We start from the raw sequence: 140,710 nt of genomic DNA, 5'->3' as shown, positions 1-140,710 counted from the left end.
TAGGGTTGAATAATTTTGGGATTCTATGGCGCTGTCTAAAGTGAAAAATCGTATGAATGTTTGGAAGATGAAGGTTTTAAATATCTTGCTGTGAACCACAAATATTATTTTAAAGATCCGGAAACAGGTGCACATACCAATACAATAGAGGGCACGTGGAGTGCTATAAAAAGCGCCATTCCGAGGCATTGTGATAAAGAGAATTTTGCTTTTTATTTAGCGGAGGAAAAATTCGCAGAAAAAATCATTCAATAATTGTATTGAATACATAATAAAAGTGTATCCACCATGTAAACGAGATTCTGAAGAAGATTAGGTAAGTTAGTATTTTTAATTATTTGAGGATATTATTTTTATGCATTGTTCTAAATGTAAGGTGGAAGTAAAGTAATTTGGTATTATTGGGAAAATTGTTATTAGCAATGATTTAGTTTAAAGTAATTAGGATTGTAAGCTAATTTTTATTAATTTAATGTATGTGCTTATTTAAATTTTAAGTAGTGTTTTTGAATTTAATTATATTTTAATTCAATGATAGTTATTTTGTGAATTATATGTTTGTAGGAATTTGGTATACGTTTTAGTTGAAGTAAACGTGCATGGAAATAATTTAAATATTTGACACCAAGTATTTGTAATGTTTGCGGTATGAATTCGTTGGTGACGTTTATAATATAATAGATAATTTAGAGGTAAAGGTTTTTGGATATTTTATTTATTTTATACGTGGAAATGTTCATATTTGGAAAGGGTATATACTTTTTCGCGATACGGTAATTTCATATTTGTTCTTTTTACCGGGTTTAAAGGTTCAGAAAATTGTCATGTATTTTCGTGAAATTTTTCTAATTTATGAGAAAAAAGCAGTGTACATGGATATAGTGAAGAGTGTGCGCAATGCCATTTTTGTGTAATTCTGGGATGTTTTTTAAGTAAAAATAAGTCGACGTGTACATGGTTTATGTGTATGTGTTATTTTGAAAAACACGTAAGGAGTATGGTATTGTGCACTTTTTCCCAATTTTGCAGTGAATATTTGTCATGATTAAGCAGTTTTGTTAGATAAAATTTCTAGCATAAGTGTAATTCGGCTAGTAGATTGTTGGAAGAAGTGTTCAGTAGATAAAATGAAAAGAAACATGTCTTTACTTCGTGAAGACAACATGGCAGCGGGAAAACAAAATAGAGGGTTGCTGTAGGAGAGTTGGTCGCCAAATTTTCGCCAAAAATTCGCCAAGTTACCATAATCTAAAGATCAACCAAATTCTTATTTTATTGTAATTCTTCATTTTGTTTATTTTGTTAGAATTAATTGTATTTGCTGTATTAAGTATATTTAATATTTAATTCAAATATGCTAAGCATTTAATTTGAATTACTTCAAATAATCCTTTATTGTAGATAGAGCCTGAAAATTCATGGTTGTCAGAATTTATTCTCGGAGAAATTATTACATATACAGTCAAAAGTCGTTAATCCGGACTCGTTGGGACTTCGACGATTCCGGATTATAGATATTTCCAGATTATAGATCATCAGTTTAAATCTGGTAAGATGGCATGCAGAAATTATAAAATTAAAATTATGAAACCGTAATTTATGAAATAAAGAGCAATTATGATCTAAAGGGTATCAAAATTTACCAAAAAAAAAGCTTAATATTTATTTGTTTACTTTATTAAACATTTCTTTCAACGCGTGCATGCGTAAAGCATACATTACGCATGGTCGAAATTAGAAAATTGCAACCGAAAAACTATTTGATGTGTACTCGGATATTTATAATGACGAGGAGTTTGATTTAAATCATATCAAAGACGGAATACATCGAGATGAAATACTACATTTAGTAAGGAATTATAAGCTGAATAAAATAAAAACATCTGCCCTGAAGATAAGGATAGTGCTGACAGATCAACTTCCAGTTCATTGCTCGCCGTGACATCCACCCCACAGAGCAGCGTGAAATTGATAAACAGATTTCGGAATGGTTAGAGAAACTGTAGCCTTGGCTACTAATGTTTAAAATTAATTTATGACTAGTAACAGCATGAATTATAAACAAATAGCTAAGTTATTGCATTTTATTTTCCAGCTATCGAAATGCGACGCTACGAGCAACGTTTTGAAACCAAAACCTAGCAATCATGAATCAGAACTAGAACTAGTTGCCATTCAGCATAAAGAAATTTAAATATAAATATGAATATTAACAAAATATTAAAGTTAATTTTATAAAATAATTAAATATATGAACAAATATATGAAATAAAAAATAATTATTTCTCATGCAATAACTGGGCCACTACACCACTCCCCCACCAGTAACTAAGTTACGTTACGAAGATGGAGAAATAGGTAGTAACTAGTATTGCAGTGTTAACCATTATCAAAATAATTTAGTCAGTCCTTGAATCTAACAGGTAAACGTATAGTTCTGAATGTGCGAGAATGTTTTTGATTCACATCCGAATTTGAGTCCGGTCTCTGCAAATTAGTATAGTCAGGTTGTATCAACTGAGAATGTTCCTCAGCTAAAATATATGCTGGTTTCAAGCGATCCAGGGATACATTAACATGTTTTCCTTTTATGCTAATAGTAAAATATTTGTCCTTGCAATCAATAACAGGAAATGGTCCTTCATAAGGAGGTTCCAGAGGTTTTTTTTACCCGATCTATTCGCTGAAACGCATGAGAACAAGTTTTTAAGTCTTTATGTACAAATATCTGTTCAGATGAATTTTTACGAATTAGTCTCGGTCCAACAACTTCCATCTGTTTCTGGAGTTTATTAGCAAAAGTCTCCGATGCTGTCTGGATACTTGGTTCACTGAAAAACTCTCCAGGAAGTCTGAGACTCTGGCCATAAACTACTTGTGCAATAGAATGATTGGTATCTTCTTGAATAGCAGTACGCAAACCCAAAAGTACTGTTGGTAACGTGTCCGTCCAAGATATGTTGTTGTGGGCTTTTAATGCTGTTTTTAATGTTCGATGAAGGTGCTCAACTTTGCCATTACACGAGGGGTGGTAGGCAGTAGTGTGTTGTAAATTGATGCCACAGATTTTGGACAAAGCTCGTAATGTATCACTTTTAAATTGGGATCCACGATCACTAATGAGTTTACTTGGCGTTCCGAAACGCGCAATCCAGTTGCTATAAAAGGCTCTTGCGACGTTCTCAGCGGAAATATTTTCTAAAGGAATTGCTTCCATCCAATTCGAAAATCTATTTATGCAAGTAAGACAATAAATATTCCCTTTAAATGGTGGAAGTGGTCCTATGAGATCGATATGGATGACAGAAAATCTTCCTGGTGGTACTTCAAACTCACCTAATTTTGTTTTGGTGTGCCGACTGATTTTAGCTTTTTGGCAAGGAATGCAGGTTCTTGTCCACAACTGTACATCTTTTTTTATGTTAGGCCAAATGAATTTTGATGTCATTAATTTCATAGTCGATTTTATTCCTGGATGTGATAAACCATGAATTCGTTGAAAGACGTGTTTTCTGAAAGCCTGAGGAATATACGGCCAAACATGTTTAGTTGATGTATCACACCACAAATATTTCTCCGAAGGCAGAGAACATTGCTTGAAATTCAAGGAAGTAGTGGTTTGCAAACTCTTCAGTTCTTCATCTTGAGTTTGTTCATCAGCTATTTTATCATAATCTATCGATGAAATTTCATTAACTCTAGATAATGTATCTGCCACAATATTATTCTCACCTTTTACATATTTGATATCAGTCGAAAACTGGGAGATGTATTGAAGTTGGCGAGCCTGTCTAGGTGCTGCTTTGTCGAGTTTTTGACGAAAGGCGAATATTAAGGGCTTGTGATCTGTATAAATTGTAAATACTCTTCCTTCTAGATAATGCTTAAAGTGTCTAACTGAAAGATATATGCTTAATAGTTCTCTATCATAGGTGCTATATTTTTGCTGAGTATCACTTAATTTTTTAGAAAAAAATGCTATTGGCTTCCACGAGGAGTTTTCATATTGTTGCAACACTGAGCCAATCGCCATATCTGAAGCATCTGTAAATAACGCCAGCGGTAGTTCAGAATTGGGAAAAGACAACAGTGCCGTGTTCACCAGGTCATTCTTGCACGTTTCAAACTGTTTTTCAGCTTCTTCAGTCCATTCGATTTTACGTTTGTCCCTCTTTTTAGCTCCCTTGAGATACGCATGTAACAATGCTTGATTCTTCGCTGCATCCTTTATATAACGACGATAAAAGTTAAGTATTCCAAGAAAGGTTCTAAGTTCATGAATTGTTTCTGGTCGTTTGTAGTTAGTAATAGCTTGAACTCTTTCTGGCAAAGGACGGGAACCCTTAGGTGTAATTAGGTAGCCTAGAAACTCGATTTGGGGAACAGCAAATACAGATTTTGAAACATTAATTCTTAACCCAAATGTATGTAATCTTTCGAAAACTAATTTAAGGTGATTTTCGTGTTCTTCATGGGTACTGGATGCAATGAGTATATCGTCTAAATAGGGAAAAATGAATTCTAATCCTCTAAAGACTTCGTGAATAAATCTTTGGAACGTTGCAGGAGCATTTTTTAAACCGAAACTCATTACATTAAATTCGTATAAACCGAAAGGAGTGATTAGAGCCGTTTTACATTTGTCTTCTTCTGCAATGGGAATTTGAAAATAAGCTTTGAATAAATCAATTTTAGAAAAAATATTTGTACCTCTTAAAATATGATGAAAATCTTCAATGCGAGGAATTGGGTATCGATCAGGTATCGTCTGCGTATTCAATCGTCGGTAGTCTCCGCAAGGACGATATGAACCATCCTTTTTCGTAACAAGGTGCAAGGGGCTTGACCACTGGGAGTTTGATGGACGAATTATTCCATTGTCAAGCATAAATTTAAATTCCTCTTTAGCTATAGCTAAGCGTTTTGGATCGAGCTGTCGTGCCTTTGAATAAACGGGTTGACCATCAGTCGTAATAAAATGTGTAACACCATGTTTAATTTGTGTAGGAAAAAGGTTAGGTTTAGAAATTTCGGGATATTTCGACAGTAAATCGAAAATTTTTATGGATTTATTTAACGTGGTTACTGAGTAATCACTGGAAATAGCAGCAACATCACACTGGACACAAAGCTGTGTTACGCCATCAATTAATTTTTTCTTATTTATATCGATAAGCAATTTATATTTGTGAAGAAAGTCAGCTCCTAAAATACCTTTTGTGACATCAGCAATTATGAATGGAAACTGAAAATAACGACGTAATCCCAAATCAAGAGTTAGCGTTTTTATGCCATAAGTGGAAATATCTGTGCCATTAGCTGCATACAGTTTATATTCAGTTTTACATTTATTCTGTGAAGTAGCAGGAATTATGCTTACGTCAGCTCCGCTATCAATAAGAAAGTGCAAATTTGATCTTCGTTCACGAACGAATAAACGAAATTTGCGACAATCCTTCATATTTTCTGCAGCAGCGTTTGCCGCTGAACCTACTGCAGATTCGAGTTTTCCTGGTTTTTGGAATCGTTTTTTACCCAAGCACACGGAGGCTTGCATTTCTCTGGAATGCATTTTGCTCCAAAACGAAAGTGATAGAAACAAAATTTGTCAGTAGGGTCATATCGTTTACGAGATCGGCTTCGAGATCGTGAACGGGAATTACGTAATCCGAGTCCCTGTGTCTTGAGCGAATGGTTATTTGATCAATTTTTTGTTCAAGAAAGGTAATTCTTTGCAACAAATCATTTGCGGGAACGGAAGGAGCATTAGTACTAAATACTTCTGGTGTCCGATTCATATCACTAATTTTATCTGCCATAGACGCTAACTTGGTTATATCTTCATCACTAACTAATAATATATTTTTTATGGAGTCAGGTAGCTTCTCCAGCCATAAAGTTTTGATTAGATTTTTCAGACACATCTGTAGTAGCAACTGATCTCAACTTCTGCAGAAGTTGGCTTGGTTGCATGTCTCCAAGTTCGATACCAGTAATCAAACGTTTAATCCGTACATTTTCACTTTCTTTGAATAAATGTAATAACCTAATTTTAGCATCCGAATATTTTGTGGCACTATCGTTCGTTACAATGTCCCAAATATTTTCGACGAACTTAGGTTCAAGCTGTGAAACTAAATAATTAAATTTCATTTCTTCTGAAACGATATTACTAATTTTGAACTGAGCTTCAACTTGAAAAAACCATATTTCCGGTTTATCAATCCAAAAAGGAGGTATTTTTACACTCACCTTATGAAGCTCCGGTGACCGCATCGTATCTTTCATAGCAGTTTCAGAAGAGTCATTTGTTGACATTTCGAAAATTAATCAGGGTCACCACGATGTAGCCTTGGCTACTAATATTTAAAATTAATTTATGACTAGTAACAGCATGAATTATAAACAAATAGCTAAGTTATTGCATTTTATTTTCCAGCTATCGAAATGCGACGCTACGAGCAACGTTTTGAAACCAAAACCTAGCAATCATGAATCAGAACTAGAACTAGTTGCCATTCAGCATAAAGAAATTTAAATATAAATATGAATATTAACAAAATATTAAAGTTAATTTTATAAAATAATTAAATATATGAACAAATATATGAAATAAAAAATAATTATTTCTCATGCAATAACTGGGCCACTACAAAACAAAGGATCTGCCTTTATCCATTTTTAGCAGCAATTCTGCTTTTTGTTTGATGGACATCGAAACATACTTTCGCTTTGGCATCTCCAGCATCGGAAATTCTATTTGACATAATCGAAAGTTCAAGCGTACTTTTATAAAATTGCTCCAACAGTCTGCAAAAAATAATAAGCGGGATCCAATTCGAAGATTAAGGAACAACGCAATCTGCAACATAAATACATATCAAACATCATCTGAACATCTGAAATAGATAATTAGATAATTTTTAACTGAAATAGATAATTAGATAATTTTAGCTTAGCTTATACCGTCCGTTATACATTAAATGGGCATGCGTAAACGTCATATGTGCATGCGTAAATGCCTATGCACATGCGTAAACGCATTATGCGTTGACGCATGCACAGAAAGTTTATAGCTTTGAGGTCCGGATTAACGACTTTTAACTGTATAATATTCTTGATGAAAGTATTACATTTTTTCTTCAATTCCTGTGTTTTATTTATTCCTGTGTGTTCCTGTTTTAGAGATATGTGTAGGATTTTTCTATTTTCTTCATTTCAGTTGTTTCTGAGCTGTGATACTTTTCAGAATAATTATTTATAGCTATTTTAGTGTAGGTACATAAATTTGTAAAAATGTATATAATGTATGTTGAATGTGACCATGGAGAAAACACTCCATGTTCAGATAATTCGAGAAATGCTTTTTGACATTTATCATGTTTGTAAACAAAGAGATAAGGTTATAAGCACTCATTTGCAGAAGAGATGCAAATCATGGATATTGACTGAAGGAGTGGAGCATGGCTACTGTATATGCTTGTATAATGTCTGCACCCCAAATTTACAGATAAAATTTATGTAAAAAAAAAGTGGCCTGCACAATGTCCACACCCAAAACCTAAAGAATTTCTTACTTTAAAATATATATATTTTTTTAACATTGCCTTTTCTCCTTTAGTCAATAAACATCTTTAAAGAAAGAATATGCATTTGTTTCATCTTTTGTTGGCACCAGGGTGGAAAGCAGAGACTTTCCTTGCATTCTGGTGCAGCTGTTATTAAATCATAACATCAGTGCCAGCAATCCACTAGGCAGACACAATAATAAATGAAGGCAGTCGACACAGGTTTTCACCACATTGGCTTCCAGGAAATACTGTTTTGTCATGAAATTACTTTCCTCTCCTTCTTCCTTGGAGCATTTGCGTATTTCAAGCTTTCTCTTTTCACTCATAGTATCATTTGGAATTTGTGGTAGTTAGCAAGTAATGTGCTTGAAATGGTGAAATACAGCACCTATACAGCGGCTTTTAAACTGAAAGTCATCGAATTTGCACAGGAAAATGGAAAAAGAGCAGCAGCAAGAGTATATAAGGTAGATGAAAAGTGTGTATGCAATTGGAGCAAATAGCGTGATCAACTGGAGGCAACAAACAAAACAAGGCGTGTTGTTTCATGGTTCGAAATGTAAGTTTCTGAACTTTAAAAAAAAAAAAAAGAAAGTAGTTGCATATGTTCATAATATTAATGCTGAAGGGTACACAGTAACATGGGAAATGTACCAAATAAGAGCACTTGCTGTGGAAGACATTCCTACATTGCAATTCAAGGCAAGTGAAGGCTGGTTGCGGCGAAGGATGAAACGAAATGGATTTTCATACAGTGCATCAGAACAGATTTTTTATAAAAAAATAATCTGTGCAAGATATTAAAAGAACCAACCTTTATTTAATTTGTGTAAAAGTAAAGATTAAAATTGCAAGTGTTGGTTAATTTGTGCCTCTAATTTGTGCTCCTGTGCGAACTAATACACGCCGAGCGTTTATAACGAAAATGAGGTAGTTTATATTATATATGTGCCATAATGCCATAAATATATTTTTATGTGATATGTATATATTATGTTTATGTAATATGTATAAATATATTTTTATGTAATAGTGGACTGCCTATGACGGTGGAACATTTGGACGAGTGTGAAGCACTGACAAATTTTTCTTGTAGATTTCAGTGCTATTGGCAAGCAAGGAGTTTAATGGCCGAGGTTTGCAGATATATGCAACGACAAATGCTGAGAGTTTACGGAAGTTAGCGGGTCTCACGTGACCGATGGCAACACTAAAAGGTTGCCGTAATTTGGGCCAAAATTAAAAAATGAAGCCAAATGTAAATTTTGGAAGTAAGCAATACAGGTTTTCGCCATTTTGCTTGCACGTGCTACTGTGGTAGCAAGGTACGTAGTATTAACGCTGATATTTTGTGTTTTAATTATCTTATTTTAGTTATGTGTTTGTCTAAGCAATCTGAAAAGATGAAAATACTCATAATTGGGGATTCTGTGATTAAATATTTACAAGAATATTTGTCTGCGAATTTACCTGATTACGAAGTTGATTTTCGTTGCTTTCCAGGAGCTAGGATTGAAAGGTTGACACGTGAGATTACCTTTATGAACAACCATTTTCATTTAGTTTTGGTCCACGTTGGTGCCAATAATTCAAATGACAATTTAAATGAAATTCATCGTAAATATGGTTGTCTATATAAGGGAATTGAACGATTAAACCCGAAGGTCATTCTGTTTTCAGGTGTTCTCCCACGATGCCCGGATTTATATCGAGATTGTAACCCGTATCACCTACAAGAACTTAATAGGAAGATACTAAAGATAAATTCAAGACTTCTCGCAACATACGAAGGTAAAGATGGGTTTTTCTTTTGCAGCTCTTTTGACTATTCTTGGAGTACTTGTTTATCCAGAGACGGTTTACACCTAAATCGGAGAGGTAATCAGCAGCTGGGGAAAATTTTTGTAAAAGATATCAGGAGAAGTTTGACTGTTGCAGAGGTAAGTGCACCATTTTGTTCTACTTCCCTTAGCAGTTTCCCAGCATTAACCAGTATTCCTTCTGTTCTGAGCACTCATTTGGATAGTAATCTTGGTGCTTCTGTATCCAAACCACTCTTTTCAGATGTTGTGAAACGTTCTTTAGTTTCCAGTGTTCGGGTTTGTAATTCTAGAGATTTTTTGTGCCATGTTTCTTCTAAACCGCTTTATTCAGATGTTTTGAAGCATGATTGTTTTACTAGCTCTGGTTTGAATACTAATCCCAGTATTCCGAGTTTATCAGATTTTCCACTTCTTGAATATTCACTTGGCACTAGTGTAAATTTTTTGGATCCACCTCCTAAGCCACTTTACTCAGATGTTTTAAAACATGGATTTTCTAGTACGGTTTTGGATAGCAGTTCCAGTGTTTTCGATGTATTGGATTTTCCAGCTCTCAAATATACTGTCCACACTACATCAGGTGTTTTAAATTCTACTGGATCTCAACTTCCTGATACTGCAGCTATTTCTGAACTTCCTGGAAATTCTGTGTCTAATTCTCAACCTGCAGCCTCTTCGGATTCCAATTCATCATCATCTCATCTTGGTATCAGTTTCAATTCTTGTACTTCCATGTCGAATTTTCCAGTTTTTAAGTGTTCATTTGTTTGCTCTGATTCACATTTGCAGAATGCTACTACATCTGTATCTAAATTTTCTTTTATGTTGTTAGTCAGTTCTCAGCCTATTGGCTTTTGCGGCTCTGTTTCATCTACTCAGCTTGTCACCAATTCCAATACTTGCCCATCAGTTGTTGGTTCTTGTGCAAATTTTAATTCTTACCATCCATATTTTCATTTTAACAAGTTTTCCATTCTTAAAAATTATACAGAATGTTCTAACATTAAGTTTGGGGGTGCAAATGATTCTAATCAGTGTGAAAGTAATGTACAGAAATCTGAAAATGGGTATGTTGAAGAAAACTGCAAAGTTATTACCTCTGTTAACCCAAATATAAAGACTATAATTTGTCCATGTTGTAAGAAAGATTTCTCTTGTAAAGAAACTTTATCAAGACACAAACGTAACTGTAAAATTTATGTGCAATTTATGTGCTACCATAAAGAATGACGAAATAGAAAATAAATATCCAAAAATGTGCGAGGTATGCATGAAATCATATGCTTCAAGACAGTCATTTTTTAATCATAAAAAAAGGTGCAGATCTGTGTCTTCTGAAATTGATTCAAAATCATATATTTGTGACAACTGTGAGATAGACTGTAAAACCCGCAGTAACCTTTTTCATCATAAGAAGTTTTGCTGTTCTAAAAATAATTTAAATATTCGTAAACCGTGTATTTTTCCTGATTGCAAGGCATCCTTCCGGTTTATTAGTGATCATAATAAACATTTGGCTGAATTTCACAATTGTGAGATGGCTGTGAAGGAGCTTACATTTTCATCAATGGTGGAGTTTCAGCTGTGGTTAGAATCTCATTCTAAGGAAACATTCAGTTCTTTTAAGAAGTGTTCTGGGAGTAAAAATAAAGTTAATAAAGCATACCATTATTATTGTTGTCACTTCAATGTAACACAAAAAAAACCAGTGCCAATTTCAAGTAGAAAAAATCTTAAAGGTTCTTTACCATTAGGCTTCAGATGTCCATCCAGAATTTTAGTTTCTGAGGAACAACATCTTGTGACAGCTATTTTTTATTCAAGTCACAATCATGAGCTGTCGTTTGAAAATACCAAATTTCAACAGCTTAGTCAGAATTGTCGTGATCAAATCAAAACTTATGCTCAGTTAGGTGTTTCCACCGATCAAATTCAGGAATTTATCCGAGATGGAAGTGGATCACGTGATAATAGATAGAGCTTAAGTATTAAGGATAATTTTGTAACACGTAGGACTATAAATTACTATGTAAATCGTGTAATGATTTCTTCTCTTAGTGATGATTCACTTTCTGTTGCTACCATGGTTGAGAAACTTAGGCAGGAATCGTATGACCCTATTCTTATTTACAAACCTCAAGGAAAACCAACATTGTATGGTCCGAAAGGCCTTGAGACACTGTCTTTTGCAAATAAGTCTTTTGCACAAGGATTGCAGACAAAGGAGCAAAAAGAAATGATGATTAAAGGTTGTAGCAGGATTTTATGTATAGATTCTACTCACAAAACAAATCAGTATGATTTTTATTTGCAAAATTTAATTGTCCCAGATGAATTTGGTAGTGGTTACCCCGTAGCACATTTTATTTTAAATCAGTTGGATCAGGATACGATGTACAATTTATTTCTTAGCATCAAATGTGTAATACCTGAGCTTAATATTAATTGTTTAATGACAGGTGATGATAAAACTACACATCCTGCATTTGAAAAAGCATTTGGTCCAGGTATTAAACATATATTTGGTCCAGGTATTAAACATATATTTGGTCCAGGTATTAAACATATACTATGTAAATGGCATGTACATTGTGCATGACAACGTAGTTTATTTCGAATGGTTTCAAGTCAAAAACTTAGGGATGAAATTTATTTTAATTTAGTTATATTGCTTGAAGAAACTAATTCTTCTTTATTTATTTCTATGATGGATAATTTCCTTCAAAAGTTTCGAGCTGTTGCACCATCATTTCTAAATTATTTTGAGGAGTATTATTATTGCCGAGCAAGTCTGTGGTCAATGGCATACAGAAACTTCCCTCATGCATTCACAGATACTAACATGTATTGCGAGTCATTTCACAATAAATTGAAAACTATGTACTTAAAACGTAAATTTAAAAGACGCCTCGATAATTTAATTAATGTGCTTTTAAAAAATTGAAGAAGATATTTACATGGCTTATAAGTATAAAGTTGAAATTAACTGTAAAGAGAGCATCTACCTGCCAACTTATAATAAATGACATGAATCTGGAATGAAAATACCTGATAGTGATGTAACAGAAACACATCCTTGTTTGTGGTCTATAAAATCACAGACACGTAAAAATATTCAATATACAGTTAAGCGGTTGCATGAACTATGTTCAGAAACAGATCATTGTTATTCAAAGTGTATTAACCTCTCCTGTCTAAATCTGTGTCATCATTTATATAATTGTAATTGTCCAGACTTCAGCACACTATGTAAACACATACATAAAATACATTCAATTACATGCAGGCAACCAAGTCCTTCTGTAATTGCAACAGATATCCTTAAAGCAGAAAACTCCTACCCTCTAGAATTGATTAAAAATTCTAATGCTATTTCAGATACTGTTGTGTGTAACACTGAACCTAAAATTAACACTTGTAAGACTTTAATGTCTGAATTATTAGTTATGTTGCCGCATCCGACAATCCAAAAGATATTAATACCTAGTATAACAAAGGATTTAAAAGATATAGTTTCTAATTGTAAAGGTGCAATAAAATCAAACCATTTGAAAGATTTTTCTGATAAAATACCATTTACTCAGCTTGCTCCAAATTTAAAATTATCACGTCAAACTCTGTTTTGTAAAACATCTATGAAAGGTATAAAACGTAAAATTCTAGATTAACTTATAATAAAAAAAAATTTCAAGGAAGGTTTGTTAGGGTTATCAAATAATATTAATGTGAATGATCATAAATCATCACAGGATACCATAATTAAGCTTAAGGGTAGCAATTTACTTAAATATAATTCTTTTAACCCTCGAGCTTAATGTTTCCGATATTTCAAAATGTGGTCTGCGAGCTGGGGAAACACTTCTAACATTTCTCGATATAAAATCTCTTGATCCTTATATTTCAAATGAAGAATTTTAGCCCTGAAGGCTGTAAATAATAATTTTCAGCTTGGCTGGCTTAGTGACAATATTATTGATGCTTTTTTTTTTTTTTTTTACCATTCTTCATAATACTTCTTGCATAGCTGCCAAATGTTACCATACATCATTTTTTCAGTCAGGTAATAAAACTGGCTGATTTTGCATCTGTTGATTTCTTTTTTATTCCAGCTCTTATCAATAATAATCATTGGGTTTTACTTGTTGCAAAGATTAAATATAGAATGTTTCAGTTTTTTGATCCACTTGGTTTTAATGCCATTCAAAATTCTGTGTATTCATTAATTCATTTGTGGCAAAGTATCCTTAATAATGTTTTAGATATATGTGATAATTGGTATTGTTCGTTTCCCAATCACGCTATTCAGAATGATGGCATGAGTTGTGGAGTATTCATTTGTTATTATGCCTATCAGATTAGCAGAAATTTAGATGTTCAACAGGCTTTCAATTCATATGAATTTAGGAAGTTTATTTTTACACAATTAGGTGCAGAGATTGTGAAAATACAAATGTTAAATATATAATTCATTTGTTTTAAATATTATTTAATTTTTGTTTTCTGACCTATTGATATAGCATTAAACTCACGTAGGTAGTATTTTTTATCATGTGTTTCCTGTGCCCTAAGCTTTTTTATATATTTTACTGTAGTAACTTGTAAATTCAAAGACTGCATTTAGTATGAATTTTCTTTTTTCATGCTTTAAACCTTGAATTGAGTGTTTGTAAAATTTAATTCTGAAATGTATTTCCTGTATTAAATTGGTCTTGTCTTGTTATTTTTAGTAACACTTGATGGTACTTAGCTTCAAAATTGGCTGTTTAAAGCCTTGTAACATAGTTTTTATATAGGCCTTAAATTATCATTTTTCTTTCAACTAGCTGAAATAATTTTCTTTGAATGTTCAGAATTGACGTTACCAAAAGAGCAGCTATGTAAAAATGTTAGTTTAGGGGAACCAGCATGGTAACGAGCTTGCACAGTACCTCTTGGGTGGCATGGAAACCTATGTATTTTTATATTGTCTCAATGGATTTGAAAAAAAGAATTTTTAAGTATTCTTTATAGTTAATGCTTAAGTTAGATTTTCACAATGTGTTAAAATACTGTTTTTATGCTTTTCTAGTATAACCTTTTAACAGTGACAGGAGGATAAAAGCACCAAAAATAAACCCACTGTGGTTATTGCCTATGCGACAAAAGTAAATTCTAGCTATTGCCTATGAGCTAAAGTGATACTTTGGTTCGTTTGCAAAGTAGTATAAACACAAAGTAAAGATCCAATTGTAATTCAAAAAGTAAAAACACAAAATATATGAAATACTAATTAAGAAAATTAGAAAATGGTGAAAGCTTAACTTGATTCAAACTTAAAAGTTTATATGCATGTAGAATAAAGTTTAAGCTATCTCAAAACATATTAGAAAAAATACTACAAAAAAAATGTTAAAAAATAAAAACTACTACTAAGCAGCGGTAAATGGGAAAATGCAAGGCAACGCTGTTTAGCTGTAGTTTTTTTTTTTTTTTTTTTTTTTTTGGGGGGGGGGGATATTATTTTTTCTAATGTGTTTTGAGATAGCTTAAACTTTATTCTACATATTAACTTTTAAGTTTAAATCAAGTTAAGCTTTCTAATTTTCTTAACTAGTATTTCATATATTTTGTGTTTTTACTTTTTGAATTACAATTGGATCTTAACTTACTTGTTTATACTACTTAGCAAAGGAACCAAAGTATCACTTTAGCTCATATGCAATAGCTAGAAGAATTTATTTTTTAAATTTTATTTACATAAATATATTTAATGTACATGTAAAATTTCTTTTTCATACATTCTTAATGTTAAATTTTCATTTTTGTCTTATGAGAATATGTTTTTGTACACTTGTTTTTACAAAGTTTGCATTGTTTTTAAATAATCAAAGGCAGAAGTGTCATGAAGCAATTTTTTCAGGTAAGAAAATAAAACTTGCTCTTATAAGAATTATATATTCCGATTTGAAGATTGCATTTCAAGTTTGATAGAATGACCAGTTTCTGTTTTTTTATGAGCAATTTGAATAATTTTACTAAACAGCTTTTTAAATCTTGATTCTTACTGGAGAAAAAGATGAAACTCTTTCGCATCTATTAATTATAAAAGTCAACTAATTTCTGGTCAGGACAATAATTACTTGGTTTGTTGATTGCACTTCGCTTTTAATTAAATTAAATATGCTAATAAATATGCTTTTAATTTAATATAATAAATATGCTTTTAATTAATTTAAATATGCTAATGAGTAAATTCATTCCTTTTAATAGAATTCTAACTACTTTTATTTTTCAAAGAAAAAAATGTATTCAATAATCTACTAGAAAATAATCCCTTTGAGAAAATTCGTAATATCTCAATTTAATTTTTATTATTAATAATATTGGGAGAGTCAACGGTGGTCCTAAACTCACTGAGTAGTCTTAATTTCTCACTAGTCAGATATACTTTCTTTACTCATTAGCAGATGTTATTTCGTTGACATTTTTAAATTAAGACAAGTTGTTAATCAAATCTATTATTTCTAGCTATATATCAGAAGTGCATATACTAGTTTCAAATTTTCTTTTCTTTTCTTTTCTTTTTTTTTTTTTTTTTTTTTTTTTTTTTAATGAACCATTAAAACAAAGCAGGTAATCGAATATATGTTTATCAGTAGCTATCTATACAGTGAAGCAGTAACTGTCAGCAGTGTGAAGCTAAAACACAACTTTTAAATGTTTTAATTTTAATAAAGTACAATAAGGTAGGTATTCGTATTTGCATAGAGTTGGGGATTATCATTAAGATAAAAAATTTGGCAATTAGGGCATTATTGTTTTAGAGCTTAGGATAAAAATGCAGATTTGAAATAATTAATTTTCATGGTGTTCTAAATGGAGGAAATGTAGATTGTATTTATAAAACTACCTTTTAATACCTTTTTGAATTGTCACAAGAAGGCATGCAGCTTTTCTTAAAAGATCACAAGATAAACTATTTCGTATTTCAAAATTTCACAAAGGACATTATATGACCTCTCATGCAAAAGGATATTGTCTGATTTTGACTTAGCAAGAAAGGAAGGTAAGAAAGCAGTTATAAAGTAATTCAAGAAAGGGCCAGCTTACCAAAAATTTTAGTTCAAGGAATTCGACTTTCAAAAAGGATGGCTCTTAGTTTGTAATAAGTACTATTTTCACAACAAAAACTTCTTAATATTCAGTTAACTGATTAAAAAAAAAAGCATACGAATGCTGTCACAAACATCCTGAGGGTAGTTGACCCTATCAGTTTCACCTGTGGCTAAGTGAATAAAACAGCTCTAAACTTTTATCACTTAACAAAGGTTTGAATGCTGGCAAAGAGGCTAGTTTCACACTGCTTTTATAGCTTTGCTCATAATGTGTATGTAAATATGAGCCAGTCTTTATGAAGTCCTCCATGCTGTGACGAATTCAGAAGGCAAGAGGTAGTGTAAATAAATTTATTGGGGTTCTTTCTAGGCTATATGCAAAAACATATAAACTCACTGTAGGGTGAGGGGGGGAACTATAACAACCAGACATTGTGAATAAAGTTTCCATTTAGAACTGATTCTAGATAAAAGCTCTTGTGTCAAAATAATTCAAAATGAGGCTGTTTAGAATTAATCGTCTCTCCAAGTCAGTGGTTCCCGGTCTGAGTTGGATGCTGTCTGGTAAGGTAACGCGAGCCCGGCTACCTCACTGTAAACTCTTGGCAGAGATACTAATGTCACTCTACGCAGAGCGAAATAAAATTTGCGCATGGCCAAGCTGGAAAAACCAAGAGAAGGTTTCCCTCTTCACTTACTGTAACTCACTCTCACTCCTCTAAAACTGCGTTCCATGATTTTGTTCAAGTTGTCCTGGGCATGTTGAAAAAATATTGAGGATCCTCATTTGTTCGTAATTCTAAAAGTGCCTCTTGACTGGCAAGAGCACCTTGATTAAAAACCGGATATAATGAAGACAGCCTGGGGACTCAAACCAGGTGGTCTGAGACAACGCACCTATAAACTGATGAAAGGGAACAGAACAATGTCTCCCTTTGGACAACTATAAGAGGAACAAAAACTTGAGTTTGTTTTGTGGCTGCTGGTCACTTTCTTTCTGAGAATTCGTTAAGAAATGCTCTGTCCGTGGGAACTTTCAAAGCCGCCATTCTTTTTCTCAGAATGTTGTGGTGGTCGATACAATACCTTAAGCCATTACAATGCCCTGTTCTGTTAATCAATTAAATATTAACTTTTGCAAAGTTCGAACATAGATAGAATTTTTTTAACAGATCAGTGCATATTTTGCTGATTGAAGATTTTTCTCTCTGGGAACTATAGAAAAAGTTATTTTTTTTTTAAATCAAAATCCTCAATGTCTTGGAGTCAGTCTTCATCTTATTTTGAAAAATTCCATAAGTGGAAGAATATATATTGGATCAGTTTTTAAGCTAATAAATCAGTTCATGTATACATAGGGTATTAAGAAATATGCTCTGTGTAAGTAAACTGAAAGCATTTTCCAAAATAACTTTAAAATAAGAATCGCAAAAAAATGCTTCTTGAAGTGTTACATAGCAATAGCTAATAAAGAAGAAATTTTAAGAATTATTTCCTTCAAGGTTGAGCCAACTTGAATAAAATGTAAAATTATTTACTTCCAGGCATTCTTTCTTTCAAAATAAATCTGAGCATGTAACTTAAGTGAAGATTGAAATATCAAAAAATTCAGTACATAAATGAAATAAAATTTGTATATTCAGTAAGCATCAGGGATGCAATTTTTAAGCTTTCTCTTTTATGTAGGCAACAAAAAAAAATCCATCCCTAACTAAAGGAATATGTGAAAATAATTAAATTTCAATGAAATGGTAAAAATTGGTTTAACTGCAGTAATTAAGTTTGTATGATTTTATTGCTTTTTTATTTGCACATTTACTAAAAATTTGTATATTCAGTAAGCATCAGGGATGCAATTTTTAAGATTTCTCTTTTATCTATCCCTAACTAAGGAACAAAAAAAATATATCCCTAACTAAAGGAATATGTGAAAATGATAATAAAATTTCAATGAAATGGTAAAAATCGGTTTAACTGCATTAATTAAGTTTGTATGATTTTATTGCTATTTCATTAGCACATTTACTACTATAATAATACATATTTTGACTCTCGTATATATTACACAGTAAGAGATGGACTATGAAATGCTTGGGATATGCAAATTCCTGATAAATAAAATTTCCGTATAATAATATATAAAATGCAATTGGCAGAAATGTCCTGTTAATGGAGAAAGAAATTTCAGGTCTAATACTATAAAAACTGTCTTCTTATTTGTTATCAGCTTCTAATCAAAAGCCTACAATTAATTATGTAACGTTTAAAAAAAAACTTCACACATAAATTTGTATGTATTTGCTAGGCTTTTGGCATATGAAAATAAAATATCTTCTTATTAAATGTCATCATGAAAATTAAAGGAGATGTTGCCAAATTTGCACCATTCATTCCAGTAGGAGCTTAAAGAAAATGGCCAATTTTTATTTAATATCATGATTCAAGTTAAGGATATAGCATATCAAAAACTTAAATTTTGTATGATAATTTTTCACTTTGTATCACCATTGTTCATTCATTTTTTCCCAGTTTAATGTCATAAATTATAATTAATCCAATGCTAAAGTCTCATTAAATTTTGCTTGTTTTCACCTTTTTCAAAACTTAATTATTTTGTTTTTATATGTTGAAGAATCTTCCATTTTTGCAGTCAAGTTCTGGCAAAGATTTTCAGTCAGTAGATGGATAATTAATCAAAATAGATACAATATTAATTTCCTGTCACACTAAAAGATGTTTAGAAATTGTTACCTATAGCCTATTCAACTTGAGGACCAATTTAATGAAAAAGTCTGTTAGTAAAACAGGTGAAAACAATTTCTGATAGAACACCTGTGTTCAAGGGCACTTCCAAATTCCACTCTATGAGGTGACCTTGGTCCTGTTTGCTCACCACAAGAAATCTATGTTCCCCTTTAGTAGTAACAAAGGACTTCTAATGGGAACTGAACTGTGTAACTTCCCACAACTGTTCAGAAGAATCAGAGCCAACAATAAGGACTAAGTTACTGTTAGCCTTGGGTGAGGCCTATTCTCTGGAGGAATTCTTAGAACAGTATGATGGATACAACAGTGGTGGAGAGGGAATGTAAGCAAGGTTGTTTGAAAGAAAGGTGTGTAAATGTAAATTTGTTCACTATTTAGAAGTTATCAGCAGGGTTTCTGGAGGTCTGTCCCTGCTTTATATGTCACTTAAATTTTCTGAAATTAAAAATTTTCCAGTTAGTTGATAGTCCAGCTTTTACTGTATTTTAACATTTAAATGTTATGGATATATAATACTGCTGTATTTAATAATTATTTAAGTAAATTATATTCATAAGTGTGTCACTGGCTGCTATCCACATAGGTATTTGTTGCACAGGCAATTATCACAATGGGATTTGTCCCGTGGGCTTTTATCCGGGAACCTATTTTAACTTGTTCTGGAATTTTCAAATATATTTTAGGAAATGACTGAAAAGAATTAAGCATGATTTCCTGCTTTTTATATGAAAACCAGATTTCTATTTTCCGGTAACTTATTGGGAATTTCTTCTTGTATGGCTGGTTTCATAAAGGCTGATTACATACAAAGTATACAGATGATTGATGAATTAGATATTAATGAAGTTTTTAATTTGGTTTCATAAAGGCTGATTACATACAAAATATACAGATGATTGATGAATTAGATATTAATGAAGTTTTTAATGTAACAGGATATTTAATCTTGATTATGCTGTTATTAAGGATCTAAATTTTGTGTAGCATTAAAAGTGAAATTATAAATTAAAGTTTTATTGTCTTTATGTAACATATTTTTTTATGCTTTAAAACACTTTTTTTGTTGATTTTTTTTTTTTTTTTTTTTACTTTAAAGACAAGCTTTTTTTTTCTTTTTTAGTTGCATGGTAGCTGAATGATCTCTTATATCGATGGATGCCATGCCAGTATAAGAAGAGATTAAGTCCCAATGGCAATTGTTTTTGTGATTGACTGTGCAATATATTTGTAAAGCTTTCAGAAAATAATTGCTTTTAGGACATATAAAAATACGTTCCCCATATAGAATTTAAAGAACATCTGGTAAAGTTACATTTGAATTCTTGTTAACTTTTAAAAAAGCAGATGGTATATTTCACAGAAGATGGATGATATGTTTCACTTGTTTTTATTCCAGATTTCTGTTATTTTCAAATATTGCAACTAAATATTCCTCAGATTTAAGAAATGTGGCCAGCACATCTCTAACCATTTTGAGACATGGAATTGACAGAATAGTAACAAGCTTTCAGTGAACTATCAACATCTAGTTGATCATTTATAAATGAAATCTAATTAATTTGTTAACTTTATGGCTCAGTCTTAATTATAAACACTAGTCATTTTTTAGTATTCATTCCTCTCATCAAATATAAAAAAAAATAATGATACATGAAGTCATCCTGTGGTCATATATGGTTTTGGATTCACAAATCAATGACTTAATCATATATTTTTTTAAACCTTTAGAATTCTCAATATAGTGTCAACTATGTCAGTCTATTTCTTTGTATAGTTTCTAAGTTGTATCCTTAAAAATAACACGTAACAGTAACATTTGGTGGGAGCATTCTTTTATTGGAAAAGTGAAATGAATATGAAATTATGGACTAAGGCTAATACATTTAATTGCTTCATAATGAATTTATTCTCATAGCATTTAGCACAATTCCAAAATACATTTAATGCTTATAAATATAATATGTTGTTCTCAATCACGTACCTATTTTAAATACCAACTTTCAGAAGTTTCTCTTGTCTTTTTACAAAAGCCCGTTCCAAGTGTTAAAAGTATCACTTCCAGTATATTATTATTAAGAAAAATCTAGTTGTTCCCATTGATATAAAAGTCTTAAATGCCAAAACTGGAAAGTAAGAAGATGCAGATTTGATATAGTATGGAGAAAAACTGTAAAATTAAAAAAGATATGAATGGGTGCATTAAATACAAAGTAATGCTTTTTCCTTATTATTAAAGCAAAAAGCATTACTTTGTATTTAATGCACCCATTCATATATTTTTAACTTTATATCTTTTTTATACTAAGTTCCAATACAGCTTGCAAAAGAATTTTTTTTTCCATTAAAAGAAAAAAAGATAAGATCGGATTTTAACCATATTTAGACATGAAATTCTTGAAGCAGTTCTAATTGAAAAGTTAAATATAATGGGAAAAGAAACTTTATTAAAAAAATTCCATAATTTAGAGCTTAAACTTACTAAGCATGCTACCTATAACTATTTATATTCATTATTTGTAAAAAAATTATAAGTAATTTTATGATCATTATATGTACTATTCTTCTGTATTTTTTTTTATTTTATTTTTCTGTAGAAATTAGAATTCAGAAACCTAAATAGATATGATTTATCGATTCTTAATTTTCTCTATGATTATTTGTGATTTAAAATATTTGCATCAATAATGTTTTAGTAAATTTTGATATTTCTGCTTTAATAAAAGGAAAATTTCTAATAAAATATGCATATAATTTATAAGATTTTTATTTATTCAATTTTATATAGAGAGAGATTTTAAGCTAATCTAATTAAATGGATTACAATTAATGATTTAATTAAAAATTAATAAATGGGTAATAAAAATATGCTTTATATGCACATTTTCAAATTTGTAAAAATGTCATTCACACATTGACTGCTGACAAGTTTTGCTCTAGGTTGGAGTATATGTAGTGTAAACAGACCTTATGAGCTTCAAGCAAAGTACCACTTCTAGTTGTCCAATTTTGCCCAAAATCTAATCAACTCTTTATATACGAATGTAGAAAGCTTAAATATGGAAAATGGGAATTTTTGGAAGTTCCAGTAAGAGTTATTGTGGATGAAAAAATTTTCACACACAAACAGACATCATTCTAAAAACAGCTGAAACATGTTGTTGAGTTCCCTAATTCGCGCTTTTTCGTGGAAAACATCCTTTAGAACAGCGAAAAAAAGGTTGTAAAGCCCTTTAGAAAAGCACGATCCAAATCACTTTTCTGCCCTCCTTTATTACTGTTCCCTAATGAGAAGAGTCATTATAGGGGGCCCACCAGCGGCCGAACGGTAACGCCGCTGAACACTGGTAGTTCGGTCCGAGGTTCGAATCCCGTGAACGGGCTGGCTGCATGGGTGTTTTTGTGGTTTTTCCCATGTGTAACGTGTATACGAGCTAGTTTCCCATAAAAAGTCCTCCACGAAGGCATCCCTCCCTTAAGGCAGATAGCGCTCGAGTGCTTTGCCGTAATCTAATAAACCAAACCATTATAGTGGTTATTTGTGCCCTCCCCATGAAAGTAGTAAAATTTACAGAATGAAAAACATTCTAAAATTTCATAACATCAGTTTGACACCTGAAGAGATATGTAGCTAGCCACTGCTCAGAAAAATGAAATGTAAGCGAAATATAAACGCATAAGCATGGGGCCCGTACGCACTTGGGGCTATAGGGCGTATGCACTTGAGGTGACACATGCGTTAAGACGGCCTTGGCATAACTACACTGAAGTGCAAAATTAAGAAAATTTGCAAATTATGTCTATTTTTACAAAAAGTATTGAACCAAAGGTACTAATTATGGCTATAAAGAATTATGATGAAACATGTCGGATATAAAGCGTACACATATCTGCGAAGGGGATCTAGGCCGCACGAGGGGTTTTCGGCGATTTGTGTACTTGTACTTCTTCACAACATTTGCTGTGTTTCTCGCAAAAGTGGGGGTAAATTTTATGACGTATCAAGTAAAATTAGTAGCCAAGAATGTATAGATGATGGAATAAGGGGGGGGATTGTCAGTAGATTGGAGATAGGACAGTCACAAGCGCAGATGGCTGCAATGTAAAGTCCAGTGTCATCTGCAATTTCCGGAAGTAGTTTCAGTACAATGGATCTATATCGTTCCTATTTTATATGCACTTCCGAGAAGTACACAATGGATCTATATCAAGAAGACCTGGACAAGGTCCACAAACATTTAAAACGATGAAAGAATCATAATTTAGCACATTCAGGGCGGTGACACAGGACCGCTACAGCTGTTACGTGAGATGTGTGCTGTCAATGTAACCCGAGTTTTACGGTCTACAGTTGCCTCAAAGCTTCGTGAGATAGGGCTGTATGCCAGGAAAATCTCTGGTTGCGTTCTGCTCACTGCAGCACGGAAGAGAGTATGTTTAGCATAATATAGATGACACGTGCCTTGAGCCAGATTTCAGCGCAGCAGCGTGCTTTCTCACAGGTGAGCCGCGATTCCAACCTGGGGCACTGATTCTTAGCCTATCTTTATCTGGAGAGAGTATGCAACAAGATACCACCCCCTCTTCATCAGAAAAAAGATCATTATGGTTGTGGAAGTGTAATGGTTTGAACAGGCATTATCCAAGAACTAAAGCGAAGTTGAAAACTGCCTTGCTGTAGAAGTGGGATCGCCTGACACAGGGATTCCTTAACTGCCTCATGTCCAGTATGGCGTCACCTTGCGCGACCTGTCTGGCTGTGAGAGGGACACATACCCCATATTACACTTATTTTTCGTTCGATATCACAACGTGGATTTTCGACATCCTTGCATCGTGAACTTTATTGACAATATATGAAATGACTTTTGAATAGTACATCTCTTTCTCTGTTATAAATGTATATTCATAGCAAATTTCGTTAAAATCTGCCCATTAGTTTTCAGAAGTTCATTGCTAGTTGCCTAAAATATGGATACTTTTGTGGAGGAACCCACCAGCGAAAGAGTGGTAAGATCGCTGAACACTGGTAGGTCAACCTGGGTTAAAATTCAGGCGAACATGAAGGTTTTCATGGCTTTCCTCATATAAAACGTGAATGTGTGCCTGTTTTCCTTAGGAAGTCTTCTACGACGGCATCTCTTCCCACACAGATAGTCCTCGAATTTCTTTAATTAATTCATTTAACTTTTAAGTTCGTCGAAGACTTGGAGAGAAAGCGGCTTATAAATCACGTTAGACACAAGGGAAAAGCAACAAGCTGCAATTTCGAGTTTTCACTTCCCAGCAGCTATAACCACTAGATTATGCATATGAATGAACATGAAAATGTCAAGCTTATTTTTCCAGCGTAGAGTTGTCATCCCATTTGCGAAACGCACTGTTCGTTTCTCCTCTATTCAGATATTTTTTCCCTTATATCATTTTGGATATGCTTCCTATACAGAATAATAGTTCAGTATGAATTTGTTTTATTTTCATTTAATAAATTTTAAAAAAAGTGTGGGGGATGAAAAGAAATTACCCATCAATAATTTATGTCCTTTGTTTTTAAGTGCCACTCCTTTCTTTCACGACATTATAAGATACCAACAAAATGCTTCGTAACTTGCCCAGAAATATTATCAGTAAATTTGCCAGCATACTTAACGCCTGTTTCACACTAAATTATTTTCCTGATCCCTGGAAGCAAGCAAAGACCTTTCTTCTCCCCAAACCTAACGGATATCGACCTATCAGTTTGTTATCCAGCCTAGGAAAAATTTAGAAACGAATTATACTTACAAGAATTGAGCCACATTTTTCAGAAAAAATCTTAGCATCACTTGCCAACTCGTGAGAATTGTTGAATTCGTCGGATCTGCATTTCACAATAAGTGTTGCGCTCTTTATGCTGGACGTGGCAAAAGCATTCGACCGCCTCTGCCATGAGAGGCTCATCTGCAATCTTATCAAACTAGGACTTCCTAGAGAACTTATTCTTCTGATCTTCTCCTTTTTTGCAAAACTGTACATTCTTCGTTGCACAAGGAAATGAAAAGTCAACTCCAAGACCTAAAAGATCCAGTATCCCGCAAGGCAGTATCCTTGGTTCTGAGCTTTAACGCCGAATTTCGTGTTTTTTTAGGGATGCATGCCGCTCCAAATCTGCAAGAGTAACGATGATTTTCGCTAGCTAAACGCTTTTACTTACCGCTCAACAACAGCCTGTATCCCCTCAAAGCGCACATATTCCATTACAAAATCTCTTTATTTCATCCCCTCTATCTGCCTTTCTTCTTTGGCTGATATTTTTTAATCACTTTGTATATGTGTATGTTTGTATAAGATAAAAATTCTATTTTTATTTCAGGCCCTTTAATTTTTAATATGGAAATTCTTCCTTTTCGAATTGCGTTATATACCAGGCTCTGTTTTATTTCAAATAAAATTTAAGAAGTAAACATTATTTGCCGATAGCTTTGAAGGAACGCTTTGTTGATTAAAAATGTCTTATTGAACATAATCTCTCTCCAAAACTTCAAAATATTTTAAAACGCGGCAAACTCTTCCAAGCCCGCATCTGTTAACATAATTAGTACCTAATTTAAATACCTGCTGAAATCTACATTTGTGTGCAAATTAAATGCCCATCAGTTGAAACTGTACGTTGCTAAAAACGAAGGATCAAATATTACGAATCATAAATTCGTCACAATTAAGAATAACGCCATAATAAAAAAAACTGAATGATTTTTTTTTTTTTTTTTTTTTTTTTTTTAAGTACAAATTTGGTAAATTACTTTAGAAGTTCCCAAAACTCTTAATTTGGAATATTATTTTTCGTCTTATCTAACGGTACAAAAATCGAAATTCTGCACTGTTTAAAACAAGGATATCAGAGAAAATACACTACCCAACATTGGAAAATGCAATACCAAGCAGGACAGGCTTAAAAATTACGCAAATTTCAGGGTAGACGCACCTCACCGAATTATGCGAATGATGTGAGATGTGCAGCTCTCCAACGCACGTTGAAAAAGATATAAGGGAAGGAACCTGCAGAATGTTCAACTTTAGTGCCGTTATTTCTGTTAGGGAAATCATCGTACAAAATCTGTTTTTATCTTAGAGGACGCGTCTAATAGCAGAGAATGCCAGGCCGTCAACGGAGGCAGTTACAGCAGATTTTAAGAGGGGCATGGTGATCGAACTGAGAAAGGCAGGTTGGTCCATACGGCAAATCTCAGCTGACACACACCTTGATGCGTCCACAGTGTACCAGCTGTGGCAACGATGGTTGGAACAAGGAAATGTGCCAAGTTCGACGGGTGCCGGTGCAGCCAGAGTGACGTCAGCACGTATGGACCGACGCATTCGGCGACAGGAGGTGGCGCACTCGCAAGCCACTTCTACCTCCATTCTGCAGCATGTTCAAGACACCCTGTATGCTCCAATATCGATCAGAGCTATTTGCCGTCGATTGGTGGCTAGTGGCCTGCATTCGTGGCATCCGCTAAGAAACTGCAATTGACCCCACATCATACACTCCAACGTCTGCAATGGTGCCGTGCTCGAGCGATGTGGACGACGGAATGGCACATAGGTCGTGTTCTTAGAATGAGACAAGCTTCTGTTTTTCCAATGATAGTCTCCGCGTACGAGTGTGGCGTCGATGTGGAGAAAGGTTCAATCCCGCCAGCAATTGTGGAACGCTCCACTGCGCGACATCATGGTTTGGGGGGCATTTGCTTACGATTCCAGGTCACCTCTAGTTCGTATTCAAGGCACTATGACGGCCCAATGATACGTGGATCATGTACTGCGGCTGGTGACACTTCCGTACTTTCAGGGAGTGGCCAATGCCCTCTATCAGCAGTACAACGCCCGACCACACACTGCTCGCATGAGCCAACGTATTCTGGAAGGTATCTTTTTGTTAGTAAAATTGCGCTTTGCGACGCTGCCAACGGGCTCACAGGCCATAGAACAATCCTCTTTTCGGCCTGTGTTATTGAAGTAAATCCACTTTTCATCACAAGTGACGATCCGGTCCAGAATTTTGTCCTGTTGATATTCGATGAGATTAGTGCAGGCCCGAACACGTATATCCTTATCTTTTTGAGACAGTGGCAACCAGCGATTGAACTTATACGTCAAGTTTATGCGACGTATAGCGCGGCTAATGGATATGGGACTAACGTTTAACTCCTTAGCAAGCTCTCGATGGGTTCTATACTGATTTTCTTCTACAATTTCTCGCAAGCGGGCCTCATCAACGTCAGTAGGCCTGCCAGAGCGCTCTGCTTTTGAGCCCAGCCCTTGTTTTTGAACTTTCGGTTCCAAACCTTCACAGTGTCACATGTTACGACATTAGTACCTAAAGCTGTAGCACATGATTTGGTGACATTTTGTAGCTGACTTTTTGAAACAGAATTGGAAGTAAATGATGGTTCTAATCTGGTAGCGTGATAGTTCTATTTCAGACACCTTGTTCTTAATAGTAACGATAATTTTTTACAAATTTCACAACACAGTGTATAAGCTTGTTCTCCCGCCTTATTAGCATGCCTTCGCAGTGTAGTGGTCAGCACGCTGGGCGCGTATTCCAGAGGTCCGTGGTTCGATTACCGGCGAAGGTGTTGCTCATTTTTAACTTCTCCTGCTCCCAAAACATACCTAATGTCTCTACAGTGGCGCCCGAACTAAAAGGGTGGTTGATGATGATTCTCCACACCCAGGATTTGGCGATTGGGTACCTTAAAACCCCAGTCGCCCTTTAAAAGGGAGAGTATATAAAGTATTTCTCCTGCCTTCTTAGCATGCCTTCGTAGTGTAGTGGTCAGCACACTCGGCGCGTATTCTAGAGGTCTGTGGTTCGATTCCCGGGCAAAGTGTTGCTAATTTTTCACTTGTTCTGCTTCCAAAAAATACCTAATATCTCTATGAGTGTTCTAAAACAAATCTCTTTTTTTTTTTTTCAAATGCCAAAAACCATTTGACAAAATATGATTAAACACGCCAACGTATTATGTTTGCGAAGACGATATTTGCGGTGGCGGGAAATTTTCGTTAAAACCCAATATATATGTATGCTATTATGATTCCTCTTAAAAAGTCGGGATGTGTCCATGGAATCAGCAATAATTCTTCTGCTTTACTCTACTATTTAGTTTTCATTTACACTGCTGTACCTTTATTTAAAATCTGGTAGCTTATATTCAAATCTAAAAATGCTTTTCATATAACCTTTCTAAAATGCTTTCTTAATTGCCAATTATTGCCACAATAGCCCACTTTTGCATTCTAAATTTCATTTCGAATTTCCCAGGAGAAAATTTCTTTTATTTTTCTTTGTTATTCTCCCTCCTTTCAGCATGCCTTCGTGATGTAACGGTTACCATACTCGTCGCGTATTCGAAAGGACGAGGGTATTTCTCATTTCAAATATCCTCTTGCTCGAAAACAACCTAATGACTCTACAGTGGCCCCGACCTAAAAGATGGTGGATGATGATCCTTCACCATCAGGATTTGGCGATTGGGTTCCCTAAGGTATTTTCCACCTCCTTTCTGCATGCTTTCGTGGTGTAATGGTAGTACACTCGGTGCGTATTCGAGAGGTCTAGGTTCAAGTCCCGGCGAAGACATTGCTAATTTTTCACATCTCCCATATCAAAGAAATCCTGACAATCTACAACTGAATTGAATTATTTATATAAATATAAAACAGAGGGATTGCATTTGATTAGAATGACGACATAAAATTATTTCTGAAAACATTTTTTAGAAATTTGAAATTTAGCTTTAAATATAAGTAACCTAATCTGAAGAGAAGGTGAAAATGTAATAAATTGATAAAAGAACTAATTTCGTAGGGAAATTCTCGTAGTAGAAATGAAAGAAGTGATAAACGCTTTAATCTTACAACAACAACAACAACAACCAAAAAAAAAAAAAAAAACTGAGATATGTAAATTTATCGAGTTATCTTTTGACTTTCATTTTCTAATCAGTGAAAAATTAACATTAATAAAATTTAAGCTATCCAAATGAAGAAGCTTATAATTTAGCATTTAAATACCTAAATTATATACAAATAAAAATTTCATCACAACTTTCTAGCTTTAAAAACCAGTTATTTGAACAGTAAGACTGCTTTAAATCTTTTGAAGATAATTCTCTAATTACAGCCTAGTTCAATTATAATGAAATTTGAAGCTGAAATAAGGCTAATATTCCCACTTACTGTTGCTGATGGTAAGAGAAGCTTCTATAATCTTAAAATAATAAAAAATTATGAAACATCTTCATCTATTCTCTGTATAGAATATGAATTAAGCTATCAAATTCCTTCTGGAAAAAATATTGATGATTTTGTTCTATAAAGGTAAGGAGAATTAAATTATATACAGTCAAAAGTCGTTAATCCGGACTCGTCGGGACTTCGCCGATTCCGGATTATCGATCATCAGTTTAAATCTGGTAAGATGGCATGCAGAAATTATAAGATTAAAAATATGAAACCGTAAATTATGAAATAAAGAACAATTATGATCTAAAGGGTATCAAAATTTACAAAAAAAAGCTTAATATTTATTTGTTTTTTTATTAAACATTTTTTTTTTTTCAATGTAAGTTGTTTAAGTTGCTTCGTTTTATGTGATAATACTTTCTCTTTAATTCTATAAACAGACACAATTTCTTCTTCAGTTACAAATTTCCGCTGTTCAAGTCCTATAATTGCTGTGTCGAGAATACCGACTAATTTGTCAATCGAAATTTTTCGTTTTCAATAACCTCTGTGTCACTTTCTTCACTATCGGAAGCGAATTATAACGAGGAGGAATTTGATTTAAGTCATATCAAAGACGGAGTACATCGAGATGAAATACTACATTTAGTAAGGAATTATAAGCCAAATAAAATAAAAACATCTGCCCTGAAGATGAGGATAGTGCTGACAGATCAACTTCCAATTCATTGTGCGCCGCGGAGTTCCCCCCCCTCCCCGCCGCAGAGCAGCATGAAATTGATAAACAGATTTCGGAATGGTTAGAGAAACGAAGGATATGTCTTTATCCATTTTTTCCAGTAATTCCACTTTTTGTTTAATGGACTTCGAAACATACTTTCGCTTTGTAGATCCTTTACATATTAGTAAATATATATCGCAAATTCTATTTGACATAATCGAAAGTTCAAGCTTACTTTTATAAAATTGCTGTAACAGTCTGCAAAAAATAATAAGCCGGATCCAATTCGAAGATTAAGGAACAACGCAATCTGCAACATCATCTGAATTAGATAATTTCAGCTTAGCTTATACCGTCCGTTATACATTAAACGCGCATGCGCACACGCATATTCGCAGCCGTAAAGGTCTTAAGCGCATGCGTCAACGCGACGGATGCGCAGAAAGTTTGTAGATTTGAGGTCCGGATTATGGGTGCCCGAATTAACGACTTTATAAAATTACATAATTAGTACAGCATTTTTTACATTGCTATCTATTCTGTTTCTTTGATATTTGCTATTTTTTAAACATTTCTCAGTTTATAAATATAGATCATTATTTGTAACATAATTTTTCTGAATATATAAAGCTATGATTGAACATATTATAAGTGTTAGAATGTTGTGATTTGAAATATTTACCTTCAATGAATATGAAAGCGTATAAATATCATTATTTTCAATAAACATAGGAGTATGCCTCTGCTTCAGGCAAGAAAATATCTACGTAAAGCTCTACTTAGTTAGAGTCAGCATTGCAATATATGTTTTAAAAATTCCTCAGTGTAACCTCAAAAATATGTATTTATATTTATTATTATAAAAATACATAATTTCTAGACCTTTCACCAGAAAACGTTGAGGCATTATTTCCAATTCAATCAGTTCTTATGATTCAGAGAATGTAAAGAGATAATATAAAAATCAGCTCTGTGCTTCAAATCCCTAATGCATTATTTATGGAACTCCTAAATGTATTCTTTTCATGTGGTATCTGTTGTCATGACTTTGAGCACACATGTTTGGGACAAGAATATTTGCATCTGATAAATGTTTGTTAATATAAATATTCAGTTTAAATTGAATTTTCAGAATATATTTTCATATGTGAAATTTTCAGAAATTTTTATACATGGAACATACCTTCATCCAGATTAAGAAACCTTATAATGTATTTTGCTTATATCATTTAATGGCTATTATCTAAAAATATGTCGCATTACTTAGCATTCCTGAATGCATAACTTTTCTTCTGTTTTATCTTCCCAGAAACTAAATAAATCATTATATTTTAATGCTTTTCTGCATAAATTATTTTCTTTTATTTAGTCCCAGAAATAAAATAAACCAACTTACTTTAATGTTTTTTTTCTGAAATAATTTAAAGTAGTCTTTTAGATATTTTCAGTAACAATTTGGATACAAAAGTTCAGCTGAACTGAAGTGGCCATTACATGTTTTGCTATGCTTTTGTAGATTAAAGCCTACATTTAATAATTTTATTGCATCGAATCTACTGTCTCTTATTTTAGATTACAAGTGAATCATTTCTTATGGGATTCACGATTAGGCCTTTTCAACACTAGATTTTTTTTCCCACTTGTAATCTCAACTATCTCTAAATGTTAGGTTAGGTTATTTAACTACGGCAAAGCCTTGAGAGCTATCTGCCTAAGGGGAGGGATGCCTTTGTGGAGGACTTTCTAAGGGAAACTGGCTCATATACACGTTACACATGGGTAAAACCACGAAAACGGCCATGCAGCTAGCCCGTTCGCGGGATTCGAACCTCGGACTGAACTACCAGTGTTCGGCGACTTTACCGCTCGGCCGCTGGTGGGCCCCTATTTCTAAATAATGTCATCTGGTGTGACCGCACAGATTCTAGTGCCATCTCTCATGAGGTTTCAGGTGGTTTTTAGACATCTTTTATTTCATTTCAGAGGCAGATGTAAATGCTCCAAGTCCTTATATCCATCATAAGAGAGTGATTTTTTATTACTGAAAAACAGCTAAAACAGAAGCAAAATGCATGGTCTTTTTCTTCACTATGATTAATTAATTATGATCTCCATTGTTCAAGTCCCTGATGCAATGATTTGGTGAATATTTTCTACAATAAAATAATTATCTCTTTTCTCTAGCAGATCTTTCAGTTCTTTGGCATCACTTACAGAAGGATTCTATCTTATCACATCAATGTTGAAGTACATTACTCAATTTCTTTTATGAAGAGGAAAATGCTAAAGCAATTCAATCATTGCTCTCATTATTACTAATGTCAAAATTACTAGGATAACACGTCTTGATTTTGGTGGGACAGTCCTGCTTTTTGGAGGACTGTCCCATGTCCCACAGATTTTTAAAAATGTCCCGCTTTTTTAGAAAACATCTGCATTTCTTATTTTAAATGTACTGTTAAAATATATTACCTATTATTTATTAATTATTATAGTAAATATAAAGAAATAAAAAAACACATAAAATGTATGCAGAGTACACTAAAATAGGCGATGTAACAAGTTAGATTTACTTGGTGGTGTTCAATCATTGTCGTTACGTCTCGTCAAGGAATATCTATTGTTAATGGAGGAACAGCTAGCATTAGCTGAAGGGCTATTTGCTTTCCACACTATAAACCACAATCAAAGTTTCAGATCAATTGATTGTACATCGTAAATGATCAAAACATTGTACGACAAAAAATTTGCAGGTGCAACGACAAAAACTGAAGCAATTATTTGTAATGTTTTTTCACTATATTCATTTTCACAATTGCAGAAACAATTAGATTTTAAATGCACATTTATATCCATATATTATGATGCTTCCAACCACAAAGATTTAAAATTATTTCCCACAATTGTTAAACTTTTTGATCCAGAAACAGAAATTAAAATTAGAATATTAGATTTTATTTCACTGCCAGGTGAAACTTCAGAAATAATTTTTGATTCAATAAGTACTATTTTAAAAAATAATAATTTGAACTATAAAATCATTGCCTATTGTGAGGATAACACTAACGCCAATTTTGGTAGAAAAGCTAGAAGCATCAATAACGTTTTTACAAACTTAACGAACCTTTGAACCACAAAATTATTAGAGTAGCTTGTCCAGCACACATTCTACACAATACTATTCAAACAGCATCTGAATTACTTCCAGTGGATCTTGAAAATATTATTGCAAAAATTTATTCATATTTTTATATATATACTGCGCATGTTGAAAGTTTGATGGATTTTTGTGAAAGCGTAGAAATTGAATATAAAAGAATTGAGTGACATTAAAAAAGGAGATTTTATGGGAATATGTGGAAAAATCTTTTTAATATAGTAGTAACCATTTTCTGAAAAATAATATTTGCGAAAATGGTCTTTTTGATGAGGCGTCATTGGTAAAAAGATATGTTACTGAAGAAAAAATGAAATGTTGGTTGTCTGCAAATGTGGAAACAGATGAAAAATGGACGGAGTTATTCCTTCATTTTAAACAGAATAATATTCCTTATGAAAATATTTTGAAAACATTAGAACACGCACTCTTTCAGGAACAAATACTGAACTGGACAACTGTGCATGTCTCATGAGATACAAATTTCCAACTCAAGTTCCAACAACATTCTAAGACTTTCATAGATGTCTCAGATAAACTTTGAGTCACGAAGCTTAAAATTCAGCAGAGTTTTGTTTAATTTACATTGAGGGATAAACTCAATGATTTTGATGATTTACTAGACTGGTGCCCTTGTGAAGACACAATAGTTGTGTTTTGATTAGCAGTGGAATATCATTGCTGGGCTGTCCATATGACTAAGACTGGAATTTTTAATAGTCTTGATTATTGTGCCATTCTGGCTTTATGGATAGTGATCACTTCCTTCTTTGTCCTGCTCTAACAAAGAATTCTCTACTTAAACATTATTGGGAAGCTCGAAATAACATGAGACTTTTTTCACACTACTTTAAACTTTAGTAATTTAAATTTAGCATTTTAAACTTTAGTAATTTAAATTCTGGCTTGGCTATTGAATTCTAATTTTATGCTTATATGCTATATTTTAATATTGTTTTATCACCTAAGGACAAATTTTCAAAGGTTTTTCTTTTTAAGTATATAGTTTACGAAATTTAACTCATAATATCCTAAAGTATGATTTCAACTAACAAGGAATAAATAAAATTTTTATGACTTGAGTATCAAGTATAATATCTGAAATTCAAATATTTCTTATTTGTAACATATTTTACTTGTATTCACTATCAAACATGCCACACTTGAATAACACTGAATCTTGAAGGATCTTAATATCCAGTACTGTAAGCCTGAATACAGATGATACTGTAAGCAGCTTCTGTTTTATTACTTGATAAATACAAAGTTCTAAGATTGAAAACGAGGGGAAAAAAAAAAAAAAAAAAAAACGATTAAAAATCTAGGAGTTGAAATACCACAACATATAAGGTAGAGTTAAATAAGCACATAACTTTAAAATGCTAAAGCATTTAACTCTATATGATTGTAATTAAATTTTATATTTATACATGTGTGTAACCATGATATATATACATAATCTTTATGATATATATGTTATGGTAAAAACTAAGTCTGGTAAATCCTAAGTTTTGCCAGTAAAACCTATCTTTTGCTAAAGTAGCTTGATAAAAATCCAAAGTGTGCTTTAATATTATTCCATTTCCCCCTTTTACCAAGTTTTTGCCGTAAAACCTAGGAGTTACCAAAACCTTTCGGTAAAAGCCAGAAACAAGGGATTACTTATGACAGCATTTGAAGTTCACAGATGTATTTTATACAGCATGTCCAAGAAAGGTTAAAACATATTTTAATTTTTTAATTGATCAAATAAATTGCAAAAGTGACCAAAATAATGTATGATTTAAGATTATGTCGATGGAACTGCCTTACCATTATTTTTCAAAGAGTCGCAAGAAATCAAATCAAATCAAAAAAAAAAAAAAAAAACCACGTTTATGCCATTTTACATATAAGATTTCATGTGAAAAAGCTGAACTAATGTACAGTTCTCTTGATAACTACTGAAGAGATTTTAATAAATTTTAAAAATAATTTTGGAAATACTTAAAAAAATTTAATTGATAGCTCAGAAAAAAAAAATTAAATAAATAAAAATTGTGGTATTTAAAAAAAATAAGAAAACTGTAGCATGTTTTTCTTTAGTACTACTACATTAATACATTTTATTACCTGTTACAACAAGTTTGATTGTTATGGCATTTGGATTTACAAAGTAGATCAGCTGATTTGCACAAACAGATGTTAGTAGTACACTTTTTTTTAACAGCTGCATTTTCTAAGTCCTTGTCCTTCAACTAAAGAATATTTTTTTTTTTTACTATTTCACATACACTTACTTCTTCTATACCAACTTCTTCAATGTTCAAAAAATTTTTCTTTACAAAAAATAAACTGCTTTCCTGTTTACAACGATTTTAATTTACCAAACTTACTATCAAAAACATAAAATCTCATCATCTTAAATATCTCTAATAACGGCTATTATTGATTTTGGATCCATTTTTGATCTATCAATATCAGGTACTTTTATTTTAACATTTTTCCAAAAGTATTTGTCCAAATGTAGGTTTCGGAAAGTTTTTAGTAGACACAGTCTTCATCTTCTTTGCCTGCTTCTGAAATCCTTAATTAACTGTCTCTCGAAACACTTTCACATTTTGAGTTTTCTTGATAATTGCTCCCATTGTGTCAGAGCATATATCTGGTTCTTTCATTTCAATTCAAACTTCAGTATCTGCTTCCATCGTTATGCATAAATATTTTTCATATGCATTATTATTATCTTGCGATTCTAAATCAACTGTTGATTCGAGATTAGTGTCCCCATTTTCTGTATTAACCACACATTCATTAGTAATACATACTTATAACTTTTTTCTAAATCCTGTTCAGTGGTTATGTTACTAATCAAATTATGTGGCAAAACTGAGTTAGCAAGTCCTAGCTTCATAGGACAACTTTGCAGGACATCACAGGATAGCTTCGTTAAGATGAACATTTGATTCCCTCCTGATATGCTTTGTTTTTTATTGTTTGAACAAATTTTAATCCTTCTGACCAATTTCCTATCTTATTTGTTTCCAATATGTTCTCCAACATCTTGGTTCACCCGTTCAACAGAACTTTGCGACTGACTGTGTCTCGGTTTTCAGTGAGCTATTTTTATATCACTCCACATTTCACATAAACTGTTTATGATTTGATTTGGTTGCAAATTCCCTCCCATTGTCAGAATGAAAAATGTTCAGGGCTCCAAAAGCTATGAAAATATTCAGAAAGTGATATGTTACTTCAACAATTCTTTTACTGTGTAAACTTCAGAGTAGGACATATTGTGTAAGATGATTTTGATGCACTCAAATGAATTTCATATCATGATCAGTATTGGACTGCATATCTATTAGGTTGACTTGGCATCGAGAATTCATTTCACTATGCACAACTGGTTTAATAACAATCCCCTCTTTCACAGTTTTTTGTTTCTTCTGACATGGTTCGCATAGTCTTAAATATGTGAAGATAGGTTCTACTGTTACATTCTTGTACTTACGATTCAGTTCTTTAATCATGCAAGTTCTTTCACCATGGCCAATTGCAATATGAGTGCTGTGTCGAAGACTTCATCAGTTGTAACATCATATAGGATTTCTGCAAAGTCAATGTTATAAGTTTGTCCTTTCCTCCAATTAGAATATGACAGCTTTTCAACCTTCTGTAATGAACTGTTTGTTTCTCCTTCACACATTTCTCACTTGTTAAATAAAAGCAGTTATCAGGCTTATTTTTTACAAATTCAGACAAAATGTCATAAAACTTTTTCCGCATAACATCACTCATTTCCCATCAGCAAAATAAAAAAAGCAAAGTATGTTAAAATGGAAACAAACTTCAGGGAAAGTGCAAAATCACCCCTGTTTAGTGCATTTCTCAAAATTGCCAACTTGAAAAATAACAAGTCTAAGAATTGCACAAACTCAGTGTCCATGTACACAATGACCTATTCCCGCTTAAAAAAACATCAGAGAATTACACAAACTTGGCACTATGCACTCCCTTGACTTTGTCCATGTGCACATCGATAAGTGGGCGATTCTGCACTTGAGCCCAAACTTCTTCTTTTTTAGATCATAGCTGCTTACACTTGTTTAAATTATGTCCAAGTCAGACTGCAAATGGTGCTAATAAGGAGCGGCAGGACCAGAAATGTGTCATGACGGAATTTGTGTGCGGAGGCTTATTCAAGGTTGATTTAAATCCCTCGTTTCAGGATTTTACCAGAAGGCAGTGGTAACTCCTAGGTTTTACCTCAAAGGCTGAAGTGGAATCATATTAAAGCATTCTTTGAGCTTTTAACAAGCTACTTTGGTAAAAGCTAGGTTTTACTGGTAAAACCTAGGATTTACCAGACTTTAGAATCTTACAGTAACATATCTACATTCATACTGCATATAATATTTTACTTGTAAAATGTATACGATTCTCTTATATTCTTATATATATTGATTCAAATAATGAATTAAACTTAAATGCAATAATGAAAAACAAGTGCAAATGATTTTTTAAAAAGTATGTAGCTTTTCCATAATATTTATTAAATTATAAAATGAACAAATATCATTTTTTCACAATTTTTATTTATTAAATTATAAAATGAACAAATATCATTATTTCAAAATTCACAAAATTACACATATATACAATAGTTAATATAAATTATTAGTAATCTTCCTTTTACTTACTGTTTATTTCTACTTTTTTTTTTTTTTTTTTTTATTACAGATACTTTAATAATCCCATTAAAATATTCTCGTGCTTTCATGAAAAGCAGTATTACTAGATTTTATTTTAACACCAACAAAAGTTGTTAATGTTATCAAAAACAGCAGTATACCACTCTAATTAAAGAATATGAAGATTTAAAAATTTATTACAACACTGCTCGTATTTTGTTATACTTCTAACTCGGAAAAAAAAAATCTTCCGGATTATACAATTCTGAAGTTTTTTAGTTACATGCTCCATTACACAATGCAATTGTAATCTAAGTTTGTTTTATTTGGTTATTAATGCAGTTATATGTAATCATGTCGAAAAATTTATCAATACGTAATGGATGTAGTTACCAAATAATTTTTTGCCATCGGTGTTTGTTAACATCATGGTATTAATGATTTTCTATAAACTAAACTTCTCGAAATTCACATAAAAAAGTGAAAAAATGCCAATTATAGTAACCTAGACAAATAGTTTGTAACATATTGTTGCCACCAGTCACGTGAGACCCGCTAACTTCCGTAAACCATCAGCGTTTGTAGTCGCATAATTGTAACGGACTTTGGCCTAATGGCCAATGTAACTGGCATTTGACAAATAAATATTATATATGTGGATGGAAGAAAGTGAGTTTGTAAATTTTAGATAGCTATTAGACAACTTTAAATGTGATACTTTTCTTATTTTTGCCATTTTCTTTCACTTCGAAGGTAGCTTGGCCTTTGAAATGAAATTTACACCCAAAATTACTCACGAGAAAAAGTGCGACATTTCAATGACCCGTGTAATGTCCGCACCTGCATTTTAGTGATGTAATTTTAGCAGAAAAAGTGTGGACTTAACATGAACATACAGTAGCTCCCAAAAGTGTTCGTACACTTCTGATTTTCATTGAAATAGGGCTCTATCCATTAATTAAAAGTTGCCAACTTTCTGAATGAGATTTTAATAAGATTTATAATCTATTCATGACAAAATTACATGAAATATGTTTAAATTATAGCGAAACTATATTTTTAAGAAATTAATAATCAAAAAATGACAACCATTTTAATCTCACAAAAGTCTTCGTACGCTTAAAAAAAAAAAAAAAAAAAAAAAATCTTGACATATTAGTAAATATTTTCATTAAATTAATATTTAGTAGGATATCCTTTAGCATCCACAACTACTCTTAAACGTCTGGGAATAGATTTTACTAGTTTTTTTGTAATTTCTCTATCAATGTTCATCCATTCTTCCATCATGACTGTTTTGAGTTCGCTTTTTGTTTTGATGTCGTGTTTTCGTACTTTAACCTCCAGTTCTTTCCAAATGTGTTCTATGGAGTTTAAGTCTGGCGACTGAGGTGGTGTTTTCAAAACCTGTGGACAATTATAGAGACACCACAGACGATCATTGAGAGCCGTATGCTTAGGATCGTTAGCATGATTAAAAGTAAAGTTGTTTCCAATACCAAATTTTGGGCTGATAATTTTAAATCGTCTCTTAAAATATTTAAATAAAGAGAATGATTCATTATGCCATCAATAAATACCAAATTATCTAGTCCTGATGCTGCCATTCACCCCCACATAAGAACACCTCCACCGCCATGCTTAACTGCTCCAACTAAGTTCTTGGAAGAAAGTTCCCCATTTTTTCTCCTCCATACAGTTATTCGACTATCGGAACCACAAATGTTAAATTTGCTTTCGTCAGCAAATAGAACATTATTCCAGTACCTTTCGGGTGTATTTATCATTGATTTTGCGAATGAAAGCCTAAGCTTTCTGTTTTTCTCACTAACAAAAATTTTTTTACAGGCAGTATGCCCATGTAATCCAGCTTCTCTGAGAATTCGTCGAACAGTTTCAGGTGAAATTGAAGTAGAAAACTTTGCATTAAATTCTGCAGAAACTTTTACAGCACTCAAACGTGAGTTTTTCACAAATTTTCTAATAATAAATCTCTCATCACATTTAGTTAACTTTCTTGTTCGACTGTTTCTTACCTTGTTTTCAATCCGATTTTCTTCTTTAAAGCGTTTTATCACATACTGCACTGTAGAATGGGATAAATTAACTAAGTTAGCGATATTTCGAATTGATTTACCACTACTATGGTGAAAAATTATCATTTTTCGAATGCTGTTTCCAATTACTTTATGACTGCGACCCATTTTCCAATAATAAATAGAATATTATGAAGTAAACAATGAAAAATTAAAGCAAACAATTTTTTTAAATGCCAACACAATGCAAAAATTAAAAAAAGCGGCAAACGCTAATTCCAATTTTGATTTTATCCAAAAACATTTCAGTGTACAAAGGCTTTTGTGAGATAAAATGTTTGTATTTTTTTTATTAGTAATTTCTTAAAAATAAAGTTTCGTTATATTTTATTTAAAAAATATTTCATGTAATTTTGTTACAAATAGATTATAGATTTTGTTATTGAAATATCATTCAGAAAGTTTACTTTTAATTAATGGATAGAGCCTTATTTCAATGAAAATCAGAAATAAGTGTACAAACACTTTTGGGAACCACTGTATATGGTAATTTATCTTGGCTTCTGAATATGAATGGCTGGTTGTGTGGTGTTTTCTGCTTATGTAATGTAACTTGAGCTGATTTCCTTTAAAATATTTCTCATGAAGGACATGCCTTTACTCAGGGGCCTATCCTGAATTTTCATAAAGGGCATGTGGCTGAACCCAAATATTTCAAAAATTATATTAATAAATAAAAATTAGAATTACATGTATTTGAAAGTTGAATTTAATATTTGCATATAATATGAAAAATAATTAAATGCATATAATTCAAATTTTAAAATCCTCAGATTTAAGATTGGAAATGGAAATTTGTCAGATAAAATTTGCAAACAGTTTACATCATAATTCAATTTTGCTTCATTTATGCAGATCACATTAATTCCAAGTGCAATCTGACAATGAATTACATTAACTGTTGATAAAATTTTATGTTAATCATTGATGAAATTGAAACAGTGGTAGAGTTAATGATAATATTAGCAAAATCAGTGATTCAATCTGACAAATTTCACTTGTCATGTTACAAATACTGTTGGTGTTTATAAAAAAATATGGTATAGATTTATGTACACGTTTATTATTGCATACGGTATGAGTATACTTCATGTTTTACCCTTTATATGCTCGTTATCTACCTCTTTTATCATCTTTAAGTAATTTTTATTTCTTAGAGGACAATCAAAATGTTAATATCGGTAGAATTAAGCCTTTTGAAAGCCCATTTGTTTTATTTTCAGTCTGTTCACTTTTCAAAAACTATATTAATAAATGAAATTCTCCTTTAGTCAATAAACTTCAAATTAAAAAAAAATGCTTCACTTAATAATTAAGATTTATTACATTATCACAGTGATCTCAAACTTGTATTGCACATGAACCAAATACATAATCTGAAAGTACTATGTATTTGGCTATCAAATTGATTATAAATCAGTACTATAACATGTATTATAGATTGATTATAGATCAATACTATAATATGTATTACTATTGATCGTATTATAGATCAGTGCTATAATATGATCTGAAAGTAGACATGTTTAATTAAAATATAAATAAATAAAATAAATTTTCTTAACTAAATTTAAAATATATACTATGTTTTTCAAAATGTACATGTATTAAAAAAGTTGGTTGATCTTTAGATTATGGTAACTTGGTGATTTTTTGGCGAAAATTTGGCGACCAACTCTCCTACAACAACCCTCTATTTTTTTTTTCTGCCGCCATTTTGTCTTCACGAAGTAAAGACTTGTTTCTTTTCTTTTTATCTACTGAACACTTCTTCCAATAATCTACTAGCCGATTTACACTTATGCTAGAAATTTTATCTAACAAAACTGTTTAATCATGACAAATATTCACTGCAAAATTGGGAAAAAGTGCACAATACCATACTCCTTACGCGTTTTTCAAAATAACACATACACATAAACCATGTACACGTCGACTTATTTTTACTTAAAAAAACATCCCAGAATTACATAAAAATGGCATTGCGCACACTCTTCACTATATCCATGTACACTGCTTTTTTCTCATAAATTAGAAAAATTTCACGAAAATACATGACAATTTTCTGAACCTTTAAACCTGGTAAAAAGAACAAATATGAAATTAGCTGATCATGAAAAAGTATATACCCTTTCCAAATATGAACATTTCCACATATAAAATAAATAAAATATCAAAAAACTTTTACCTCTAAATCATCTATTATATTATAAACATCACCAACGAATTCATACCGCAAGCATTACAAATACTTAGTGTCAAATATTTAAATTATTTCCATGCACGTTTACTTCAGCTAAAACGTATACCAAATTCCTACAAACATAAAATTCACAAAATAACTATCATTTAATTAAAATATCACTAAACCATGTACACGTCGACTTATTTTTACTTAAAAAAAAATCCCAGTATTGCACAAAAATGGCATTGCGTACACTCTTCACCATATCCATGTACACTGCTTTTTTCTCATAAATTAGAAAAATTTCATGAAAATACATGACAATTTTCTGAATCTTTAAACCAGTTAAAAAGAACATATATGAAATTACCTAATAACGAAAAAGTATATACCCTTTCCAAATATGAACTTTTCCACCTATAAAATAAATAAAATATCCAAAAACCTTTACCTCTAAATTATCTATTATATTATAAACGTCACCAACGAATTCATACCGCAAACATTACAAATACTTGGTGTCAAATATTTAAATTATTTCCATGCACGTTTACTTCAACTAAAACGTATACCAAATTCCTACAAACATATAATTCACAAAATAACTATCATTGAATTAAAATATAATTAAATTCAAAAACACTACTTAAAATTTAAATAAGCACATACATTAAATTAATAAAAATTAGCTTACAATCCTAATTACTTTAAACTAAATCATTGCTAATAACAATTTTCCCAATAATACCAAATTACTTTACTTCCACCTTACATTTAGAACAATGCATAAAAATAATATTCTCAAATAATGAAAAATACTAACTTACCTAATCTTCTTCAGAATCTTGATTACGTGTCCGATAAACTTTTCTTATTTCTGTTTCAGTATCTTTAAAATCATACTTATAGTTCACAGCAAGGTACCAAGTAAAATAAATAACTTAATAAAACGGCTGATCTTTAGAATATGGTAACTGGTAGTTTGGCGACATTTTGGAGGCGATAAAGGTTACTACCTGGGACTTTGGTAATAATGTGAGCAGTACTCAGTTCCGATTACGCATTATTTTGTGTGAGGGAAATGAGAGACCATGGGGATATGTCATGTGATATTAATGGACGAAGTACGGTTCTTTAATCGGAAAAGGGGGGGAAATCGCGAAAAAATCTGGAAATTTTGTATTTGGCTTTATTCTGTCTTGTGTGAAACAGTGTTCGTTAATTTTTGGATCCCATGGCCCTAACTAAAGTGAATTCGAAATGGGTATTTAGTGGGATTGAAAGGGGTAGTAATAAGTGTTTCTTTAAGGTTGTGCGAGATAGAAGTAAAGATGTTGATACATGAAAATTTTGGATATTTGGAAGTACAGTCAAAAGTCGTTAATTCGGACACCCATAATCCGGAATGATCCATAATCCAGACCTCAAAGCTACAAACTTTCTGCGCATGCGTTGCGTTCACGCATGTGCACAGGCGTTTACGAGAGCGCGTAAGACCCTTATGGCTGCGAATATGTTTGTGCACATGCGCGTTTAAATTGTAATGGAGTTATACGCTAAGCTAAAGTTATCTAATTCAGTTAATGTTGCCGATTGCGTTGTTCCTTAATCTTCGAATTGGATCCGGCTTATTATTTTTTGCAGACTGTTAGAGCAATTTTATAAAAGTAAGCTTGAACTTTCGATTATGTCAAATAGAATTTCTGATATATATTTACTGCAAAGCGAAAGTATGTTTTGAAATCCGAAATCTGTTTATCAATTTCACGATGCTCTGCGGCAGAGGGGGGGCGGAAACGTCATTATTAGATTATGATAGATTAGAAAGATTATATCAAATAGAATTTCCGATATATATTTACTAATATGTAATTTGTATCTACAAAGCGAAAGTATGTTTTGAGATCCGAAATCTGTTTATCAATTTCACACCGCGGATTGGAAGTTGATCTGTCAGCACTATCCTTATCTTCAGGGCAGATGTTTTTATTTTATTTGGTTTATAATTCCATACTAAGTGTAGTATTTCATTCTGTCTTTGATATGATTTAAATCAAGTTCCTTGTCATTATAATTCGCTTCCGATAGTGAAGAAAGTGACCCAGAGGTTATTGAAAACGAAAACATTTCGATTGACAAATTAGTCGGTATTCTCAACACAGCAATTATAGGACTTGAACAGCGGAACTTTGTAACTAAACAAGAAATTATGTCTGTTTAATAGAATTAAAGAGAAAGTATTATCACATGAAACGAAGCAACTTACATTGAAGGAAATGTTTAATAAAGTAAACAAATAAATATTAAGCTTTTTCTTTTTGTAAATTTTGATACCCTTTAGATCATAATTGTTCTTTATTTCATAAATTACGGTTTCATATTTTTAATTTTGTAATTTCTGCATGCCATCTTACCAGATTTAAAGTGATGATCTATAATCCGGAATCGCCGAAGTCCCGACGAGTCCGGATTAACGACTTTTGACTGTATAAAAATGGAATTCATTTTAAAAAAGTCAAATAGATTGGACGAAATTATAAAACAGTCATCTTACTTGTTACCAACTTGGATGTGAAAGCCTGCATTTAAGATAAAAAAAATTTTTTTTGGGGGGGGGGATAATATTTTAGGCATTTGTCGGTGCATTTTTTAAGCCTTCATCATAAAAGTAAAACATCGAATGCAACTGTGAAATTCTGCTGAACAGAAATATTGATGGAGATGTTGAGAATCATTGCAGCAAAAGTTTAAATAAGCAGATCATTCTTTATTTAGTTAAATGGATGCAAATTGCCAATATAGCATATTAAAAATTTAAATCGTATATCATAATTTTTTGCATGACTTTGCCACTGTTTTACATGTTTCCAACATCATATATTGTGTTTTTTTTATGCCTGGATCCTGTAACTGTGAAAATTCTACTTTTCATACTGTCTGAAATAGTTATAATTTATTTCAAAATGTGAGGAAAAAACAGAAATCAGGTCCTTTACAGAAGTTAAACTGGCTTATCAAGAATTTATCAAACTTAGACTAACCAAAATCAACTTCTTATAATTATGTTGTGATGTCATGTGTACGCATTGTTGGCACTAAACTGAATATCTTCTAATAAACTGAAGTTCACTATTCCTAGTGGAATTATGTGATTGTATTAAGAAAATAAATCCTAGAAAAGCCAACAGAATTGATAAGATTCCAAACAACTATATGACCTTACAAGGACTTTTAGAAAAATGTTATTTTTCTTTAACCTTTTAAGTGCACTAAGAGAGTACTATATAATTAAGACACAATAACACGCCGAATAAATACTAATTCAGAAGTCAAACAACAAAAATCAGCGTTAATTTACAAAATTTTCACAGGACTAACCGTTCATTTGCGGTTTTGCAGCTGAAGATGATGGTTCGGTAAAACCATCGAAACTAGTCCTGTGAAAATTTTGTAAATTAACGCTGATTTTTGTTGTTTGACTTCTGAATTAGAGTACTATATCCTAGGTAATCTGAAGTACTGTATCTGTTGGATGCATTCCTGTATCTGGATCAAGAAGTTATATCAGTATTTGTGATGTTCAAATCTTGCATTTCTAATTCATTGGCTTTATAACCTTTCCATGATCCTGAATAAATCATAGATTCTTCTTCGATATTTCTCTTTTTGCTTACAAAAGCGTAGTTGGATTCCTATCAGAAACTCATATTGTAAAACACATGTTGTTCTTTACTCTGTGACTCAAAATATCTATGAAAAAATTAAAAATTCTGCCTACAGAGAGTTGCAAGAAATTCTTAATTATGACAGGTTTGCGAGGCAACTGGTAGAAAGACCAAAGGTTGTTTTTTGCAACATGAACTGGTAATATTTGCTTCAGTGCCAATATGGGTGTACATCTTCATGTAAGAAGCTTGGGAAATTTGTTTTTGAAAGTTCCAAATTGCAGTTTTATTATTTTAATGCCATACTCTAACAATCATACTAAAAAAAAAAAAAAAAAAAAAAAAAAAAAAAACCTAATTTTTTATTTTATTTGAAGAATATTGCGATTGACAGTGTGCTAATACTGAAGCCTGCAGTTGTTTTTTGGAACACAAATAGAATAAGATTCTGAGAGTAAGATTTCCTGTTTGAAGAAATTTATATTGGTCTGTACTTTTCACTGCAGTCTATACAGCAGTGCTTGTCATTTAATTTGTTAGTTGCAGAAACGTTTTTAAACTGATATTCCATATTGTGTACAAATATTAACATTTCGCTCTTCTATTTTTGCACAACTCTTGAACATGAAATATATCATTAAATTCTTGTTACACAAGAGTCAAGCATTTTGTGTTATTTACTAGAAAAAATTTTACTAGGGAAAAAATAGACCATGTAAGTGTTTGAGGACCATATAGGTTTATTTTGTTGTTTTCACAAAATTAATATTTTAAATTTAAAAATGCCATAATATGAATGTTTTCTTTATTTAAAGCAAAACAAGTTCAGTATGATGGCCACCATTCTCAGCTTCCACTTAAAATATTTAAATAGCGGTACAACGGGCGGGCGTAGTGTAGTTCTAGAAATGTTGTAATGTGATAAATGTGTTTTCTCTCAGTTCTGGCAAAGACTTTGCATTGTCACAACAGAACTGGTCTTCTTAAGTACTCTCAGAGCAAAAAATCATTTGGATTTAGCTGTGGGCATTGAGCAGGCCAAATATTGGGGAGGTAGTGATTGATGATTCTTTCATCTGAAAAATGGCTTCTGCATAGCTGCCAAATGCAAATAGCTGTTGTGGAAGATCACCATCCTGTGAAGACATGATGAAAGTATTATAATTATGTGACAGCAATGGTTCTGCTTCAAAAATCATTGGGGGGGGGAAGGAATAAATATGTGCATATTCAGGAACAGCCGAGTCTCAGTTTTAATGTAAGGCTGAAAGTACACATGTATATTTAATAATTTAAGTCCTTAAAATTTATGTAGATGGTCAAGCGAGTTATCACTCCCTCCATGTAAATTAACTACAGAGTTTAAGAAGGTTTAAGTAAACCTTTTGGTTAAAAGCTTGAAACAATTTTGCAGTTTATACAGAAAAATTTTAAACACCATACTTTTGGGTATTAGATAACAAAATGTCGAATGCACTATTTAAAGTGATTTGTAACAAGCACCTACAATACAAATGGCCTAACTAGGAGATATGATGTTGATGCTGGATGCCTGATTATAATTTATATTTAAGTATAATTTTGTTGAATAATGAATATAGCCTAGCAATACAAGTATGGAGACAGGTGCAACTCATGTCAAACAATTTCACGCATTGGTTTCATGTATTGCAGAACCACAGTTGGAGAGCAAAAGAAATAGTGGTTTGTTGTTAGCATGACAGAGGCGAGCATGAAAAGAACAAGGTTGCATTAATTGGTTTAGATTAAGAATGGTATAGTTAGTTAATTTTTCTATAAGATAGGCATAATATTGTTTTATAAGTTTTGCTATTTTTATTGATTCGATAAAAATTTTATTTTCCCTTTCACTGTAACATAAATACATACGTTATTAGCATTATAAAAGAATCATACAATGGTGTAACGTCTGAACACACGTGTTGGGTGCAAGGAAAGAGCAGTTGTCTTTTAAATATTTATTTTAAAAACTTAATAAGAATTTCTTGAATAATAAGTAAAATAATCAAATTGTTATTGCCATAATACAAAACAGTAGCCGCTGGATGTGTCTTTTTTCAAATCTTTCACTGCATACTCACAAAAGGCCGTCTCTTTCATTTTGTTAAATGACTTGTTGGAAATACCTTCGGATGGGGTAATTTACAATGTCCCTTGTGTCCAGAAACCGCACCAGGGGATTTCTTCAACACCTTTCCTCAAAGTTCAAAAGTGACAATTAGTCTCTGGACAAACAGGAAGTTCTCATTAAATAAATGTTCGACAGAGGTGTGCATATCTTACAACACTTCTCCTCCCTAAGGAGGGTGGGGCTAAGAACTCCAATTCCTCGTATATTTTACCACAGCCAGTTCTCAAAAAGTAAACACTAATTAATAAATATTACAATAATATTTTTTTTTCCCACAATGCTGACTTGAGTAGCAAGAATAACACAAGAGAACTTATATTGAGGCCAGTAAATAAACATATAAACAACATAATACTAAGACCTAATCTTAATCATTCACATACAATATAGAACTTAATTTTCTGAAATATGTACTATACAACTTCCTCTTTAATTGTTATACAGAATAAACAAGTTTATAACAGTAACTGAGATATAGAGAAATGGATTTAAGTCTTCCAGCTTAATGCATCGGCATTCTTATTGAGTTTCCCTGAATAGTGAACAATTATGAAATTGTATGGCTGAAGAGCTAGGGCCCAACACATTAAGCAAGGGTTATAATTGGTATTAGTCTGTAACCAAGTGAGCAGATTATGATCCATTTGCACAGTAAAATCTTGTCCGTCTAGATAATAATGAAGTTTCTTGATACCGAAAACGATGCTTGCTCATTGCTTTTCAGTAGTAGGTCATTTTATCCTACCTCTGAAAAGTTCTTGCTGAGAAAAATAATCGGATGCTCTTTTTCTTGTTAGAGAGTTGGGCTAGGACAACGCCCATTCCCTGATCAGATGCGTCAGTCTGGAGATTAAAAGGAAGACTAAAATCGGGTGCATATAAAACTGGGTAATTGGCTAGTTTTTTTTTTTTTTTTTTTCAGATCAGTGAAAGACCTCTCACAGTCTGCATTCCTCAGAATATCACCCTTTACTGTTCTCCCTTTTAAAAGATCTGTCAGCGGAGCTGCGATTGCTGAATACATTGGAATGTAACGGCTATAGTAGCCCACTAATCCTAGAAATACCATTATATCCGTTTTAGTCTTGGGTGTGGGAAAATCTCTTGCCTACAATATGGCCCAAGTAAAGGACATGTTTTTGCGCAAAACAACATTTCGAAGGTTTGATGGTAAATTTTGCTTTATTTATACGTTTTAGTACCATTTCTAGATGCTTAACATGGCTTTCCCAGGTCTTTGGAAAAATCGCTACATCATCGAGATACGGAACTGTAAATTCCTCACATCCTTTAAGTATTTCTTGCATCATTTTGGAAAAGAAATATGGAGCATTTTTTTAAGCCAAAACTTAACTGTAAGGGTCTGTAAGTATCGAAACTTGTCACGAATGCAGCATATCTTTGAGCATTAGGGCTCAAGGGTATCTGCCAATATCCCTTAGCTAAGTTTATAAACGAGATATAATTTGTGAGGCAACTTCTTCTACCCGGTCTTCTATATTGGGTAAGGGATAATATTGGGTTTGGGTAACCTCTTTTAAGCGTCTGTAATCCACGCAAGGACGGGAATCTTTATTTGGAGCTTCCACGAGAATCATCGGTGACATGTAATCAGACTCTTCCACCTCAATAATTTTTAGGTCAAGCATTCGGTGAATTTCTCTTTTTTAAAATTTCATTTTGTTGATGTGACATACGATACGGCTTGGATCTTACTGGCTTATTGCTGATAACCTCAATGTCATGTTCTACAAGGTCTGTCATGCCCGGTGCATTAGAAAAACTGCTTGATAATTTCTTTAACTTTTTAAAGCTGGCGGTACAGCAGTTGAACCAGGTAAATGACTTTCTTTAACGCCGGCTGTGGTACAACTGTCATATCAGCCATCCCCTCCCTATTTTAGAGAATCGCCTATCTGTAGATCTCTGTGTGGTCCATTGTCGCTGCTCAGAATAGCCGCTGGCTACGCATTTTTTCCCTTTTCTTATCAGTTTGCCTAAATTTTGGCAAAAACCGCAGGTTTCGTCTCGTGGCAATATACTTGAAAATCAAATAGAAGCCATCTCTTTTCTCAAACGTTAGAGCACTCTCATAATTTTAGTGCTAACTTTTTTAGTACTAACTTTTGCTATGATTAAAACATCAGCGATTTTGCACATTGTTTAAGCTTACCAGATTTAATGCTTTTTATTCCTAGCAAATAAGATTAGATTAATACAGTCAAAAGTCTTTAATCCGGACTCGTCGGGACTTCGGCGATTCCGGATTATCGATTTTTCCGGATTATAGATCATCAGTTTAAATCTGGTAAGATGGCATGCAGAAATTATAAAATTTAAAATATGAAACCGTAATTTATAAAATAATGAGCAATTATGATCTAAAGGGTATCAAAATTTACCAAAAAAGAAGCCTAATATTTATTTGTTTACTTTATTAAACATTTCTTTCAACGCGCGGATGCGTAAAGCATACCTTACGCATAGCCGAAATTAGAAAATTGCAACCAGAAAACTATTTGATTTGTATTCGTGATATTTATAATGACGAGGAATTTGATTTAAATCGTATAAAGACGGAGTACATCGAAATTAAATACTACATTTAGTAAGGAATTATAAGCCGAATAAAATAAAAACATCTGCCCTGAAGATAACGATAGTGTTGACAGATCAACTTCCAGTTCATTGCGCGCCGCGACGTCCCCGCAGCGTGAAATTGATAAACAGATTTCGGAACGGTTAGATAAACAAAGGATATGCTTTTATCCATTTTTTGTAGCAATTCGTTTTTGTTTGATGGACATTGAAACATACTTTCGTTTTCTAGATCCTTTGGGAACTCCAGCATCGGAAATTCTATTTGACATAATCGAAAGTTCAAGCTTACTTTTAGAAAATTGCTCTTACAGTCTGCAAAAAATAATAAGCCGGATCCAATTCGAAGATTAAGGAACAACACAATTATCAACATTAACTGAAATAGATAATTAGATAATTTTAGCTTATACCGTTCCTTATACATTAAACGCGCACGCGAAAACGTATTCTGCACTTGCGCAGACGCATATGTGCAGTCGTAAATGTCTTGCGCGCACGAGTAAAACGCCTATGCGCATGCGTCAATGCGGCGCATGCGCAGAAAGATTTTAGCTTTGAGGTCCGGATTATAGATCATTCCGGATTACGGGTGTCCGAATTAACGACTTTTGACTGTATTTTACATTTAATGCTGTTCTAGAAAATAGGTAAAACCGCTTTTATCGTTTAGTTCCTTTTTATACTTATAATAAGATATTATTTTGACCCTTTTTTGGAGTGCATAAAACCCTTAAGAACTGTTCAAAGTGCTTCTATTATGTAGGCAATTTTGTCTGATTTATCAGGAGATAAATAAGAGACAATTGCATGCATAATAGTTTTTGTGATTTTCATTCATTCAATGATTGATTTCAATGATTTCATTCAATGATTTTCATTCATTGTAAATTAAATAAAACCAATTTATCTTTAGATGCTCTTTTAGGATGACATTTGCCAAAAAGTATTTAAATATCATTAAAGCTCACGTTGAATCAAAACATCAGTTACTTTGCACAAAATTTCGACCAGTTTTATTTGCTGAAATTCTTATACTCCTCAAGAGATAAAGGGAATTCAGATAAGTTAATAAAAAAATTATCTTTAAAAAAGGAATGTTATTTTTTCTGTAATAAAGTGTATGTCAACTTACTATTAAATGTATGAGAATTAGGAATGGATTACGGAAAAGGACACAAACGCTATCTGCTTAAGGGGATGGATGCTTTTGTGTAAACCTTTTTAAGAGAAAATTGCTCGCATTTACGTTCCTGATGGAAAACTTCATGTAATCAGCCCGTTCTCCGTGTTTAATTGGATTAGTTTTGTTCGCTTACTGAATTACATCAAAGCACACAACAATTACCTGTATCAAGGGAGGGATGCCTTTGTAGAGGACTTTCTAAGGGAAGCTGGCTTGTATTAAGTTACAGAAAAACCATGAACCCAACCCATTAGCCGGGATTCAAACCCGAGCGAGCTACAAGTGTTAAGCCACCTTTACTGCTCTACTGAAGTTCCCGTAAAAAAATTTATAAATAAAAAGTATTGAAATAACTGGTTTAATTTACTGACCTATATTTCTCAATTGACATAAATTAGGCATATGAGGGGATTATTTGTGAGTAAATAAACTGTATTGCTCTTTTCTCCACTATTTCATGTTACGGTGGAATTATTGCATTTCAAAGTTATTTCTCATGAATGAATTTTGCTCTGTTCATGATTATTTATTTTTTCAAAGAGAAAATTTCACACTTTAAATAAAAAATACACGAGGAGAGTTTATGCAAAATTTGGCGTAAACAATTTTCTTAATTTTGCTTTGAAAATATTTCAGGGTAATCGTTTTCATTACTGGAAGAAATATGAAAAACAGATTTACTACATTGTGAGTGTCAACACCCAGTATGACCTTATTCTTTTGAAAACATGAACTTTTATTCTTTCTAAAATAAATTAGAAAATATACAGTCAAAAGTCGTTAATCCGGACTCGTCGGGACTTCGGCGATTCCGGATTATCGATTTTTCCGGATTATAGATCATCAGTTTAAATCTGGTAAGATGGCATGCTGAAATTATAAAATTAAAAATATCAAAACGTAATTTATGAAATAAAGAGCAATTCTGATCTAAAGGGTATCAAAATTTACAAAAAGAAAAAGCTAAATATTTCTTTGTTTACTTTATTAAACATTTCTTTCAATGTAAGTTGTTTAATTTGCTCCGTTTCATGTGATAATACTTTCTCTTTAAATCTATTAAACAGACATAATTTCTTGTTTAGTTACAAAGTTCCGCTGTTCAAGTCCTATAATTGCTGTGTCGAGAGTACCGACTAATTTGTCAATGGAAATTTTTTCGTTTTCAATAACCTCTGAGTCGCTTTCTTCACTATCGGAAGCGAGTTATAATGACAAGGAACTTGATTTAAATCATATCAAAGACAGAATACATCGAGATGAAATACTACATTTAGTAAAGAATTATAAGCCAAATAAAATAAAAACATCTGCTCTGAAGATAAGGATAGTGCTGACAGATCAACTTCCAATTCATTGCGCGCCGTGTCGTTTCTGTCCCCCCGCAGAGCAGCGTGAAATTGATAAACATATTTCGAAATGATTAGATAATCAAAGGATATATGCCTTTATCCATTTTTTTGCAGCAATTCCACTTTCTGTTTAATGGATTTCGAAAAATACTTTCGCTTTGTAGATCATTTACGTATTAGTAAATGTATATCGGAAATTCTATTTGACATAATCTGAAGGTCAAGCTTACTTTTATAAAATTGCTCTAACAGTCTGCAAAAAATAATAAGCCGGATCCAATTCGAAGATTAAGGAACAATGCAATCTGCAACATTAACTGAAATAAATAATTAGATAGTTTTAGCTTATACCGTCCGTTATACATTAAATGCGCATGTGTAAACGTATTATGCGCATGCTCACATGTATATTCGCAGCCCTAAAGGTCTTACGCGCACGCACAAATGCCTATGCGCATGCGTGGAAGACACGCATGCGCAGAAAGTTTTTAGCTTTGAGGTCCGGATTATAGATCATTCCGGATTATGGGTGTCCGAATTAACGACTTTTGACTGTATTATGTGCAAATAGAATATTCGTTGAAAATGAAATAGGCTTCAACCTTTGGGTATAGCGATGGCTTTAGACGAAATTTCTGCCTATGAAAGGAAATTGATGTGTAATTCTTCATAACCATTTAAAACTGTTCTGAAAAATGCTTTTGATGATTGCATGTATAGGTCACGGATTTTTTTCCTCTGCTAACATAAACAAAAGTCAATTTTACAAAGAAAAATTCTCATTAAAGACTCCTTTGCCTGATAGCCCAATCTAATATTTGTTAAAATTAAATGATGAAATGCAACCAATGTATCTCTGATTTTCTTTTTTATATTATAATAATAAAATTTTCGAAAAAAGCAGATTTAAAGCTCTGTTATTGTTACGTAAAGCTTTATTATTTTTATAAGTTCATCTCAAAATCTAATTGTATTGAATCTCATTCTAATCATCTAAAAGTAATAAATATTATTAATAAATTTGTTATTATTATTTCATTAAATTAGTCATTACCAAGATTTTGTTAATGAAAATATGTTACTAAAAATCACATTTCAACCTGCAGACTTACAAAGCTAGTTCGTATTTATTATATTTTGTAAAATTTTGTTTTTGTTTTCTAATTTTTAATACGAAAATATGTGAATATAAATGAAGTGTGAAAACAAAGTTGTAAGATTCGTAAATTATTGCCGAGATTGATCAGAAATAGTAAATGAAATATAAACATTTTGTTCTAAATAAATAGTGCACTATTTATTAGAAATTCATTTAAATGAAAGCAAAATAATCATAGAAAAAATCACAAATTTAGCAACCCATGTATACTATGGAACAGCGTCCAACAAATATGTAAATTTTACTGCATCCATGGAGGGGACTAACGACTTTTCTCATTAGGAAAATGTCAAAGAGTTGGCAAAAGTGTTTCGGATTGCACCGGTCTGAAGGCTATAATATGAGAATTTCAACCAGGTTTTAGAAGTTTAATAATTTTTGCAATTGGTCTCTGCGAAGGTTCTAACAATTCTTCCAATTTACTATTTTTAATGACCTCAGAATAACCGTAAACATTCGGATCAGTGTCTGAGGGCAAATCTATTTCCGTATCAATTTGGTCATAACCATTCCCGCTACCCGACAAATAATTGATTGCCTCAGGTCTCTGGTAGTATGGTTTCAACATATTGATATCATAAATTTGGGATTTCTTTTAGCGGTAAGGCTACAATGTAGTTTGTTTCTGACATTTTACTTTCAATTTTCCCCGGCCCCGTTCAATGCACCGAAAGTTTGTTTGCTTTGGAAGTAGCCAACATTAAGACTAGATCACCTTCTTTAAACTCTCTTTTTATGGAATTTTTATTGTACCATTTTTTTTCTTTTGAGTTTCTGGTGTTGCATTTTCTCAACTGCAAACTCTTAGCATTTCTTCAGGCGATTTACAAGTTTTAAAATGTACTTGGTCACTGGTTGTTCTTCCTCTTGGTTATCTGTCCAATGTTCATATAACAATGTCTCTGGAGTATGCAAACTTTTCCCATGGACTAATTCCACTGGAGTGAACCCTGTGCTTTCATGTGTAACTGTTCTTAAGGCCAGAAGGGCTGAGGGTAAAACTTGCTCCCAATCAGAACCAGCCTCTAAACATAAAACTCGCAGTATTATTTTTATGGTACAATGAAATCTTTCTACCGGATTAGACTGGGGGGTGGTGAATCAAACTATGGCTATTCCAAAACGTTCAAAAAATTCAGTTGTTAAGTTGCTCATAAAAGAATGAATAATGAACATAGTCTACCAACACATTTATGGAGACAGGTGCAACTCATGTCAAACTATTTCACGCATTGGTTTCATATATTGCAGACCACAGTTGGAGAGCAAAAGAGATGGTGGTCTAGTTTTAGCATGACACAGGTGAGCATGAAAAGAACAAGGTTGCATTAATTGGTTTAGATTAAGAATGGTATAATTAGTTAATTTTTCTATAAGATAGGCATAATATTGCTTGATAAGTTTTGTTATTTTTATTCAGGGTTCGTAGTGGTCCTTATAAGTGCTTATAAGTCCTTATATTTGAAAATAAAATATAAGGGCCCTTATAGGTGCTTACTGTTTCTTTAAAGCCCTTATTTTTTTGTTTTTAGTGCTTATATTTTGCTTTTAGTGCTTTTTGTTTAATGAACGCACTATTTTTCCTCGTACCAAAGCCGAAACTAAATAAATAACTTTTCTTCCTAATATGAAATGTCAGATGGTGAATCATACTCCCGGAAATAGCTTTTCTCCCTTTCTCTGCATTAACATAACCTTTGGTGTGCACAAAGAGTACAGACAGGTGCCCGTCGTTCTATCGGTCAAAGAATTGCGAAGGCAGTAGAAAATTCTGGTACATTCGGCATTCTTTTCCTCCCACCCAAATACTACACACGTCTGAATTTCTATCAAGATCTTAATAATTTGCATTCTCGTTCCGCTTGGTCAGTTCATATTCGTGTTTATTATGATCATTATGCTTATATTATGAGCATATGTATGAATGTTTATAATAACATAGTTGCAGTAACTGCTGAAGTATAGTAAACTTCCAAAAATGGTTGTGTTTTAACACAGATTAGCTTTCTAAGGAATAATATTCGGAATGGCTTAAATAAAGGGAAAGTAATCGAATAGTCAAAAGAATTTCATTTTTTTGGCCAATACATTATACAGTACGGAGATTGGGAGGTTCTCCCCTTTCTTTGCAAAATCTCGAATATTGAAACTGTTACAGTTCGCTGCAAAACAAGCAACGGACTTTTTTTTTTTTTTTTTTTTGGTCACTTTCCAATCTGGATTGAATAGGACTAAAAGTTCTGCGGTCTACGAAGCAAAGAATGATTCTATTCCGGAAATTTAACGCCGTCTGTTGAAAATTAGAATGAAAAACACCCCAGTTATTTAGTTCTTTATTCTCCCAATTGCGTAATATCACGTAGGGAAAAATTACGGCACACGTATTGCGCAATAACGTTTGCAATATTATGCAGAGATAATTAATTTTGATGTTCTGTCCGAGATTTGTTTATGAATACTTAAAAGAGTTTTACTGTGCTTGCTAAGCAGAATATTTTTCAGTTCCATTGGTTTATTTTTGTATGATGCACATATCGAAATGTCAAAAGCACTTATTTAGCGGAAAAATCTAAAGAGCGGCTACAGTCTACTCCGATACAATATAGAAGTACTACTACAGAATATTTTTCAGTTCCATTGGTTTATTTTTGTATGATGCACATATCGAAATGTCAAAAGCACTTATTTAGCGAAAAAATCTAAAGAGCGGCTACAGTCTACTCCCCCTCCGCTCTTCTTTTTCAAGTTACGCTCCACTGTCCGAATATTCACCAATTTCCAAGTATGCGGGTTAGTTAAGCATTTACTGTTAAAGGATGACTGCATGAAGCAAATTTCTGTCTTCTGATTTCAGAAATGTTCCTCTTTTTTACCTAAATTACTTTGCTTGCAATATCTGTTAAGGGAAAACTGATATACAATGAAAATTTAGAAAATGTTCAGAATTTAGATTTAAATTTTTTAAATATCAATATGAGTGGAAAAGTAAATTTTATTTATTATTAGGGTCCAAGCAAATACCTTATTTTATTTTCACTAGTTTGAACTGAAATTTCATCATTAAATTTTGTAATATAGTTTACTTCTGCATAGTTTTTTTTCTCTCATTGTAAACTAGTTCTGTAAATTGAACTGTTATTTAAAACCTTAAAAAAAAAAAAAAGTAATTATTTTCCATGGTTGAGGTAATGCTTATTCTCTCTTAATAAATACTGCATTTCTCATATTTTAAATTACAAGTCTAATTTTTAAGGTTATGCAGTTGTGTATAATGTAATTAGAGAGGTGCTTATTTTTTTCCTTAAAATGTGCTTGAAAAGTGCTTATAGGTGCTTATTTTTTTAACTAAAATGTGGCTATGAACCCTGTTATTGATTCGATAAAAGTTTATTTTCCCTTTCACTGTTACATACATACATACATTATTAGCATTATATAGGAATCATACAATGGATTGATTTTGAAATGACACACGTCAAAAAGATTTGTGAGCATTTTAGTATTTATAGAATAGGAAAATGAAATAGCCAAATTAAAAAGATAACTTTAGTGGCTATTAAAATATCAAACTATAATGAATTAACTATTATCAAAGAAATAAAAATAGGTAATTAACAGTTAGAAGTTCAAGAAATTGTAAAAAAATTGCATTTATGGATAAAATATATGTGAAAAAAACATTTATTGGCCCAAATTTAAGTGTATATATCAGGCATGGCCAAACTCCAACTTTCTGACACCGTAACTGCGGCTCGTGATCTTGTCGCTCATTAAAAGCGACTTTCTGTCAACAAATAGTAGCTTAATTCTCGACGTACAATTGCATTTGGAAATAGAAAGCATGTAGTGATGCATTTCTTCACTAATTACAAATTTGATTTCTTAAATTTTACTATGCATGTATCAGTTTAATAGATTCCAAAATGTCTTCAGCAAATTTATAGTCAGAATAACAAACAGATTTGTAAATAGCTCCATTTCTGCCAACTGCTATCACAGCCATGCATTTTTAGAGCAGATAATGGCCATCGGGATAGCATAAAAATATTATACGAGGGCAATTTAAAAGTAACGCTGTAAATTTGTTTTTCTCAGGTTAGTTTTATTTCAGGCCGTTCCTGCGTACATTAGTTCTGTGCAAACCTCTCAATGACAGTCTTGAACCGTTGTCTTGGAAGATTTGCTATTTCTTCCAGGATACTAATTTTATTGTCTTTGAATAGCTTGGTAAATATTGAAAAAAAAAAACTTCTTTATAGGGAGGACATGTGATGGTTGTTTTAATTTGGGGAAAAATTTGAAATCTGAAGATTTTATAGCTAGTACTTTTACAGATGTCTTTCGAAGTTAATTCCTAATCCTTAAGCATTTTAGGTCGTTTTTTATGTTACGTTTTTGCAACCACTTATACTAAATGTTGCAGTGACACTTTTTTAACATTAAACATATTTTTTCCCATTTGACGTCTTTCACAATGATGCCTTGATAATCTTAAGGAAAGATCAACATTTATGTAATAACATTTATGTTGATCATGTTGAAATTTTGGGAGTTGAAGAGAGAATGAACTCCACCGGATTAACAATGATTTCAGTCCTGGTCAAAATTTTTAATTCAGGTTTTATAAGTCACAGAAAAATTTTCATCTTTATTATCAAATTTTCGTTTCAATAATCTTGTATCAAGAAATGAGTCAACAACTGCACATAAACTGTTTTTTTTTCTAATACACAGCTTCATTCAAGATACTCATGGTAGTAAAAGTGCTTTAATTTGTGACTTTTTGCTTGCATGTTGCTTGACGAACTTATCCTTGTTTCTAGCCCTTCACAAATATTGCAATAGATTGGAGCCGGTGCTAGGCTTTCTGCCACCCGGTGCTTCTAAAACTTTTCACTTTTCAATTCTCCAGTCCAGTGTAGCTGAACTGGTTGTCTGGGTTCTAGTTCCTGCACTATAATTCTTACATCAGTTGATATTTTTGATCTCCTTAAACTTTGACTATCTTGTATGTTTGTCATGTCCTTCACTTAAATTTAGAAGCCCGAAGGAATGTTATACTTCTGTCTTCTCCCTGATCACTAAAATCTCACATAAGTACTGTGAAATTCTGCTGGATTTTAGCCCCATAAATGTTTCATTTTGAACTATGATCTTTCATTTTCTGAAGTATCCCTGTATGCATACAGATTCCATTTCAAATAATTTTCACTTTAAACTGCCATTTCTAGAGAACTTAAGTAGACACCTTTACTTTTGCCTCAGATCTTTAGTTTCAAATGACACAGATTTATGCAACCTTCTTCATCTGTAAGAGACCTCTATGCAACATCTTTTGCCTTTAAGAGACTTTTGCCGTAGATTTTTTGTTTCAATAACACAAATTTTTGCAACCTCTTTCACCTTTTTTCTATATGAAATGCGAAGAGCATTTATCAAAACTGAATAAAGATTTGATGGCACTGTCATCAAATCTGGAACCCACATCTAGCTAGCTGATCCACCACCAAATAGGCTTGCACTAAAAAAAATAGAAAAAATTAGTATGAAAATGAAAAGACAGTGCATATTTTCTATACAAATGTCAGAACTTCATTCTTAAGCTGTTATATGTAGAATAAGCGTACTGCTAGATACTTAATTATCAAACTTTAACATAAGTAAACTCTTGATCTTGAATCTTGAAGCTCACTTTCTTGACATAATTTGACAAACATATACAGTAATTCAAAATAGCGATATATAAAATGAAATCATATTTGTGATCTCTATAATAAATTTATTTTACAGATTGTTAGAACACTTTGCATTTCACTATCTTGTCAGTAGATGGCTGCACCAGTCCAATACATTGGATTTGAACTTAGCATTTCAGTGGCCTGGTGATAGCCCAGACATTGGTAAAAAAATCAATTTAAATTATGAAAGAAAAGTGTAATAATTATTTGTCATTGCTAATAACTTTAATAATGTGCATTTAATTTTTTAAAATTAAGTGTGTGAATTTTCAGAACATTTTTGTTTTGCTGTGTTATTGTTTTTAAATTTTCATATGTAACTGTAACATTGACTAAAGAGTTGTTGACCATGTGTTTTTTCGTTCACCACGTGTGTTGGTGTTGGATGTGCTGAAGGTGGACGTCTGTAATTTTTTTCTGTATAAGTTTTTAGTGCTGTTCATGATTATGAATAAAAGTTTGCAATGAGTTGAACTAATATCTGGTGACCCGTGTTTTATTAGGAATGCTAATGTTTTAGTTTGACTTAAAATTGCAAACATGCCATTGGACAGTGAATCTGCATCAACTTCAAAACTTGAAGCTAGTAAAGTGAGTGTTAAGATACCGCCATTTTGGGTAGAGAAACCTGAAATGTGGTTTTTCACCGTAGAGGCACAGTTTAAAATCAGTGGAATTACTTCCGAAGACACAAGATTTAATTACCTGGTTGCACAACTTGAACCCAAATTTATAGAAAACATTTGGGACATCATTCGAGACGACACGCCAAACAAATATTCAGCCGCTAAAGAAAGACTTCTGAGCACTTTTAAAGAAAGTGAAAACAAATGCATCAAGCGATTTCTAACTGGACTAGAATTGGGAGACCTAAAGCCCAGCCAACTACTCCAAAAAATGCGTGCCCTTGGAGATGCTGATGATGTGTCTGAAAAAATTCTGAGAACCTTATGGATGGAGAAACTGCCAGACCAAGTAAAAAACATTTTAATTGTTAGTGATGAAGGTACTGATAAGTTGGCCACAATGGCCGATAAAATTCTTGAGATGAATCCCCGGATAGAGCTTGCAAGTGTGGTCCAAGAAGCTGGCCCATATGATATGTTGCTAAAAAAAATTTCTTCACTTGAGCAACAAATTGTGACTCTGAGTGTTCAACACACAAGAGACAGACGACGAAGTCAAAGCCATCAAAGAAATAGGAGCCGCAGCAGATCCCGCAAGCGTTTTGACCCAGATGGAAAATACTGTTTTTTCCATTTCAAATTTGGAAAAAAATGCTACCCTGATAAATGCAAACCTCCCTGCAGTTGGAAGCAGCCGGAAAACTGCAACTAGCAGTAGAATCAGCAGCAAGCCCTGCTGCTACTGGAAACATTAATTGCCGCAAATTTCGCCTTTTTATCAAAGACAGAAAAACAGGAAGCAAATTTCTTATTGACAGTGGAGCAGATATCAGCTTGATTCCAGCTGATACGAAATCTAAAAGTACCTGCACTTCATACAAGCTATACGCAGCTAACGGAACTGAAATCCCAACGTTTGGAAGTATGGTGTTGACCGTGGACCTCGGACTACGTCGCCCATTCCAATGGCCATTTGTTGTAGCAAAAGTAAACAGAGGCATTTTAGGTGCCGATTTTCTGAATCAGTTTCACTTACTGCTTGACATTCGCCAGAGAAAATTAATTGATGGTGTGACAAATATGTTTGTACATAGTGATGTAATGTCAGTAACTGAAAATACTGCGATTAGCACAGTGAGCAATTCTGTAAAATTCTCTGAGCTGTTGCGAAAGTACCCTGGTATTACGAAGCCCAATTTATTGAACACCAAAGTGAAACATAAGGTCCAGCACTATATTGCTACAAAAGGACAGCCAGTTTACTCTCGTGCTCGGCAGCTTGATGCTAAGACACTGAATTTGGCAAAACAAGAGTTTCAGTTCATGTTAGACAATGGTATAATCAGGCCATCTAAATCACAGTGGGCTAGTCCTCTGCATCTGGTTACAAAGAAAGATGGAACTTTAAGACCCTGTGGTGATTATAGACGTCTGAATGAGCAGACTATTCCGGACAGATACCCGATTCCTAGGATTGAGGATTTTCATTTAATCTTGAGTGGGAAAACAATTTTCTCAAAATTAGACCTATTCAAAGCATACTATCAAATACCCATAGCTGAGGAGGATAAACCAAAAACAGCCATTATTACTCCATTTGGACTGTACGAGTTTAACGTTATGAGTTTTGGTCTCCGAAATGCTCCCTCAACCTTTCAAAGATTTGTACACGAGGTGTTTCGAGGGCTTGATTTCTGTTTTCCTTATCTTGATGATGTTTTAATCACCTCGTCATCTGAGGATGAGCATAAAAAACATCTGAGCTTAATTTTCGAAAGGCTTGATAAATATGGCCTATGCTTAAATGTGTCAAAGTCCGTATTTGGAGTTAAAGAAATTGAATTTTTGGGGTATCTCATTACGCCTTCTGGTTCGCAACCTCTGCCAAACAAAGTTAAAGCTATTCTTGATTATGAACTGCCATCCACTCTTCATGGCTTAAGAACGTTTTTAGGCATGGTAAATTTTTATAGGAGGTACTTGAAAGATGCAGCGCAGACCCAGGCCATGCTACATGAAATGCTTAAGGGAGCAAAGAAAAAAGATAAAAGTAAAGTACCTTGGACTGAAGAAAGCATAAAGCAATTTGAGAAGTGCAAAACTGACTTGGCTAATACTGCCCTGTTAAGTTATCCAAAGTCTGAATGTCCATTATCTCTGTGCACTGATGCCTCAGATTGGGCAATTGGTTCAGTTTTGCAACAGTATGAAGATGGTAACTGGAAACCAGTTGCATTTTATTCAAAGAAGCTAAATGAGGCTCAAAGAAAATACAGTACATATGATCGTGAATTGCTTGGAATATATCTCTCTGTGAAGCAATTTAAATACATGCTGGAAGGACGAGATTTTCAAATTTTCACTGATCATAAACCACTGATTTTTGCATTCAAGCAAAAAATGATAAAGCTTCACCTAGGCAACTGCGTCAGTTACAGTACATCTCCCAGTTTACTACAAATATACAGCACATTAGTGGAAAGAACAATATTGTAGCAGATAATCTCTCCAGAATTGAAGAGATATCTGTAATTGATTATGAAGAAATTGCAAAGGCACAACAGAATGACCCTGAGTTGAAAGAATTAATTGCAAGTAACACCTCATTAATTTTCAAGGAATATGTACTACAATCTAAAAATGTCCTATGGTGTGATACTTCAGCTAGCAATATTCGCCCATATGTACCTCAAAGTTTTCGCAAGAAAATTTTTGATCATATCCATAGTTTTGCACATCCTGGTGTCAGATCCACTGTAAAACAGTTAACTGCCAGATTTGTATGGCCCAGGATGAAGAAACAAGCAAGTGATTGGGCTAGAGCTTGTCTGCAGTGCCAGAAAGTTAAAGTAACAAGACACACCAAATTGACCTTTGGTACATATCAAGAACCTGATGCCAGATTTAGCATCATCCATATTGATTTGATTGGGCCTTTGCCACCATCTAATGGTAAAATTTACTGTCTAACATGCATTGATAGATTTTCCTGTTGGATGGAGGTAGTTCCATTAGAAGAGATCACTGCAGAACTGGTGAGTAAAGCTTTTTATGACCATTGGGTGAGCAGATTTGGAGTGCCACAGTGTATTGTAACTGACCAAGGTCGCCAGTTTACCTCCCAAATGTTTAAAAATCTTGCTGCTATTTGTGGTGCTAAACTTCTGCATACAACGCCCTATCATCCCCAATGTAATGGGAAAATAGAGCGCTTTCACAGGACACTAAAGGCTGCAATAAAAGCTCACAATAATGTAAAATGGAGTGATATGCTACCCACTATTTTGTTGGGTTTAAGAGCTGCTATCAGAGATGGTACAAACTATTCTGTTGCTCAAATGGTATATGGTACCAATATCAGGCTTCCTGGTGAATTTTTTGAAAAACCCAATGTCCACGTTGAACCTGACACATTTGTGTACAATCTTCAGCAGCAGATGGCCCTAGTAAAGCTAATGAAGTCTGCAGATACATGTCGGTCTTATCAAAAAGTTTTTGTACATAGAGATTTAAGGACCTGTACTCATGTGTTCGTTCGAGTTGATCGGGTGAAAAAACCACTAGAGCCTGCATATGATGGCCCATTTCCTGTAGCAGAAAGACATGATAAGTATTATTCTGTGCATATTAAAGGAAAAGATGTTAACATCTCTATTGATAGGCTGAAACCTGCTTACCTTATGAATGCAGATAGCATGCCAGAACTACCGAATCAGCTTCTTGATGACGATGTCAATGGTGGATCCTCAAAGGAAATGCATCATAGTAATTTCCCAACAAACACTCGTTGTGGTAGAGAAATAAAACTTCCTGTTAGGTTTCGAACTTAAAACTAAATCACAACTCGTATCTCTTGTTACTGCAAATATTATTATTCATGATCTACTTCCCCAATTAAGGCTAATGTCATATAGTATTTATCTCCTTCACAATAATGTATACTGATTTTATAATTTCTAATATATGTATCTTCTGTAATATACCAGAGTCGTAGTGGTGTAGATATTGAGCAATATATTACTGTTCATGAATATATTCAGATATACTTTCCATATTGTTTTTACTGTTCTAGAAATTTTTGCTTCAAATTCTATATGCATGTATTAGCTGTAAGGGTTGGTATTATTGTGTTTTGGAATACAGTGTGTTTTTGCTTAGGCATAACATCTGCATTACCTCCTTAGAAGCTATCTTATAAAATACAATTATTGTTTCAGTTAGAATATTTCAGTGCTATATAGTGTAGTGCACATATATCTATGTATTATGAGATATGTCTTTTTCACTAATTTGTTAATGTTAGATTGCAGTATTGAAAATTAAGAATTTGAGCTGTATGTAAATAAGTAGTGTTCTAATCATGTTGGTATTAGGCATATATGAGCTTTGGAGCAAATATAATTTCTATCCAGCTGCAGCTTAATGCAGTACTAATACCTGTTTTTCAGAAAACTAATAATTTTCAAAGAATATTAGTTGCTAAGGTGTATATTCAGGACAGTGTTGCATTGAGTCAGTCAGGAGTGAGTAAAATAAGAAAAGTGCATTTGGTGTTTAAAATACCTGCTATGAAATGTGCAAATTTTAGTAATACTGATCAGATTTTTATTGGTGTTAACTATTTTCATGTCACTGAAAGCATATCATTGAATTGTTCAGTTAAGCCCAGATATGGAGTATGTATGTATATATTAACTTTGAGATATAATAATGAAATGTATAATGAATGTATAGAATATTGAATGTGGTATCTACAATTATGTGGTTTTCCAGCATGGAACAAAAGAGATTAGTGATATATCTTGAAGTTCCAGCTACCTTAATTATTATTTGTATTTTAATTTGCTATAACTTTACAATTCAGAACCAGATGCAAGCTTAGAAATTCATTCTTTTATACGTGAAGTGCATTTTGATCATGAGATGTAGTGATCACGTTATTCGATTATTGACCTTACCAATGCAATTTAAGTATCGTAACTTAGTTACTGGTGAGGGAGTAATGTTAGAACACTTTGCATTTCACTATCTTGTCAGTAGATGGCTGCACCAGTCCAATACATTGGATTTGAACTTAGCATTTCAGTGGCCTGGTGATAGCCCAGACATTGGTAAAAAAATCAATTTAAATTATGAAAGAAAAGTGTAATAATTATTTGTCATTGCTAATAACTTTAATAATGTGCATTTAATTTTTTAAAATTAAGTGTGTGAATTTTCAGAACATTTTTGTTTTGCTGTGTTATTATTTTTAAATTTTCATATGTAACTGTAACATTGACTAAAGAGTTGTTGACCATGTGTTTTTTCGTTCACCACGTGTGTTGGTGTTGGATGTGCTGAAGGTGGACGTCTGTAATTTTTTTCTGTATAAGTTTTTAGTGCTGTTCATGATTATGAATAAAAGTTTGCAATGAGTTGAACTAATAAGATAAAAGTATGAAATGAATAGTTAACTCTTTAACTTTCATTTGGTAATGCTGTAAAACTCATTAGAGGTGATAATATTCAAAATGGAAGCTTTAGTGCAAAAACATTCATTATTAGCTAGAACATGCAAAACCTCCAAAGGTAATAATTTAATAACAGAAGTTGCTTGTGAGAGAAAAAGCACAAATATTCTGACATTTGTTCAAGTCAACAACCAAGAAGAGTCAATAATGGAATGGCGGAAAATATTCGTGTGATTTAGCCTTGATTCCTCAGCAAGACCATGCTAACAGACAAGGAAACAAATTATGGCATGTGTTGCATAAGATACATTTCATAGTTTAAGTGTTACAAATCTGAGAAAACATGGGTTTTAAAAACTGCGGAAAATTCAAATGGGGGAAGTTTAGCATAGATCTGCAAGTGTATGATTTTGTGGGCAGACTCATTATCAATGATGAAGCCGTGTTTCATAAGTATAACTTGATATTTGGTTCATGGAAACTCGCTAATTACATAAGAAACATATATGTAATTCTCTGCAGATAAATATTTTCTATGCCTCAATAAAAAGTGATGTGTTAGAGCCTTTTTCTTCGCACAACCTTGTAATTTATTTGTTGGGAATGCCTGAAAGGGAAGATTTCTTATGCATACTTCTCAACAAGATTTAATAGCAAGTAAAGCAGTAGTCAGGCTATTCTGTTGGCTCAAATTATCGAGCTATGTTATTGCTTGTAGGGAGTTTTGTGTTTATTAACAGGTTACCTAATTATTTTGCCTCTATTTTAATTTCTAGTTTTGTCGGTTCCCCTCAGTATCCGCATTAGTTTATGTATTAAGCACAGAGTTCTTAACAGAAATCGTTTGGGATCTATAGCTTACATCTCACTATTACTTCTCTTAGCAGCTGTGTTTCTTTTTTCATCGCTAAGCCATAAAAGTCAGTGAAAGTCTGAGGGCCTGAATCAAAGCTTGTAGGCTCACGTTGTCTTGTAAATTAATATCTTAACTTTATTTGAGCTTTAGTGTCTGATATACAAGCTATATAACCATTAGTCTGACAATTAGAATAGAAGCTTTATTTTAAACTACTGAATTGGCGAAATTTTTTCAGAACTTTAAGATGAAACGATAAGCCATTTGACTGGGTCCAGCAGTTAAAAGTTAGAATAAGATGGATCTGTACACTTCTGTGGCAAGAACTCAGGATTTAAACAATCATGTAGATGTCTGCCATGCTACAAAGATCCTTTACATTGAACATTTATGTATGTCCATAGAAATTTGGAGTCCTGAACTCCATTTTACATCTGTATTTGTGAAATAAATTCATTGCAGTAGTCATCTGTACTGTTAATTTTGATTTGGCTGCATTTGGAAACCAGCTGAAAATTCAACAGCCATTGCTGAAGAGTTTGACTGGTATACAGATGGAATATGTGACCGAAGAAACATTTATAAATCACGACAAAAATTGCTAGATTTATGAGTGGTACGTTATCTATGTCCAAAATTATCGAGACAGTTCCAGAGATAATTTCGAAAATTCTCAATGATGCACATCATACCGATTACGTAAAAATTATGCCAAATTTCATTGCAATTATACTGCAGTGCAGCACTTAGGGCTGTCATGAATAAAAAATGGGTTGAATCTTTGAAAACCATACCTTTTCGATTCTAATGAATTAGTTCAATTATTTAAAGTTAGATGTGATCTCAGTCTATTATCCCTCACGTTAATTGTGTTGGAAAATAAAGTTATTAATTTTCATACAAAAGCCTAAGAAAATTAATAGCTTATTCTAAAGTAGTTTTTAACAGTTTATCAGCTTCATGCATTGTCCTTTATCACTTATTTTATGCTTTCTAAAACAATATGTAGAAATTAAAATTTAAGAAAAACTATTCAATTTGTTTTCTAAAATGAGTGATTTATTCATTCAAAGGGAAAACCTTTTACAATATGTATTTCTAAGGACCAATACATATTTTATTTTCCTCTGTTCACTTCTAATAAAAACATACAACAGTTATGAAAGCAGAGGAATAAAAAAGTCTAAAATAAAATGCTTGTTTTTTACATAAAAGAAGAATGCTCAAATACATCATACAGTAGTCTCAAATTTATAATTTGTTGTTTCTGAACACAAAATAGGAGAAAAAAAGTTCTGCTTTTTTCTGCAGGCACAATAATTGCATAAAAATGCAAAGTTTTAATTTACTTCAAATATTCATTATTTTTTTAGTTTGTGGAACTTGGAAAAATCCAGGTGCGGCTCTCGAATTTTTCTGAAATCTGCTGTGTGGCTCCTATCATACTGAAGTTTGGCCACCCTTGGTGTGTATATATATAGAGAGAGAGAGAGTGAGAGAGAATTATAAAAAATATCACCCCTTTAATGTTGGCTTTCACACAGGCGAGTATGAATTCATATGTATTACACATCTTGAAATTTCTAGATACAAGTTAATATTTGAAGTTGATATGCCATATATTGAAACAAGATGCAATACAAAACCCCCCCATTAGTCCTGGCAATAATATCTAGTTACTTTCTAAAGTCAGTGTTGCTATTATCAGAATTATTTTCGAATGACATAAAAGTATAACAATGTAAACCACATAAAACTTGATAGGTCAGTTTTTAATTTTTCATCAGTTAACCTTTTGACGCGCGTGATATTATTTTTTTAATTTTTTTAACTAAAAACTCTAGCTATTGAATATTATGATTATAGAGACAAATAATATACGAATTTAAAAAAAATCTACTCTTGCCCATTGTTCTGTGGGTGGTGGTCGCACTGTGAAACCACCACGCGTCTAGAACATTAAAACTTACCTAGGTAGTAGGAAAAAAAAACTTGCCTTTCTCCGTGCGCGTTTCGAATAAATGACGAAATTTACGAATTGTAAAAAAATTTATGCAAGAATTGCATTATATATAATTTTTTTACATTATTTTAAAAAGTAAATCGTCAGAAAAAATTAAAAAATAGACATTTATGTAATTTTTCTATAGCAGTGAAAATATAAGTATCTACATGATAAGGACGTTTGGCTAAATGGATAAAAAACTCAGTAAAATAAAGATAAAAATAAGACTTAGTTTTTTTTTTTAAATATCAAAGAACAATTTTTTGTGACAATGTTCAAAGCATGTTTTGTCATTTTGGTACATCCATAGACCCACATTGCCCGTTTTTCGCACATGTGTCTTCTATGAAGGTTTCTTCCTTCTGCTACAAAATGTGCACTGCTTGGATCTAGGTTTCAATGTTATATTTTCAGCATTATTTATTTTCTTTTCAGCTGGCACATGAAATTTGTGTTTTTTTTTATGTTAATGGGAGAGGGGGGCTTGGTCTTTTTGCTTTGCTACGGATCGTTCGTTTCCCATTCATATTTATTTTATTCGTATTTCGTCTCAAAATATTCAGAAAATATTTTTGATTTAAATAAAACTTTACGCGATTTCTGTTTTTAATTATAGCAAAGTATATTTACATTAAATTTAAACCACAGGAAATAATTTATAAAATCTCAATTCTAGCTTGGGGAGCAAGTGGGCTGAGGTGAGAGAAAATTATCTGGAAAAGAAAGACCTTTTTACTGGGCGGGTGCATGTATTGTTTAGTAATAAAATAACTCTGTGGTTTCAAAACCCCTTATCTATATCCGAGTAAAAATAAACATTCCTATCTGAGAAGCAAGCAAACGCCATTGTAAAGAGCAGTGGTTTCAAGGCGCGACCACCGAGCCTCTAGAGCATTGTGCCACAATGCTCTAGTGGCGCAGTGGTCGTGCCCTGAAACCACAAAGCAAATGCCATACATATAGAGAGTTTTCTTTATATATGCAGCTTAATTATTGCTATTTTTTATTATTTATGATAGAAATCATGATGTGCGATGAATAACTTTTTAAATTTAAAGTTGTTTATATTAATAAAAGGAAGTTATTTTGTTTCTTTGAAAATGAATTTTAAAAGGCATCTGATTTTAAGTACTAAGACCTAAAACATATATGATTCTGCAGTCATTTTGTGTTATGTAGATGTAAAAGATCAGTAACCAATTGATTTTCTCTTAAAAATTTCAGAAAGAAGAGGAGAAAAAAAATTCGAAAATTGGTGGTTTCAGGGTGCGACCACCGCGCGTCAAAGGGTTAAAGTGTGATAATTTTCTTCAAAACTTACCTAAATGAAGATTTCACAAAATGTAATACACAGTACCCAAACAAAAGCACCTGTTTCACAAAGACTCAAAGCATCAAAAGTGTGTGTCGTAGGAAAGAAAGTTTTTTCTATGAATCTATAATGCCATCCGTGAATCAAGAAGTAAAATAGAATAAAATACAGTTAAGCGGGAGATACATTCCATCAAAGTAGAGCGTAATGCGAAACAGCGCTAAACGAGACTATCTTAACATGTAAATAATGGGATTAGGGGAAGATGGATAGAAAATTGGTTAGATATTAAATTTAATAATGTTTTTTTTAATAAAAATAAAACCAAACATTTATTTCTTACAAAAATAAAAACAGAATAAACGAATATACTCATAAAAACAAATAAAATTCTCTTTTTGTCAAGAAGGCATTATAATAGATTGGTTTAATAGCATATTGCGTTCAATTTCGTCATCAATCTATATAGACAGTCATTTTTCCATTTCCTCTATAATGTTATTTCTAGAACGGGTAATTCTAGTTGCTGAGCTCGACATAGTAGCAGTAGTCGATGACAGTATTTTTTATTTATTCTTAAGAATTGTCCTTATTGTTGAAGTTGCCAAATTCAATGCAGCACTAATTTGAGATTGACGTTCACCAGAATCTAATCTTCTAATCACTTGCATTTTAGTTTCCAGTGAAATGCTTTTTCTGGTTACTTTCTTTTCTTGTTTTTTATTATACCCATGATAAAAACTAAAGATTGTAATATTTGTCACTGTATTAATCATTATACCGTATATACTCGCATATAAGTCGATACCGCGTATGAGTCGACCCCCCCCCACTTCGACATAAAAAATTTGTAGAAAATAAGAAACCCGCGTATAAGTCGATCCCCCACTTCCGAAATCGATCGAGAAACTTCGAAAATTTTTTTTTAAGTACTACATTTATTCAAAATCATCTGAGAAAAAAAGTAAATATACGATAAAAAATACATTGGTAAATAAACAAAATCAAAATCCTTCAGCGTCTGATTCATGGTCAGATTCGCCAAACATTTCATAGAACTCTTCTGTCGTCATTGGCTCGTCATTATACATATTTTCAGTCTCGAACTGTGTATTGCTACAATCACTACTACAGCCCTTGTCGTCATTTTCACTTTCAAAAACAGTATCATCTTCCATGCCGGCTAGTTCGTTGCTAATACAACATTTTTTAAATGATTTTATAATCATTCAGAGGGTATTTCGCAGGCATTCGCATTTTTCAGGGGCAAAAACATAAAAATTTCCAAAAGTGTCCACAATTTTGGCCACCACTGTAGTTCGTCACATAATTTAAGTCATGAAATTACTTCAAGTAAGTGACTTATTTGATAAGTCGTCCAATTCAAGTGCGGGAAGAAAACAACTGCATTATACAAAGAAATTTTTGAACTTCCGATTCTTTTAATTTTTTATGGCCCCGCGTATAAATCGACTCCCCCACTTTGAAGTCTTTTTTTTTTGGCCAAAATATCTTGACTTATATGCGGGTATATACGGTAGTATTATATAAATTTATACTTACAATAATGTCAACAAATGTTTCAAATGATAAAAATGTGTCCGTACAGCACTACACCAAACAAGAAACACAACTGCACTGTTTCGTATATGTTATTTGGAAACCTAGCGCTGCGTACAATTTCCAGGAATCCTCGGGTTGAAATAAAAGAGCGCTAAACCGAAACAGCGCTAAACGAGGTCTTACTGTATATGTGATAGTTAGAATGTGAGCTTTGAAAATGTGATGGAAAATCAGAAACGAAGGAATGGTTGAGCAAGTGAAAGAGCTAATCAGATCAGAGCAAAGAATGACCATTGATGAGTTTATGAATCCATTCAAGTTATCCTGCCAGATAATTTGAAGATAAATATGTCAGAATGCAGTCATCAGAATGCACACAACGACCTTTCCTCAACCAGAAATCTCATCATGTCAAATCCAAAACAAAAGTGATGCTCATCATGTTTTTCAGTGACGAAGGTGGGGTACACTATGGATTTGTACCAGCTGGATGAACTGTTAATGGCACTTTTTATGTGCAAGTTTTGAAAAGACTGAGGGAGGCAGTCCAAGGAAAATGTCACGCCAAATGGTAGGGAGGATGGTCACTGCATCACAACAATCCTCCCACCCACACATCAGCTGTTATACAGACATGAAAAAGAAAGAGACTCACAGAAAGAGACATTCCAATCCTCCACCCGCCTTCCTATTTACTAGATTTAGCACCATCAGGTTTCTGGCTCTTCTCCGAGATCACAATGGGTCTCAAAGGTAATCGTTTTGACACTGTAGAAGGCATCAAAACCAATGCAACGACTGAGCTTCAGAAGACACCACAACATGAGTTTATCGTTTCCAGCAATGGCAGGAGTGGTGGAGCAAGTGTGCATATTCTAAGGAACCTACTTTGAAGGTGGTTAAGTAAATATGTACCTATATTTCAATAACAGTTACAGCAAATTCCGGGAACTTTTTGACTCACCCTTGTATGTCTGAAATGCATTCCCCCCGAAGTCTTTCATAATTTTAAACATAAGCTTTTGATATTCAGATTGATAGCAAATAAGTTAGCTGTTTTGTTTTATCTTCAAGAGTGTGGAGATTATTGAAAATCAGTTTGGATCTCCAGGAGTATATACAAAATCAGTGTGCAATTCCAAATGATTTCTCTTTGAGAGTCAGAAGAAACACCTGGAGATTTTTCTTTTCCATTTGTAATCTCTGCCCTAAATTCTGAAAGTTTTGCCATTTCTGGACTTCATTGCTGAGTGAGTCACTAAATTCTAAAAAATTCTGCCACACCAGCTCTGTAACCAGCTTTAATCTTATATTATTTCATATTTATTCTCAATGTCCATATTACTAAAGAAATAAAATTGGCAGTTTCTTCTATACATTCTAAATACACGTGGCTTTTTAGAATGAAAGAAATCTTTAATTAAATCCAAAAACTCTTAAAATGAAGAGCAATCTTATTGAGAAAGAAACTGAATACATAAAGAAAATTATTTTTCAAAGATATGTGCGATTATTATTATGTAAATTAACCAGTTGTTTTTAATTTCAGCCTTTATTATAACTTCCCCTGTTTCCTCATCAGAATGCAAATAAATCAGATAGTATTTAAACTGAGGTTTTGGGATCGTAAGCCAGAGTGTGTTTCTGGCCTTCGCTTGCACGTTTCCTTAGTTCCTGCCAGGTCTGATAATTTATAATTACTCAGCTTTGTGTTTTCGCTGCCAACATTTGAATTTGTTATGAAAATAGAGTTTCTGAGCTAGCGTGGATTAAAATTAAACTGTATAGTCTTTGACTACTAGTTCACATTTTTAATTTGAGTTTGACTGTTGCTGTTTATTTACATCATGACCTGTAGTTGATTTTTTATTAGTATAAGAACGTGCATTTATATTCTGAGTTTTTTTTAAATAAAAACAGTTTATTTAAACCTTTATCTGACTTTGTAGTTACTTTCAGACATATCAATAACTTGCATCACATCTGTTAGTTGTTTTGGAATATTTAGTTTCTATCAAATCAAGTAAAACCTCATAGGTATATTGTTGAAGTTTTCAAATTAAAGAAATGAATAAATATTTTGTAGTGTGTTGTTAAGCATAAAAATTTATGTCAAAACATAAATGCTTTGTAGCATACATTAAAAGCTTAAAAGCTTTGGATAATGACTAAGGGTATTCAACGATCTAATTTAATTATTTGTAACTAACTGCTGACCCTTAAAAGTTACCTCTGTATGTTAAAAATTACTTATTGCCTTTCATTATTCCTTACTGTGGTTACAAAATACAGCATAAAAATGTAAAATTTAATGTATAACTTATAAGTTCTGCCCTTCTTAGGAAGCATACAATTAGACCAGAACTTGAAAAGACAACTGGTGAATATTCACTATTTCTTATAACTACCACAGAGACATGGAAAGGGTGTAAAAGACCCTTCATTAATCCAAATAAAGTTTAACAGGCGGCATCAACTTGGTTTTCCAGAAGGCAATAGCTTTGGCCTTAAATAAAAAATAATGGATGAACTGGAACTAAAGAAATTTAGTTATAGCTTAATGGCTTCACAGTATAACTGGTGTGCAAGCTGGCTCTGACCGAAATAGGCGTAAACACGTCTAATGGCAAGAATAACTCAACGTCGCAGAATACTGATTGCTGGAGAATCAAAGTTAGCAACGTCACCTTCAAGCAGGCAAAAAATGCTCCGATTTCACTCTCCTTAATCTTCCTTTAAATACTTCCTTCTTTTTACCTAATTCAAACATTGTGCATGCTGGAAATTTACATTCTGGGAGGGTAATGAAAACAAGACTGATTGGAAAGAAAATTAACATAAAATAACTGGTTAAAAACTTAAATGATACATTATAATTTTATTCTTTACAGCTAGTGAGACTTAAAACAACACACATATACACATACAAAACAAATAATCACCTTCAGTGCTTTAGTGGTTTATTGGAACCTTGAAGTATGTTAACTGGGTTACATCTTCAAGAGCTCTATACAAAACTATGACACTAACAATGTCAGACACACAGAGCATAACTAACTTTCAAAACCTGCCAACCATTCCAGCATGAAGTATTCAGGTCTGTTCTGATCAGCAGGTCTTTCTCTAGGCAAATAGCAGCAGTGGCAACAGTTTCTGTTAGGTCTTCTGTTAAGAATTATGCTGATTTATGATTTTACTTCTCATTTTAACACATGCTGTTTGATATAAAATCTGCCTGCTATTTACAAAACCTCTAGATTGAGCAAATACATGACAAAATAAGACATAAAAGAAAAAAAAAAAAAAAAAAAAAAAAAAAATCATCATAAAGCTAACTATTAGTAAAATGTTAATAAAATGCCACTAATCTTCTTATATCTATTATAAGTGTAAAATATTTAATGATACTTGATAAATTTTACTTAGTTGATTTTATTCTCAAATTAGTTTTATGGTTTTGTTCACTAAACGGAGGGGGGGGGGATTCAAGTGTCTCCCACCACTCTCCCTTTCCACCAATCCACATGAGAGGATGTTTGGCTTGCAGCATATTTAGGGTGCCGCACTATGCATTTATGAACATCTATATCATCTCTGGGATTCGAACCCGGGCCCTTCGGTATTGTAATAGGCTCCCCTAACCACTATACCATCTGGGCGACTCAGTAAATTATTTTTAATAATAATACATCCTACTTACAGATCTGTTTTACTCTTAGAATTTTATTACAAAAGTGAAGTTCAGGCATAAATAATATGTTTAATTTAATTTATTTAGTTCTCATTTGCTGATAGGTCCTTAATTTTTTTCATTAATGGTCCTTAAAATCCTTAACATGCAGAAAAGTGTATGAACCATGGAAGTAAGAAGTAACAGGAGAGGCCCTAACCAATTTTCTCCATACACTGCTTTGAAGGACTGGCGATCCCTTTATAGTGACCAAAACATTCAGTGACTTACCATTTAGATCAATGGGTTTTGACATGATCGGATGTAAATATTTTGTAATAACATCGTAAATATACATAAAAATGTATATATTTTCTTTTTCTACAATACTTCATATTCCTAAGTATGTGAAAAGAACACATTTTTAAACAACATTTCATTCTGAACGGAATTAAATGCTATACTTATCACAGAACAGTTTAATTTGAATGACATATTTTCACAAGTTTTTGTTAATTACATTAGAAAAAATGTTAAGGTATTCAATTAAGGATTACAAAAATTAAGATCAAAGTTTATTGTATTATTAATATTAAAATTATGCATTATTTCTTTTCTATTTTTAGTGCTTCTTCCTAAAATACTTTCTCAAATATGACATGATTTTTTAGCTTCTGAGGCATCTTTTAAATTGAAAAATCTAAATCAATTTATAATTAATGCTCTATTTGGTCCATTTCAAATGAGAGGACCTTTTATTTTAGTAGTGAAATTACATTAAATATCGGTGCTGGTTTCCATGTACTTAACTTTCTCTGAATATTTCTGAAAGGGAATAAAAAAAGGATTTTTTTTCAAATATTATTTAAAACTTGTAAATGAGATATTATAAAATGTAAGGGAGTAATTCTTTTAATTTTACAAGATTTTTTTTAAGCTTAATTTCAACAATACATATTCTAAAACTTTTCTTTATTACTTCCTTAAGTACACATCTCATAAAATTTGCTGTACAATACCTTTTAACAGATTGCTTTCGAGTACGAAAAATTCGTGCTTAAATAGTTTTATAAATGTATTTGTCAACAGGATTTAAATTTATGTCTAAAATTCAATGTTAAGTCTATTATATATTTAGATAATATTTATAATTATTATAAATTTAGATACATTTAATAACTGAAATTTCTTCACAGTAACTTTCACAGAAGTTTATGAATGAATGAATCTTTCATTTCAAATGCATTTATAAATAATTTAATAAAATATTTACACTTTGTTATAGGCAGATACATGCTTTTTGCAAGCATAAGCGTAAATACCCATACATGTTTCATATTTTTCATTTTTGGCATGTGCAAATCTTTAATTTTTGTGCATTCTTTATATTTTTCGAGTAAATTTACAATAATTTAGTATATACCCAACATTTTTACATAAGAAATATGTATAAATATAATTTGAATGAAAATTACATGCATTATTTTTATTACCCACTCAAAGGTAAGTTTTTCTTTGAAATTCCTTCATGATGGCATCTGTTCCAGATAGCCCTTGCTTGCCTTACTCTATTTAATAAAAACTTAACCTGACTTATGTGTCTAATTACAAATATTTAAAATGCATGATTTTATGTTTACATTTAGCCATCAAGTTTCAAACTTTTGACTTAAAACATGTTTTAGGGTACATTTTGTGATTATTCTTCAGTTATATAAAAATAAAATGATGAGTTTAAAATGAGGAACTATAAAGCCTTTCTAAAAATTTTTAGAAAGTACATGTCACAATGATATGTGAATGACAATATATATATATATATATATAATATTTGGCATTTGGAACATAAAAGTAGTGAATACTCTATCAAGGGTATCGAAGAACGGGTACAATTTTAAAGGTACCGTATGGTATTTTTCATTCTTTAAGCATAACATTTTTGCTAAAAATCTATAATTTTTTTTTGGTGTTCAACAGCTTAGAATTTTATAAAACAAATAGTTGTTATTTATCAAAAAATAACCAAGATCTGATTTTTGCATAAATGTCACTAAACTACACAAACTGCTATTATCCATCACACAATGAATGTTTTCTTTATGCGGAAGTGTCCCATTTTTCGATTTGTGTGGAACTGTTGTGTGTCGAAATACTATTAAAGCACTGTCAAGGGAGCTTTTGAATGTAAACAAAAAACACCCAATCTGGAGACCAAAGCCTCGGAGCTGTGTTTCACTCGTAGTTCAGGGTTGGCCTCTACTTCCTTTCTTACATCCATGGTATGAACATACTTAATTTCTATGGGCAGAAATGTGTATGAATCCTGTTTACTAAGCATAATACCACATACCACAGATTTATTAAGCTCAATATGATTGATTTATCAAGCATAGCACCACATATCCAGCTATTAAATTCCACGTTTAACTTTTACTTGAGCTGCCTTGTGGGTAAAGTATTGTTGTAGTATAAACTATGTAAAGATAGATTTATGTGATAAAAGTAAGCTACTGTTTTATTATTGTGCATAATTTTATTTGTACACATGGAACTTTGAGTTATAATATGTTTTATCGAAATTTCTTTCTTTCATAGGAACTGCCTGGTACAGCCTCAGTTGAAAGTATTTTATGTGCATTACTATGAAACATGGAATGTTGATGTTGCTCTGCATCCTAATAATATAGTATTTATTGACAGAGAGCTTATTATTGTACCTGTTCCTGATGATGGTATGTATATTTCTTTATAATTAAACATTGTGATTCTACGTATAGGGTATTTCAATGAATACTGACATTTTATATCTTCAGTGACACTAGTTTTGTTTCATTATAAACAAAACACTGTGTTATTCTCAAGGGCAAAACACTGTGTTAGTGCAGTTAAAAGAAAGACTTTGAATATATTTAGTGTTTCCTATCATGGGTAGAATTACATAATTTTTTAAAATTTTATTTAATGTATAAAGTATTTCTTCTGACTTCCTAGTGCACACTGGGCCGGTATTCCAGAGGTCCGAGGTTCGATTCCTGGCAAAAGTATTTGCTAATTTTCCATGTTGCCTGCTTTCGAAAAATACCTAATGCCTCTACAAATGTATTTACATCTTCATATTGTTTGGGAAATTGCACATACTATTATAAAGGAATTAGTTATTTAATATTCTAAATTAATATTTTTATGTATATTTACACAAATTAAAGGCTGCTGCTTTCATGAGTGGGAAAGACACTGTCTACTGCCCTTTGCTTTCAAACATACTATCCCACTGTTAAAGAATGTTTTGTCCCCAAATGCAAGAGTGTGACATGGAATTAAAAAAAAAAAGGCAAGGGGGGGAACTAAGTTCACTTTTCAAAGGAACAGCTTCAGGGAGAAGATATTTTATTTCTAATGATATTTTAATTATGAGTTCAGTTTTTTTTTTTATTTTTGTTTAAATCAAGGAAGTCGGGGTGCCACAGGATGATTTAACAATTGTTCTTAAATGCACAGCTTTATTTTCCTAATACTATGTAAGTTTAGGTTAAAATAACATGCCGAACAAACATGGCCACCAATGTTCCAGTGAAGGGTGCATTAAAATGTCTAGAAACCAGACTTCATGAATTTCATTTCTCCTGCATCAGAATTGATGAGCTAATTTCCCTTACTCAACTCTGTTTGAAACAAATGCATTTTGTTTTCCAAAATAAGTATTACAAGCAAACTGAGGGATTAGCCATGAGAAGCCCTCTTAGTCCCATCCTGGCTGATATCTACATGCATCATTATGAAACAAAATTATTTGAAACTTGAAACTTACCAGTATGGTTCTGCTACATAGACAATACTTTTACCCTGTTTGGCAGTAATAAAGACGATTTAAATAAAGTTCTTTCAATAATGAATTCCATTGATCTTGCTATTTATTTGACTTTTGAACTTGAGAGATGCAATTCTCTTCCGTTCCTCAACATTTTGGTCACACGTTACACAGCCAACTTCAGTACTGCTGTTTACCGTAAACCTTAATCGGTTTGCCTTCCATCACACTTCAAAATCATGTCATCCGACTAAACAAAGGTTAGCTTCATTTTATTCCTTTGTTTTTCTTGCATTTCAAGTTTACTCCTCCAAATTGGCTCTTGATCAAGAACTAAGTTATGTAAAAGTAGTAGCTATTGACAGGGGCTTTACACCCAACATTATTAACCAAGCAGTTAAAAAAAATTCTCATCTCAACAAAAGGCATACTCTTGCTTTAGAAGATTATAAGAATTCTGTTGTCATTACTTTCTTTCCATTAGTTAGCTATTAAATTGCACATATTTTACAGAAATTTAACTTTTTGGTAGTTTATTCTCCTATCAATAAAATTCCGATTTCCATACTTAAGGACTCCTTTCTGGATATGAATTCCTGGGGTATTTACAGGATTCCTTTCCAGTGTGGCTTAATTTGCGTTGGTCAAACTAAGAGAGCCTTAAAATTTTGCTTTAAAGAACATGAGGCATATGTTAGGGAAAAGGAAAATCAGAAGTCCTCTGTTGCCCAGCATTGTTGATCCAAAAATCACTTTCCATGTTTTATCTAGAGGCAGTTCACATTAAAAAAAATCACTATATTTTATCTCATTCATTTGCGCTTTGGCAGCTGAGGGTTCAGTAAAACCATTAAAACTAGTCATGTGAAAATTTGCAAATAAAATGCTGATTTTTATTGTTTGACTTCTAAATTCACTTTGGAAATGTTTCCTGTGCATGGTAACTAATTTCTGATGATGAAAATTTTAGAATGAAACAACAACTTATTCAAAGTAATGTACTGGAGATCAAATAAGCTGTAAACAATAAATTAAAAAATTTAATTCCTTTATGTATGATATTATTATGAGACTTTTAATATCATTATGTGAAAGCTTCCTGACATATTCAGAAAACAAATTGCTCATATGTTTTATACTTCTTTATTTTGTTTTTTCAAGTATAAATTATCTTTTTTGGGGATCTTAAATAAACAGTTTTTTAGATACAAACTTCATTGTTGTATTTAATTGTTATGTTTTTTATTAATTCATCAGCTCTTTAGCATCCCAAATGAAAAAATTTGCTCTGAACGATAATATATTTAAACCATAGAAAGTAATTGAAAGTATTTTTTATAAACCATTTTTTTTATGTCCTCTCAATATGAGGGATGCAATAAACAAACCCATTCATCTGTTGGGCTAATCAACAAAGCTAGAAGTCTTTCCCGTCACTAGTTGTTCCTGATCAATCAGAGTGTCTTAATCAAGAACTAGTAGATCCACAAGTCATAGAGAATTTGCATACCTTTAGTGAACAACACAATATATTTATCTGGAAAGATTATGTTAACTCCAATTCACACTTAGCATACACAGTCAGCAATCTAAGTATGAATCCAGTTAGTATGCAACTTGAAATTTAGCACTTTTTCTAATTTTATTTTTTACATTTACAAGGTAACCAAAAACGTTCTTGCTGTTTTGGACAGTCAGAAAGAAAAAGTCGCTAATCCTCAAAGTAATTACCATAGGTATTGAGTGCCTTTTGCCAACGAGTGGTTCGCTTTGCGACGCCATTGCAGTAAAACTCAGGAGTCTTGGATGCAAAGAAGCCCATGAGGGCCTTATCGAGGCCTGGCTGGTTGTTGAAGGATTTCCCATGCATATGGTTGTCTAGGGAATAGAAAAGGTGGTAGTCTTTTGGCACGAGATCTGGGGAGTATGGTGGAAGGGGTAGTGTCTCCCAGCCCAGTTGCTGGATGGTGTCCCTGGCCTCCTGAGTCACATGCGGCCTCACATTGTCATGGAGGAGGAGTACACCCTTACGACTGACCAATGCAGTGCCTCATACACACATTCCAATTGCTGCAAGTACAGGCCTGCCATGATGGTTTGGCCCACTGGTAGGAGCTCGTAGTGCACCACTTGGTGACTAGTCCACCAGATACAAAGCATGATATTGTGCAGGCAGAGAGAAGGTTTCTCAATGCAAGGCACAGGGTCCTGTGGTGACAACCAATACCTGGAATGCCTGGGTGTGTCATACTGGACCCACCTTTCATCGCTGGTGAGCACTCGATCAAATATGGATGGATTGTGGTGCCGAGTAAGCAATGCCAAACAGGCAGCGACATGCTGTTGCTTGTTTGAATCGGACAGTGAGTGGGGTACCGACTTGCTCTGCTTGTATGCCTTTTCTGTGTGGTGCAAATGGGGTCTGATCATTTCATCAGATACCTGGAAGTATGCAGCAAGCTCATCACATGTTTAGTTACTGCCATTCTCTGTGGCTCCTCTCAGGGCCTGATCGTCGCTTGTGGCTGACCGCTGTGCAGTGCATCACTAAGAGGCATATCCCCTGACCTGAACTTCTGGAGCCCTTGCCAAGTGGTTCGTTCATAAACGGCATCATCCCCAAATGCCTGGCGAATTCGGCGATCTTGATTCTGCTGCTGTCAGGCCCACTTTAAAATCATGCAGCAAACAACTCCAACTCCTTTGACGCATCTATTTCAATCAGTCACTGTGTGAGTTATGTTTGAAGTACCGATGCAATGCTTTTTTATACTCCTGGTCAATGTCCGGACTCCCATCCTAAACACTTCATCGCCAGGTTTGGCGACTATTTTTATGTTGGGGTTCACTCGTCCAATGTCATATCAGAAATGGCAAGAACTTTTTTGAGTACCTTGTACATTATATACAGTAGGCGCCGCTTAATGTTATCACTGTTAATGTTATAATTTAAATATTGTTTCCAATTTGCCGGAGTTCTGCCTGTTTGTATGCAAAAATATGAAAAATACATTGTCTGTTATGATCACAATTTAGTTAATATGATTAACTTTACTGAATTAATTTTTTTTTTAAACTGAAAAAAAGTTGCCAGATAAGATATAAACTCGACAACTGAAGTGAAACTTGATTATAAAATAGGCTAAGTGACACAGAAATTTTGTCAAGTGGCAAACAATTTTGATTTTACAATTAGTACGGAAAATCAAAGGATAATGTGTCAGGCATGTGATAGTGACTACAGTGAAGATCATGTGTCAGGCATGTGACAGTGACTACAGTGAACCAATTAACCACAGATACCACAGTGACCTAATTCACCATTCTGGCACATTTAGCAGCTTCTACTTCCCCACAGATCATTTCCTGACTTCCTATGACCGAAATGTGTGATCCTGACATTGCTAACATGTGCTGCTTTTAATATTGATACATTGACAGCTCTGTTCGCAATGGTGCCAGCCTAAAGCAACATGAAATGCCACAATCTGGTAATGTGGGGTGTTTAGCATTGAGTACTATTGCATCTTGGGGACTGATGATAATTGTTTCTGAGTATGGAGGTCTCTGAGTAATGGCATAATAATAATCTTGATACCAAATAATATACTTCCTACAGTGCCTAATCATGTAGTCTACTACTTTTAGTTATTTATTAGTTTTTTTAGATGGTGGCGCTAAAGTTTGTTGTTATTTTGATCTTTCTATTTCTTGCCATTTTATCAAATGATTAAATTTTAAAATAGAGTTTTAGTGCCACCATTTAAGAAATAACTAAGTAAAAGTGATAGATTGCATAGTACATAATTACCCCCACAGTGTATTATGATAAGGAGAGCCATGATCTGTGATAGACAATCTGCAGTAAAAATGGTATGTGAAATGTTGATAGCCCAGAGATATGTCCATTAGAACCTATGACAGTATGGACTGTCATTCTGGTTGCAGTACCCCAGCAACATAATGCCTGACTGCACAGAATTAGGTTGCCCAGGACTGCCTATATCTATATCCAAGCATTTCCATGACTTGCACATTTTATGGATGTGTCTGCTGTCAAGTCCCGTTGTGTGTCCATTTGAAATGGTATCTGCTGCTGTTCTGTACTATACAGCATTTGGAATGCACTATTGAATGGATGAGAACCCATCTGCTCCAGGGTAATATCTGTCATATTTTTAGCTCCATGCCAGAGCATATTGCAGCATGTATCACAGCGTGATGTGGAGCAACACATTATTGGAAAGGATCAGACTGCATGTTTCACACATTTCTGTAATTGTCCTACTACACTATTTTGTTGTAGTATCTGTCAGTTGTCTTTATCATTACTTAAATAAAATTTCATTTCAGTGTGATGTTTCCTTTACTGTGCATTAATTTTATCATCCATAATTGTATTTTAGTGATGTTCAGATGCAGGTATGTAGTACAGGCTGTGACGGCTAATGCATTTACAAGTTCAATTCCAAGTTATGCATTGATTCATGTCTGTCATTATCTCTTCATAATTAAAAAATCTGATGTGTACACCACACGACTTCCTTGTACGGAATATTAAATTATACGCATTTTTTCGTGCATTTTATTTAAACTTATTAGATTGAATTAAACCTACTTCGCCGACAGCGCATAAACCACAAGAGAATAAATGCATTCTTTAAAATTCACTTTGTTTACCATAGCGACACTCTGGCGCTAGGTTTACTTAACAGTCTTATATTTCGTTCATATTATAACTCTGAATGCACAAAATTTAAATCATTTAAAGAATTATCTAATCGTTGCCACATGTTCTATTCAAATACTATAATAAAGCTAGAACTATGTATAAAAGAAATTAAGCAAACAAAACAAAAAAGAAACAGTTTTTCACAGACGATTGAGTATTTCTCATTCAATTAATTCAATTCTCACTTCGCGACAAGGCAAAAATACATAAAAACTCAAAATATCTGTATTAAAAATTACGAAGTAAATCTTAAATACTTATTTCCTCGAAAAAATTCAAGAAAGGATTAAGCATGATTTAATTGGCAATAATAAATGAATGCGTTATCTTTGTTGTTGCGAAGCTAAGTTTCTCTAGATTGGCAACAAATCCACTAGTCTCCTGTTTCAAATGTAAACATCAATGGCCGCCATCAAATTAGGCTTAGCGGCACTTAAACAATTTTAAAATTGTTGATAATTCTAAAAATATTGCATACAGATTTACTAAAGGCATAAAACCCTTAACCGGAAGATAAAAACAACATAATTCAATCATTTTTAAAGCAAAAAATGTACAATTTACAAACATATAAGAGTAAAGAAACTGAGATCACTGAGCCGGGTAACAGAGTGGATATATTTATAAATATATTTATATACGTTTGGATTGAAACCAAAATAGGAGGTGCACATCTACATGTTATAGTAGTCTTATATACAAAATTTCAATGTTCTGAGGCTACTCGTTTTTGAGTTATGCGAGATATGTACGTACGTTCGTACGCACGTACGTACATACGTTCGTACAGACGCCACGAAAAATTCTCTTCAGAATTCATTTCAAAGCAGTTTTTCAGGAGGAAAAGAGTCTTTTATTCTGTCCTTATGTACAGATATCGCGCAAAAACATCGTTAAATTGCATTCGAAACCGGTCAAAGTGGATATTTTCGTTGAAATATGCTGCCTGAAGCTTTTTGCAATTACAATACTTCCTTTTTACTTCATACAAGGAAGTAAAAATAATAAGTTAATAGGCTTAAAATGGAAGACAGATGACACAAGACAAACACAAGACAGATGAAATATGTAAAGAGAGTATGGTTGCAGTAGTATAATATTCTAAGGATTACCATTTACAGAATGGTATGCAAAATAAGAATGGTTATGTTTCTGGCAGATTGTGGAACTTTTCATCTTAACCATGTGATTTTTCTTATTAATTGCTGCTTTTTATTAGAAATCATAGTGAGTGTGGCTGTAAGCAATAAAAAATGTAGCTCAGGTTGAAAGATAAGAGCTTTTCTGTGCTCTATGTATGGAGAAGAGTAGAAAGGCTAATAGAATATGCCTTAATTTTTTTAATATTGCTCTTCCTGTGTTCAGTGCAAATGCTGTTCAATAATGTTTGTAGTTGTCTAGCGGAAATACTGACTACATAGCCACAGATGTACTGTCTTTTATTTCATTGCATGTACAGAATCTTTTCTCAAGCATATTGCACTAGTCTGCTCATAATTATTTTTAAAGCAAAAGACCCATAATGTAAAATTTATTTGTACCAATCTTTTTTGTTAGCAAATACGAAAGCAAGAAAAATCCAGTTGCTAACATGTACACCTTGCCCCCCCCCAAAAAAAACTGCATTGTTTCAGATTTTAAATTGCATCCAAAGAGGCATTTTTAAAACATTTTGTATATTACATTTATTTATCATGTTCTTTGCACTTAACCATAAAATTCAGTTTAACAGCAATATCGCAAAATAGTTTTAAATTCAGCATATCCTTAGAATTTCTGATACAGAGACTCACGCGCTGGAAATAAAAATGTTTTTTTCTGTACATTACCATTGCTCACTTTGAAATCCTTGAGTTTATTAATAAAAAAATTTGTTAAAGGAACAGGAATTATTTGTTAATAAAAAAATTTGTTAAAATAGGAAATCGATAGTAAAATAAATTCCAAATTTCAAATTTGGTCTTCCACATGCCGATATCCGTAAGAGGATTGCATCATTCAAAATTCGATGGCTCTATGTACCATTGTATTGTTTTATCACAATGCGAGAAATATACATACATTTATGCAGATTTTTCATTATTTAATTTCTTTAAATATTATACATGGAGATAATACTTTGTAGCAACAGTTAGAAAAGTGATTCGCTGTTTGTAGTGTATCGACGCAAAATAAAATTAAAAAAAAAAAAAAGTTCTATATCTCCTGTTCTACTGGACCAATTGTCGAAATTTAACTTGCCTTTTCCATGTCTCGAAAATGTGACTTAGGATATAAATTAGATTTATGTATAGCATTATTCTAACACAAGTATTTTGACACATAATCGGACGTTTTCTGAAATAACATACCAATTTTTTCCATATTTTGATTCTACGGCTCAAATTATGCCTAGATATTAAATTTTGCAATTTTTGGTAAGAAAAATCTATGAAGAAACTTAAAAATTTATTTTGGTGCATTTTTTTTCAGTTTGTGCCAAGAATAATTCACTTGTCAAACTTTTTAATTTATGGAAACCTGTTTTCTTTTCCTTTTCACTGTGCACGAATGAAAAAAAAAGGGAACATTGTTTATTCTTTCAAATAATTTTATCAAAGTGCATAAACCACACTTGGTATTATTATAGTTAATAACAAATATGCCAAACTTGAAAACGTGCCAAAATGTAAATTAACATATAGCTTAGGAACAAAAAACTAATTTATTGTAAGGTATGCTTAGAAATACATCTACTTTAAGATAATGTTAAAAATGTAGATGCTTTAAGATAATGTTTTTTGAAAAATTTATGTAAATTATTTTGAAATACAAATATTAAAAATAAATCATAAAAATTGATGTTTTATTTGGAATAAACCTAAGTTTCGAAATGTGAAATGAAGAATCAAACCAGTTTGATAAAGAAAGAGATATTAATAAATATAACATATAGCTTAGGAACAAAAAACTAATTTTTTTAAAGGTATGCTTAGAAATACATCTACTTTAAGATAATGGTAAAAATTTTATAGGTTGTAATTCAAAATTTTTTTCAAAAAATTTATAAAAATTATTTTGAAATACCAATATTAAAAATAAATCATAAAAAATTGATGTTTTATTTGGAATAAACCTAAGTTTCAAAATGTGAAATGAACAATCAAATAACATAAAAGATAAAGAAATAGATATTAATAAATATAACCAGATTCAATTAACATGGAGGAGCTAAAATTTTGAGAGCTAATTTTTTAAAGAGCACTTGTGCGATTTTTACAAAACTTGGCACTATGGCATAATTTGAGCTGTAGAATCGAAATATGGAAAAAGAATTGGTATGCTATTTCAGAAAAAGTCCAATTTTGTGTCAAAATACCTATATTAGAACAATGCTGTTTATAAATCTAATATATATCCCAAGATTCCTTTCGAGACTTGCAAGTTAAATTTAGACAATCTGTCCAATAGAACGGGAGATATAGAATTGTCCAATTTTCTAGTGCAAGGTGTAAAGTTGTAGTGAGTAAATAATAAGAAATGCAGCCATATGATATTAAAAACTATATTGTTATGCACTAATTTGTGTGTGCTTTAAAACATGGGAATAAAATTTATTAACTTGTTTATGTTTTTAATATTAAATGAGAGTATTTTAATCAAAGGTAGATGTTGTAGCCACAGAATGTGGTAGGTTTGTCCTTATTACATATACGTGATGGCCATCCAAAATGCAACAGCTGAAGGATTTATTTATTAGGTTTGAAATTTGTGTCATGCCTATACCTCAGTAAGATATGGGAGTGATTAGGACTACAGTGCATATGCACATAATGTGTAGTAGTAATGCCAATTAGAAACACTATGTAAAGGGATAACAGTAATACAATAGTAATATAATAATAATGTAGTAATGCAGTAGTAATAGACAATAGTAATAGAACAATAATGAACAAGTTGACTGTTTTAAGTACTGGAGTTTTGTGTTTCCTGCTGTTCCATTGTGTGTAGGTTGGATCACTTATTGGATCACTCAAAAGAATGGGAGTCATTTGAGGAAGTCCTTAATTTTGATATGAAAATTATTGATCTGTGGCCACTTATTAAAACCTTTGCATGCTTCTTGTTGTAGCGAGAAGTATATAAGTAGTTGGTAGATTCTTCGTCATAAATCAGGAATTTTTAGAAGCTTGTGATTAGAAATGTATATAGTGTAAATATTTATGCTATAATTTCTGAAGTTCTGTATAAACTGAGCATATACAACTGTGTTAGATATTGCACTTTATTTTCTCTGAGGGAGCTGTGAGTATTTTCTCAGTAATTTTAATTACTGAGAAAATGCACACTCACATACTATGTTATATATATATATACTTGTATATTGAATGACCCAAAATTCATTGAATTCAAAAACAAGTTTTTCTAATACTTGCGCAATAGCTGCAAAGTAAGATGATAATAATTTATTTACTGAAGAAATATTGATTATCTTATCTCCTAGTATAAATTTAGTAGAATGTATCAAAAAGAGGAAACCCATATGTAGGAAGTTTAATTCCAAAAATTGTGTTTTAAAGGAACTTGAATGTAAATCATGAAAAAAACTTTTTAAGGGGACTCAGTTTAAATCATGAATAACAAAATTTCCAACTTTGAAAAAGAAAGTAAAAAACAAGTAATTATTGGTTTTGTTTGGAAATTAGTTGACTTTTCAAGGGGAACAAACCAACTCCCGTTCAATGGACAATAATTAATAAATGCTTTTACTGAAGTAAGAATGATGATGTCAAACTGGCAAATTAAGTTATGCCAAAATTGTAGTTCTGTGAAGTGATGGGATTATAGCCAGAGTAGAGTATCACAGAACTCATTCTGAATGAAGCATTTTCGCTAATACAAGATTCTTTAGAAATTTTGAGTGAATAGCCAATTTATGTAGTGAAATTTACAAGATACTTGAGTAAATGTCCCCCGACATAATAAACAGTAGTAAACTGGAATTATGAAATAGAACTCAAAGTAATTGAGGTAAACATAAGAAAAATAAGAAACATAACTAAGTTATCTTTGCAAAAACAAATCAAATAAAAGTTGAAAAATTGAAATATATATAATAAGAAAGTAACATGTGAAATGTACATGAAAATGTAAAAGGCCAGAAAATGCATTAATTAACTTAAGTTCTTTCTAGTGGGATGTCAGTAAAGCGTTCTCTTCTGTGTCTGACTCAGAAGGGGTGTGTGTCCAAAATTTTGAAATACCGTTATCGGCAGTGGAGATACTTTGAATTATTACAGGCGATGAAACTTTAGGGAAGCTATTTTGGGGACTGGGAATGCTGGAGGGACGTTTGTTGCGGAGTTCTTCTGTGAGTGAAAATGTCTGTTAAAATTTTGAATATTTTAACTAGTGAATGGAAATTAATGAATTTCCGGTTAATTGTATATACACACACAGTCTTTTGCAAAAAAATCGAAGCACCATGAAGGTAATGGTTGTTTTTGATAAAATTGAATATGTGAACAGCTCATACACAAATAATAAAATGATAATGTTAAATGTTAATAAAATGTTAATAAAATGACACAGATAATAAATCAAGGTCATAGTACCTGTTCACAGCTCACAAGCACCCATTGATTGTTCAAATTAGTAGTTGGTCGAACCGCCCCTGGCGGCAATGCATGCCTAAATTCATGAAGTCGTCGAGGCAAGGAATGGTAGAGGTTCCTAATGTCATCCTGCGACACATTCTGCCAGGTATTCATCAGTTGTTGCTCCAGATCTGTGATATTTTGTAGAGCTCGAATTTGGCAGCCTATCATGTCCCAGACATGCTCGATTGGTGAAAGGTCTGATGACCTTGCTGGCCAAGAAAGAGTATCAACCGCACGGAGACAGTCCAGAGATATACGAGCGGTATGTAGCCTGGCATTATCTTGTTCGAAAATGGCCCCAGCATGGCTTGCCATGAAGGGTAATGCAACTGGCTGCAGGATGGTATAGCATATCGTTGAGCTGTTAAAGATGTACAGAGGATGACTAAAGATGACTGCTGTCTTAAGAAATAGTGCTGCACACCATCATATCACACCAGGAGCCCAATCAGCCTTTGTAAAACAAAGCCTGATTGGGACTGCTGGCCTCATCCTCTCCAAACACGAAGGTCATCTGCTTCAAGAGTGAAGCGGGATTCATCGCTGATCACTATACGATGTAAGTGTGATGGGAGCCAAGATGATCAGCTGCGACACCACTCCATGCGACTCTGCTGATGTTGTGGGGTCAAAGGCAAATGTCTTAAAGGCCTCTGTGAGCATAATCCTGCCTCAGACAAGCGTCGTGAGATGGTGGATGGTACCACAAGTGATATAGATGTAGCTGTAGTGTGTTGATTAGTCGACAGTGATACTGTTGGGGTGGTTCAGGCTTGGCTATTAATTATCCTATCTTGCCTCACATTTGTGCTCCTTGGCCTTTCAGAGCCTTCATTTCGTCGGCAATTTCCTTGTAGCAACCATTGCTGCCAACATCTTTGTACAGCCTTGTCTGTACATTGCAGGTGGCGGCCTATTGTTCAGTATGACCACTGACCACTCAGCTTCACGCAATCCTACAATGCGACCACGTTCGAAGTTGTTTAGTTGTCTGTAAGGTCTTCAATATCATCCTAATGGCATCTTTAGTTGCTTCTTTATGGAATTACAATGGCAGCAGTAAAAAAGGATAAATTTTCTGCCCTGTTACTGGTTTTATACTTTGTGAATTGTGCACTAGAAATGCGCACTGTGATTGCAATTCCTGTTCATTTGCCTTGAAACTTTGATTATTTGCACGTTGGGTGAAGATGATTTTGCATACGAAATTTCGTCACGATTGCAAAAGTCCTTCTTGGTGCTTTGATTTTTTTGTAAAAGGGTGTGTGTATATATATATCTATATATGCAAATGAAAATTGAAAAGTAAGTCTAATCGTATTGTTAGTTTAACAAAGTAAAATAATGAAAATGGTATCAAAATGGGATAAAAATGTTTCTCTTATACAGTCCATGCTTGTTTTTTCATCAGTGGGATAATTTAGTACTACACACTTTTCCAAACATGTTAGCTGTTTTTTTGGTTCCTTTCATTTCATGGGCTTGTTATTTTCATCATCATTTGTTGACAATTTTGTGGCCATGCATTATCATAACTTTTTAAAAAGAGGTCCTCCTCTTTGGCCTGATTCTGTGGATGTATTGCTTGTGCATCGATATAATGTTCACCATAAATAGCTATCATATATTCATGGATTTTGATTAGTGTGCAGTTTTAAGAGTGAAAAGTTTTATTACCATTAGCTATTTTATGCAGAACTCAGCACAGTACTCATCACTGATGAATGTTATTATTAAAGTTTGACAATGAAATGAAATTTAAGTTCATGTACACCTGAGATTTACAAATTGCCAGAAGCAGATGGTAGAAATTTTGTATCAAAATTCCAAGTGAGAGGCAACCTTACTTATGAATCATTCTTGATATATATATATATATGTATATATGTTGCTACGAAGAGAAAATTCTATTTTCTTTCTTTTATTCTATTTCTTTCTGTATTCTTATAATATGTAACCATATTATAAATATGGATATATTAAAATGCAGTAAGTGTTAGATCAGTATTCTTTTAAAATGATTCATATCTTATAATGCATTGCTATGTTAAGAGCAAGCTTGTGAATTGCATTTTGATAGGGAGCTGATTATGATAGAAACCATGTTTTAAAGTTTTTGCAGCTTTTCAGTGTTTAAAAATGAATTGCTATTAATTGCTTTTGAGTGTTTAAAATTAATTGCTCTTTTAGCAGAAGTTTTATTGGAGTTTTTTCCTCATATTATACATTAATATAAAGTTGCTCTTTTTTTTATTTTGAGTAAACAACATATTTTCTGTATAAGCAATGTTTCTATTTCTAATTTGTTAATCTGTTTTAGATGAAATACCCAGCGAAGCCACAGCTTTCGCCTCGACCAAGCCCACTGCCTGTTTTGGTAACATCTTGGCCCAGTGAAATCAAACTAGCGCATTGGAGAAAGAACTTGAAATCGCGAATATGCGAAAGGAGTTGTCTCAGAATATGTCGTCTTTGACAGCAGAATCGTCAAAGGACAGTTTAGAAAATTTAATTAAGAGTATTAAAACGCTGTGTATCCCAGTACCTTCGAGAGTTGAGTCATTTAATCTTTTTTTCCAGTCCCTGGAGAAAGCGTTTAAAACCAAAAGTGTGCCCGATGAGCTAAAATTGGAAATTCTTTTAAATATTCTGGGTGAGAGAGCGAATAATTTAATGGTTTATTTGACTGAGGAAGACTTGCACAGTTATGATAAGCTTAAGACGATAATGTTGAAAGAATTTCAACCAACGCCACAAGAGTGTTTAAACAGTTTTCAAAGAGCACAAAAATTACATTCAGAGAGTTATGTACAATTTGCTTCAAGATTAAGTGCTACATTTGAGTATTATTGTCAGCTGCATAAAGTGAGGGATTATAAATCATTATGTGAATTAATTGTATCAGATAAAATATTCGGTTTACTTGATTGCGAATTGATGACACATATTGCAATTAAACAAGGAGAATCATATTTTAACCCACAAAAGCTAGGACGAGAGTGCGACATTTATTTAACTTCAAAGGGTAAAGGTAGACGTGAATATAATGTATTTACAAAACCTTCTAATGGAAACGAAATTAAATGGCTTGAATGTCACAAACAGCAAAAGTTTCAGAACTCGCGTTTTCAAAAAAAGGTCTTGAATGTGTTTTTATTGGAAGAAAAAGGTGTTAAATGTAATTTGTGTAAAAATAATGAAGTCGACACTTTAAATTTTTGTTCGCAATTTAAAAAAACTTTCAGTTCCTGAAAGAGTAGAAATTGTTAAAATGAACAAGGCATGTTTCAAATGTTTGTCCCCTGAATGTAGTGCAAGAAATTGCTCAGCGAGAGATTGCTTCTGTGGCAAACCACATAATAAATTAATTCATTTTTCAATACAAAATAAAAATAAGCCCAATTGTAAGACTTCATTGAATGTCCTTGAACTGCAGACCGGAAATCAAATTGGTGAAAGTGCGGTTTTTCCCCCCACGCATGAGTCAATCATGAATAAATCTGTCCTTGCCTCTAGGTTTGCGAAAGCTAACACCAAGAATGTTCTACTGAGTACAGTTCGAGCATTAATTAAAAATAACTGTTCGCAGTGGGAAGAGGTGAGATGTATATTGGACTCAGGCTCCCAGACATGTTTATTAAGTGAACCAATATATGAAGCACTTAGAATTAAAAAGCAAAAAAATAAATAGAATTAAAAAGCGAAAAAATAAATACATTAATCTTGTGTTTAAATGATTCGTCAATGGTAGTGAAAGGTCACGTTACGACAACAATCGCAAATAAATATAGCAGTTTTGAGAAAGAGATAAATTTGCTTGTAGTAAAAAAAAAATTACAGATCTTATACCACATCAGGTACTTAATGTAAATATTGAGGTTTCAGATTTAGTACCATTAGCTGATTACAGTTTTAATATTCCAGGGAACATTGATATGTTGTTAGGTGCAGAGATATTTTATGAATTATTAAGACCGGGACAGATTTATGCACAAAATTCGAAATTACTTTTACAAAATACTGTGTTTGGCTATGTCGCGAGTGGAAGTGTAGATCAGGGAAATGAGTCTAAGATGCATTGCGGATTGATACGCTAAGAGGATTTAGATAAAACTTTAAAAATTGAAAATGTAGATTTAGAATTAAGCAAAAGTAAAGAAAATTCTATATGTGAGGAACATTTTGTGCGACACTGGAGAAATGAGGAAGGTGGTAAAAATGCCCCTTAAAGATGATCCTTCATGTTTAGGTCAGTCTAGGGACATTGCTCTTAAAAAACTCAGATCGCTGTGGACTCGCTTGTCGAGAGATCCAAATTATCTCTCTCTGTATCGTGAATTCATTCGTGAGTATATTCAACTAGGACGTATGAAAGAAGTTAAAGAAGAGAAAGAGCCTGAAGTAACGTATTATGCAACACATCATGGAATATATAAACCAGAAAAAACTAATACTAAGTTAAGAGTTGTGTTTAACTGTTCAAGTTTAACAACTTACGGTATTTCACTCAACTCTCTCCAGTATATAGTTACACAAAAAGATTTATTTTCAATAATGATCGCATTTAGAATTCACGTATATGCCTTAACGACCAATGTGATAAAAATGTATAGGATGATTTTGATAGATGAAAGTCAACACAGCCTTCAAAGAATCCTATGGAGTGATACTGCTAATGAGCCAGTAAAGACCTATGAGCTAACCGTTATGTATTGTAAGGATCTTAAGTTTTACTAACGTTTATTTTATTTTAAATCTTTACTATCACTTCTTATTTTCTACTTCCGGCCAGAATTATAAGCGTGAAGGAGTTTATGCAAAGTTGTCTGGCGAACGCCAAGTATTTAAGTGTGGCCTTTTTGCCAAGCAGAAGAGAGGAAGCCGTGAGTTCGAAGCAGGCCGCTTACCTTAGAAGTTACACAGTTGCTACTTTGCCTTCCAGGCCAGAGGTTTTAATCCTCTTGATAAATTAAACGTATTGTAGTGTTCACAGTCTCTGTACTACATACGCTTCCTGTTATTATAAGGCCAATCTTATTCTAAAGTTAAATTAGAGTTTAGTTTTATTTTGATATCTTTTAAGTTAGACCCCGAGTGGAGGGTCATTGTATTCCGAAGTACGGAAGTCATTGTATATAAAGAAAAAAATAAAGGGTTTTGTATACCCTTCGTCTGTATCCTGTCTACTTACTACAATTAGTGAACATAGCTTTAGTAAGCTCTCTGTTCTAGTCAGGTCATTGTATGTTTCCGAAGAAGGTTAGAAGAAACAAAGAACCTGATAGTGGCGCCCGACGAAGAATAACCATGGCCGAGTTTCAAGAAGAACCTGTGCTGCCTGCAGAAACAGCTCAGAATCCAGAAATGCCAGCTGCCGCCCTGGAAGGATTTGGGTATATTGTCCAGACCATGCGCGCTTCGATGAAACCAGAAGCAACGTTTAATGGAAACTCACAGGTAACCAGTTTTTTGGAAAAATTGGATGACCACTTCATGCTCTACCCCGTGCACGAGTTTCAAAAAGTTACCTTAGCTACCAGCGCTTTGAGGGGCCAAGCGCTTAACTGGTTCAAATGTATCGGCAGAAGTCTCTTGGGTCAAGCAGGAAGTCCCACCTATACCTACGAAAATTTCAAGACTGCCCTACTAAAAGCCTTCCCTGTTGTAAGGGATCGTGCGAAATTAGAAACAGAACTTTTCAGTATATATCAACAAAGAATGGAAAACCTCTCGAGTTTTATTTTAAGAAAAATTCACGTTTTCAAGCTCTTGTATGGAAACCGTCCGGATCCTGAAATAATTCAAGTGATTTTGCCGAGGTTACTACCCCAAGTGCAAGACTTTATTGAATTGAGAAATCCGACTACACTGGAAAAATTATTTGAGCTAGCAATCCAGTTTGAAAGTAGAAGAACGGCGGACGTCGAAAGAAGACGCCAATATCAACAGCGAAACCAATTTGGTACGCCAAGACTACAGCAAACTCAAGCACATGGCTACGGAGAAAAAGCGAATCAGTGGGCAAGGAAACCCGAGCATTCAAAAACAGCCGGCGAACGTCGACAGTTCAATAGCAACCCAGGAAAAAAGTCTCAAGGCCAGTGGAGAAAGAAGGAAAGCACCGAAAGAAAAAATAATTTAAACTAAAACGGATTTCTGCTGACGAGAGGGTGCGGAAATCCGAAGGCCACAAAAACCCCTCTTCCTACAAGTTAAATACAGTAATGGTGAAAAATTTAACTCTTCCGAAGATTGAAGTCTTGGTAAATAATATCCCGGCCACCGCACTCCTGGATACCGGCGCGCAGTGTTCCTGTGTGGCAGAAGTCTTTTTTAGAAAGTATTTTCGCAAATACCGCATATATAATGCGGATAATACAACAGTATTAGCGGCGCAAGGAGAACAATGTAAGTGCGTAGGTAAAGTACCTTTGTACATCCGTATCAAGGACGAACAAGTAAAGGTGATGTTTTTTATACTAAAGAATTTGCAAGCACACTTAATACTAGGAATAGACTTTCTTTCAGATGCACAAGCTACACTGGATTTTAATGAAGCGTCTCTTAAGCTGACGATGAAACCAGTGCATGTAGAAAAGGTTGAACCGCCGAGGTTAAATCTTGACCACCTGCCTAATGACGAGCAAGATAGAATCCGACAAGTGGTAAGTGAATTTGCTTCCTTATTTAGTGATATTCCAGGATTTACCCAGGTTACTAACCATAGTATTGACACCGGAGATGCATTGCCGGTTCGTCAAAAACCATACCGGTATGACAAGAATAAGGAAAAAATTATAGAATGGCATATTACCGATATGCTACGTAAAAAGATCGTAACGCCTATCTCAAGTAGTTATGCTAGTCCGGTGGTTTTATGTAAGAAAAATAATGATTATCCTTTGGAGCATCCAAAAAGGTGGAGATTCGCTATTGATTACCGTAAATTAAATTCCATAACGAAATATCCGGTATATCCGTTACCGATTATAGAAGAAATTTTAAGGAACATAAAATCAACCAAATTTATGACAACTTTAGACTTAACGAATGGTTATTTTCAAATAGGGATCAGGCCTGAGGACGTGCCTAAGACTGCTTTTATAACCAAGTCTGGCACTTATGCATTTTTGCGAATGCCGTTTGGCCTTTCAGGCGCCCCAGCAACATTTCAGCGATGCATGGACATTGTGTTAAGACCTGTTCTCGGAAAGTCCACATTTATCTATTTAGACGATATCATTATTACTAGTGATAATCTAGACCAACATGTACAGGATTTAAGACAGGTGTTTTCTTTATTAAATGAGGCCGGTCTAAAAGTTAATGTCGAAAAATGCAAATTTGCAGCCCCTGAATTAAAATATTTAGGTTACAAAATATCGCAAAAAATGATCGAGACAGATGAATCAAAAATAATCGCTGTACAAAAGTATCCGACTCCAAACACGGCAAATAAGCTCTCTTCTTTTCTAGGACTTTGTTCATATTATAGGTCCTTTATAAAAGATTTTGCGGCTATCGCTGAGCCATTGTTAAAATTAAAAAGGAAAAAGGCAAGATTCTCGTGGACGGCCGAAGCCAATAGTGCTTTCGAAAAATTAAAACAAGCATTAACGCAAGCCCCTGTGTTGAAATTTCCTGAAAAGGATGAAAATTTAGAAATTTCAGCGGATGCTTCGGATTATGCGGTAGGAGCGGTACTTTCGCAAAATCAGCAGCCAGTGGCATTTTTTAGCCGAACTTTAAATCAAACACAAAGAAACTATTCCGCGACCGAGAGAGAGGCACTTGCAGTTCTGTTAGCAGTGCAAAAGTTCCGAGTCTATTTTGGAAAGGCGCCGATAACAGTATATTCTGATCATGCGGCGGTCTGGAAAAAATTTATCCCCAAGGTTAATAAGATGGGCACTCAAGCTGCAAGAATATAATCTGGTAATCAAGCATACCCCCGGAAAGGAAAATATCGTAGCAGATGCCCTGTCACGAATTAAATTAGACGAACAGGGTAATACCGTAAAAGTTGCAATGCTGACAGCGTGTACAATAAATTCCCGAGAAACTGTAATAACCGAACTGGGTAAGGATCCTGAGTTTGGAAGTATTTATGAGTATTTGAAGGATCCTGAAAATTTTAGCCACCAAGATATTGTGGCGATAAGAAATAGGGCGGCCCATTACGAACTAATAGATGGTCTATTATTTTATACAAAAACTACGAATTCCAACAACGAATTTCGACCTGTTATCCCAGCTAGTCTTAGATTAAATATCCTGCAAGAGCTCCATAGGTAGTAGAGGGTAAAAGCCCTTTAGTAAGAGGTAAAAGCCCTTTAGCTTCTCATGCTGGTATTCGAAAAACTACTCAACGCGTACGCGAGGCAGTCTACTTTCCTGAACTGCAAAAGTTAACAAGGGCGTATGTCCAGTCCTGCCCAACATGTCAAGCCGTTAATTATATTAATTTCCGCCCGGCCGGGTTTCTAAATAGTATTAAATCCGAATTTCCAAATGAAATAATCGGCATCGATTTATTGGGCCCTTTCCCAAAAAGTCAGTTAAACAAAAGTCGCTATCTCCTTGTTATAGTTGATCATTTTAGTAAATGGACCGAAATTGTTCCCTTAAAACGAGCCTCCGCGAAATTAGTTACCGATTCTATTTTAAATAAATATATTTTAAAATACGGGGCGCCCCTAAAAGTTATATCGGATAATGGTCCTCAATTTGTAAGTAATATATTTGAAGACGTGCCAAAAACTGGGCATACGTCATTTAAAAATCGTCCCGTATCGGCCGCAATCAAATATAGCGGAACGGGTCAACAGAAATATAGTGAAAATTATCCGTAGTTATGTTAAAAATTTTCATAAAAGCTGGGATAACTATGTCAATGAATTTGCTTTCGCCCTTAGGACCGCAAAACATGATACAACGGGAAAAACTCCTGCTGAGTTATTTCTAGGCAGAAAGGTTATAACACCGTTAGATAAACTATTTTATGTGCAACAAAGAGCCCCAGAATTTAAAATGGGTGATATAGAAAAACTAATAAAAGAAGCAAAAAAGAATACGGAAGTAGCACAAAGAAAACAAAAATTGTATTATGACTTGAAACGACGGGGAGTAACTTATAAAGTAGGGGATGAAGTACTAAAAATTAAGCATTCACTTTCTTCAGCACCAGAAGATAAAACTGCCAAATTTTTCCCACGCTTTGAAGGACCATATGTTATAGAAAAAATAACTCACGCTGTTGTAGTATTAAAGGCAAGAAATGGTGAAACCTGTTCCGCAAACATTGACCAGATAAAACCATTCTATGACCGTAATAAAATGCAAATCTTTTCAGATCTTTTGCAGGATCCGGGACGGCAGACACCGCAGGTACAAGTTCCAGAGGTGGGAAAACGACAAGTACAAGGGCAAGCCAATGAGAGACAGAAGCAAGTGAAAAGAAAATTGCCCCGCGGAAAAATTGAAGGTACAAAGAAAAAGAAGCCGTTCCACCGTCCAAAAAACAGAGTGCACGAACACCCCCAGAATGAAGAAGGGAGAAGGACGACGTATGTGGAAAAGACCGGGAGAAAGGACGGCAACTATAACCCGGCTGTGAAACGGAAGATTGACTCATCCGACAGAACTCTCCACAGCAAAAGTCGCCGAACTGCGGAAGGGCCATCAGCGGCGGAGGAAAAAGTACAAGAAAAATTTGAACGGCCAACAACGAGGTCCAAGCAGGATCACGACAGAAGTTTCCCGGTGCCACCAAGACCAGCTGCCTTCAAACGGCCAAGACCACAAGCAGAGGACAGAAGGAAGATGTTCAAGGGTGGCCGTAGTGGTGAAAAACGGAAGCTTCCAGAGGAAAGCACTGAAGGGCGAGCCCGTACAAGAAGGAGGATCAACCAAGCTACGGTCTGCAGCACCTTTAAAGACTGGGCCCAGAAAAGGATGTCTGAATATTACAAAGATAAGTAAAATTTTATGTTACTTTACAAACTTAAGTTAATCTTTCATTCTTACTGCAAGTGGCAGATTTCAAGAAGTTTTACCTCATGCGAGGTCTACCTTTATCGCCAAAAGGGCGAGAAATGAGTTGTGACCGATTTTCTTATTATGTTTTTCAATTACTCGCGCGTAAAACTAAAGTTGATGTATAATAGCGTTGTATAAAGACTTAAATATTGTAAAAAGTTATTGTATAAATTTTATTTAAAACATTCTAACAAGAAAGAAGTTTTAGTCTGAAAGACTTTTTGAAATGTAGTATTATTTCAATGTAGAAAGAATTGGCACTTGCTTTGAAAAGAATAGAAGTTAACAATGTACTACTAATGTATGTTTTCAAATGTGTAAAATTAACGGCATCTTGATATGTTCTTGTATACATGTGAACTGTTATTTTGAATGTTTAGAAATACCGTGATATGGTAAAAGTGAAAGTAATGTTAAAAATTTGTTATTCGTGTGACTGTAAAGATTAAATCACGACGAATATATGTTAAAGGTTGAATGATGTAGTTAGGCTCTCTGACGCTACACTTTAGAGTTAGCCACTTTCAGAATAGTACCTCAGGGTCTAGAGTTGAAATTAGGGTGTGTTAAGAGGTCTCGTATGTTGAATTTTAACACGTTAGTGTTTTGATTGTAGGAGGAAGTGTTGAACACATAGACAGAAACACATTCGTGTTTGGTGTTTTTACAACACATGTCAGAGAGCACGGGGAGAGATAATTAAAATAGTCATGAATGAAATAAGAATGTTAAGAAAAGTATATTCTATATGTTATTTGCAATGTCATTCTGTAACATTTCATTAAACTAGTTTTCCTTCCAGATCTCTGGAAGGAACCAGAATTGAATAAAGCTCCTGTTTTGATGCAGTACAGATGAAAAAGAAAAAAGATTGTTGTATATTCCGGGAGCTGCTATTGTAACAAATTTCTTTCTTTTAAAATTTTCTGGTTTCTAGCTAAGTTATGATGGTAAAAGGTTGGCCTCGCGTTAGTTTCTAGAGCTAAAAGTTTTCAACAAGGTCGTTTTAGACCTCAGTTTCAAACTAATTAACTCTGGCGGGAAGTATGTAAGGATCTTAAGTTTTACTAACGTTTATTTTATTTTAAATCTTTACTATCACTTATTTTCTACTTCCGGCCAGAATTATAAGCGTGAAGGAGTTTATGCAAAGTTGTCTGGCGAACGCCAAGTATTTAAGTGTGGCCTTTTTGCCAAGCAGAAGAGAGGAAGCCGTGAGTTCGAAGCAGGCCGCTTACCTTAGAAGTTACGCAGTTGCTACTTTGCCTTCCAGGCCAGAGGTTTTAATCCTCTTGATAAATTAAACGTATTGTAGTGTTCACAGTCTCTGTGCTACATACGCTTCCTGTTATTATAAGGCCAATCTTATTCTAAAGTTAAATTAGAGTTTAGTTTTATTTTGATATCTTTTAAGTTAGACCCCGAGTGGAGGGTCATTGTATTCCGAAGTACGGAAGTCATTGTATATAAAGAAAAAAAATAAAGGGTTTTGTATACCCTTCGTCTGTATCCTGTCTACTTACTACAATTAGTGAACATAGCTTTAGTAAGCTCTCTGTTCTAGTCAGGTCATTGTATGTTTCCGAAGAAGGTTAGAAGAAACATTGAACCTGATAGTATGGTATGGTCAGTGCTCCCTTCTTAGCAATGAGGACACTAAAACAGCTTTCATTAGACGAAGAGAGTAATTTTCCATTGGCAGCACCTGTGTTACGTGAAAATTTCTACATGGATGATGTGTTTGTTATGCGGAGCTCAGACGTTAAGAGAGGTTAAGGAGTTACAGCAGCAGCTTATATCGATTTTGCAAAGAGCAGGCATGCAGTTGCATAAATGGTGCGAAAATCATTCGGAAATTTCTCTAAACCGGGAAGAATACAGTTTCTCCAATCCAACAGAAACGAAAACCTTGGGTGTTTCACGGAATCCAATAAAGGATTGCTTTTCCTTCAGAGTTAAAATAGAGCTTAGTGTATCATATACTAAGAGATGCGTCTTATCGTCAATTGCCAGAATATTTGATCCTTTGGGTATTCTTGGTCCAGTTATAGCCAAAGCAAAGATTTTCATGCAGAAGCTGTGGCGTCTTAAAATTGATTGGAGTGATAGACTTCCTACTGCTGAAAATCAGGAATGGCATCAATTTCTTGTTACACTAGAGAGCATAAACAGTATCGATATTGACAGACGTATAGTGATTGATCAAGCAAAAACAGTCGAGATCCATGGTTTTGCAGATGCTTCTGAACGTTGTTTTGGAGCAGCAGTTTATTGCAAGTCCATTGATTCTTCTGGGAGAACATTGGTAAAATTAATCTCGAGTAAATCAAGAGTTGCTTCTCTTAAAATCCTAACGATTCCCAGGCTTGAGCTATGTGCAGCTGTCGTATTATCAAAGTTGGTGAAAAAGATCCTTATTGCCTTGACATTAGAAGTGACTCAAGTCTACTTATGGGCAGATTCAATGATAGTTCTCGCATGGATACAAAAGGAACCTATGGACCTTAAAACGTTTGTTCAGCATAGAATGGCCAAAATTCAAGAACTTTCATCTGTTCAACAGTGGCATCATGTGGCATCGGATCAGAATCCGGCGGATCTCCTGTCACGGGGTGTAGATCCTGATAAGCTAATGCATAACAAAATGTGGTGGTGTGGTCCAGCGTTTGTGGTGGACAGTGACTATCCAACTCGGACAGTAACTATCTCGGATAAAAGTGAGGAGTTCAGTGCCAAACTCAAAACCCCATATCATAAAGACTGTAAAGACACTTTACCAGTGTTGAATGTGACTGTGAATAATTATTTACATAATTTACTTAAATTGAGTAATAATTATATAACTATTTTACGTGTTGTTAGTTATATTTTCAGGTTTGTGAATAATTTGAAAAAGCCCTTGGACAGATTGTCAGGACCAATTAGTGTACAGGAAATAACCAAAGCAGAATTGTTCCTGATAAGACTAACTCAAAGTCAATGCTTTGGCGAAGACATCCGCCAATTAGTAAGGCACGGAACTATCTTACATAAAAGTGAAGTAAAGAATCTGAATCCCTTTCTGGAATCTGATTTAGTTCTCAGAGTAGAAGGCGGTTTAGGTAAGACAAATCTTACTTATTTTGCTAAACATCCGGCAATGTTACCTAAAGTTCACAAATTTACTTTATTGGTTATTGAACATTGTCACAAAAGATTTTTGCATGTGAGTGCAACCGCATTATTGAGTCACATGCGCAAAAAGTTCTGGTCATTAAATGGTCGTTCTATTTGTCGTAAAGTTGTACATGATTGTATTGTATGTTTATAAAACAAACCAGTTGTGTGTAAACAAATAATGGGAAATCTCCCATCAGACAGAGTTGTACCAGATTATCCTTTTAATTGTAGTGGAGTGGACTTCTGTGGTCTATTTTTTTATAAGATATCGTAACCAAAAAAAAAAAAAGGAATTTTACATAAAATTTATGTTTGCATATTTTTATGTTTTGTGTCAAAGGCAGTGCATATCGAAATGGTGAGAGATCTAACTTCCGAAGCCTTTATAGCTGCGTTAAAGAGATTTATATCTCGAATGGGTAAATGCGCAAAATTATATTTGGACAATGCCACAAATTTCGCTGGTGCCAACAAAGAAATAAAAAGACTTCATAACTTAGTTAAAATCCCAAATGAAACTTTAGCTAATTATTTATCTGCTGAGAATATTGAATGGAAATTCATACCACCCGGGGCACCCAATTTCGGAGGCCTTTGGGAAGCTGCAGTTAAGTCATTTAAATACCATTTTAGAGTTGTAGGCAGCGCAAATTTAACGTATGAGGAGTTTTTAACAGTAATCATACAGATTGAGGGAATTTTAAATTCAAGACCTCTGTGTCCGTTAACAGCTAACGAAGATGATTTTGGAGTTTTAACTCCTGTGCATTTTTTGATAAATAGATCAATAAATTCAGTTATTGAGCCTGATTTAACCAATTTAAATGAAAATCGACTTAAGAAATGGCAGAGAATAACAAGAATCGTGCAGTTGATTTGAAAAAAAAATGGCACCATAGTTACTTAAATAACTGAAACAATGAAATAAATGGAGATTTGAAAAAGATAATATCACATAGGAGACTTAGTGTTATTGGTAGAAGATAATGTACCAACTCACAAATGGGTTGTAGGTTGAATAATTGGTGTGTATTATGGTGATGATAAAAAAATTTGGGTTGTTGAAATTAAAACTAAAGCAGGTGTATTCAAAAGATGTATTTCCAAAATCTGTGTTTTACCTATGCCTGAATGAAACTTGTTATATATTAAGTGTATAAGAGATTTTGTATATGTTAATTTTTATGAGAATTATTTCTTGTGTTATGTATTGTATTATGGCTAAAGTACTATGTTACATAGTTATGTTATTGTAGTGTTATAATTTGTAAAGTACTGTGAAATGTCTCATATAGTTTAGTGATTGAATGTTTTATAAACATTTCAATGCCGGGGTGCTTGTTTGCACATGCTCTAGTGGCAGCAGTGCCCTCGATCGGAGAGCGGCAGAGATGAGATGAAGAGAATTGCTGTGAACCGCCATGTGAGTGATATGTGAACTAAGTTTGAAGTTAGCAATAAACAGTTATAGCTGTAAAAGAGTAAATGTGATTATTTTGTGTAGAGTATTCTTAACATATATAGTGCAGTAAATTACCATAGAATTTCTCTGGTGACTTGTGCGTAAGAAAATGCTTTATTTCTAAGCAGAACTTGAAAATTTGTCTGTTTAATAGCATATTTAATGTATGATTTTCTGTGGCTGTTGCTGATATTTTTTTCAAAAGGATTCATAGTGCTTTTGAAAAGGCATGTTGAAGGGATTTCAGGGCCCTCCTTCAGCAAAGGAGCTCTAGCAGCCCTTCTAAAGTTTTCAGTTTTTTGTAGAAGGGCTTATATTAGCCATTCTTAAAATGAATAAAATTTTATGCCTGTATGTGTTCTCCCCTAATTTTACATGTCCTGAATAAACAGGCTAAATGAAGAGACAAACACATATAAACAGCAGGTATTTTTTTCAAAAGATGAAATGCAGCTAAAAGTAACTGAAGAGGAAACAGCAGTTAATGCTGTAAATAAAAATGTACTCATGGTGCCCTTTTTAAAATTAAATTTTTGTTGCTGTTCTAACCATCTGAACTATTTTTTTCCACAGATTCTTTTTTCCCCTTGTCATTGTTAGCGATCCTACCAAATTTGGTAATTCCAGCTGATAGATCGAGGTTCCGATAGCTCTAAGTAGTGTCAGATTAAAAAAAAAAAAAAAAACTTTGCAGTTTAACAAATTTCATTTAGCAGTTTCCAAAACAAGTTACTTTCTTTAACCAAATAAATTAGAGATATATTAAAAAACTGCATTCCTTAACCAATTGAATTACAGATGTGTTAAGAAACTTTTGTGTAATATTAATAGAAGTTCATTAGAATTTCAATGAAAGTCTAAAATCTGAATTTTAATTTCAGTGAATTCAAAATTTAAATGCAGATTTTAGTTTCAGCATGTAAAATTTTAAAATGTGAAAAGAACTAATCTCGTTGTTATATTTTTCTTATCAGGTTTACTTTTAGTCCTTTCTTAATTTTGAGTACAGTCTTATTTTTCTATTAGCTTATTCATGCTGTTCTTCGCTATGGTCAAAAATTTGTCATTGATTTATAGACTGTTTCCTGGTGAGCTGTTGTGCTAAAATTTTCGCCCTCATTCTTTGTGAATGACTAAAATGTGGTGAAGTCATATTTTTCAAAATTCAATGTAGATTTTTAAATTAATAACATTGAAATAATTTATTACAAGTATTTTCATTTAACAAACAGACTAAATATTTCGGGGTTTTACTGTTTGAATTGTTGGACAAAGTGGGAAGAAAATTTTTAACATAATTTGTGATTTTTGTTGAATTTTAAATGTTTGCTAGAATTTTTTGATTATTTGACATACAATATTTAAAAATTTTGAGATCTAAAAATGTATCTGTTTTAAAGCTGCACTGTGGCTTAGAGCAGAAGTGTGAAAATTTAATGAGATACAACTGTTGTTCAGTATTAATACAGTTCAGCAACATTACTGTTACAAGACTCTACCTGAATTTTGTTCATTCAGTCGGTATTCCATTAAAAGAAACGTAAAGAGAAATTATAATTAAGTAATATGGGCAATCTACCCAATTAATTCACTGTAAAACAGGCATTCCACTTAAATTAATTTACTATAAAACAGGCAATCCACCTTAATGCAAAGTCATGGTGCATTTTACTTTATTCTAAACATAAAAACGATACAATGTTGCCAAACCGTAAAAATTTAACCTTTTAAGAAATTACATTTATACAATCGTTGAGTTGCTCGCGACATCTCCTCCCACCTTTTGATTTATGGTGGGCGGAACATAAATCAAAATACAATATACTTAATAACGAGACTGAAGAATACTTAGTATAATCATAAAAGGAAAACAACTAATTAAAACGCGAAGGTTTTACAATAGTTCTACCCCATCTAGTTTTAATTATCTTATCAGGAGGTTTAAAGTTAATTTTTTTACTAGCAGGAATGTTAAATTGGTTTTGTTTAGGTAAAATCAAGTTTTCGTTGTCCATCACTTCCAAAGGACGGATCAATTCACCTGCAGCTGTTTCCACCTTTGCCACTCTAACACAATTACCTTGCCTCTGGAATAGTTCAATAACTCGACCCAATGGCCAGTCCAATCTTTTTTTGTTGTCACTTCCCATAAGTACCACATCTCCTAAATATATTTGTCTTCGAGTAGCTTTATTATCTCTGGACTGAATTAGGAGACTCAAATATTCATCTCTAAACCTTTTTCTGAGATCTTGTTGTAATTTCTGCTGATATCTATATCTCTTAGTGATATTGACTTCATCTATATGGTCTAAGTCCAGAACTCCCACCGTTCTTATATCCTGAATGAACATAGAGGGTGTTAAAGGCATTAAATCTTCAGGATCTTCAGACAAATAATTTAACGGTCTTGCGTTGATTACAGCTTCCGTATCGCAGAAAATGGTACACAGCTCCTCAAGCAGGCTCTTCCTAATATTCTTCTCAAAATTTTCCTTTTTTTTTGATTACATGAGATTGAACTTCCATGTAATCTTCAAAATAGAACATTCTTGCATAATTTTGCTCCAATCGAGTGAAAGAGGTTGTTAGTCCATGCAAAGTTCGTACCATTGTCACTGTACATAGTTTTTGGTCGTCCACGTCTGGCTATGAACCTTCTGAAGCCCAACCAGAAATCTTCGGTGGAAAGTCCTTGTATCAGTTCAAGATGTATGACCCTATAAACAGCACAGGTGAATAAAAGTATCCAGCTTTTCTTTCCATCCTTTAGGTAAAGAGGTCCAGATAATTCTACTTCAGTTACTTCAAAAACCAGAGCGTCTCGGACCCTATCTTCAGGCAGTGGTGCTGGAACTGTTCCGATTTTTTTTTGCATTATATCTTTTGCATCGAATGCATTTTGCGATTACCCTTTGAACTGTTTTGCATCCTCTTAAAATCCAAAACCGTTGACGAATATCTGTCAAAACAATTTGAACTCCAGCTTGTAAAAGTACTGTATGTCTTACGAAAATTAACTTTTCTACAATTTGATGATCAGAAGGTAAAAGTATGGGACACACGAAATAATTTGTATCATCTCTTCGAAAGATTTTTGTCTTCAGTCTCATTAAGCCTTCTTTATCAGTGAAAATGTAAAGAGTTTTCAACTTTGATTTTGTAGATTCGTTTTGGAAAGATTCTTTCTGAACAATTAAGAAAAGCCTTTTCTTAGCTGCTATTATTTCCTGCACAAATAATTCTTCCTTCAGTTTATGATCGGAATTTCTAGAATTATGAAAGAAGCGCAGAATCCAAGCTATCAGCCGAATGATTCTTGAATATTTAGAAAAACAGTGCAAGTACCATTTTTCGTTAGGAGCAATTGAGGTAGCTAAGGCAGTTATTCCCTTTTTTCTTTCTTTAGAAACGTCTTCCATATTTAATTTAATTTCAGAGACGGGTCAATTTTCTTCAGGCTGTTTAAGCCACGGAGGACCCTCCCACCATCTGAATCTGAGCAGAACATCCTCTGGATGGGAGATCAGCCGGATTGTCGCTTCCTTGAATATGCTTCCATTGTTCCTTTGAGGTTAAATTTCTTATCTCCTTCACTTGATTATGTAAAAATATTCCCCAGTTATCTTCATGCTTGATCCAGAACATAATGGTAGAGGAGTCAGTCCAACAGGTACTTGATATTCCCTTCAAATCCATCGCTTCTTTCACTGTTGCAGTGAGACGAGCTCCGATGAAGCATGCTAGCAATTCTAATCGAGGCATCGTTATCTTTGTTAAAGGAGCCACTGTACTTTTAGCTTCAATCAAATGAACTTTTACCCCTTTCTCACACTCGCTTCATAGAAATACGATTGCGCCATAGGTGGACTTGCTCGCATCACAAAATTATAAAAACTCAATTTTTCTTCCGGGACATTCCTTTGGACGTATCTTGGAATTTTGATCTCTGTTAACAGATGTAAATCTTCAAGCCATTTATTGAACTCCACGCGAATATCTTTTGGACAGGTTTCATCCCAACCAATCTTCAGGTTCCAGCTATTCTGTATTAACAGTTTCAAACGAATCGCGACTGGACACAGAATTCCTATAGGATCGAAGATGCTGTGAACTGTTGAAAGAATATATTTTCTAGTAATGGGTTTTTGCTTGAAATCAATTTTTTCAAGACCACAAAACAGAACATCTTTAGTTTTATCCCATAATAATCCAAGAACAGGGACAAGTTTTTTTTTTGACATTCTTCACCTGTTAGACTGGAATGCTCCCAAACTCTTAAATCGAAACAACCCGTAGCCAGAATCTGTTTTGCTTCAAAAATGAATTTTTTAAGTTCATCTTGACTAGTTACTGAAGTTATGCAGTTATCCACATAGAATGCATTCCTCCGCTTTTCTATGGTTTCAGGAAAATGGCTTTCATTTTGTTCCAAATGGTAATCTAGAACGGCAGCTAGTAAGAAAGGGCTGCTCGTAAGTCCAAACACTACTCGTCGGTGACGATAAATTTTTTGTTTTCTTTCCTTATAATCTTCTCATCATATGAATCTAAGAAAATCTTGGTCTTCTTTGGCCACAGATATCTGTAAAAAGGCTTTTTTTATACCCGAAACTACACCAATTTCTTTCTGACGAAATCTCATAAGTAATGGAGGAATTTTTTCGATAAGATTTGGTCCTGTTTCTAGACAGTTGTTAAGTGAAAGTGAGTTCTTACTTACTACTACTTCAAATACAGGGCGTACCTTCGTAGTAGAATTTTGTTTAAAAATACCTCTATGAGGCAAATAATGACAAGGATTTCCCAATTCACTATCTGGTACTTCTTCGATGATAGTTTCCTGTAACCATTCCTTAAATACAGTTTCATAGTCATCGTATTTTCCTTCTTTAAGAAGTTTCTGAGTAGTAGTTATGCATCTTTTTTCAGCTATATCTTTGTTTTCACTTAACATTTCTAACCAAGGTAGTTTGACGATGTAACGGCCATTTTCATCTCTCTGAACGGTTTTTCGAAAATGCTGAAGAATGGACTGTCCGTTTCTTCTTTAGTCTTGTTTCAGTAGGATCCTTTATACCTATAGTATCTAATTTCCAAAAATCAGCCACAGAAAAATTTTTCATCAGTAAAGACGTCACTAAGTGGGATGAAGTTTCGTCAAAGCTTTCTTCGGACATGTTTCCATTTATAACCCATCCTAAATAAGTTTCACATGCAATCAAATTGGATTTCAATGTACATATTCTTCCTGTAAATATATTACCACAATAATCTGCACCTATAAACAGATCAATATCAGGACAACCTTCTCCATAGTCAGTGAGCCAAATTTTATTTTCTCTTAACTTTTCCTTATAAAGGTCTCTTCTCAACCGAGGAATGTTGCCACAAATGATCTGTTGATCCAGAACCTTTATGTTACAGGAGAAGTCCTCTTTCAAAGATATCAGGTTAACGTCATAAAGATAATGCTCCCTTTTCTCAGTTGTAATTCTCCTAAATAGAGAGTGAATTAAGATTCTCTTTTCTGTAGGCTTCAAACCTAGTTTCTTAGCTGTTTCTTTAAGAATATTGTGAGCCATTGTCAATAAGTACACTTACTTGTAGCTCTTTCCCTTTAGTCTTCAGTTTCACTTGCAACATTTGAAGTAATATTTCATCAGAAGTGCATAAGTTAGACGAACTAACATCAGACGACAACGTCTTCTCAAGTTCCTGTACGTCACCTTTCATCTTGTTTCCAGGGAGTTCTCGGCACATCAAAATCGAATGTTTTTTACTGCAAAGGACACATTTGATGTTGGAATTGCAAAATTTAGAATGATGTCCAATTTTTAAACAGACAAAACAGGCTTTTTTGTTTTTTTAAAATGTCTTGTTTTTTTTGAAACTTGAGTTTACGTGCAGTAAAGCAATCTTTACTTTCATGCAATTTATCACAAAATATACAAACATTTTTTCTTTTATTCTCTGTTGTTCCTGCAAACTAATCTGCTGCCGTCGGTGGATTACTAGGAACAGAACACTGTATTTTTACCTTCTGAAATTTGTGTTCCTTACTAACAAATCCCTTTGCTAAATGAATATGTTCTTCCCCTTCAACTTCAGCTTTCAGGAACAATAATAAATTTTTAAATTTCTTCCCATAAGCATTTTTTTCAGAAGAATCGAATTTGTTGTTAACTATAGGGTTTCTTAACCAAACTCTAAAAATGTCTTCCAGAATACAGTCAAAAGTTGTTAATCTGGATTCGTCGGGACTTCGGCGATTCCAGATTATCGGTTTTTCCGGATTATAGATCATCAGTTTAAATCTGGTAAAATGGCATGCAGAAATTATAAAATAAAAATATGAAACCATAATTTACGAAATAAAGAACAATTATGATCTAAAGGGTATCAAAATTTACAAAAAAAAAAAAAAAAAAAAAAAAAAAAAAAGCTTAATATTTATTTGTTTACTTTATTAAACATTTATTTCAATGTAAGTTGTTTAAGTTGCTTCGTTTTTTATGTGATAATACATTCTCTTTAATTCTTTAAACAGACATAATTTCTTGTTCAGTTACAAAGTTCTGCTGTTCAAGTCCTATAATTGCTGTGTCGAGAATACCGACTAATTTGTCAATCGAAATTTTTTCGTTTTCAATAACCTCTGTTACGTTCTTCGCTATCGGAAGCGAATTATAATGACGAGGCATTTGATTTAAATCATATCAAAGACGGAGTACATCGAGATGAAATACTACATTTAGTAAGCAATTATAAGCCAAATAAAATAAAAACATCTGCCTTTAAGATAAGGATAGTGTTGACAGATCAACTTCCAATTCATTGTGCTCCGTGGCGTTAAAGATAAACAAACGTTAAAGTTTAGATAAACAAAGATATGCCTTTATCCATTTTTTGCAGCAATTCCACTTTTTGTTTAATGGACTCCGAAAGATACTTTCGCTTTGTATATCCTTTACATATTAGTTAATATATATCGGAAATTCTATTTGACATAATCGAAAGTTCAAGCTTACTTTTATAAAATATATCCAATTTGAAGACTAAGGAACAACGCAATCTGCAACATTAACCGAAATAGATAATTAGATAATTTTAGCTTAGCTTATCCTGTCCGTTATACATTAAACGCGCATTCGTAAACGTATTTTATGCACGTGCACACGCAAATTCGCAGCCGTAAAGGTCTTACACGCGTGCGTCAACGCGACGCATGCGCAGAAAGTTTGTAGCTTTGAGGTTCGGACTATGGATCATTCCGTGACGCGTGTGCAGAAAGTTTGTAGCTTCGAGGTCCGGATTATAGATCATTCCGGATTATGGGTGTCCGAATTAACGATTTTTGACTGTACACGATTCTACAAGAGGGAAAAGTATCGCTGAATATGTATCGGATGTTAAGCCTATGGATTCCAAGGCTCTTCGATGTGATTCTAATTTATAATATAATTTCGACGTGTCTAACTTTCTCTTTTCTTCGGTAACAGTTTTTACAGCAAGATTTAAGAGTTCGCGTATATAAAATTCAGTTGGTAATTCCTCCCTGCTGAATCTTGATTTTAAACATGCAATAGCTTTATCATAATTTTCACATGTCAGTGGGTAACTATCGACAATATCACGAGCTCTAGAGCCTTCAGTCATACATCAAATTAAATATTGAAATTTATCATCTTTTGAAATACTTTCATCGTCATGTATTCTTTTGAACTGGCTCCAAATGGCAAGTCAACCTTTGATTTCCCCGTCAAATTTCAAAAGTTTGATCTCTGGTAACTTTAACTTTCGTTTTTGAACAGGCCAAGAATCAACAGAACTTTCGGTTTTAGAAATTCTATTTAAATACATTTCTACGTTTACTTCCGCTTTTACGAAATTTTCATTATATTCTTCTGTTATCGCATACTCGTTCTGATACTTTTTATCGTCTGTTTCTTCTAATAATAAAGAGCTTATTTCCTGATCTATTTCAGTTAGCTGACAATAAATTCTATGTAAATTAGCAAAGTTAGATGTAATGTTCTCTTCTTTAACATTATCTGCCTTTAATAAATCATTCAAACCATTTAAACATTTTGTGAAGTTAGCTCTTATAGGTGAGCGTTTTTTAACAAGTAATTCCATTTTCAGAATAATAGGTAATTCAAAATAACATACCTTTAATATCACGTCATACGGTCACCATGTTACGAGACTCTACTTGAATTTTGTTCATTCAGTCGGTACTCCATTAAGAGAAACGTAAAGAGAAATTATAATTAAGTAATATGGGCAATCCACCCAATTAATTCACTGTAAAACTGGCATTCCACCTTAATTAATTTACTATAAAACAGGCAATCCACCTTAATGCAAAGTCATGGTGCATTTTACTTTATTCTAAACATAAAAACGATGCAATGTTGCCAAACCGTAAAAATTTAACCTTTTAAGAAATTACATTTATACAATTGTTGAGTTGCTCGCGACAAGTACAGAGATAAAATACTGAATAAGGAGACTGCTTGTGTGATTTTCACAAAATTGGCCGGAGTCCATCCTCTAAATGGCTTACTGAGCTGTAAAGGAGACAGGTGATAACAAGATACTCAAATTGAAACTTGTTGAAATTTAAAGACAACCTACATTTGTAACTCTTTTTACCTGTCTAATGAATGAGACATGAAAGTCAATTTTTCGAAGATGCTTTTACTTTGCAATTTTTGTCACTTTCAATAGTTCCAAATTCTAGGAAACACAGTTAACTTCACAGAAAGGGAAAAAAAATAAATATTCTAAAATTCATTTTTCATTTATAAATGTTTTTGTCATTTTATTTGCTTCTTACTTTACAACATGTTAATCACAGTTTGCATTCATCTCATAAATTTGTATCTTCAGACTTATACTTTGGATGCTGAATTACCATATCATGTATCTCATACATGCCAACCAACTGTTCTTTTGCCACATCCACCACATAGCCCCGACGTTGCTCCTTCGGACTTCTGCCTGCAGCTATATCTTGCTATTGCTATCTTTCGTTCTGCACAGGGTGTTTGAAATGAGGTTGATCTGTTTTTGGACTTGCGGCCGCCAAGTTTCTGTATCAAAGGCTTTGAAAGACTGTTATAAAATCAACAAGCAAAGTGATGGCTAATTGAATTTTTGGACTTTATTAACAAAAAAGGTAAAGATAACTTACGTGCGTCTTATTCTTTACATAAAACTTTTAGAACGACGAAAATAATAGTGACGCCAGATGTATAACTGCATGTTTATGTATAATAGATAAATTTCCACTAAGTGGTCCATTTCTAAGACATGCTGGAATTTGCTGACATCAACTTGAGAACTGAAGTTTCACTTTCATCTGTTCTTTACTTGATGAATACTTTCCCATCCATTACTGATGAAAAATATCTTAATCAAGTGGAAATTGAATTTTCTATGTATCCAGTATATGATTTGAAAGAAATTGTAGATTTGCATATTGATATAGCATGGGGAGAAATTGCCAAATTAAAAAATATGAATGGGTGTATTAAATACAAAGTATTGCCTATTGTAATGCTTGTTGTCTTAATAATACCTCATTCAAATGCTGCTTGGGAAAGAATTCTTTCTATTGTTTAAAAAAATTCAGAAGGAATTTCGACTAAATTTAGGTCCTAAAACTCTCGAAGCAGTTTTGATTGAAAAAATAAATATGCAGGCAAACTACTAACTGTGTTATAAAAAAATATTCTCAAAATCAGAACTTAAACTTGCTAAGTATAAATCTTTGCTTAAAATGCTGCATATAAATCTTTGCATTCGTAAATTATAACAGTGGGGGCAAAATGCCTTAGTTCAGACACTTTTTCCTCACTACAGCTGGGGCACTTTTTACCACTATAGTTAAGGCACTTTTCCCACTCTTGTTGAAGTACTTTCCACCCACTATAGTTAAGGCACTTTTCCCTATAGTTGGGCATTTTCCACCCACAGTAGTCCAGGCACTTTTGCCCCGCTCTAGCTCGGGTACTTTTCCCCACTATATTTGGGGCAATTTTTTTTCCAACTATAGTAGGGCACTTTTTCCCACTATAGTTATGGCATTTTCTCCCGCTCTTATTTGGGGAAGTTTTTTTCCAACAATATTTAGGGTGTATTTGCCACTATAGTTAGGGCATTTTTTTTCCCGCTATAGATAAGGCACTTTTCCCCCACTATAGTTCAAGAACGTTTTTCCACTACAGTTGGAGCACTTTTCTCCCCACTGTAGTTTGGGCAATTTCTATCCCACCCTAGTTGGGGCATCCTTTTTCCCACTAAAGTTGAGAAACTTTCATTCCCATTACAGTTGGGGCATTTTTTGCTACTATAGTTGCTGCATTTTTCCAGGGCACTTTTCTCCCACTGTAGTTGAAGCCCACTATAGTTAAAGCGTTTTTCCTTCTGTATAGTTAAGGCATTTTCCCCATTATACTTGGGGAACTTATTTCCAATTATAATTTGAGCACTTTTCCCTTTATAGTTGAGGCATTTTTTCGGAATCTGTCTGGAGCACCTTTTTTCCCACCATAGTTGGGGAACTTTTTCCCACTATAGTTGTGGCTTTTTTCTGAATATGGTGGTTGGGGTTCTTTTTTTCGCATCATAATTGGAGTGTTCCCCCAATATATTTGGGGCATTTTTTCCCTACTATAGTTGTAGCATTTCTTTGCACTATATTATAGTTGGGGCATATTATCTCACTACAGTTGGGGCACTTTTTCCCACTATAGTTAAGACATTTTTGGCCACTACAGTTGGAGCATTTTTTTCCACTATAGTTTGGGTACTTTTTCCCCCAATGTAATTTTGTCACTTTTCTCCACTATAGTCGGATCATTTTTTCCCCTCTATAGTTTGGGCACTTTTTCCCACTATAGTTGAGGCACCTTTTCCCCCACTATAGTTAAAGCATTTTCCCTCTGCTATAGTTAAAGTGCTTTTCCTTCACTATAGTTAAGGCATTTTTCCCACTATAGTTCGGGTATTTTCCCCCCACTATGGTTGGGGCCTTTTTTCCTACTATAGTTAGGGTATTTTCCCTATATAGTTGGGCACTTTTCCCACTATATTTGGGGCATTTTTTCCAACTATAGTTAGGTCACTTTCCCCCATTATAGTTGAGGCACTTTTTCTCACTATAGTTGGGATGCTTTTTTCCCACTATAGTTGAGGCACTTTTTCTCACTATAGTTGGGATGCTTTTTTCCCACTATAGTTGAGGAACTTTTTTCCCACTGCAGTTGGGCCACTTCATTGGCACTGAATGAATTATGAGTGTGGAAATTGTTTCGTTTTTATTAGGGGGAAGAAAATGTTTTTCAGGCATCTCTTTGAGTAAGAGAAATTTAGTGAAGTTCATTTGCAACTTTCGATTTCCCATTTTAGAAATATGAGATCTTTTGACATTAAAAATTTCTTTATCTGCTTTCTGACGAGCAAAATCAAGCATTATATTCCTAGGAATACATTTAATTTAGAATTCGAAATTCGAACAGGTTGTAAATTTAACAGTTGATGCCTGTATGAATCAATAAGATTTTTCCAACCAAAACTTTCTTTAAGACTTTTAAGTGAATTTTGAAAAAGACTTTTAAGTGATTTTTCAAAATTCATGTCATAATTCTCAGGAGATAATAAAAATCCTGTGACAGTTTTTAAAGCCGCACCACTTAATAAACTAAGCAATTGAATTTATCAACTTGAGATAACTTTTCATTTTGGTTTATTGCCATATCAAAAGTATACTAAAAATCTTGCCACTCTTCAGCATTTTCACAAAATTTATCAATTATAATTTTTGGAAAATTAACATCATAATCAGAACTTTTATTAACACCACCAGAATAGTAGATACTTTACTATTATCAAGAAAAGAGCTATTGGACACTATGAATAATTGACATTTCCTTTTCCATTTAATAATTTTGCACCTCTGAAATTCCATTTTACAATTTTTTCATCGTATTCAAGGGCACTTTTGATTCCAATTTACATAAGTTAAATTTTTTATTTTTTCATCTAAAGCTTTCAAAGAAACCGCTTTTACCTTTAAAATTTCTATTTGTTGTTCTATGTCTTCAGTATTACAAGAAACAATTAAAGATTCAGTGGAACCTGTTACTTTAATCTTTAGTTAAATTGGAAATCTTTAGTTATGGCTGAATGAATAACATCATTCTTAAATTTTGAAAATTCTGCTTGAGCCATTTCTGTTATGTTTTAACTTCAGTTTCCAGCAAAATAAATTGAACAAAATATTTTTTACCTTTTTTGACAAATCACTTATACTTGACTGGGATGTTCGTAATCCATTATAAATATATTCCCCTTCTAACACCATTGTCATATATCCATCGTGAGGTGGGTTCTAAATGTATTTAACACGCTTTATGGGAGTATTTTCATATAGTATATGTATGAATAGGACAAACACTTTATTATAACATGAACAAAACAAATATAATTTAGATAAGATTCATAATATAATATTCCACTGAAATATAGCATGCAATGTTTATTATCGTGACATTCTCTTGTGTCACATGAAGGAGAAGCGAAAATGAGTGCTGTTCAGCTAAAGCATGCACGCATGGTGTTCATCAAATCATCACAAAGCCCACTTTTTTGCCCAATTTTGATATATAATTAGATATATAATTTTTTTAACATGTGAAGAAGTTATTTGAAGTACTTTAAAAAATACTTTGTATTTCCTTGATAAGTTGCTTGAATAACATTTGTCTTCCTAATTATTTTAATGAAACAAGAAATCTAGACCAACACTCAATAGCGAGTAACATCTAGAAAAATATAACTTTACTTTTATAGAATTTAAGTTGCCATTTCACTCAGAAATCAGCAGTTTTTGTTGATTATAACTGAAATGCTTGCTTATTAAATAACATTACTTAATGGGTATAATCAGTTATAGCCATAAGTGTTTTTATCGCAAAGGGACGGGCAAAATCCTCAGGGGAGTCTCCGGAAATTTTGCATCAACATTTTTATGAAAAATGGTTTTGTTTAGAATTTACATTAGCATTTTTGTCACCCAGGCAGGAAAGTGGTTAGTGACTCTGACTGCCGTACTGAAGGGCTTGGGTTCGAATCCTGGAGAAGGTGTAGATATAAATTAGCTGTCCTTTCATAGGAGATAACGATGGCCAACTATTTGGTGGCTCCTTAATAAAATGACCACCTCTTCTGGCCTTAGTAGTGGCCGAAGCCTAAAAATAGTTACTACCTGCCATAAAGAAAAAAAAAAAAAAAAAAGTATTGTTTTGTTTGTGTGTATGTGCGATGCCTACCAGAAATTAAGCAATACTACAAATAACTACCATAATTTCCGGAAGAAAGGCCGCATCAGCGTAAACGCCGCACTCGAGAAAAATGGTGGGAAAAAAATTAAAGTTACACAGAAACGCTGCAATAGATTAAATTGCGTGTGACATCGTCGTGGGCTGTATAGATGCAAAAACTCAACCTAAGTCCTGATATATGACATACCAGTTACGAAAAATCCATGAAATGAAACCATCACTCAAAAATAAAGGTAAGAAATGTATAGCTTCTGTGCCGTTTAGAGACATTTTCAAAAATTTTCCGCTCCCTAATTAAAAACTATCCAACAAGTACTTGTACCCTAACTGATGGGATCTGTATTTGGCAGAATGCCAAGAAAAATCCATTCATGCTGAAGGGGAAATACGTCAGAGTTCGTTATTGCGAGGCAGGTGGAGTCGTGTCCGCCTTTGAAAAAAATTGCAGAAAAGGCAGGGGTGGAAAGAGGATGGGTCCTGGAAGATTCATCGAATGGCAGAGGAGAGAGACTATTCAAACTGATGAGAATGTTGATTTGAAAGGGGGAAGAATGTTATTGTTCTGAGATCTCGTTTAGGGTGAATAAGGCATGTAGGTCCGTTCAAGGGAAAGAACGTAAACAAAATAACGTTCGCAAAAAGCAACTGAGTGGTCTTTTGTGTGGGAACAGCACCAATCTGTGCACAATGACAAGGCCATCCAAACTATGTACAATGACCATCATAGGAAATATTTTATTTTTAGTGCACCTAAACGCCGCATGGGTAGAAACGCCGCACCCGCTGAAAATTTAAGTTTTAAACACGTAAACACCGTGGCGTTTCTTCCAGAAATTACGGTAATAGTATGCGACTAAATAAATATTATATTACATACTTGAAAGATCATTTGATGGTGAAATTGTTTGATGGCAATGATAAACTTGGGAACGCAACTTAACATAATTTCATGAAATGCATATTCTTATATACCATAATTACAGCAAAGCTTAGGATTAATAAAAGTTCTGGTTTGGATTTTGGAATAACATCAGAATGCAGTGTATTTCTGCTAAAAATCTAGCGGAAAGCAGCATAAAATTATTATTGCAACATAAAAATAATGTAATAATTACAATAGGAATTTAAAAAATAATAGGAAACAGAGTTTCACAGATGGCACCTCAGTAACACAAATGATGAACGTTAAACACTGTTCTAACTCTTATAAGATTAATATTTATTTACATTTTTCGTATATCGAATCAGACAGACAGAAAATCAGTCATTGTTCTTTTGATTTTCGGTGGCTTAATGTTGCCATTCTGGTGAAATAAAAATCGCACGCAAAGAGTTTCACAGATGGTGTTTCAATAATGCAAATGCTGAATGTTAAACACTGTTCTGACATATTTAATCACATCAGTCATTGATCTTTTGATTTATTTTCGATGGCTTAATGTTGCCACTCTAGCACAAAAAAACAAAAAAAAAGAAGAAAAAAAAAAGCACACGAAGAGTTTCACAGATGGCGCTTCAGTAACGCAAACAATGATGCCACAATATCATTTTGTAATTTAAAATATTGTGTTTTCTTGTTTTGTTTAATGACTTACATATCTGTATCAGTGAGAAGTTATGAAAAGAAACCACAAAGTAGGTAATTATGTAAATTTAGCTCATTAATGCTGTTTAAATATTTCTGTCTATGGGTAGATCCGAAAGCCTAAAAATAAAACAGAGAAAGTATGATTCACTTGCGACAAAAATTGACCAAGTTGTTTTCAGATTCAGGTCCAAGTTATTTCAGACCAATTTTAAATTTTCATATAGCTTTTTCTGAAAACTCAGTTCTCATATATGAATTACAGAGAGCAATATTTGAATTTTTATGTAACTAAAAATAAAATATCAATTTAGGAAAAGATCTGTGGTGCTAATTGATTAAGTGATGAGCATTGACATGCAGATTGTCAAAGAAAATATTTTTAATCAATACAAAATTATAAGAGATCTTAAAATGTTAGCTGAAATTACAAATGGTGAGGGAAAACAATTCTCTAAATAGAAGAATTAGTCTGTATATTCTTTTCAATAGGAAGAAAAGTTAAGCATGGAATTAATTTTTTTTATCAGTAATCAAAATATTGTATTTCAGAATGGGATGAAAAAGCTGTTTTTGTTATAAGATCGTTTTAAAAATCTTTAAAAAGAAAGAATCGTGCAATATGCATACATTTGGTATTAAACAATAACAAAAATAGAAAATAAGTAAATAATTCATGAAAATGAAAAATTCACTTAATGCAGATGTTACAAAAAACAAACATCTGTATAACTCAAAAGAAAACCATAAAAAGTAAAATTCTAAGATGAAGTACAGGTTTCATTAATTGAATGATTTCATTGTATTATTTGTTTGAAATGTCTGCCCTCAGCTGCTATACAGAACTGTATCCATTGCAGAAAGAGGTCTTGAATTGTCTTAATGTAATTGGTGTTACATACATGCTTATGACTAATGTACAACTGAGCAGGTCTGTGTAACTTTTTGATTTTCTTTTGTGAACATTGTTTTCACAGCCTCCAGAAGGAAAAATCTTAGATTTAAGTAGTTATGGGGCCATTCCTTGTGGACCCCATACCCAATGACAATACAGTGTATAGTCTGAAATCCAGATGTTGAATATCTGGACCTCCAGCCAAGAAATAAATAAGTAAAATAAAGTAATAATAAAATTCTTTGCCTCACAAAATATAGGAATGGAGAATATTTATTTTATTTATTTTTATTTTTTAAATGGCCGGGTGCTTTATTTAATAGCCATTAGCCTTGCGCCACTACAAAGGCCAGAGGTGATGGCCATTTCAATATGGAAGCACCTACACTGGTTATCATAAATTAAGGAAAAATCACAAAAATAGCGATAACTCCCTCAAAAATAAGCCAAACCGTGTAAAATTTGAATATGTTGCCAAGTAAGAGTAGCTGAGTAAAACTGCAATATGCCAATTAGTGGCGCTGCTTTCGGAATACGTCATCTGCGAGGAGAGAAAAAGTCCATGTTTGAGAGCAAACCCACATATTTCACTGTGATAGTGACATCAGAAATCTGAGATAGCCAATTCGTAACAATGACCTCCAGGCATCATTTGCCTGCAGAACTATGATGGAGAGCCATTGGGAGACTAGAGGCAGGATGAAGTCAAACAGAAGTGGCCAGATGGCTAAATGTGACTCCTTCTGTGGTTCGTAGACTTTGGAGGTGATTTCAAACCACAGATTCAGCCTCTAGGAGTTTCAGCCAAGGACGGCCAACTGCTACGACGAGCACCCATGACCGATATTTGACATTATGTGCATGTAGGAATAGAACCGCTACCCTGACGCTTCTTAGATCCTCCCTTGCTGCAGCCACCGGAAGGTTGGTGTCAACGTCAACTGTGCATAGAAGGCTTCACGAAGGTGGTCTGTATGCGAGACGACCAGCCATTTGCGCGCCGCTCACGTCACACCATAGAAGGGACCGTTTGCAGTAAGCATGACAACATGTCCACTGGACGCTTGATTAGTGGAGGGCTGTTCTCTTTATGGATGAGTCCAAGTTTAGTCTAGAAAGCGATAGTAGGCATTATTTGATATGGAGAGAACCTGGAACCCGTTATCCGTTAAAGAGATGCATGCGGAAAAGGCAATGTTTGTGTTTATGGTGGCATCTCTTTGGGTGGATGCACAGACCTCCATGTCTTTCCAATGGAAAACGTTAATGCTCCGGTTTATAGAGATGACATCCTTGATGCTTATGTGCGCCCATGTGCCGGGGCAATAGGTGATGCTTTTCTGTTACAAGACAATAACTCAAGACCACATAGAGCTCGCATTGTAGATGATTATCTTCAACAGAAAACAATTATGCGCATGGAGTGGCCAGCGCAATCCCCGGACTTGAATCCTATCGATCAGGTTTGAGATGATTTAGAGAGACGTCTAGCTGCTCTCAGTCTGCCCCCTCAGACCCTTGCAACAGCTTTGCAAGAGCAATGGCTCTCGCTTCCTGTGGAACTGACAGACCGCATAATTGAAAGCATCACGCTTCACTGTATGTGCTGTATTGCTTCTAGAGGCAACCATATTCCCTATTGAAGGTGCTTTTCCTATAGCAAACTGACACCTTCGATTTGTTCATTTTATACATGTGCTAATTTCTATACTACCATAATAGTCTGGTAATTTATTTTTATGTTATTTGATACCTTACTATGTGTTGTATATTGTGGGTAAGTTTCATAAAATTCTACATGTAACCTTTTCGGTAATCGTGATTTTTCCTTAATTTATAATTACCAGTTTAATAAGTGGTCACCATTGCCTCCTATGAAGGGAAGACAATTACAACCATGCCTGCTCCGTATTTGAACTGGGACCCATCGCTACAGCAGTCAGGGTCACTGACCACTATACTGCCTGGGCGGCTGGAATGGAGAATATAATACTCAACAAAAAGAAGCAGATGTTCTATACATGTGATTTTTATCCCAACTGAGATTCCTGTATGTCACTTTCAAACACCTGTTGGCTAGGGGTTCACACCATAGTCAATAATAGTAGACTGGTTGTATTGATGTTGGCTGGGATTATACTTTTGGCCCTTGAGTGGTTGTGAGTAGGGGGCAGGACCAGAGCTATTCATTAACTACTTGGTGTTATCTCTGTGGGTCTTAAATTAAGTTGTTCGGTATCTCCCTAAATTCTAAAATTTTGCTGCCCAGTGCCTCTCCTATCCTAAAATTTTGCCATCTCTAATTTTTGCTGCTAAATTCTCCTTTAGATTCTAACATTTGCTGCCTCTATATTCTGCCACCTGGTGTGGCTGCATCAATTTTAGCGCTGTTTCTGTTGGGGGTTAACATTCTTCTATCTGACATTCAATAAGCAAAGCTGCAGTGTTACCATGTCTACATATCATCGTACTAGAATTAAACTAACGATATAAAATCCGGACTTTTGTGAAGTCCAGAGCTGCCGAAGCCCCAACAGTCTTTGTATGATAGTTCCAACTCTACTAAAAAACTATGGATTTATGTGCTGAAGCAGAATTATGTTGAAAACCTACAAACTGATAAATCCTTCAGTAAGACATTGTCTTTTAAGAAGTCATACTAGAGACTATATTTTACATACTGATACTTATTTTACATACATACTTATATTTTAAATTTAATTAATGTTTAGTAAACCATAAAAATGAATGGACCTATTAGAGTTTTTCTCCATAACCCACATGAAATAGTTACTTATTATAAAAATCATAAATGAATGAATGGATACTCATTAGCAAATCACAAAGAAATAACATTAGATGTCCTCAAGAGTAAATAAAAACAACCCCAAATTATTCTAGTCTGTTTTTAACTGACTTTTTGAGGACTGCAAAATTCTTAGAAATTGTGATATTTCATATTAAATATGTTGGTCAGTTTTTGTTGTATGGAAATCAAACTTTTTGTATCTTATGATTTATAATAAGTATATCTTTTTTTCTATACATAAATATAGGGAACACAGGAATGCATAACAAATTGAGTCCATAATTTTTTCAAATTCATTGTTAAAAATTTAAAATGCATGAATATTTGCAATACTTAAAACATTTGTTTTAAAATTGAAAGTATACACTGCTGGACAGTTGTTAAGGGTGGACAACACTTTTACCTATAGCAACCACAAATAAAGCAAAATATGAAAAATTAAAATAAATGCAGCATGCAATAAAAAAATTTTATATATGCAAAATTTTCATTTTCTTGCCAATTTCTAGCATAATACTGATGAAAAATTTAATAGATTTGATGCATTTGGGCAATTATACCAAATGCCAATTCTACCAAGTTTTGTAAAAAAATTTAATTTATGAGCTTGAAAGTTTTGGCATGTCTTCACAACATTACTTAATTGATTTTACATCTGGACATGTCAATGGAAAGATCGAAAAAGAAAGAAGAATAACAGATGTTGCCAGAGAGTTCAACACCACACACAGAGTTGTTTCACAGGCGTGAAAAACCATTTAAAAAAATAGGAATGTGTAGGTCACTATCATGGAAAAAAGTCGTGGTAAATCTACGATGCATGCAGGAAACAGGTGCATTGTCCTATCAGCAAAAAGGAACCAATGCACCATAGCTTGGCCGGGGAAAAATGGGTTTCTTACCGTCACAGGTTGGTGGATCATTCAAAAACTAGCCACAGGTTTGAGAGAAGACCTGTATGAGCATAGGACTAATTGTGTATGTCCTATTAATCCAGACAGCATCCTGCCATTCATTTGCAAAGGTGTTGCAAGCTTTGCAGTTGGACCCAACAGGGCTGGACTAGTGTACTATTCTCATATGCAAATAGGTTCAATCCGTCGTCATCAGATTGTCGATCCATCTGATCTGGCTTGAGAGTGTTACTGCTTATTGTCCAGAAAATAGCCATGAAAGGAACCATTACTTTAGATAAAATGTCATGGTATAGGCCAACATGATCAATAGCCGTGCATCTCTACATGTGGCTGCAAATGGGACTGTGACCGGTCAGTGATACATTGATGAAGCTCTACTGCCTAACATTTATATGGTGCTTCCTTTGATAAATTTTTTTACGGATGACAACAAATAATTTCTAAAACACTTGTTGTTCAGAATTCTCTAGCCAGCTAGAATATTCGGTACCTGGCCAACATGTTCTTTACATCTAAACCCCATTGAAAATGTTTGGGATGCTCTAGGTAGGTGACCTGCTGGTCGAAAATATCCTCCCATGACAAGACCACCCTCATCCATGTATTCACAGGGAAGTGAGACCAATTGCCTCAACAGCTGCTGGATAATGTGGAAAGCATGACATGACATGTGGAAAATTGCATCACATGCCGTGCCGAACATATCCTGCACTGACACATTTCTCAAAGGTGTCTGTTGGTATTCATGTACATTTCTCTATTTCTGTGTGCAAAGCATCAAAATAACACTTTTTTACTTTTGGATGCTTCATGACCTTCTCTATTTTTCTGAGCAATAACGTCCTTTATTCTAATGTCGAAACAGTATGACAACAATATTTTATCCTGATTAACCCCCACCCCTACTTAATGTTCTAATGTGTTGCAATTATCAGTCCTTAGCTGTTCTTCAACAGTTATGTCTATTACCAACTGTTGTGAAAACAAAAGCCAGGTAAGTTATTGTGTAAGGATGGTGTACATTGGTTTATAGTTAAAATTTATTCTGTGTGCTATTAAAGCATTTATGATTTATTTCCAATAATGGCTTTGTTTTTGGAGCAATTTTTTTTCAAAACCATTCATTGATTATCTTTTTTACATTAAAATTTGTTATTTTCATTTGCTATATATATTATAGGCTTTATAGAGATGGTAGTATTGCCACTATTACCATTACCACTATTTTTATCCTACATCATTACTTTCCTTGAATCCATATTATTTGCTTGTTCTTGATTTGACTGAATTCAGCGTTTTTTTAGAAAAATCCTTAGTTTGCGGGACAGACCATATGGAATTAAATTTTGTAGCAAACACCTAAATACAAATTACAGCTGCTGCCATGTTTGTGTCCTAGTTACAACTGATCTGTTTCTTTTCTAAATGAGTAAGGTCATGCCAGTTAAATTTGATTAATTAGTGTTTCAAACCTCTTGATGGGAGTAATTTGCCACTGAATATATTAAATTACTGTGATAAGTCCTATTCACTTTAGAGTTCAAGGAATCAAGTATGAATTTAAGACTGTGAATTGTTAACAGGTTCTTATCAGTGTATGTCCTATTATCTGGACTGCACTTTACCACCCATTTGCAATGGTGTCGCAAGCTTCGCAGTTGAACCTAACAGAACTGGACTAGCATACCATTCTCAATGCGAATAGGTTCAGTCTGTCATCAGATGGTAGGTTCATCTGATCTGGGTTGAGAGCAGCACCTCTGATTATCCATAAAATAGCCAGGAAAGGAACCATTACCGCACTTACAATATCAGGGTATGAGCCAACATGATCAATAACCGTATATCCCTATATGTGGCTGCAAATGGGACTGGGACTGGCCAGTGATACGTTTCTAGGGTGCTTGATAAATTTCTTTTCATAAATGAGAACGTACAATGTCACAAAACACTTGCTGTTCGGAATTCTCTAACCAGCTAGAATATTCAGTGCCTGGTATGGCCAATACGTTCTTCACATCTAAACCCCCACTGAAAATGTTTGAGGTGCTCTTGGTAGGTGATGTGTTGGTCAAAAGTATCCTCCCATGAACAACACCCTCATCCATGTATTGCCAAAGGAGTCAGGTCAATGGCCTCAACAGCTGCTGGAAAATGTAGTGGAAAGCACAACACAACATGTGGAAAATTGCATCACCCTCCATGTTGGACATATCCTGTACTGACACCTTTCTCCAAGTTGTTTGCTGTCATTTATATACATTTTTCTATTTCTCTGTGTGTAGCATCAAAAGAACAGTTATTACTTATGGATGTTTCAAAGCCTTCTGCATTTTCCTAAGGAATAATGTCCTTTGGTCCAATGTCCAAATAGTGTGAAAACAATATTTTATCTTGATTAACCCCCACCCCTGCTTAATGTTCTACTACATTGCAATGATCCATTCTTAGCAGTTGTCCAACAGTTGCATCCTTAGCAGTTGTCTATGAACAACCTGTTGTGAAAAGTCAGGTATAATATTATTATGTGGAGAGGGTATATATTGGTTTATAGTTGAAACTTATTCTGTGAGCTATTAAAGCATTTATATTTTATTTCCATAAATGTCTTTGTTTTTGGAACATTTTCTTTGTTCCAAAGCTGTTCTTTGATTTTTTTGTTTTTAACGTTAAAATCGTTATCATCATTTGCTCTATATCTTATAGGCTTTAAACAAATGGTAGTATTGCCACTATTATCAATACCGCTATTTTTATCCTACATCATTACTTCCCTTGGATCCATGTTATCTGCTTTCTCTTGATTTGACTGCATTTAGCATTTTCTTAAAAAAATCCTTCGTTTGCTGGACATACTCTGTGAAATTAAATTTTGCAGCAAAAACCTAAATGCAAATTACAGGTATTGCTTCCATGTTTGTATGTCAGCTGCAACCGATCTGTTTCTTCTCTAAAATGAGTAAACTTATGCCAAATAAATCTGATTAATTAGTTTTTCAAACCGCTTGATGAGTGTAATTTGCCACTGAATGTATTAAATTACTCTGATAAGTCAGATTGATTTTTGAATTCAAAGAGTGAAGTATGAATTGTTAAGAGGTTTTTAATAATCATTTAAAGGTTATATTGATTGTTAACAGTAGGTAGTAGTATTAACCAAATTAAAAGTACACGAGGTCTAGGCTTATGAAAAATTCACGTGTAGACGATTAATGGCTCCGGATAGCTCAGTTAATAAGAATGTTTGTCCTGAAAGGGAAGGCATATAGTCAGACTGCTGTCAGGGCCCAGACTTTTAAAATTTATGTGAATATATACTATTTAGTAGCTATGAGTATTCTGTTTATAAGTATTCTGTTTAATGAATTAAATTTATATTTGGTGAAAATTCCCAGACTGGAAATACCCTGGCCCTCTTCAGGTAGGTGGCTTTAGTCAGGCTCTTTAGCGTAGAACAGAAAAGTGGGCTTCTGTTGAAAAAAGACTGCATACCAGGCTTTGGTTTTGTTAATCAAAAAGTGGAATCATCTGCCATGCAACAAATGAGAAATTTAATGTCTCTGCGAAATCAAATATCGGAGATGAAAGAATATTCTAATTAAATTATGTTTAAATAATATTTTCTTTAAATAATTATAAGATGTGTTATAATAGTTCCACATTAAATAGTTGTACTTAGTACTTTTCCTAAATAACTGCATTTGAGTAATTTTTTTTTTATTTTGACATTTAATGTGCATTGATTGGATTTTTCAGCTGTATAATATTAAGATGTCTTTTTTCCCTATTTTGTTAGGATTTACTACTTTGATAAAGTGTATAAAAAGCCATTCTATGTTTATAAAAGGTGCTGTCAGATTAGAATGCTTAAAGAAATTTATTTATTCAAACTTATACTCTTCTTCCACTGCTAAATATATTGCATCCTCTGTCAGTCCCTGCCCCTGTGGATTATGTCAGGGGACTGATTATCCAGGCTCGGAGTTGGGCATGGGGCTAACTACCCCACCCTGTTAAAAAATTTCCGGTTCTGAGATCTCAAGGTCTAAATCATGGACGGATACCGCCCAGATGGCATGGAATCACAACAGCCTTCATATTGGCACTTGGAATGTGCATGCACTCTATGAGGGATCACTTCAAAATATGGTTGACATGTTTGAGAATTTTAAATTGGGGATTTTGGCCATTCAGGAGATGAGATGGCTTGGTCAAGGAATTTTGTATAAAAGATGCAGTGTTTTATATAGTTGTGAAGATAAGCAGCACTGCGTTGGAGTAGGATTCGTAGTAACTGGGAAATTTCGAGACAGAGCCATCGACTACAGTTCTATAAACAATTCTGTAATTGAATCAGCTATCTATTATCAGCATATATGCACCTACTGAGGACAAATGTGAAAATAATACGGATGATTTTTTATGATAAACTTGAAGACTTTTATGACAAATGTCCCTCAAATGATATAAAACTGATTATTGGTTACTTTAATGCAAAGATTAGCATGAGATTAGTTGGGAACTTTGGGTAATTACAGTTTACATGAGGAAAGTAGTACTCTGTGGAAGTGGCCTAAGACTTAATGATTTTGCAAATGCAAATGATTTATTATAGGAGATGCCTTCTTTGAACGTAGAAATGTACATAAAGTCACATGGTGCTTCCCAGATGGAAAAACACTAAATCAGATTAATCATTTCCTGGTGGATCTAAGACACAATAAGTGCTTTTTGGATGTCCGCAATTATCGTGGAGCCAATGTTGACTCCAATCTCTTTCTGGTGGTTTCCAGGCTGAGAGAAAGGATAAGTTTTTTCCCCTCTCATTGGCTATTCCTAAGGCCAGAAGTAGTAATGGTGATCATTTTATTGTGGAGGCACCTAATAGACGGCCACCGTTACCTCCTATGAAGGAACAGACAATTTTGCATCCATGCCCTCTCCGGAATTCGAACCCGGGCCCTTCGGTATCGCAGTGAGTCTCCCCTAACCACTATATTGTCTGGGCGGCAGAGGAAGGATAAGTAAGACCTTTTGGATTAGGGAGCAAAGGGATGGAGTCTTGGATGTTGACTCATTATACAAATCTGTGACAATGAATGATTATACAAATAAATTAAAAGAAAGGCTACTGAAATGGAATGATTTACGGAATGGTGGTTTTCCTGGAAACAGATTGAAAAAATAATTAAGGATACCGAAAGGGAAGTTATACCAGAACTGAAAAGGAATAAACGACATGGATGGTATGATTGTGATTGTGCAAAAATTACTGAAGAGAAAAACAAAGCTTATAAACTTATGATTCAAAAACACTATATTAGAAGAGAAGAGGAAAATTATAAAGTGATGAGAAGAAAAGAAAAAAAATAGTGTTTCATATGAAAAATAAAGCATATATGGAGGAACAGTCAAATGAGATAGAAAAATTAAAAACACAATAGGAATCGAGAAAGTTTTACTAGAAAATCAGCGCTCTATTTCGCTTTGTCTTTCCCAGGAGTATTATTTGTAGAACAAGTAATGGCGAGCTTACAAGTGATCGAGTTGAAGTGCTAAAAAGATGGAGAGAGTTCTTTAGAGATGTTCTCTGTGGAAGTGATCTTCCAAGGGAGGAAGCTGATCTAACTATCGACCTGAATGTTGTTGAAAGTGATCGAACTCTGGAACTGATATACCATCCTTATATGAAGTGAGGAAGTTATACCAGCTATTGAAAATCTGAATAACAACATGGCTGCAGACCCAGATGGTATTAAGGCAGAACTTATTAATATTTACCTACCTGAACTGATTGATGCTATTCATAAGATTATATTTAATGACTCAGGAGCAGGTGCCCATTGAATGGGAAGAGGTCTCCATTTGTACCATTTTTTAAAAAAGGAGACAAACCAAATGTTGCAACTATCGAGGTATCACCCTCTTAAATGTGGCATTTAAAATCTAAAATCTTCTCCCATATTTTATATAATAGGTTATTATTGTATGCACAGTTATTGGTAGCTACCAGTGTGGATTTCAAGCTGGAAAATCTACTATTCACCAAATTCATTCTGTTAGACAAATTTGGGAAAAAACTATTGAACATAATATTGATACCTTTCATCTTTTTTTATAGACTTTAAAACTGCTTATGATAGCATATACAGTGAAAAGCTTTTTGAAGCTATGGTGGAATTTGGATTTCCTAGAAAGTTGATTGATCTGTCTAGAATGACATTAAAGAGATTAAACTTGGTATCATGGTTTAAAGAATTTTTTAGCGTCTAAATTATTAAATTTCAAGACAAAAATAAATCTTTTTAAAACTCTTATTAGATCTATCATATTGTGTGGTAGTGAATGTTGGCCATTATCAGAAACAGATGAAGAAGGACTTCTAATTTTTGAAAGAAAAATACTGCAAAAATATATGGCCCAATTAAAAGAAAATAATAGTTGGAGAACCTTGTTTAACCATCAAATATATAGAAGATACAAACAACCTAATATTGTACGAGTCATCAAAACTTATCGTATCAGGTGGTTTGGACATATTTTTAGATGTGACAGCTTGAATCAACTTAAAAAGGTGACCTTTGCCAATGTAGAGGGTATGAGGAAAAGAGGAAGACTTTGCACAAGATAAGGCAGATCTTAGGACTCTAAGAATCAATCATTGTCCGACTGTAGTGACTAATTGGATCCGTTGGAGGGGGCTTGTTGAGATGGCCTTGGCCTGTGATAGGCTGTAGTGTAACTAAAGAAGAAGATGAGGAAGTTGGCTAATGGCTCCTCATAGCTTAATTGATAAGAGCATTTGTCCAGAAAGGGAAGGCATAGTTTCAAACTGTTGTTAGGGCCTAGACGTTTAAAATTTATGTGAATATATAGTGTTTAGTATATAGGAAAAATATTCTGTTTAAGGAATTAAATTTATTTTTGGTGAGTGAAGAAGTATTAAACTCACAAAATACATTGATACTTGTTTCCTAACTTTATAATATGATAATTATAAGATTTTACTTTCGATTTAGGCTTATGAATCATAAAGCCAGTATATATTCTGGTGAGAGAAATGAGGTCTGTGAAAAATTCCCTGTCTGTAGATATCCTGGCTCTCTTAAGGCAGGTCAACATGATTAACGTAGAACAGAAAAGTGGGCTTCTCTTGAAAAAAGACTACATACCAAGCTTCGATTTTGTTGATCAAAAAGTGGAATCGTCCACCATGCAACAAATGAGAAATTTAATGTCTCAGTGAAATTATATATCAGAGATGAAAGAATATGCTAAGTAAGTTATGTTTAAATAATATTTTCTTTAAATAATTATAAAGTGTGTTATAATAATTGCACATTAAATAGTTGTCTTTAGTACTTTTCGGAAATTACAGCCTGCCTTTAATTTTTTTTTATCTTGATGAGTTGTATTTTATTTTAATATGCATTTATAGGATTTTCAGCAGTATAATAATAAGATACTTTTTTCCTATTTGTTAGGATTTACTACTTTGATAAAGTCTATAAAAATCCATTGTTTGTTTGAAAAAGGTGCTGTCTGATTAGAACGCTTGAAGAATTTTATTTATTCAACCTCATAGTGTTCTTCCACTGCTGGATATTACGTTCCATCTCCTGTCAGATCGAAGTTTGGAACAGATTCAGAACACCATCTGTTTTATGTATCTTTTCTGACATGTTATATAATTTCAGATTTTTAAATCTCATTATTTGTGCTTATAAAAAAAAAGGTGTATTCACAAACAGAAAATGCTAAGTTAGGTCATTATAATGCACTGTTAAACTATTGAAGACAGTTCACCCTTTGTTTCAGTAGTGGCTAACCATGAGTTCAGTTTATGAATCCTCCATGTCATTATTTTTCCCATTGCATTTTCTCCTGTTAATAACTCAGCTTTGAGTTTGATTTTTTCCACTTCAAAACACAGTGTAATTATCATTCATTTCTTGAATTTTGTACTTGATATTTTAAGGCTTAGACCTCATTCTCAAATATAGAAATTCAAAATACCATATACTATGTATATATATCTGTAGGTATAAATATATATGTATAATTTAAATTACATAAATAAATCTTCCGTTTATGAACAAGGAAAATTTCTTAAGCATTAAAAGTATATAAAAAATACAATAAAAATCAAAAGAATTCAATAAATTTCCTCAAAGAAATTGTGTGGAATTAAAAAGGACAACCTGTTAGGAAGATTTTTGTAAAATAAGCCAGTGGCCAAAATTAGGAAGAAATTTTAGCTAAAGAGCTAGAAGACTAAAAAAATGTAATAAATTAAAAGTTCCGAGTCTGAATATTTAGAAGGCTCTTTTCGAAGTTCTCAAGTAATTTGAAGCTAATAAGAACATAGAATAATAAGCAATTTGGTACATGTAAAATGTTAACATGTATTTATTCTTGTAAAAGTTTCATTCACTTATATTTTATTTATTAGTAATGGTGAGCAGGATACTTTTAAGTCTTTATTTATTTACACCTTTTAAGCAGTTAATGGAAGCAATAATACCTTCTTTCTGTTGAAACAGGCTTAATAAAATTAAAGAAAAAGAATTAATTTGAAAACTGTGGCCATATATTTCTAAGTTTCTGAATATCATCTTGTTTCAGGAAAATGCCGTCTATTGTAGGTTCATTCTGTGTAAATAGTATACACCTTTCATGTGAGAATTGATATGCTGATTTTGGATTAAATATATAATGCAGATGAAATATAGTGAAGTAGTGATATATATTGCAGATACATATATATGCTGAATTGAAGAGTTTGAAAATCGTAGGGCACTTTAGTCTGTGTGCTATGCAAACAATTTGGTTTTATGCAATTAACTGTAGTATGAAATCGAAAGTAATGGTTTGCTTTTATGTGAATGTATACTAATGAATAGTGACTTATCTGAGTAAAATGTAAACAATATGATGTCTTTACTTAAAAGTATCGATTGAAAATTGATGAAATGTTAAGGAAAAGATTTCTATAAAGAGATGAAAGTATTTGTATTTATGTAAATTTTTTTAGTTGCATTAATATGCAAGCAATACACAAAAACCAATTATTCTACTTATTTAGAAGTATGCAGTGTTTAAATAATTAGCTCTAAAGTCGACGTAATTAGCAGTACAAAATATATAAGTGTAACTATGCTTGGGTTTAAGCTTTGTTTTGCAAGTTTTTGATGTTCCATACTGCTGTCGAATTTTTCAGGACGTTTGTATAATCAAACCTTCATATATTATAAATTTGTTTTGTGGTTATCTGTATGTAGGGATTTTAGCTGGTACAATAATTTTTGAATATATACAGTCACATGTACTTTTTCAGACACATCTGGAGTTCAGGGTTGGCCAGCCTCCCTCGCAAAGTGTATAAAACTTAGACACATATTCTAAACTGCATGCCTCATTATTTGTTTTTAATTTGCTGAAAATTTTGTGTATTCTTAAAAGACCATACATTTAGCATCTTTCTTCCCCATCCCTCCCCCTTTTTTAATCAGATCTGGTTATTGCAAGAGGTCACAGTCTCGACGAAGGTCAAGATTCCCAGTTTACTATTATTCCAGAAATTACAGTCGATATGAACAGTGGAATTATAGTGGAAGTGGATGAAAACAGTCTCTTCATTTCCTGTTGAATTTAGGTAATGAGAATCATGTATAGTTAGTATTTGAACAATTGATTTATTTTACATCTCATGATTCAAAGTAAATGAAATTTCCTTTGCCCTCTATGTCTTTGGAATTACACAAATTTATTTATAATTTTTAAACTTTTGTGACTTGTTACATTTTGCATTAAATTGCTCCTTTTTTTTTAAATTTAAAACAGAATGACAAATTTCATATTTTGAACGTTTGAAAATTCTGTTAGTACAAGCTAGCATTTAACTTTTGATTATACTATATTAATATAATGAAAACCTTGTACAGAAATTCAAGCCTGAAAAGGTTATTATTGATAAAAAAAGGAGTTGAAATCAGTAAACCAGCCAATCATTTGATTAGTTTTATTTCCAAGATAGCTGAAAAATATTTCATTTTTAGTGTAACAACAGAGTAACTACCTTGTAACCATTTAATTAATCCACATTGTGTCTGTTATTAGTTTTTTAAAAATTACCTTTTTTAGGAATGGTATTGGAGGTATAAATGCAATAATATATGTTACTTAATATGAATGCATTAATTATTAAATATGTATATATTAAGTTAAAAAAGAAATATACCAAATTTTGATGCATTGAAATTAAAACATGAAATAACAGACAAACATGAGCAAGGCATAAAAGACGTGGCAATGCAGTACTATTGCAGGACTTTTATAATATATATGATTTTTCTGAAGCACAAGAACTCAATAAAGGCTATATCTCAAGCTATATCTTTTGAAATTATTTCAAAACTTCCTAAGTCTGTCCTTAAAATGATGGTAGAATTTGCTATTATTGTCGTTGACAGAGAAGCAGCTTGCCTGAAATACTGTGACAGAAATTATACTTTGCAAGAAGGCATGAATCATTTACACAGATTTGCTGCTGCAGAGCCCAGGTGCTTCAGCTTAGGAATCTTTGCAGGAGCAGTTCAAAGCCAGTCAGGCGCAGTTTGAGAATTTCTGAGAAAGGACTCGCATTCATTCTGTTCTTAGGCATGATGAGGCAGTGAGCTGTGATTGTAAGGCAGTTGAGCAATTTGTAAAAAACTTTGCTGAATTTTTAAAAACCAAAGGATACATCCCCCAACAAATGTTCAGCTGTGACAAGACAGGACTCTTCTGGAAGCAGATGCCAAGCAAAACTTACATAGTGGCTGTAGGAAAGATGCCAGGTCAGAAGCCCATGAAAGATTCGTTGACATTTACACTGCTTGCAAATGTGAGTGAAGATTGCAAGCTCAAGCTGCTGTTGTATACCACTCAGGAAACCCCAGAGCTTTCAAGATGCATAAAGCTTTAAAAAAGAAGCTACAGGTTATATTGAGGGCAAACCAAAAGGTATGGGTCACTGGGAAATTTTTTGTGGAATGGATCAATGTGGTCTTTGGTACTGCTGTTAAGAAATACCTCAAGGTCAGTGACTTATCCATGCAAGCCCTTCTCTTTCTTGACAATGCTCCTTGACACCCTTCAAACCTTGAAGAAGACATATTTTAGCTGTTCAGCTTTAAAAAGATCCTTTCATACAGCTTCTGGACCAACAGGTCATGTCTACGTTTTGCGAAACACATATTTCAGCACTGCTCTCAGGTCATGGAAAATACAAACCTCACCATTCAAGAGTTGTGCCCTCAAAAGCAAACTCTTGTGCAGTGATAGTAAGTTAATGTCATTATCTGCCATCAAGATTATAATGAGGTTTGAGATTATGCTGTTTGTATGAAGTGAGAGCCAACTCCTTTTAAACTTAAATTTTAAATGCTTTGAAAATTAAAGTTTTACAGACATTACAGCAGAGTACAACGCTTCAATCTGCAACTTTGCATTGCTGCATTTCCAAAATGTGAATATGCAGACTAGAATCGCATCTAGTCGGCGATGGAATGCATTGGATGCAGATATCTGTTGGGTATACGGTTGATAGTTTATCTTATCTTTGTGAATCAAATGTACTAATTAATTGATTTCGTACTAATTAATTGATGCACTAAAACTTTCTAATTGAAAATTTTGCTCTCTTTTCATTTTCGATTTACATTGCCTAATATCAAAATTTCACCACTAGGGGCGCTTCTGCCGTTCACATTAGGTCGGGTGTAGTCACTTTATCAGCTCTGAATTCTGTTAACAAGTTTTCAAGAGAAAACTGAAATAGTATGGGTGTAAATGGTGAGTCCCACCAGTGGCTAAGAGGTTTAGTCTCCTGAGTGCTGGCAGTTCAACCTGGGGTTAAACCCAAGTGAACTGACTAACTACGGTTTTCATGGTTTTCTCCATTTGTAACATGAATGCAAGCCAGTTCCCCTCAGAAAGTCTTCCCCTTAAGCAGATAGGCACATGTGCATTGCCTTATTCAAATAACTTAACCTGAGCATGATCAGTAAAGGAGAATTCACTGAACTTTTAAAATAAATGTGTATTTATTTTAATTTGAATGTCATCTGATTTTCCTTTTTCTTCCTTAGATCTGATAAAATGAAGGATGAGAAAGAAGCTTGTTATTACTGTTTGTATGTAGACATAAAGAAGGAAATTCTTAGCATCAGTTTTAAAAATTTGACTGCATTTCATTACATCACTTGCATAGCTGTAGCTTTCTCCATTTGCAAGAATTTTTAGGTCAAAGGGACTGTCCTATACACCCTGTATATATATATATATTGCATTGTTTTTTAATTTATTCATTAAAATGTTCTTTTGGTAATTGTTTTCACAAGTCTTATTTAATAACAAAATATACTACTTTTGGATGCAGGTTAAATACAAATTTTCATGACAATGTTACTTGAATTAAAAAGAAAATTAGATACCATATGTAAGCTGGAAATACATGCTAATAAGATAACTGCATATTTGAAACAAACCGGTAAAGTAATTATTATGTCTTTAATATAGTATTCTTTCCATAGTAAGTTATAATTTTGACCATTGTCAGTTTCTTTTGCATCCATCTTAGTGGAGAAGTACAAAACAAATTTTATTGGTAGAAAAGTTACCAATGAACCTTTTCATGGTTTCACTTTGTATATATAACCACCTTGAAAAATGACCAGTATTTCAGAGAGTGTCAGTAAGCATCATTCCTAACAATAATTTTCTTGAAGACTACTTCTTAACCTGACAGATCATCAAGTAATTCCCAACCACAAGAAACATTAAAATTTTGTTATCAGCCAAAATGTTTCCGAGTGCCGAGAAAATTGAAAATGTCTTCAGCAGAAAGGTTATTTTTACGGGCAAGAAAGATTTTTGCTTTTCTGAGATGTAAATTTTAACCTTATCTTTGTGTAGTATAATCTATCTAATTGGCTCATTTGTGACACAATATGGAACTTTAAATGTTTTATGATATTCCTTAATTGTTTAAATGAAATTTTGCATTTCTTGTGTCTGCAGATTGATGTGATAGGTTGGTCAGAACTATTACTGTATATGGTAAAGGGTTATGATCACCAAGAATATTATAATGTTGATGAGATGGGTCTTTGTTATTGGCTCAATACCCACTAAATGATTGACATTCTAATGTTTAAAGGCACATGTTGCCAAAATAATGGGGCTATGTACCATTATTTTAGTGGGGTACTAAAATCATTATGATCAAATGTTTAAAGTGTGACTGTGTCTGAGGGTGTAATGATATGTAAATCAATAATCCTGCACAACTAGAGTAATTTTTTATTAGCTCTGAATTCTGTTAACAAGTTTTCAACAGAAAACTGAAATAGTATGGGTGTTAATGGTGAGTCCCACCAGTGGCTAAGAGGTTTAGTCTCCTGAGTGCTGGCAGTTCAACCTGGGGTTAAACCCAAGTGAACTGACTAACTACGGTTTTCATGGTTTTCTCCATTTGTAACATGAATGCAAGCCAGTTCCTCTCAGAAAGTCCTCCCCTTAAGCAGATAGGCACATGTGCATTGCCTTATTCAAATAACTTAACCTGAGCAGGATCAGTAAAGGAGAATTCACTGAACTTTTAAAATAAATGTGTATTTATTTTAATTTGAATGTCATCAGATTTTCCTTTTTCTTCCTTAGATCTGATAAAATGAAGGATGAGAAATAAGCTTGTTATTACTGTTTGTATGTAGACATAAAGAAGGAAATTCTTAGCATCAGTTTTAAAAATTTGACTGCATTTCATTGTAGTTTGTTACTGAAAATTGCAAACTGTAAAACTCTGTAGACATATTATTACAACTTATGTGTAACCACTGGTCTCTGTAAACATTTCTATAGTAATAAATATGTTGTGATCTTAAGAGCTTAAATTTGTTTATTTAATTATTTTTTATTTTAATGGCAACCAGTAAGGTATCAAGGGGAAACCTACTGAAAATTGAATAATTTTCATACTGTATGTACTGTGTTACTTAGACAGTTTGCAGCAATTTGAGTTGCTCCAGGCTCCATGACATATGTCAATTAATTAGTAATATTAGCTATAGTCCAGAAGAGTACATAAATAGCATAAAAGCAAGGTTCTACAATGAAATATTTGGAATTGGTTTACTAGGACCATATCTTAGAAATAGAATAAATAAAAGCAGATTTTTACTAGCAATAACAAACCACTTTTTGAAATGCAAGGAACTAGTTCTCTTTGACAGGCTTCTGAAAAAGCTGTGGCAGACTCATTTCTAAATAAATTTGTTTGAGAATACTGAGCTCCACTAAAGGTAAATTTCAAAAAGTGTTTAACAATTCATCTATCAAATATTTGAGAGTGTTTGCAGTCAACCACAATTTAATATTGGAGAGCGAGTAAACAGAAATGCAATTAAATGTATCCCAATTTACATAAAAAGTTATCACTTGCTCTGGGATTGCTGGGTCAATGAACTCGCCTACTGTAATGAAGTTTTTAAAGAAATCTTTCCATTTTGATCGAACAACTAACTTTATTAGTCAATCTTACTGAATAACTGAAAAACATTTTAAGTGTGTGCTTCTTCAAGCACAGATATTTTATAGTTTTGTATTGATGTTTTGTGGTTTCTATACATTTCTTACTGGTATTATATTGGTAACATAGCAACACAAATACATTACAATCTTAAACTCCTTCCCTCACAGGGAGATTTTTGAAGAGAAGATTCTCTTTCAATTCTATGGAACTTCCAAGACAAATTTTCAGTTTAATTATATTAAAATTATTTACAAGACAAAAATATTCAAGCATACCTATAACAAATATAATTAGATACCAGACCAAATGAGTACAAATACTTTTCAAGCAAGTATTTTAAATAACGTACAAAATTTAATATTCTGATATTAAAAAAATTAGACAATAAAGTTTTAAACTTCCTAGAATGTATATTTTAATTGAGAGATGTCTTTATACAATGACTTAAACTGTCAATTTTGATGGTGCCTCCCCTTTCTGTATGCAGCTTCATAGTTAAAAGGTTGTAAGATCAAAGCCTAGCATAATAGTGTAAGATTAGTCCTAATGTTTTTATCCAACCTCACTATAGGATTATGATTAGTTTGAATGATGAACTTTTGAGGTCTATTTAGGCAGAATTTAAATTTTTGTACTGCTATGGCAGCACACTCCCTTTTGATTGTACTGTACTGCTGTTCAGTATGTGAAAACCTTTAGCTAAGAAATATTATTGGATGTTCTTCACCTTTAGACTTATCTGTGATAATACAACACCAATACCAATATTTGAAGCGTCGCACTGAACAATAAATGGCTGAGAAAAGTTCAGACTGCATAACACTGGATTTTCTGTTAACCGCTTCTTGGGGGTCCTCAAAAGCATTTTGGCATTCATCAGTCCAATTTGTGTTTGATTTGCAACATTTTCTGTTTAACAAATCTGTCAGCGGTACCTTCGATAGTTTCCTGCAAGTCCTAAAAATGACCAGACCTGTGTTGTCGGGGTAGGCAAAGGGCCTTTTTCGCTTTGATTTTTACTTTTCCTGTTCTTCTTTGCCCTTGTCATACTAAATGACCTTCCTAGATATTTCACGATCATTTGAGCAAATTGACATTTTGAATGCTCAATACGCAGCTTAGCAACTTTCCTCTTTTCCAAAATAATTTCGAAGTGCTTCAAATGTTCATACCTGGTTTCTGAGAATACTGCAACATCGTCAATATATGGTACAGCAAATTCTTCACAGTTTTTTAATAATCCTGCCATCAAAGGGCTAAAGTCATATGGTGTGTGTTTTTTTAGCCTGAATGGTAACCTTAAGGGTTTAAATGGGCCAAAATTGTCACAAAAGCAGTGTAACGCTGGGCTCTTTTAGTTAGTGGTATCTGCCACTAACCTCGAGCAAGATCTAAAACAGTTATATAGCTGGCTATTACACTTTTTCTACTAAATTTTCAATGTTTGGCAAGGTAAAGTATTGTGTCCTGGTTGCTTTGTTCAAGCGACGGTAATCAATGCATGGTCTTGCCTCTTCCAGGAACATCAACCAGTATGAGGAGAGAGGTAAAATCCGATTCACCTGGTTCTATTACTTTGAGTTTTATCATCTTTCCTACTTCAGTTTTCAAAATCTCGGTTTGTCTGTAGACATCCGATGCAGATATCTGTCTATCTGCTTCTAGTTCTGTATCATGTTCAGTAAGGTCAGGACATCCTGTATACTAGCTGCATTAAATCTTTTCATTGATCTTCAGATAATAGTGAATTCAATTGGATGACTTGCAAAACAGGAATACTTGTATACCAACTGCATTAAATCTTTTCATTGATCTTCAGATAATAGTGAATTCAATTGAATGCCTTGCAAAACATTGGTCATCTCAGTATCTGAGCTATAATTTAGACTTAATATTTTATCTTAGTCATTTATCCTGTCTTCTAAACATAGCAAGTTTATTTTTTTTCTCGGTGAAAATACGGTTTCAGCATATTAATGTGGTACACCTGAATTTTATTTTTCTCGGAAAACTCAACTATATAATTTGTCTGTGGTAACTGTTAAATTATTTTTCCAGAACTTACCCACTTAACTGATAATTTGTTTG

General features: G+C 33.4%; 1 protein-coding gene and 1 long non-coding RNA gene across 8 annotated transcripts; both read left to right on the top strand.

Annotated features, from left to right (window-relative positions):
* Positions 1-38,587: 38,587 nt before the first annotated feature.
* On the top strand, positions 38,588-92,374 carry LOC118179988 (uncharacterized). 4 transcript variants are annotated; one of them, XR_015038377.1, is made up of 5 exons: positions 38,590-38,704; positions 39,884-39,995; positions 68,475-68,645; positions 78,247-78,383; positions 92,151-92,374. It is a non-coding gene; the product is annotated as an uncharacterized LOC118179988 (long non-coding RNA). The 4 variants fall into 4 exon arrangements; XR_015038378.1 differs by lacking the exon at positions 39,884-39,995 and having other exon boundaries at positions 38,595-38,704; XR_015038376.1 differs by lacking the exons at positions 38,590-38,704; positions 39,884-39,995 and adding an exon at positions 65,770-65,903.
* Positions 92,375-101,324: 8,950 nt separating this feature from the next.
* LOC118194112 (uncharacterized) lies at positions 101,325-137,984 on the top strand. Of its 4 annotated transcripts, XM_085807679.1 has the most exons (6): positions 101,325-102,969; positions 113,385-113,673; positions 131,067-131,325; positions 131,532-131,713; positions 133,560-133,702; positions 136,179-137,984. In XM_085807679.1, exons 1-2 carry the CDS (start codon positions 101,601-101,603, stop codon positions 113,402-113,404), a joined length of 1,389 nt encoding a protein of 462 aa, XP_085663805.1. In that variant the 5' UTR covers positions 101,325-101,600; the 3' UTR covers positions 113,405-113,673; positions 131,067-131,325; positions 131,532-131,713; positions 133,560-133,702; positions 136,179-137,984. The 4 variants fall into 4 exon arrangements, with proteins under 4 accessions (XP_085663805.1, XP_085663804.1, XP_085663806.1 ...); XM_085807678.1 differs by lacking the exon at positions 131,532-131,713; XM_085807680.1 differs by lacking the exons at positions 131,532-131,713; positions 133,560-133,702.
* The last annotated feature ends 2,726 nt before the right edge of the window (positions 137,985-140,710 follow it).

This window comes from Stegodyphus dumicola, chromosome X1 (genome assembly GCF_044657685.1).
Source record: "Stegodyphus dumicola isolate Sdum_Otavi_A_Nest chromosome X1, ASM4465768v1".
NCBI lineage: Eukaryota > Metazoa > Arthropoda > Arachnida > Araneae > Eresidae > Stegodyphus > Stegodyphus dumicola.
Note: the sequence above shows the minus strand (reverse complement) of the source record. Positions and strands in the feature narration are given on the sequence as shown.

Excerpts from the sequence above, each read along its gene's own strand:
- LOC118194112 (XM_085807680.1), top strand. The coding sequence starts at position 101,601 with ATGATGTGTTTGTTATGCGGAGCTCAGACGTTAAGAGAGGTTAAGGAG. Across the intron at positions 102,970-113,384 it reads CAGAGTAGAAGGCGGTTTAG|ACTTATACTTTGGATGCTGA; the intron begins GTAAGACAAATC and ends TTGTATCTTCAG.